Source organism: Bombyx mori, chromosome 22 (assembly GCF_030269925.1).
Source record: "Bombyx mori chromosome 22, ASM3026992v2".
NCBI lineage: Eukaryota > Metazoa > Arthropoda > Insecta > Lepidoptera > Bombycidae > Bombyx > Bombyx mori.
Genome location: NC_085128.1, coordinates 9,727,354 through 9,871,532, shown reverse-complemented (window position 1 = coordinate 9,871,532; position 144,179 = coordinate 9,727,354). Strand labels below are relative to the sequence as shown.

At 36.7% G+C, this 144,179-nt stretch overlaps 1 protein-coding gene and 4 long non-coding RNA genes across 6 annotated transcripts; all 5 read left to right on the top strand.

Moving 5' to 3' along the window:
- Positions 1 to 47,421: 47,421 nt before the first annotated feature.
- On the top strand, positions 47,422 to 126,520 carry LOC134200989 (uncharacterized). Its single transcript, XR_009976129.1, has 2 exons — positions 47,422 to 47,721; positions 126,267 to 126,520. It is a non-coding gene; the product is annotated as an uncharacterized LOC134200989 (long non-coding RNA).
- LOC119630273 (uncharacterized) lies at positions 54,233 to 72,792 on the top strand. 2 transcript variants are annotated; one of them, XR_005246065.2, is made up of 3 exons: positions 54,233 to 54,300; positions 54,940 to 54,985; positions 72,515 to 72,792. It is a non-coding gene; the product is annotated as an uncharacterized LOC119630273 (long non-coding RNA). The 2 variants fall into 2 exon arrangements; XR_009976127.1 differs by lacking the exon at positions 54,233 to 54,300 and adding an exon at positions 54,310 to 54,597.
- Positions 73,019 to 75,121, top strand: LOC119630272 (uncharacterized). The gene is made up of 3 exons (XR_005246064.2): positions 73,019 to 73,080; positions 73,670 to 73,834; positions 74,835 to 75,121. It is a non-coding gene; the product is annotated as an uncharacterized LOC119630272 (long non-coding RNA).
- LOC134200927 (uncharacterized) lies at positions 88,248 to 93,048 on the top strand. Its single transcript, XR_009976042.1, has 2 exons — positions 88,248 to 88,387; positions 92,880 to 93,048. It is a non-coding gene; the product is annotated as an uncharacterized LOC134200927 (long non-coding RNA).
- A 5,090-nt stretch (positions 126,521 to 131,610) lies between the features above and the next one.
- LOC101742122 (zinc finger matrin-type protein 2) lies at positions 131,611 to 132,999 on the top strand. The gene is made up of 3 exons (XM_004931813.4): positions 131,611 to 131,928; positions 132,016 to 132,257; positions 132,709 to 132,999. Exons 1-3 carry the CDS (start codon positions 131,814 to 131,816, stop codon positions 132,946 to 132,948), a joined length of 597 nt encoding a protein of 198 aa, XP_004931870.1. The 5' UTR covers positions 131,611 to 131,813; the 3' UTR covers positions 132,949 to 132,999.
- The last annotated feature ends 11,180 nt before the right edge of the window (positions 133,000 to 144,179 follow it).

Genomic DNA, 144,179 nt, shown 5'->3' with positions numbered 1-144,179 from the left:
GTCCCATGCGGGAGTCGTCGTTATTAGAATTTCTTCCTCGGTTGAACTTAGCACACCAATGCGCAACCGTAGAATATGAAGGAGCACGAGCCCCTAATGTTACTCTCAAATCTTGATTTACCAGGTCCGTAGTAAAAAAATTCAAGCAGAGGTATTTTATTACTACGCGAACTTCCATTTTATCGATTTTTAAGAACAGATTCCGGCACGAAGCAAACAGTTGACTTCCAATTTTAAAAAAACTAAAGAGAATAAAGGGGACGGCCCATTTCAGGCCCAAAGCGGACAATAGATTAGAGAAAAAATACTTAGTGCATTAATTTTGTCATAAATAAATATGCATTTACTTTCTTCCAAATAAGCGCCACTACAGTTTACAATAAGTAGTTTAAAAAAAGTAACTCTATTGAAAAAAACAAGAATTTTATTTTTGCGGGAAAAATATTGCCAACTTCAAAACCTTTTACGTATTAAGTAAACATTTTAAGTATATAAAAAAACATATAAATAAATCATTTTAAATATTATCATTAATCAATCGATTTTAATCGATTTTAAGGACATAAAATAACATCAAAGACATACCCATTGGACTTTAACTTGTTACTATACTTGAGACCTTAGAACTTATATCTCAAGGTGGGTGGCGCATTTACGTTGTGGATGTTTGTGGGCTCCAGTAACCACTTAACACCAGGGTGGCTGTGAGATCGTCCACCCATCTAAGCAATAAAAAAAAACTTAACTTGTATTGTTATTTAAATATGTACAACTAAAACAAAAACATAAAAAATAAAATATAATGTGTACTCGTAAAAAAAAGAGTAAGAAATAAATCCAATATCGGTTATTTAAAAAAATGATCGATATATGAATTTCATGTAATTATTTTTCTTTATACTGACAACACTGATTTTAATCTGACTGACTGACACTTCGCTTGCTGCTTGTGCTTGCGTTCAAAATGGATGTGTTTTGATTTTTCTTCGATTTATTTTGCTTTTATCAATAACGTTTCTTACTACGGCTGAAAACCATTGTGTGAATTGTGGTTTTAACCTGACCGAGATTTAAAACCGTGTATATGCTCTCCTGTGCTATTTTTAGATGATTTACTAATTGTGTATGAAGATGAAGAAAATATAGAATAATATAGATATTTAAAGAAGTATGTGTGTTTTTTATACCCTAATAACTACAATTGGATAAAAATACATTAGGAACATCTTAAACATTAAAAAAAGAAAAGTTCTTGAAGTATTTATATAGAAAATTAACCTCAAAACGAGTTTTTTATTTTTATTATTTTTTTTATAATAGTGGCGTCAATTTCAATATATTTTTTAGATATCTAATACATTTAAGAATTTGAATCAGTCCATTTTTATAGTAATATTTAATGTCCACCTTGGGCCTAGCACACTATGGAGAGTGGGCAATCCCCTTTATGGGTTTTCTATTATTTGTATATCTAATGTCTGAACTATGTCAGCCAGTGTTTTTGGAACGAAGTTCCTTTTGGGACGATGCGGAGGGGTACCCTAACCGGGAAAAAACGTCCGTAACGTAAGATTTTTATTACTAATGCACACAGTGTACGACTTAACTTTGTAATAACGAACAAAAAATAACATATTTTTTTATCATTCATTGACCACGATCTCAGAGCGCTCCTTTGCGCAATACTAGTTAATTCTTACGCAAACAACCGTGAATGAAGTGTACCAAAATAAGTTCGCACGTTACCAAATCACCGTGGGTTGTTGCGAAACCTCCAGTTTTTTTTTTTTTATACCTCGAATAGAACTTTAAATTAATATTTTTATAATAAGTAGCTTCGTTTCTATCCGGTGTCCCACGACACCTACACACATAATTTTTTTTAATTAGAATGTATCCCATTATCACTATTTATTGAACACCCCTTGTATGTCATTATCCACTGTGTGAGAGCAATAACGATTCCTATATTATATTCCTACAAGGGCAATAAAAAAAAAAAAATGTGAAACAAAAATTGATAATGATTTTTGTTAGCATTAGGAAATCGGAAAGTACATTACAACTATTTCGCGAATACACTGTAGACGTTTTGCTTATGATTCTTATTTATCAAGAAAAATACAGCAAAAAAACGGACCTCATTCTACAGACATAAACTAATATTTTCTCAGGTCTTATGGGTGCCAGAAAAAAAAACATACGTCAAAAAAACATTTACACCAAGACTCTTTATGTCCAGCATTATTGAGGTCGCTGACTCTATACCAATAAAGCGAGCAATTTAAGCCATATTTTTTGTATCACATTGTTGAGTAGAAGACATTATATTAAGTAATAAATTATATGATAAACAAGTTTACAATTATGTGTCTTATCAATGAAACATAACGTTCCGTTTTGAATCAAAATAAGCAGTTGTTTGCACCAATTGGCGCTGACTGAGACAGATTGGTAGTTTCCTGCCTGTGAGTGATACAAATGTAGCTTTAATGGCTCCTAGTGAGACAAGGGTTAATTTATTTGAAGACGACAATTCCACGAGATTGGCTTCCTCTTGGCAACATTGGTTCCGCATTTGCAATCTGGTTATTTCGGTCATCCTATCGATCTGAACGCCGTAATCCGAATCAGCTTTTTCTATCTACACGCAAATTAACATCTATGCTTTATAAGTAGAAAATCACAGATGTGTGTATTTTAAAAAGTAAAGTATGTATTTTAAGAAGCGGGAATTAAAATAAATCGATCCAATCGAATTGTGGATTACTTACTCATAATTAAAATATAGCTTAAAACGTGAATTTTATTTTTTATTTAGAGCCAGAGATTTTCCGACCACGTCATAGATTTTTTATTGTGATTCAAAGAGATCGATGATGACAAGATCAACACCACAAGTATTTGTTGCAGTAGTGTAGCTGCTAACGACGAATGACGTCACGAGTATTGAGACCCAGCAACCGAGAACCCAATATTGATCTCGATCCTGGGCTCATCACGAAAAACATAGAGACTGGTTAAAAAAATACGATCGTAGACTTGTGGGGCAGTACGCATTTGATTTTGGTTGGCTTGTGGTTACTAAAATCCACAAATTGTAGAACAGAAATATGTAGATAAGACAGCGAAATCCGTACCACTTTGTATCACGTACCATGCATTCGGTTTTGAATTAAACTCCAGCGTCTGGTGTTTCTCGAGCTGTATGACATGTCTTTCTTGAAACAGCGTTGAAAAAGAGTTTGAAACGCTTAAAAACCGAAGCGGTAGATAATAGCTACGCTGATACAACAACAGAATAAAACATGACAAGAAAGGGAAGATTGTACTTGGAGCTCCCTGCCAATAAAATCGGGGTACAAGTGCCTATAGGTTTCAAGGCTGATTAAGGCGTTCGACTTAGATTCAGATTTGCCTAATGTGATGAGATGAAAAGAAAAGTATTGAATACTAAGCATAAAGAGTCACGTCAATAATGTTATTATTACAGTAAATGTATCGAAATTCGTAGTTAGCATACTTATTTCAATATTTAAACAACTATTATATCTATCTAATGGTAAAGTTAGAGTTGTACCAACATTTTGCGTCTCCATAAAAGATAGCAATGGCGTATCTATATCCCTTTGTTAAAACATATTACTCTTGTTAGATTAGTAACTAGTCAGGTCATAAGAATTGTCACACAGTAAAAACTTTTCTTTTAGAATGCTGGCCACAAAAAAGTTTATTGAATTCGAATTTCGAATTGTTCATGAAAATAAAAATGTTTACTTTTAGAATTTTACCCATTTTTTAAATATGGAGTGGACGCTTAAAGAAGACCGTGTTGCAGTTATTGCGTTGCATCGTTGCGGTTACGCGCCAATTAAAATTTTTAACATACTGAAAAATTTGAATATAACCAAAAGATTCGTTTATCGTACCATCAAACGATACAATGAAGACTCTAGTGTAGATGACAGGTCAAGAAGTGGTCGCCCTCGGTCTGTTAGGACTCCAGCAGTGATAAAAGCTGTGAAGGCGCGAATTCAAAGAAATCCCAAACGTAAGCAGAAACTGTTGGCCCTTCAGATGGGGTTAAGCAGAACCACGGTGAAAAGGGTGTTAAATGAAGACTTAGGGCTTCGGGCATATCGAAGAAAAACAGGACATCGTTTGAATGCTCGTCTAATGGACCTGAGACCGAAGAGATGCTTTGTTGAAGCGGTACGCGGGAAAAAAATATCGGGAAATTCTATTTCGGATGAAAAAAAATTTACCGTAGAAGAGAGCTACAACAAACATAATGATAAGGTGTACGCACACAGTAGTGAAGAAGCGAGCAACCGTATTCCGCGTGTCCAACGAGGTCATTTTCCATCCTCGCTCATGGTATGGTTGGGAGTTTCTTATTGGGGCTTAACAGAGGTACATTTTTGTGAGAAAGGTGTAAAAACGAATGCAGTTGTGTATCAAAATACAGTCCTGACGAACCTTGTGGAACCTGTTTCTCATACCATGTTCAATAACAGACACTAGGTATTCTAACAAGATTCGGCGCCAGCTCATAGAGCGAAGAGCACACAAGACTGGCTGGCGGCGCGTGAAATCGACTTCATCCGGCACGAAGACTGGCCCTCCTCAAGTCCAGATTTGAATCCGTTAGATTACAAGATATGGCAACAATTGGAGGAAAAGGCGTGCTCAAAGCCTCATCCCAATTTGGAGTCACTCAAGACATCCTCGATTAAGGCAGCCGCCGATATTGACATGGACCTCGTTCGTGCTGCGATAGACGACTGGCCACGCAGATTGAAGGCCTGTATTCAAAATCACGGAGGTCATTTTGAATAAACTTTAGTGTCATAAGAATCTATGTTTTGTTAAGTTCATTTTGGTATATGAATGGTTACATAATGAATAAACTTGTTTCAATTATTTTACATTAAACATGTGACAGAATTTATGACCTGACTAGGTATATATAAGATGATCCGGACCTACGAATTTCCCAATCTAAATACTCGATAGTAAGTAAGGTCAAAACAAACACGATTGATAAATGAAGACCAATAACAATAGTGGAACTTTGAAATGGGAATATTTCGAATTATAATTAATGGTGTTGATATCACAACAATGGAACTAAAAATGAATTTACTAATTCTAAAACAAGTATTAAACAACCCGTAAATATTGTTTACATGAACGTTTCAAATAAACCAATATTCAACAAAAAAAATCCTTAACTATACTACTTGTAGTCATTCTTATAACTTTAGTTCACAAAACGTATAACTGATTTACAAAGGCCAAAAATTACCTTTTACTAAATTTAAATAGCTTCTAGTTTCGAAGACTAGTGTGAAGCCTCTTTGGTTTGAAGGTTAAAGTGCCCGGTATACTCCTATAAAGCGATGTGACGATGGTTCTAATCCTATAGGCTTTCACGATGAAGAAATAGAGTTATGTAATATGACAAAGAGCCATTGACACAGTTAGCCTCTACTTTCAGATACAAAGCAGTCATGCCTTCAGTTTTGGAGGGTGGGGCAGACTCATATCTCAAGGCGAGTAACAAAGTCGAATCATTTAACATCGGGTGGATCTTGAACTCGTCTATCCATATAGGGCAAAGAAAGCGTTCACTTACGAACCTTAGTAAAAAGCTGATACCGCGCTAATGGTTCTTATGAAGTATTAAAGATGTTTTAGCCTTTAGCTGTTTAGTACTAAATTTAAATAAAATATAATATGTACGTTACGCAGGATGTTACTAACTACAAGCCGTTCGTTTCTTGAATATATAATTAAAGCAATAAGTAGCATACAACAAAGTAGTCATTTATTATTCACCTAATAACACAGGATCGGGGAAACTTTAACGTTTCTGACTTAAGTCGAGATTATTGTATTACAATCTATTCGACTACACAAGGCTACCACTCGTTACAATGGTAAAGTAATTAGAAATTTCAAATAGCATAATATATTTCTTTAAATTCGTAAATGTATCAAAGTTAAGCTTCTTTTTTTTCTATCACGCAGAAATCGGCGGACACCCACGGTTTGAGGGGCGGTAGCCGGTGCGTGACGAAGCTAAGCCGACTAAAACTCAATGTCACACAAGGACCTACGACCGCTCTTCCCGGGGACAACTCACCGCCCAACCCCCCTGAACGGTCGAGGGATCAGTTGAACGGTCGAGGGATCAGTTGAACGGTCAATTCGTTCTTTTGTCGACTATTTTTATATGTTTAAGAGAACGGTCGGTTCGTTCCTTGTCGTCTTTTTGTGTGTCTTTTAAGAAGTCAAAAAATGTACTGCCTGTCGCTAGTCACGTACTCCTTCGTTCCATTTCTTTTCGAATTCTTGTCAAGTCTCTGTCTAAGTCTGTGTCTATGTCTAGTCGTTGTAGTTCTAATGTCCTGTCAAAGAGGTTGCACGCCACGACACCCCCGGAGGATTGAAGCGGCGGTTGTCGGCTTGGGCTTTTCAAGCACTATCCGAAAGCTTAATAGACGGTGCTGCCTTGGTATACTCCTCTAGGATAGAATTAGCGTCAGTTGGAGTAAATACACACAATCATCGAGCTTTTGTCTGCCGCTAACACTTAAGCACTCCGATTTAAAAGGATACTCAATGAATTGAGAAAAGACTTCAAACTTATGTTTTGTGATGGAAAACCGTGTACATGCTTAATATCTATGAGCTCAAATAACTTAGCGTGGTCGGTCGTGATCTGGTTTGCCTATCTTAAAAAAATCATAGAATATTCACAATCAAATTTTATTATTAATTCAACAATATTGAATAAGTAAATACACTTTAGTAATGCATAGCATGCATATTTTAATTTTAAATAAATGTATTCGTGATAAAAACAAGAAGTGAGTGAGTGCTCTTCGTGTTGGCGAATTCAATATCATTTTTAAAGGGAAGTGACGATTGGCACTCATTATAAGTGAAGATGAAAGGTTGCCTTTTCACGCAACGATATCAATTTCTTTTTCATCGTCAATGGTTTCCCTCCTCTCCAAATATAAATTTATATTTCTTCGGTCCTAAATTACCTCAACAGCGAAATTTGTAAAAAATAAATATCGAAGTTTATATTGTGTTTCTCAGATATTACGATAAAAAAAAAATTGTTGGGGCCTGCTCTTTTTATACAATTATGATGGATTTTGATGTTGTAATTCAAGCTAGAGCTACACGAAAAACTTCTTAATTCACAGTCCTTCTAGTGTTTAATTTGTTAAATTTCTTATATGGTTGGACGAACACACAGCCCACCTGATGTGAAGTGGTCACCGAAGTCCATCTCTCAAAGACCTAAATGCCACCACCGACTTTGAAACATGAGTTTAAAGTTTCAGCTTTCAAGTACAATGCCTGCCCCCACCCTTCAAACCGAAATGCATTATGAAAGGACTGTTCAACACCTCAAGCTGAAGTGCGTGATTGCTTTACGGCAGAAATAGGCGGAATGATGACACCCACCCATACGGGCTCACAGGACGCCCTATCACTAGTGACTAGACAGAGGTATACATTTTTTGTGGGATGAGAAGGATTTCTTTTTGATCATAAGCCTTGTCGGTTAAGCAGGACGGGTGGAGGTAATCTTTTGTTGCTCCTAGGTTTAGCACTGATAGCGTCCAGCTGTACTTAGGAGTAAATGGTTTTTGTTGGTGGTAAGATCTCTTGTGAGTCCGCACGCGTAGCTACCACCACCCTGCCTATTTCTGCCGTGAACGCGTTTCGGTTTGAAGAGTGGGGCAGCCGTTGTAAATATACTTGAGACCTTGGAACTTATATCTCAAGGTGGGTGGCGCATTTACGTTGTAGATGTCTATGTGCCACCACTTAACGCCAGGTGGGCTGTGAGCTCGTTCACCCATCTAAGCAATAAAAAAAAATCAGAAGGTTTCATGATATCTTCGGACGTCGATAGTAGGTCGGCTATGTTATCCGGGGCGAAGGTAAAGTTGGCCGCGGACAAGGAGTTTACTGTACGACCCCGCTAACTCGAGGTAGCGTTCCGACGCTATCTTCAGATACTTATTGCGGGCTTGATTTTTTTACACGATTTAATTAATAGTTCGTTCAGTATGTTTCTTTTTTTAAAATATCCTGCCTGCAGAATACCGACACAGTCGCATCGCTTGATACGAGTACACCAGGCACCTCTGCAAGCTACTTTAGTCCATGACTACTTAAAAAAATATCCTAATTAAACAATTCAACAAAAATAAGAAATGTTTGAATATCTATAACTAGTCAGGTCATAAGTATTGTCACACAGTAAAAACTTTTCTTTTAGAATGCCGGCCACAAAAAAGTTTATTGAATTCGAATTTCGAATTGTTCATGAAAATAAAAATGTATACTTTTAGAATTTTACTCATTTTTAAATATGGAGTGGACGCTTAAAGAAGACCGTGTTGCAGTTATTGCGTTGCATCGTTGCGGTTACGCGCCAATTCAAATTTTTAACATACTGAAAAATTTGAATATAACCAAAAGATTCGTTTATCGTACCATCAGACGATACAATGAAGACTCTAGTGTAGATGACAGGTCAAGAAGTGGTCGCCCTCGTTCTGTTAGGACTCCAGCAGTGATAAAAGCTGTGAAGGCGCGAATTCAAAGAAATCCCAAACGTAAGCAGAAACTGTTGGCCCTTCAGATGGGGTTAAGCAGAACCACGGTGAAAAGGCTGTTAAATGAAGACTTAGGGCTTCGGGCATATCGAAGAAAAACAGGACATCGTTTGAATGCTCGTCTAATGGACCGGAGACTGAAGAGATGCCGCGCTTTGTTGAAACGGTACGCGGCAAAAAAATATCGGGAAATTCTTTTTTCGGATGAAAAATTTTTTCATCATTCGCTCATGGTATGGTTGGGGGTTTCTTATTGGGGCTTAACAGAGGTACATTTTTGTGAGAAAGGTGTAAAAACGAATGCAGTTGTGTATCAAAATACAGTCCTGACGAACCTTGTGGTACCTGTTTCTCATACCATGTTCAATAACAGGCACTGGGTATTCCAACAAGATTCGGCGCCAGCTCATAGAGCGAAGAGCACACAAGACTGGCTGGCAGCGCGTGAAATCTACTTCATCCGGCACGAAGACTGGCCCTCCTCCAGTCCAAATTTGAATCCGTTAGATTACAAGATATGGCAACACTTGGGGGAAAAGGCGTGTTCAAAGCCTCATCCCAATTTGGAGTCACTCAAGACATCCTTGATTAAGGCAGCCGCCGATATTGACATGGACCTCGTTCGTGCTGCGATAGACGACTGGCCACGCAGATTGAAGGCCTGTATTCAAAATCACGGAGGTCATTTTGAATAAACTTTAGTGTCATAAGAATCTATGTTTTGTTAAGTTCATTTTGGTATATGAATGGTTACATAATGAATAAACTTGTTTCAATTATTTTACATTAAACATGTGACAGAATTTATGACCTGACTAGGTATATATAAGATGATCCGGACCTACGAATTTCCCAATCTAAATACTCGATAGTAAGTAAGGTCAAAACAAACACGATTGATAAATGAAGACCAATAACAATAGTGGAACTTTGAAATGGGAATATTTCGAATTATAATTAATGGTGTTGATATCACAACAATGGAACTAAAAATGAATTTACTAATTCTAAAACAAGTATTAAACAACCCGTAAATATTGTTTACATGAACGTTTCAAATAAACCAATATTCAACAAAAAAAATCCTTAACTATACTACTTGTAGTCATTCTTATAACTTTAGTTCACAAAACGTATAACTGATTTACAAAGGCCAAAAATTACCTTTTACTAAATTTAAATAGCTTCTAGTTTCGAAGACTAGTGTGAAGCCTCTTTGGTTTGAAGGTTAAAGTGCCCGGTATACTCCTATAAAGCGATGTGACGATGGTTCTAATCCTATAGGCTTTCACGATGAAGAAATAGAGTTATGTAATATGACAAAGAGCCATTGACACAGTTAGCCTCTACTTTCAGATACAAAGCAGTCATGCCTTCAGTTTTGGAGGGTGGGGCAGACTCATATCTCAAGGCGAGTAACAAAGTCGAATCATTTAACATCGGGTGGATCTTGAACTCGTCTATCCATATAGGGCAAAGAAAGCGTTCACTTACGAACCTTAGTAAAAAGCTGATACCGCGCTAATGGTTCTTATGAAGTATTAAAGATGTTTTAGCCTTTAGCTGTTTAGTACTAAATTTAAATAAAATATAATATGTACGTTACGCAGGATGTTACTAACTACAAGCCGTTCGTTTCTTGAATATATAATTAAAGCAATAAGTAGCATACAACAAAGTAGTCATTTATTATTCACCTAATAACACAGGATCGGGGAAACTTTAACATTTCTGACTTAAGTCGAGATTATTGTATTACAATCTATTCGACTACACAAGGCTACCACTCGTTACAATGGTAAAGTAATTAGAAATTTCAAATAGCATAATATATTTCTTTAAATTCGTAAATGTATCAAAGTTAAGCTTCTTTTTTTTCTATCACGCAGAAATCGGCGGACACCCACGGTTTGAGGGGCGGTAGCCGGTGCGTGACGAAGCTAAGCCGACTAAAACTCAATGTCACACAAGGACCTACGACCGCTCTTCCCGGGGACAACTCACCGCCCAACCCCCCTGAACGGTCGAGGGATCAGTTGAACGGTCGAGGGATCAGTTGAACGGTCAATTCGTTCTTTTGTCGACTATTTTTATATGTTTAAGAGAACGGTCGGTTCGTTCCTTGTCGTCTTTTTGTGTGTCTTTTAAGAAGTCAAAAAATGTACTGCCTGTCGCTAGTCACGTACTCCTTCGTTCCATTTCTTTTCGAATTCTTGTCAAGTCTCTGTCTAAGTCTGTGTCTATGTCTAGTCGTTGTAGTTCTAATGTCCTGTCAAAGAGGTTGCACGCCACGACACCCCCGGAGGATTGAAGCGGCGGTTGTCGGCTTGGGCTTTTCAAGCACTATCCGAAAGCTTAATAGACGGTGCTGCCTTGGTATACTCCTCTAGGATAGAATTAGCGTCAGTTGGAGTAAATACACACAATCATCGAGCTTTTGTCTGCCGCTAACACTTAAGCACTCCGATTTAAAAGGATACTCAATGAATTGAGAAAAGACTTCAAACTTATGTTTTGTGATGGAAAACCGTGTACATGCTTAATATCTATGAGCTCAAATAACTTAGCGTGGTCGGTCGTGATCTGGTTTGCCTATCTTAAAAAAATCATAGAATATTCACAATCAAATTTTATTATTAATTCAACAATATTGAATAAGTAAATACACTTTAGTAATGCATAGCATGCATATTTTAATTTTAAATAAATGTATTCGTGATAAAAACAAGAAGTGAGTGAGTGCTCTTCGTGTTGGCGAATTCAATATCATTTTTAAAGGGAAGTGACGATTGGCACTCATTATAAGTGAAGATGAAAGGTTGCCTTTTCACGCAACGATATCAATTTCTTTTTCATCGTCAATGGTTTCCCTCCTCTCCAAATATAAATTTATATTTCTTCGGTCCTAAATTACCTCAACAGCGAAATTTGTAAAAAATAAATATCGAAGTTTATATTGTGTTTCTCAGATATTACGATAAAAAAAAAATTGTTGGGGCCTGCTCTTTTTATACAATTATGATGGATTTTGATGTTGTAATTCAAGCTAGAGCTACACGAAAAACTTCTTAATTCACTAGTCCTTCTAGTGTTTAATTTGTTAAATTTCTTATATGGTTGGACGAACACACAGCCCACCTGATGTGAAGTGGTCACCGAAGTCCATCTCTCAAAGACCTAAATGCCACCACCGACTTTGAAACATGAGTTTAAAGTTTCAGCTTTCAAGTACAATGCCTGCCCCCACCCTTCAAACCGAAATGCATTATGAAAGGACTGTTCAACACCTCAAGCTGAAGTGCGTGATTGCTTTACGGCAGAAATAGGCGGAATGATGACACCCACCCATACGGGCTCACAGGACGCCCTATCACTAGTGACTAGACAGAGGTATACATTTTTTGTGGGATGAGAAGGATTTCTTTTTGATCATAAGCCTTGTCGGTTAAGCAGGACGGGTGGAGGTAATCTTTTGTTGCTCCTAGGTTTAGCACTGATAGCGTCCAGCTGTACTTAGGAGTAAATGGTTTTTGTTGGTGGTAAGATCTCTTGTGAGTCCGCACGCGTAGCTACCACCACCCTGCCTATTTCTGCCGTGAACGCGTTTCGGTTTGAAGAGTGGGGCAGCCGTTGTAAATATACTTGAGACCTTGGAACTTATATCTCAAGGTGGGTGGCGCATTTACGTTGTAGATGTCTATGTGCCACCACTTAACGCCAGGTGGGCTGTGAGCTCGTTCACCCATCTAAGCAATAAAAAAAAATCAGAAGGTTTCATGATATCTTCGGACGTCGATAGTAGGTCGGCTATGTTATCCGGGGCGGAGGTAAGGTTGGCCGCGGACAAGGAGTTTACTGTACGACCCCGCTAACTCGAGGTAGCGTTCCGACGCTATCTTCAGATACTTATTGCGGGCTTGATTTTTTTACACGATTTAATTAATAGTTCGTTCAGTACGTTTCTTTTTTTAAAATATCCGGCCTGCAGAATACCGACACAGTCGCATCGCTTAATACGAGTACACCAGGCACCTCTGCAAGCTACTTTAGTCCATGACTACTAAAAAAAATATCCTAATTAAACAATTCAACAAAAATAAGAAATGTTTGAATATCTATATATATAAAAGAAAGTCGTGTTAGTTACACTATTTATAACTCGAAAACGGCTGAATTGATTTGGCTGAAAATTGGTGAGGTGGTAGCTTAGAACCAGGAGAAGGACATAGGATACTTTTTATCACGTTCCCGTGGTATGACATAAAACGTGGTATAACAAAACGCAACTGATATGGAATAACAAAACGCAACTGACCGCTAAACGTAATGTAGTCTGTGGTTAACTGAAAAAAAAAATGACCTTGATAAAATCTAAAGTCTGCTCATTTACCTATTGCCTCTAAGGCGAAACAAAGTTCGCCGGGTCACCTAGTAGTTTATAAAACGCGTTTTCAATGGCCTGAAACATGTTGACATTCCTTAGAATATTGCCCGATACGCAAGCATTCCTTTTAGAGGGATATCAAGTTTCCGTTTACCTACAGTACGGTAATACGCATTGTTATTGAACATTTACATATTGGGCTGAACTCACCCATTCCCCAGAAGATGGTCGCAAAGAAGGCCACGAAGATGCGGCTTCTGCACGGTGGAATAACCTCCATGGCAACTGATATAATCCCACCGACTTTTATTTACACGTTTCTCACACTTTCGTTTTTCAGAAATCTCTCTTCACCGTTTCCACAATAATTTGGAAACATTCACTTTTAGTTCTAAAAAAAAAACGTCACTTTATTTTAGTTGAGTTATCTGAAACAATAAAAAACTTAATTAATATAGTATATTCACTTAGAAGACACTACACACACTATACATACACTCATAAGCTCTTATTTAGAATTTTCAATCTGTGTTTCGCGTCACCTTATTTATGGTAAAAAAAAAGTTACTTGAATCAAACTATTATATAAAATGAATTTAGTATCACTGAAAAAGAGTTTTTGATAAGTCGACTCCGGTGTAAGTATCTTCTTATTAACAAGTTCGCATCGAATATTTCCAATAAAATGAAGATACCATTCCGAGTTTGGCTCAGTATATTTACATACATAAAGGATCAAAGGATTTCGGTAATAACTTTGATGAAATATTTATTAAGATTTTCTTCGCGAAAATCGTTGCTTACTTCAAATATGTTTGTCGTAAAGCGAAGGTGATTATACGGTATTTAAACTTTAATATATGGAGCTTAACCGCTACCTTTATACAAAGATAGGAAAAAGAACTTAGATACACCCACGGAACAAGTTACGCGGCCGCAATTCAACTTTTTCTTATGGATTTTGTTGTTGCTTTCAAGTTACATTTTTGTATTTCACTGTGAATAAATATTTCACAAAGGATGCTGAATACTTTAGTTCTATTCTTTGCAGGTACAGTGCTTAAAAATTCTTGCAATGTTTAATAGAAATATTCTAACTATTTTAATGTTGAATAAAACAATCAGCGAAAAAACAAATATAAATTAATGTGCAAAGATCACTATTTACAAAGAAAATGTATTAAAAGTGTAAGATTGTCTGCTTATTTGACTGATCGTTACTCGCATATTTAATAGACATCACAAGGTGAATGAAACTTAGTGCGCACGGCGCGGCGGGAAGTCGTTGGATGCGGAAGGCGGAGGACCGCATTAAGTGGAAGGCATTGGGGAAGGCCTATGTCCAGCAGTGGGCAGATAAAGGCTGATGATGATGATGATGATGACAACGTGAATGAGGCTATGCACCTCGAGATATGAGGTATCAGTTTCAATAGCGTAGTACATATAACTGTCTGAAGCACTTCAAAATCGAACACGTAACTGTTTTGCGGTACATATAAGTATGCTACTAATATAACAACAATAAAATTAAGTTTAACAGCAACCCAAACTGCGATGTTGCATCATAACATACAACTTACAGACCCCCATTACACGCCATTAATGATTTCGGTTGTCGTTAATGTTAAATGTTATTATTAGTGCTTTCGAATTTTGAACCGTTCTTGCGCATGTTCAAAAGACTTTCGGGTCTTGCAACAGCTGGGAAACGTAAAGGATCGCCGAGACAAGAGCGAGATGAGTCGCAGCTGACATCTAACACAACTGGCCACAGAGCTAGACTACATTAGATTAGAAAGGCTAGCGGGATATATTTTTCGTCTACAGTTCAATGTAACTGTAACAATTGTTACTGAGTAAATAAGTCATAATGATATCTAAATGTAAAAGTATCTTAATAAAAAACGCAATTATATTTATACAATTTCATCTAGTTCGGCGTTACTTTTTTTTTAAATAGCGTTCGTTGGTCACACCATCTACCGCTTGATATTAAGTGGTTATCGAACGCCAATAGACGTGACAATGTTAATGTGAATGTCGAAGCGTTAGGTCAAATTAACATAACATCTTTGTGCCCGTGGGCTGGTCCCAACATCTGCAGACCGACAAGTTCCACATACCCCGCGCGCCCCCTAGGCGCGGACACCAAGTGTGAGACTCAGCCCCCTATCCAAAAATTAAGGTCAAATCAACGTATCAAAAGCACTGAAGAACAGTTCTCAATACCCCCCGCCAGTAATTAAATAACTATTTTGTGCGGGTCCCCATATTTATTATAACTTGATTGCTTCATCGCGAAAATCATTTACTAGCCAATCCCGCCGACGCTTTTTGGACAATATCCATTTTGCATTTATTCACAGAAGATCCTTTCACTGGTCTTATCATATTGACACAGTCGGTACGTTTAATCATTCAATTTCATTCGCCCTTTCCAATACCCGAAAATACTCGAACGAGGTTTCGAAATTAAATTATATTGTATAGAGTAGGCAAGTACTCATCAACTCTTGGGGTCACACGTCTCCGGCGCGGCAGCTCTGCATTACATGGACTGTACGACTGACATTACGGTACTGATGCAGCATACAACCTCTCGATTCACCGCAGACTTCCAGCAGCACTGGCACTTGCAAGCTAACCTCAGCACAGTCTCAACAAGATTAACATACTAGTTGTCTTAACTGCCTACTGATATCACGGTCAAACCTACTCCCCTGTAGTTCCCTGATTACTATCGCCAGTAGCTAAGGTCTCACTGGGGGAGTAGTTCATACCCGATCCTGTGAACCGAATGGTAAACAGTCGACGTCGCCCTAAACACGTCATTTCGGATCCTCCCGATCCACTAACGGAGATTTTAGGTAACTCAAGCATCGGTCACCGTTCTCGTCAAACCCGTCGTTAGCGATGAAGGGTTAAATTAACCCACAGTCACAGCCCACTGAGCTTCTCGCCGTATTTTCTCAGTGGGTCGCGTTTCCGATCCGGTAGTAGATTCTTCAAAACACTGCTCTTGCTAGGGCTAGTGTTAGCAACGTCCTCAGGTTAGAGTTCCGTGGCCCCTCAAAAGGCTACCAGCATAGGTAGGAAAAAAAGGGAGTAATATAGCGAGTAGGCAAATACTCGCACACGACTAAACACAGCTCCACATCGTATGACGCCTACGACATGTCACATGACGTTTATACAGGCCAGTATTATTGTCAATTATTTTTTGTATATAATATGTAAATGAGTGTTTTGATTATTTTCATTTAGTGTGTTTTGTAAAATTGATCTGACCAATGCAAGTAATAAAATATCGCCATTGTTTATCTTCTGTGAACTGTTTCACATCTGATCTGTTTTGAATATTAATCTAAACGAATATTAAACTGCCAGTGGCTAAAAGTCTAGTACAAATAGCGCTTCAATATTCCAAAACATGTTCAGGATTGTTCAATTAAAAAATATATGTGCAAGATCGGTTTGTTAATTTCGGTCTGTGTTTTCATGTATTGAAATTGCGTTTAATTACTATTGTAATCTCTGTTGAGTGATTATAGGAGCGCATAGACATCGCACGAAGTCAACTGTTTAGTATCCAGTTGTTGTTGTAACAGAAACTTTTTTGATTTGATCCCCGAAATCGATTGATATGAGTATCGGATCCCTATCTTTTAGGCCACGACGATACTAAGTATCAGTTATGCTACACATCAGGTAATTTTTGTGTTGAACTGCATGCCAAAAAAATATTAGAGATATTATTATCCTTCGATCACGATTTTAGTCTTTTTTTTATGATTGAGGGATTACTGGTGGCCCGGAGGCCTTTCCAGTTTCACCAGGATAGGTGGGCGAGCGAAGGCTCAGCCAGAAGGGGTGGTATTTGCTAACAGCTGCCCGAGCGCCTCCGAACGCCGAACAGCTTAAGAGCAGCTGCTTCGCGAATGAATCTACTTCCGGATCGGAATCGCGACCCACTGAGAAGATACGGCGAGAAACTCAGCGAGCTGATTCATGGGTTAGGTTGCACGTCAAACTCTTTGTCGAGTTCGACGAGTACGGTTACCGGGGTCCCTAAGCCTGTTCCTAGTATTAGAGCTGAAGGCGTCTAATGCAAAGGTTATTGAATCTGATGGATCTGTAAATACGACGATTTTAGTGTTATGTAAGCAGTATTATTGATTACCTGCCTTCGTTTATGTGTTTCGAATAGGCCCTATATAGTTGCAACACAGTGTTTACACATATCGAAAAATTGGCTGGTATTACGTGCAGGCCCCATCGTTAGATTTCAAATAGAGTCACGAACTGGATCTATTATGTGAAGTCATTCGGTCGAATAACTGCCGTGAGCCGTGTTTAAAATGTTCGGGGCGGAGGAAAATGGTTCGGTCACTGCAATGAGGGATTAATGGGCACAATATACCAAGATTTTTGATTTACGACCTTTGTTGGTAGTCCAACAATGTATTGGGAGTGTTATTATGGTAGAAATTGTATTGCTGTGATGTCGTGCATTCTCTAAAATTACTATACTAAAAATTATTATACTATTGAATTTTATTTGAAGAATTTTGTTGAATTCGAGTCATGTTTTTGGGTTTTTATACTGCACTTTTTTTTTGCTAATATATTTTTAATCTTTCGCTGTAACAAAAACTTATCAAATATATGATATTTATTATGAAAAACAATCATGATATCACTACACTAAGTATGCCTTGATAAAGCAAAGTAATAAAATGAATACCTAATAAGGCAATGAAAAAATGTACTTTTGAAAGATACAACATACAACCCAAATTCCAATTGTTTTTCAACTGAAACTAATTTAATATCACGGGTTTTGACTTTAAATTTTATTTAGTATTGAATACAAATAGTGGGTATTTATTAACACGCTCCAACAGTTTTGAATGACTTATTAATGTAATTGAAATTTTGTATTCAGAAAATTTATTGTTCACTTACTCGTACGTTTAATTATTTCACAGATAGTTAAAGTATTTTACACAATCACAATAAAAAGCCTCATATCGCGTTGTAGAAAATTGGAAGGTGTTTCGACGTTTAAAAAAACTGAATTCATTGTTGTTTTGCCTCTTGTTTCGTTCATTGACATTATATTAATTATGTTTCAACATAAAAGTCGTACGTATAATTTTGTAATTCTATTTTAACGTGTATTAATGACAAGCTAGAGGTTTCACAGCTTACTGAGCTCGTAACGTTTGTTACTATTTATAGTTCAAAAACACCAACGTTATCGATTTGATCCCACAAGCATTATCGTAGATAACTTAATAATACCCTTGACAAAATCTCACACAATAATTCCTCTTTCATTCAAGTAAAATGTATGAAGATTAAAAATAATAATCTAGAAATACATTTTCTTTACAGAAACTCTAAAAGGCACACATGTTGACGCATGAAACGAAATATACCGGTAATATCAACTCGAGTTTCGCACTAACCACATAGCTCTCAACGTCAAATAGTGGTGACCATTTAGCCATAAATCGTGTAGTGAGCTACGTGCATAGCACTATCGATCTTACTGTGATTGGTTACAAATGATAGTGAATTTAACCGCGACGATTCAGAACGAACGTGGATAACGTTGCCAAAGTATTCTAAGGCTTTGCTCGACAAAACGACTGAATTTCCGGCGTGTGCTTTATGTTCTATTCAAAAACACCTTGACATACATTTAGCTGTATTGGTGAAATTCCATAAAATATTGAAATTCTCGTTTAGTTTTGCGTGCAGCCAAAGAATTTTATACGGCAGACTTTTATTTGTCATTTGTATATTCACAATCGAATGAAACATCTAATAGTCGTCGTGGCCTAAAGGATAAGACGTCCGGTGCGTTCGTATCGAGCGATGCACCGGTGTTCGAATCCCACAGGCGGGTACCAATTTTTCTAATGAAATACGTACTTAACAAATGTTTACGATTGATTTCCACGGTGAAGGAATAACATCGTGTAATAAAAATCGAACCCGCAAAATTATAATTAGCGTAATTACTGGTGATAGGACCTCTTGTGAGTCCGCACGGGTAGGCACCACCGCCCCGCTTATTTCTGCCGTGAAGCAGTAATGCGTTTCGGTTTGAAGGGTGGGGCAGCCGTTGTGACTATACTGAGACCTTAGAACTTATATCTCATATAGGTGTGTGGCGCATTTACGTAGTAGATGTCTGTGGCTCCAGTAACCACTTAACACCAGGTGGGCTGTGAGCTCGTCCACACGCCTAAGAAATAAAATAAAAAACTAGTTACATTTTCAAACTTTCGCTTAGGATCATATTTCCAATACTATCAATGACCTTAATTTTTGTCATTGACAAGCCCATGGCATAGTTACTAAAATATCTTACATGTTCCTTGGGTAGTCAAGTAGCCCGTGGTATCAGCATCCTTTGGGAGTAAACGACAAAGGAAAGATCTTCCACCGAGCGGGTGATATTCCTCTGTAGACCGACGGTCCAAATATTGTTGTTCGGAACTTGTGTATATGGAAGCTTATGTTGAAAATGTCGTAAGCGAGATTCAGGTATCTGTCAAATATCTTATGTTGTATGATAATCACCCACTCATAATACTTTCAATATTTAACCTTCAATTTGGTCTAGAACATACAATATACTTTTCAGGAAAGTAAATTAAGTACATTTAAAAACCATACTTAATTTAGTCACGTAAAATACTTAACACGAAACAGAATGAACCCGTTATTTGGTTATGAGCAATTACATGAAATGGTTGACCACAAAAAGTCGTATGGGTTTCATGCAATTTTGTCATCGATTTAACACATATTCGAGTACGAATTTTATTTTAAATATGATACATTTGAGCGCCCTGTCTATAATAGTATGAAGTTTTTAATAATACTAGTGGTCCCCCAGTAGTCAAAATTCGACTATAATTAACTGAAATTATAAATTTGAACATTATTATGGTTCTATTTTTAAAGACTATTATACTTCTATAATCACAGATTTCGCCAAGACTACACTATATACAAATTATAATAGACAAACAATATTCACTAGTCTTGAGTTGACCACAGACTTTAAACAATAAAAAAAGTTTGACAATAAACGAAGGGTAGGTATTTATATATGTGTGCTATGTCAAATGCATGGTAGATGTATAATGTTTTTTTTATTGATTTAATGTGTCTTTTATGCAAAATTTACAAAAAATATTAGCATTCCGCACTCTTTTTCTATATTCTCAATAAGTGTGGAAAATTTCATGCTCCTCCGTCCGCGCAATTTTCGTAGAAAGGGGTACACAATTTTTGCTTCACGTATTAATATATAGATTCTATTTATTTTCAATTTACCGGAAAATTAAATTCACACAACATGGAATAGGCTTAAAAGTCGGAATTGGATATAAAAAAAATTAAACTATAAATTACTTTTCTATACATTAGAATTTATTTGACTTATATAGTTATAAAATTAATGACATCTTCCGTTATTTTTATATTAATTGCTATACTCAGTTAATAATTAAATTAATCGATAAATAGATTGTATACTATCTTTATAGTAATTAAATGTTCTTGTTTTCTTCTATATCGACAACTTTTGAAGTCGTTGTGGCCTAAATGATAAGACGTCCGGTGCATTCGTATGTAGCGATGCACCGGTGTTCGAATCCCGCAGGCGGGTACCTATTTTTATAATGAAATACGTACTTAACAAATGTTCACGATTGACTTCCACGGTGAAGGAATAACATCGTCTAATAAAAATCAAACCCGCAAAATTATAATTTGCGTAATCACTGGTGGTAGGACCTCTTGTGAGTCCGCACGGGTAGGTACCACCACCCCGCCTATTTCTGCCGTGAAGCAGTAATGCGTTTCGGTTTGAAGGGTGGGGTAGCCGTTGTAACTATACTGGGACCTTAGAACTTATATCTCAAGGTGGGTGGCGCATTTACATTGTAGATGTATATGGGCTCCAGTAACCACTTAACACCAGGTGGGCTGTGAGATTGTCCACCCACCTAAGCAATAAAAAAAAAAACTGACACAATTTACATCAAAAGCATTTATTTTTAAAATAGAAACGTTTTTATTATCTCTCTAAAAAACAGACAATCTCAGCATGCATTAAATAAAAGTGAACCAACAAAGTTAAGATTAAAATGAGCTAAAAATCTTCACTTCAATGTTAATCAACCACTATATCTTGCTTTACTTGACTTTTAAATCTCTCGTTTTATCATTTCAAGAGAAACTTGAAGCACTTTAATTAATTTATTTAAAACACATTTCGTGCGCATCCTTCAACACTAACTTAACGAAAACGAACCAAAAAGTAAAATGGACTCTATGATTACTTTAGCCCAGATATTCCCGTTGGGATGTTATGAAATGGCACTATGCCTTTCAACGAGTACCTTTTTTATTATACATGAAGACTGTATCAACGATTTTTTCCGGAGCATCATTTCCGAACGTTTAGGGACCCCTTAGAATTGTATTGTTTATTAGTTCGTTTATGTATCCATTTTTATAAAATATCTCGTATTTTGCTGAATAACGAAACAATTGCCCTAACACACTTGCATGCGACTTTAAGTCTGAGAACGGTATAAATTTTAGCAGTGTAGTACGGGAGTACGTTTTTCTATTTCCTCGTGGGTCCTAAGCTTCTGACCCCATGTACGCAATATATTTTTAAACCGTAAATTATTTTTCTGATCTAGTTTTCATGATCGAGGTATCAGCCATTAGCACAGAGTTTGGCCCCATAATTTGTAATTAGTACAACTTCTCTTCTTTGTCTCCTTATCCCAATAGGTTTTTTTTATTGCTTAGATGGGTGGACGAGCTCACAGCCCACCTGGTGTTAAGGGGTTACTGGAGCCCATAGACATCCACAACGCAAATGCGCCACCCACCCTGAGATATAAGTTCTAAGGTCTGAGTATAGTTACAACGGCCGGCTCAGTATAGTTACAAAGGGGTCGGCACAGCGAATTTTTCTATTCCATTCTCTTCTATCAGCTATCACCTCAACACTCACTCCTCTCTCTCTCTCTCATATCATATCATCATTCACACACTTAATCCATGTCTTTTGCGCTACAATTTCCATACATCTCCTAGTCATATGCCTCTCCTCTCTACGCATCACATGTCCATACCGTGCTAATTTGGAATTCAACAGCATTGTATTTCCAAGAAACATTTGTGCTACTGTCACTGTCAGTGGGGCGTGTTGTAAGACCGCGCGGATAGGTATCACGACTATGTCTATTTCAGTAGTAAATTAGTCATACATTTTGGTTTGAAGGTTTGAACATTCGTTAAATAATACAATTGAGGATTCAACTTCATGTCTGAAGTATTGTCATTGCTGGCAGCAGTCACGTGGTTATGTCTACTGTTTCCGCTAACCGCCCTATAACAGGTTGGCCATGAGTTCTCACACCCATCCACGCAAAGAAATATGTCGATTATTTGCAAAAAGGACAAGAGAAACTCAATTTAAGTCCTACACTCAATCGTCAATCGCATAAACTTTTACACGACAATTCGCGATCACATACAGCAAGGGTCTCTGTTTTATCAGCCTACTCGCCGGATCTTGCCCCAATAGAATACAAACTTTTCGATTCTTTATAAAACGGTTTGAATGGAAAAATCTTCAATTCTGAAGAGCAAGTTAGGCAGGCTGTAAAAAACTTCTTCCAGTCCAAACTAACCACATTTTACATGGAAGGAATTGGTAAACTGAAAGGAAGATGGGAGAAGATTACAGTTATTATAATAAATTAATTTAGTTTCATTATTTTATGAGAGTTATAAAAAAAACGGAAGTTACTTAAGACTCGACCTAAGTAGTTTATACATAATAGCAAACGGAATTCACAACTTATTTCATCTTTTTTTTTTTAATCCTATTGATACTAGTCAGAATTTTAGAGGGAGATTTTAAAATAATGTATTGTTATCGGTCCCTGATGCTTGTGCAAATTTTCTAGTTAATTGGTTTGTATTGAAGTCGATGACAATAACGTTCAAAGATTCCGTTGTCTACAAAACAAACACATCAAACTAATAAAGGGTGTTAAAAATTAACCAAAAACAAAATATGTAGTACTTACTATCCAGCTCTGGAATATCTGGAACTTTCCATTACGGCTGTTTGCAATTTTTGGCATATTTCTCAAGCCCTATGTTTTATTCTTTTTCATAGATGTATCCAGCAAATTGAGTATCATACAATTAGGTAAACTGTAGGCTCATCGGCTTACTTGAGTAAAATGTAGATAATAATAATATGACGTCACAATAAAAATATGATAGCCTTTCAAACTTAATATCAAAGTAAATTAATACCGTAGTAAAGTTATTTAATTTATAAACTAAAATAAAAACAATATATTTAGAATTTGTGATTAATGATCTTTCATATAAAATCATTTATCGTTTCATTCCTTATTATTAATTATTCTTGGACTTATTTACATACAATTAATTTCAATGATCTCTGAATTTCTAAGATTAAGATAACAAGAGTCGACCTTCGACTACAGAGTTGAGAGATTGAAACAAAAATTGTATCAATTATTGGAACGGGCACAGTTGTCAAAGATCGCGATATTCAATAAAGTATGTATATTATTGAGAATTTCATCGTAACAAATATACCAGTAGTATAATCTCTATATGAATTGTTAATAATGTAGTGTTAATAACAAAATCAAATCCGTCAGTGAGAAAAATTACTTCAGAATGTTAATAAATAAATACATTGATTAGGAATCGAATATTAAATATTTTACTAAAATACTAAATCCCTTGCTAAAAGTCTTTGTGGCCTAAAGGATAAGACGTCCGGTGCATTCGTATCTAGCGATGCACCGGTGTTCGAATCCCGCGGGCAGGTACCAGTTTTTCTAATGAAATACGTACTTAGCAAATGTTCACGATTGACTTCCACGATGAAGGAATAACACCGTATAATAAAAATGAAACCCGCAAAATTATAATTTGCGTAATTACTGGTGGTAGGACCTCTTATCAGTCCGCACGGGTAGGTACCAATATCCCGCCTATTTCTACCTTGAAGCAGCAATGCGTTTCGGCTTGAAGGGTGGGGTAGCCGTTGTAACTATACTGAGACCTTAGAACTATATCTCAAGGCGGGGGCGCATTTACGTTGTAGATGTCTAAGGGCTCCAGTGACCACTTAACACTAGGCGGAGCCCACCACCATCCATCTATCTAAGCAATAAAAAATATATAAAAAAAAAACATATTTTTTTTTGTTTTTTACTTTGATACGACAATACACAATAACAATAAAACGTGATATTTTTATATTTCTGTTATAAGAAAATCTAAATTTTAGTGTAAATGTTTATAATAATAAAATGAAAATCATAAAACTAAAACCATATGAAGTAAAAGAAATATAAAAAGAAGGAACAGAAAAATCCCTGTCTATGGCACGTTGCAATGGATTTATCTATTGAAGATATAACCCCAGGCAGGTTAAGGTCTGGTTGGCGTCTGTCTGGTCGTAAAACTCAGGCCAAATCCCTATGCAGCTTGACTAGAGGATATGCTGCGCCGACCCCACATGCTAATGGGATTAAGACTTGAAGAAATAGATTTTAGTGGGATAAAGACGTGAAGAAGCAGATTTTAAAATGAATAAAACAAGCACTTAAAAAACAACCCTGAATTAGCTTTTGTTTACCTTCGAGGAGTCTGGTGTCTGATATGAGATACATAATTTCATCTAGTAATGTAATTTTTATAGACTTGCGGAGTATTTGAGAAGTATTCAAGAAGACATGATTTCTCTGGAGTTATCATTAATTTTACGCTTCATTTATGATTTTGTTATTTTCAAAAATGTACTCAATTTTCACTACGAATACTTGAAAACTTACCAAAGTGAAATTTTCTTCAAAGAAAATGTATTTTCCTTTGTTCCAATAAGCAGTCAAATAATCTTTAAGATTTGTGTATAAATGTCACTGTTTTTTAATAAATATAGCAGCTCTATATTCACTTTAAAACACGAAATATAAAGAGGAAATTAACACTCGAAGAACCCGTACTAGTTTTCTAATAATTTATTCGAACATCCCGCCGAAAACGAATCCGGTCACACGAATTGACAGCGCGTTTGTTTGGCTGAGCTCTGACAGGCGAATGACGTAAATTTTAATAAGGGAGGGTTCTCGCGTTACGTGTGAGACGTTCCGTACAGGCGGCCGCCCCCATGGCACTGGCGGAGGATGGAGCGAAATCTCCGCTCTCCCGCTCTTCCCCAACGCGCAAACACCTCGAACGGCGAACATAGCCATGCTCGGCGTAACACGACTTCGTCGCTCTATATTCCGAGTATTGAAGTCAGAAATTTCAAACAAAATTTAACAAATAGTCTGTGAAATGTACAAAAAAAGATGTGTGGTGTCGTGGGACATCGGACAGGAACGAAGTACCTTATTATAAAAATATTAATTTTAATTTCTATTCGAGGTATAAAGAAAATAATTATTCGGGTACACGTTTTTTATTATGATTTTTTTATTGATAAAAAAAATTAAAAACTACTTTACAAAGTTATCAACTTTATTTTATTCACAATGATTTATAAAAATATATAATAATAATATACAAAGGAACAGATATTTATATGAATAATAATAATAACCGTCATCACTTAGACTATACATTAGACATTGTATAGCCATCATACTAATACTATACATAAATAATAAAAATCTTACGTTACGGACGTTTTTTCCCGGTTGGGGTACCGCTCCGCATCGTCCCATAATGAACTTCGTTCCAAAAAATAAATGATTGATCGATTGGTTTTCACCAATCAATAAGATAAGCTCTAATAAAATTTTGGACAATTTATTGTGTTTAATAATAAGATTTGAGTTTTAATATTTGAGTGCTGTAAATGTTATTTATTATTGGAGACGGGTGAACGAGCTTACGGTCTACCTAATGCTTAGTGGCTACAAGAGTTCGTAGACATCACAACATGACGCCTACGTAGTTATAGAATAACGCCTATTTGAAAGCCGAACGAACACATTACTGCTTCGAGGCAGATGGTGGTACCTACATGTAATTACTTTTATTTATTTATTGCTTTGAGACTTTAATTAAATTATGCCTTTTACTATATTAATATTTATTACACGCAGCTATCTCTTCAAGGTAAAAGTTGTATATAAAGGACGTATTACACTAGAAGGTGGTACTTACGAGATTCGAACATGATAGTATCGATATGAGTACAACGAACTTATCCTTTAGGCCGTCTTTCAAAAATTAAAAAAAATGTGTGGCGTCGTAGGATACCGCAGAGGAACGAAGTTCCTTATTATAAAAAGATTAATTTTAAGTTCTATTCGAGGTATAAAGAAAATAAAACTGGAGGTTTCGCAACAACCCACCGTCAGTCGGTAACGTAGGAACTTATTGTGGTACACTTCATTCACGGTTGTTTGCATAAGAGTTAGTGTATTGCGCAAACGAACGCTCTGAGATCGTGGTGGTGGAGACAATGGATGATAAAAAATATGTTATTTTTTGTACGTTATTACAAAGTTAAGTCGTACACTGTGTCCATTACTAATAAAAATCTTATGTTACGGACGTTTTTTTCTCGGTTAGGGTACCACTCCGCATCGTCCCATAAGGAACTTTGTTCAAAAAACGTGATATGTTATTGCTATAAGTATGATACACTTTATATAGTTTACGCATTCTATAGTAAATATATATCCTGCAACTCTATTGGCCGCTCGCAAGCGCCCCTGGCTCCGTTTTCCGAAATCGAAGCTCTCCTAGATTGCGCGGCCTTAGCGAACATTAATTACACCCAACTTAGTCTGATTAAAGCCTGAGGAATTATCCGAATTGATAAAATTAACTTTTAACTTAGATTAATGTCCGACGACAGTGGGTAATATAAAAATACGGCCAGGGTTATTTGATGAATACGAATTTACTAGTGTATCAACTTGCTGTTAAGCGATATTTTTGCAATTACTAGTTAAGAGATCCCAGCCTGATGTTAGGGCGTGTTTAAATCTATCATGGATTCTGAAAAATAATATTAATAAATAAAACCTATGTTCGTACTCATGACGTCATAAGTAAGTTGATAGTATAAGAATGCTAAAACAACAAGATGGCCGACTTTGTTTTTGTAATTAAAGTATCGTCTTCGATTTTCACATTCACAAATATCCACCCGAATAGACACTAGAAATCAAGTACATAAAAAGGTACTAAATGACTGTTACAAAAAGTAATATCGGAGATTTATTGGGCTGCTGTTCCAAGCAGTTTTGGGACTGAGGATCTTACATTATAATAATAGTCTGTCTGAAAGTTGTCTTGTGACTAAATCAGAAGAAGGATAGTGTTGAAAAGTGAGCATAAGCACCAGTCTAATATTTACGAGGTTTTAAAAAAACATTCGACTTACAAGGAAAAGAGTGACCACTAAGATAACTTTGTTGTCTTTCTGTCTATGCGACATTTGAAATTGTTTATTACTGAAGGAAGTGGAAGGGAATTCAGGACAGTGGAAGGGATTCATAAAAACTTCAGTTTTTCAGTCAAGGAAATCAAAATATTCCCATATATGATCACTCACAAATACTATCAACTTCCAGTTAATCTAGAATCATGAAATTTATCAAGACACAAGGCCTCGTACCAGAATTAAAGACAAGCATTTGAAAATAGTAACGACATTGTAGTTTTGTATTTTGGAAATACAAAAGAAGACATGTTACGTTTGTAGACATGAAAGGAAGCGTTACGTTGAAAATGTATCCAAGATAAATAAAGATCGTCTCCAAAGTTAAGTTTATCTTTCTGAAATGCGAAAAGAGAATGCCTAAATCGTTTATGATCGCAGTAATTTTTGCTTTTAATTAAAACTGATTATTACAAATAAAAATCGCAATTTCTCCGGCGTTAAATTGTAATCTTAATTATAAATACTTTTACGGTTTAATCTCACGTTTATTATTTTTATTTTAATACTTCAGAATTTTGGAATATGTTATATTGTTTCCGAGGTTGTGAACAGCTAAGGTTTTATTCGTCGAGATAAGTTTATACTAAATACAGCCAAACTTCAATCAAATCTAAAAAGTCTACGACTTGCGGAAACTTTTTTTTTTATTCCTACCTAAGCTGAGAGCCTTGAGAGGCGTCAGCGAAGCCTTAACTAGTAGGTGAGCTCACGGGGCTTAAACCTGACGACGTTGCTAACACGAACCCTAGGAAGAGCCGTGCTTCGCAGAATCTACCACCGGATCGGAAACGCGACCCACTGAGAAGATCCGGCGAGAAACTCAGTGGGCTGTGTCTGAGGGTTGTTGCGGAAACTGCAGAAAATACTGAATCTAAGTAATCTTATTTTGTATTTTTTTGTTTTTAGTTTCTTCGTCTATAAATTGTTTTAATTTCTGTTTGTCCAACGGGCAAAGGGAACACAGAATATACGTCTAGCTTATGCATTATTTAAAATACTTAAGTCTTATGTATTTTTGTGTGATGCATATATGTACATATGTTTATATTTGTGACATACGCAAAATACATGAATAGTATTAGTTCTGGAAGTCCGCGAGCCTTCAGTACGAAGAGCTTAAACTTGTACTCGGAAGTTGCATCCTCAGCGCGCTAGTTTTGCTCGCACTAGACCGGTTTTTGTATTCTCGTATCCCGTCATCATGGAAGTCATTTGTGAATCCTAATTAAGGTAAGTATTCTTTTTTTTTTTTTTTTTTTATGATTGAAAGTTTACTGGTGGCCCGAAGGCCTTTCCAGTTTCACCAGGACAGGTGGGCGAGCAAAGGCTCAGCCAAGAGGGGTGGGATTTGCTAACAACTGCCCGAGCGCCTCCGAAGGAGACCTAACAACTCAAGAGCAATTGTTTCGCGAATGAATCTACTACCGGATCGGAATCGCGACCCGCTGAGAAGATCCGGCGAGAAACTCAGCGGGCTGATGCATGGGTTAGGTTGCACGTCGACCTCTTTGTCGAGTTCGACGAGTACGGTTACCGGGGTCCCTAAGCCTGCCCCTAGTATTAGAGCTGAAGGCATCTAATGCAAAGGTTATTGGATCTGATGGATCCGTAAGGACGTGTCTAGGGCGTCGACGGTGACTGGCTCCTGCATGATCAGGATTCGGGGAGTAGTCAGCGGCGGCAACGATAAGGCGATTATCATGACGCATAGCCTTATCGAAGTATCGTTCCGACGCTGACTTCATGTATTTCCGAATTGATTCGAGGCCCAGGTCGTCGTGTAGGTCAACGTTCCTCACGAACCACGGAGCCCCGACAGCTAACCTGCAAAAGCGGGATTGTAGGGATTGGAGGGTGTCTATGTGTGTGCGGGCCGCGTGAGCGAACACCACACTCGCGTAAGTCATGACGGGCCTTATGCAAGTTTTGTAAAGTGTCACCTTGTTCCGAAGGGACATTTTACTCCGCTTACAGATCATGGGGTAGAGTCTACCGAGAATAAACGCGGCACGGTCACGGACTGATTTTATATGCGGGCGGAATGTCATCGATGCATCCAGGGTAACGCCCAGGTACTTGACCTTCCTGGCCCAGGGTATGGGTTGTCTAAAGAGAGTAATCGGGGGTGTGAGATTCCTCCTCCTAATCCGGGAGGAAATCCGTGTGGAGCTTCCCCTCTGAAATAGCACCGCAGTACTTTTCGCTGGGTTGATGTCTATGCGCCATTTTCGGAACCACTGTCCTAGGGCTAGGGCTGCGCTCTGAAGCTTCTTCGCGATTAGGGACTTATTTCTACTAGAATAGTAAACAGTCGTGTCATCGGCGAATAAAGCTAAATGGGTCGGCGGCGACCGGGGAACATCGTTGACGAATAAGCTAAATAGGAGGGGTGAGAGGACAGAGCCTTGCGGGACTCCAGCTGTGAGAGGTCGTGGGGAGGAGCGGGTTCCCTCGACTCGATATCGAAAAGAGCGGTTCGACAAGAAGTCCCGTATGATGAGCACGAGACTATCCGGCACGCCCATGTTGAATAGTTTGAAAATCAAACCATTGTGCCAGACTTTGTCGAACGCTTTTGCGACGTCGAAGAAGAGAGCTCCCGTGTATAACGGTTTTGGTCGATTAAGCCCCACAAGAATGTGTTCCGTGAGGCGGTGCACCTGTTGAACGCATGAGTGATTTGTACGGAATCCGAATTGTTCATCGATAAGAATGCCCTTGGATGAGACGAAGTCTCTGAGGCGTTTGTAGAGCAGACGCTCATACAGTTTGCCTAGAGACATGAGGAGGCTAATCGGGCGGTAGCTCGTCGGATGATTTTTTGGTTTACCGGGTTTATGTATGCCGATAACGTCCGCTTCTTTCCACACCGCGGGAAAGATACAGTTCGCCATAGCGGCATTGAAAATAGATGCCAACATCACGATGAGTTGGACGGGTAGAAGTTTAATAACGCGGTTGGATATACCGTCGGAACCGGGAGCCTTGCGAGGACGTAGGTCTTTGATCAAGTCTTTAACTTCCATCGGGGTGACGGGTGGTAACGCATCAGAGGGTGGCAAGGAGGCTCTGCGTTCTACCTCACTGTCTACTAATTCTACATGAACAGGGTCCACGGATTGAGTGCTGGGCGTGCACTGGGTTTGCAATGTATCGGCCAGCAGCTCTGCTTTTTCGTCATCATCGAACGCCGCGAGTCGGCCTGAGGGGCCTACGAGGGGGGGCATACTTACTACCGTATCCGATTTGAGAGTACGAGCTAAGCGGTAGTAAGACCTTTGGGAGGGCGCGAGTCCTTCTAAGAAATCAGACCATCTGGCATCTCGGACTTCGGCGATGCGAGACTTTACGTCGCGTTGTAGGGCACGCATTCGAATACGATTTTCCGCGGTAGGATACCTGTCATAGGCGCGTATCGAGGCGTTCTTAGCTCTAAGGAGTTCCCTAATATCGTCGGACAATTTGAAGCGGTGAAGGAAGTCCTCCGCTACAACTTGTTTCGATGACCTATCTAATGTCGAGGTGATGTGTGACGTTAAGATGTCTATGGCTTCAGCGGTATCCTGAGGAGACGGGATAGAGTCCGGGTTAAGCGGGAGCGATGGTGGATCAGATTCAGCCAGGCTGATGCCCAGCGTGTGCCAATCCACCACAGTCCTCGTGACGGGAACGGAATCGGGAGCGCGACCGAGCTTCATAACGACGGGACGGTGGTCTGAATCTAACTCTGAAACTACTTCGATCGAGTGTAAGCGCAGAGTTACGTTTTTTAATAACGCTATGTCGAGTATATCCGGGCGATGCGCGATATTTAGCGGGTAGTGAGTCGGAGTTAGCGGAGCGACGATATCGAAGGCGAGATCATCGACTAACGCGTCAAGCCGCCTGCCATTCGGGGTTGTGGTGTGTGAGTTCCACCTGATGTGTTTACAATTTAGGTCGCCCGTCAGAATGACAGAGCTCCCCATACCGAGCAGCGCCTCGATATCACTGCTTAGAACGATCTTATCCGGTGGAAGATAAACGGACGCGATAACGATCGGCGCGTGTCCCGTCAGTGAGATTCGGCACACTGATGCTTCGATATCAGCGAGCGCGGGAGGATCGAGCGGGACGCAATGCAGGGCTCTTCTATAGTAAATGACGGTACCACCACCACGGGCAGAGAGCCTGTCGTTCCTGACCATGTTATAGTTCGCGATTTTAGGGTCACGGCGCGCGGGCTTAAGTAGGGTCTCCTGCACTAAAAAGATATCAATTTGGTGGTCACGCAAAAAGTCAGAAACCTGATCACGTTGATTTGCGAGACCGTAAGCGTTAAAAAATCCTATCGTTACGGATAGGGGCTTTATTCTACTTATATACGCCATTGATTACCGGCGGACTGAGGGGAGGACGTACGTATTTAATGACGCGTATACGTCGGCGTATTCCTGCACAACGGCGATAAAGTGTTGTGCAGTGGAGGCAGCGCGAATGGCGTCGCCCAAAGCGTTAACGCGCTCAAAGTTGATCGACTGAAAGAAGTCGATCGCTAAAGCGAGATTGTCGGACGCGGTCGGAGGGCAGGTCGCGGGAGAGGGACGAGTCGCGGGGGCGGGACGAATCGCGGAGGAGGGAGTTGTAGCCGTGTTCGTGTACGGCAGCGGTTTTGCCCAGGCCGAGACACTGGGCACCGCCGCCGGAACGAACGCTGGCTTAGCCTGCGACGCAGAGGGTGCCGAGGCTTTGATGTCTGGGCCGGAAGCTCGGAGGCGGTTTTGGCGGGCGACGCGGCGATTTATTTTAGGGGCTCGGGGGCAACCACGGTAATTCGCGGGGTGACCCTGTGTTCGACACAGGACGCAGCTAGGCGGTTCCGTCGCGGTTTTTTGGTCGCGAGCGCAGAGGGCCGTGGCGTGATCGCCCAAACACTTAACACATCGGGGGCGCGCGTGACAGTTACGGGAAGAGTGCCCGTACAATTGACAGTTATGGCACTGGCTAGGAGTGCCTTTTTTATGGGGGGCTTCGACAGCGATACCAGAGAGCCTACAGACGGTCTGTGTGTTAAAGATTTTCTTACCCTCGAGGGTAGGCTGGAGAGCGACTAGAACCATATTATATGGCTCCCTACCGCGACCGGTGTGCATACGGTGCACAGAATTCACTGGTAGGCCTTGTTCTAACAGGTCGGCTTTTACGAGCTCTACATCTAACTCTTTAGGGATTCCGCGTATTACAACGCGGAGTTCGCGCTCCTCCTGGAGCGTATACGTATGGAAACTTATACGCTCCTTACGGAGGTAAGAAGAGAGGGCCCTATGGTCGTCGGGTGTTTGAACCTTAATTTGAATGCCGTTCGCGAGGTTACGGGCATTCGTGAAATTTATATTTTTGGCCTTAAGGGCCAGGCAAACTCGATCCCAAGCTGCTTTCTCCTGAAGGATAACCGGGGGAGGGGTCTGGGTTTTATTTTGTGCCACCGGACGCGGCGACGGAGTGGCACGGGCTGGGGGCGCAACGGGAGTCTGAGGGCGGGGGCGCGACGCGTTCACGGCTTTGCTAATTTTAGCGGCCGCGGGAGCTCGAGACTCCGCGGCACGCTTCTTACCCTTCTGTACCAGGGTGAATCCATCCGTCGATGAGGCGGGGGCGAGGTCGACCTCCATGTCCGAGTCAGAGTCGGAGCACGAGGAGGCGGGTGCAGGCGACCTACGAGCAAGTGTAGGTGTTTTAGAGGGCGCGACGGAGGCCGCGGATGATCGCTCAGCTGAAACGATGGTCACGGCGGACGACGCAGCAGCTTTTCTCGCCAGTATAGGCGACACGGGAGCGGCAGGCACGACAGAGGCTGCGGTGCTCAATGCAGAAGCTCTGCACGCAGGTACAGGCGACGCAGGAGCAGCGAGCGCGGCGGAGTCCTCGAGAGGGCTCGCAGTGTGATTGGCCTTGAAGGCCAAAAACTCCGAGGCGAGCTGTGGGTGGCGAAGTCGGAGGAATTCCGCGAATACAGCGTCCATGATCGCTGAGTACCCAGGTGGGGCGGCCCCGGGTCTTGAAAACACTCGCCTTGCGGCGAGGCCCCAACTACTCGGACCTGAGCGGTTCTATTGAACACAGGGGTAAGTATTCTCTTAGAAAAATGGATGTATTGTAAAATAATATGGTATCGTAATTAAAATTTTATTGTTGTCAATGTTGAGCTGTGTGAACATTGAACTAAACGAATATCTTTAAAATTACTATAAATAGTCGACCTTTGGTTTATTACCTACTTAAATGTATGTGAAAAAAAAAACTAATCTCATTTTATAATTTCATAATGTCACGATGAATTTCAACGTAGTCGAACGATAGAAAATTATATTAAAAAAATACTAAAAGCAAGATTAAACATACTTTAAATGTTTTTTTTTTAATTATATTTGTACATAAGCATACATACCATCGATAGCGGCGCGCTTAAAGGACAATGCCCATTTTCTATGGGCGTTTGGGCCCCTAAAAAAAGTTGTCGAGCAATGATGGTTTTAACTTAATTTGATAGACAAAGAAATATCGTTTCATATTCAGAAAACGATTTTTATATTCTCACCCAGGTTTAAGAGAAATCTATTTTTTTCTGCAGCTAAAATTAAGTTGTTAGTTGTTTTCTTCGAAATAAATAATCGCTCTCATCATTATTTGAGTCGTCTATTATCAAAGGTGGCAATCTGTGCATTGGGACAAAATATTTTTATTGATATATCAATACAGATTGATTTGAATATAATCGTCTCCTTCAAAGAATATGGTTCAAAACCTTCACTAAATAAAGGTTAATAGTTAACCTGTTATTTATCTAAGATTTCGTTCCGAAGAGTTTTGTGACTGCCAATGGAATACAAAGTCAATAATTCGTTTTTCTGATTTACCAATCATTGTCCAAAAGTCAGATTGCCGGCTTTGATAATAATCGACTCATTTACAGTATTAAATAAGTTAATTGTGGTTAATGTTGCTAGAAATAAGCCCTTACGTACATTTTATTATTATTATATCATCATAATAATAATAAAATGAAATGAAAATCCGGAAGCCAGCAACGATATTGTTGTTGTTGTTTTTAAATTCGCCAATAATTAGGCAAAGAGCGTAGCCTATACAGCCTAGTCTGTCGTAGTTATATTTTTTAATGTCAATAAAAAGCCGGTGTATCTCTTTTTATTGCTTTTTGGGAGTTTTGACGTCAACTCGATGAATAGCACATTGAGTGAGCGTGAATTTCCACAGATCTTTTATCTTGAAAAAAAAAAACAGTCACTGCTATGTTAGCCACAGTTTTAATCCAATGCCTCAATAATCGTGAACAACGATTATTGACGTTTAATACACAAAACAACACCCAATTTATATATTATACATCACAATAAACCATTAAAAAACATTAAAATAAAACTTCAAGTGACGCTTCACTCGGGTTGCTGCCAAAACTCTCTGATCATATATAATAAGAATAGAGTAATGGTAGGCCATTGAGATTTTTACTAATGGAATCATTAATATCTAAAAATAATCATATAAAGTAATAATTATTATTACAATGTATAAATATTGAATTGAACAAAAATAAACTAAAAAGTCTGTGAATTATAACCATTAGCTATTTTTTTTATTTGTTGTTCAAGTTACAGACAACTCTTTCGTTTGGCAGCATATAGGTTTACTATACGGCTGTATGGGCTAAGCCCTTTGCCTATTGGCGAATTTAAAAACTATGGCACTCAGTTTTGGGGTGTTATCAAATAAGTACCGGTAAAATGGGGCGATTAGGGATTGAGAGGCCAATCGGGAAAAAACTGGGAAAATCTTTCGACGCTCAATATAAGTTTTATATTCGTTGCAAAATCTTCCATTTTTTGTAGTTTAATAGTAGAATGTTGAAAGTTCACAAAACAACTCTGAAAATGCATGATAATAGCTGCTTACTTATAAAAAATCGCGTTTCAAATTAACTTCCTGTGGTGGTAATTATTTTAGTGCTAGAAACTTTGCTCTCTTTTATTTATTTGATAATAATAAAAGACGACTATGATTTATAAACGTTATTTAGTGTTTGAACCAGCATATATATTAAAGGTAAGTCTCAGTTGTTATTGGTTTTAATGTATTTGATTAAATAAAAATACATGTAAAAATCTGTTGTTTTTGGGGATATTAGGGATGTCTTAGGTACAAATAACAACGAAAAAGGGGTTAATTGGGATGAGAATACGTGAAATGGAAACGACCTAAGTATAAATAGGTACAGGTTTGTAGGGTTGTCTATGTAGTTATAACAATATTTTTTAAATTTGTTGGTAAAAATCTGGTTTATTCGAAGCGAAATTGGGAATAAGTCTTTAGTTGAAATAGATAAGCAATTTAATATAAGTAAGTCGATTTTGCAGAGACATGTAACAAGATCAATGAAATCTCAAGGTGGACAAAAATGTCTAAGTAATACATAATAAAATATTTAATATTTGTTCAGAGTGGGGGTATTTCATCTGATTAATCCATGGAATAACCGACACACCTAATCTCTTAACCCAGATAGAAATATCAGCCCCTAAGTACTTACCAAGAACGGGGAAATATAAACCGTTTCTAAGAAAGCCCACTATATATGTATAAATATATATATATATATATATATATATATATATATATATATATATATATATTTGTTGTTAATGCACTGTCGATTGCACCTATAATTGAGGTGTCTGCCATGTACTTTTGTCAGTTTTTAAATTTTTTTTATTGATGATCACTTTGTTGGTGCAACTAAATAAATAAATAAATTAAAACTATATATAAAAATAAAAGTAGTGCCAACCCTAGCAAATTTTTCATTACGTCCCAATTAACCGCAATTTTCGGGTAAATAGGGATTACACCTATTTTTGCATTTTTTGCTTAAACTGGAATGCTAGTTGCATAATTTTAAATTAGACAACAAAGATGCCCCCAAGACTCAATCATTTTGATCCTGATATAGCATTATATACATCAACAACTACCTTAAAATTGCTCATAAAGTTGGAACTTGTCCCTAATCGCCCCATTTTACGGTAATTAATTTTTTTGTAAAACAATGCCAGGGTGAAAGAAATGTTGATACTTAAACTAAACAACGTGAAAAATAAGGCATAGTTTTTCAAGTACAAAAAATTTAGACATAAAGTTGGCCCACTTTTGGGCATTGTCCAAAACTATAAAATTAGAGTTGACGAAGAAACAAGCACTTGCAATATAAACTAAAAACATTAATTTATGTTCATCATGATTTTTTTTAGATGTTTAACTTCGAGAAAAACATTTAATGCTTTTTAATGTTAGCTTAAGAACCTTTTAATAATTACTGCGTACTCGGAGCCAAATTACACATTAAGAATTTTTTACAGAAATAAAAAAATTAAGAGGTTCGAAGAGTCTCAAGGTGATTGCCAACTTAACGTACTGTGAAATACTTACCGACTACATATATTAATAATCCCTATAAGGTATTATTAGCACATCTATCTTCCTATCTCAAAAAAAAACGTATTTTATATTATATCACTTAAACACATAACGTGAATCTAAAGTCATACGCAAATAATACGACTTAGCTACAGTAACTTTACATATTTCTGTAATAATGCAATTTATATTAAGTTAAAGGAATTTCAGTTCTAAAAATAACATTATTAGATAACATATTACATTGACTAAACAAATCCACGTTAAGGCAACCGCAGTTGTACCTATTCCATAGTAATTATGATTTATCCTACATACCGCTACGTGACTGAGATTCCGACCAATTCCGAATTCGGGGCATTCGAACGCTCGATGACAGGAGTAATAATAATACGTTATATATCATCAACAGGATAAATATCTACGGAATTGGATACCGAGGAAGTTGAAGGCAATTATAACGATAGTTAGAAAGGTATAAATATCAAACGCAACCAGAAATTGTGAACGTCGGATATCTGATACATTAACGCGCGTACTATGAATTATGTAAGTCAAGCGGATCGTGAACAATGTATTCATACTATACGTTTCGATTTGATGGACGGGACAGTTGTTCTTTTGTATTGTTACGCCGGTAAAAGTAACGCCATCTATCGCCGAATAGCCGAACGAATATCGAAGGATCTAGTAGCATCTAGAACGCTCAATAAGTACAACGCCATCTATTGTCAGACAGCGGAAACACACAATACTCGACTTGTGGAATATTCTCGACGACTCTAGGGATTTCGTCTCGACTATAAAAGCGTTGCAGAGATGGCATGCAGTCAGTTAATAATCGGAACTACTCGAAGCGAAACAGCGAACGGATCACCTGAAGCGAAGCGGAAGAAGCGAACTGATAATTTTAAAGTGTTCGTGAACTTTTTTAAGTGCTCTAAGTGTTGAATACAGTTCTAAATTGTACTTTGATGGAACATTTATTTATCCCGAACCCCAGCACGTAACAGTATTATTGCAGTTTCAATTTTGGCTATGGGCGTGGTACATTATCGTCTTCTTCTTCTTTCTTACTATTACCTTCTGCTGGATTATAGGGCACGAATCAACTTCTGCCATTTGCATCGGTCTTGGGCACTCTGTTCTACCTCCTGCCACGTCATGGTGAAATTGCCCAATTCCTGCACTACTGAGCGACGCTAAGCTGTCAAGATATCATCATGAATAGTATAAAACACATCTAAGATGTTTAATTAATATATTAACGCACGCACGTTTTTTTAGTCCGGCCCTTAATCACGATTACGCTTAATTATTTAGGAGTTATTAAGGTGTAGTTTTGAGACAGACACGAGGATGAAGCCTTAATTATGTTGTATAAGAATTGTGACACACTTCAAACTAGAAGTATAACTGCTTAGCAGCATACACGAACGCTCGGACTACAAAACACCCACATTATAATTGCCAGCTATTGCGCAAATTAATAATTTATTCAGGTTCAATTTTTACTACACAATATTACTCTTTCACTGTCTAAAACCTTAGGGACATGTTTAATTAAAAAATATTGGTACTTGTCTATAGGATCTGGACGAAAGCATGATCACATCACTGTATACAAGACACCGGGTGGTAGGTGCCTTACCCTTTAGAACTACGACTACTTATAATTTTATATAAAATAATAATTGAATATTATGTCTGATGACAAAAGAATTATGACGACATAAAACAATAAAACGACAATTTCAAAATAAAATTGATTTTAAAAAAACATTACTGCTTCTCCTCGTTTCGTTTATCTCGGGATTACCGAGTAATCCCCGGTGGAATCATTTTCTGGCTGATGATGTACGCCATATTTGCGACTATGCTTAGTTAGAAAAAGGTTCTAAGCTAAATAAATTGCATTAAAACTCTTCAAACACTTTTTTTAATTATGCCACGGCAACGGACCGAGTAGAATTTATAAAATAACAAAAATTATTAAAAAAAAAGAGAAAATCAGGTAAAAACAACCGTGTAATTGAAGACCAAAAAAGCCCAGAGGTAACACGTCTAATCAAATAACTTTCGTCTAGGTTGAAGTAACGTGTAATTAAAGGAAAGGTCGAGAAGGTCCATTAAATATTATTAATTCATTTGTTTAGGAACAGCTCTGATGTTTATGGAAGCTATTATATTATTAATTCATTAATTAACTTCCTTACTTTTTCAAAATAACAAAATCAAGTTATATAATATATAACTACATACTTATATACTAGCAGACCCAGACGTTGCTGTGGCTAAGGTTTTTGTTTCTAAATAACACGTGGCCGGCTATGCTAATATAAAAAATTAACAAAGTAAGGACAATTGGATTTCACTGTATTGCGTTTACTACGAAATAAATTTCACGTATACTTTAGCCTCAGCAACACGTGTAGTTTATGCCATTAAATTGTAGCTTATGTGAAACGTTGGTATTTTTAACACAACGCCACCTATGAGATATTAATGTCAAACAGTATTAAAATTGTCTGTAAAAACTGATTTAAGGTGACATCTGTTTTCGACTTATGAAACTTACAAAATTAATAACAATAATCAACATAAGAAATCATTTTATTGTTAATATATAAATATTCCGACCATCGAAATAAAAACCATCCTATGGCCTAAGTTGGAACAAAACACATATTTAAAAAAAGAAAAGTTAAAATCGGTTCAGTAGTTTAGGTGTCCATCGCGGACAAACAACACGTAATTTATGTATATTAAGAGAATGTAACTGAGAGCAAATCACGCAGGGTGATTCGGCACCAAATTAGAATTCCTTGTGTTATGGGTCCACTAGGGACTGGTACTTATAAACGTTTGAATAATATACACGTATAGATTATAAACACGCAGATAAAGACATACACGCACACAAACCTGTTCATCACACGAATGTTTGGACAATTTGACAATCGAATCCACGATCCTCAGTGCAAAAGTAAGGGGCGCTGTCTACTGCACCACCGAATCAGTCTTAAGGTCAAGTAAGCTAATCTATCTAAGAAGTAGGACCTAAGATTTAAGATGAAGCTTCCCCTAAACTTTCATATGTCATTGACTCGTTGATTATACTGAATTGATTGAAACGTTCTGGCTGTCTGTCATAAAAGTCACGACACAAATTTGGCCTAAACACTTCGTGGATGTAATAATAGGTAACATGAGTTTTGCGACGTGGTCTTTTTACGGAGACCACAACGCCCTCTCAAATGTCTTTATGCTTTGTGAGTATTTTTGTCTATAAGCTTAGTTTAAATACAGAGATAGACTTGAATTTTTTCTTTAACTAAAGGTTATTCGGTGTCGTGTAAGGCCATGACATTTTTTTATTGAGCAAATTCTACACGAAAGATGTTTCACACCCAGAAATTACAGTTTTGTTGCTTACATAATAAACCTATTTACTCTTTTACATTTAAATATTTTTTTTATATTGATAACACAAAATGAGATCTTGTCACCAGACCAGGTAGTTTTGTGTCAGTTATTTGGTTGTCAGAAAACAAAAAAATATATCTAGAGCAATAACAAAAAATACATGACTTCAAACATTCTCGTTCCCTTTGCCACTCAAGACTTCCTTTGCCTTTTCCATTCAATTACGAGACTGGACACGTATTACATTTCTTTGTTTTCTTTGTTTTGTAGTTGTATGTGCTTGCGTATTTATTATGTTAATGATTATTGTGATCGGCAGACTGTTGGCAATACATATTAACATTGTAAATCGTTAATAAAATGACATCAATGTTTTTCTTTTCTTACATACACAGGTAAACGAGATCACTGTTCCAGTCCTTCAAAATCGAACGAATAGCAGTTTCGCGGCAAAAACAGTCAGGATGGTGGTGTACCTACTCGTGCGGGCTTACAATACGCTTTACCATCAGTAAAGTGACGCAAATTATATTTTTTGCGAGTTTTTATTACACGATATTAATATTTTATCGAAGTAGTGAACGTGAGTGAGTATGTATATTTTTATTGCCACCTCGGTAGTGATTTGAAAATCGGCATAGTGGCATTGCTGGACACAAGTATACGGGGCAGTTTTTTTTACTTTAGGCCATAACGACTTCAAACGTATTTATCATAAGCTACAGTTTGCCTTACCGCCAGTAAAATTATGAGCCACTTAGGTAGGGCCTGAGTTTGATCCTCTTGCGTAGATAATTAAAATTTTATTATAATGAAACGAATAAAGTCCAACTGGTGATAACATGTGCCATTGATAAATACAACGGAAGCCATAGGATCCGCAAACGCACTAGGCTATTTTTCTGTTATAACTGGAGTCGTCTCGGTTGATTTCAAATACTGTAACGTCATAGTGACGTTAGTATCGTTGTGGAAATGATAAAATGGAATAGGAACTCCAAAATAGTAAATTTTAATATTATTCCTTTGTGCACATTGTTCAAACTTGTAATGAAAATATATCGTGCATGGATGTACGAGATTTTCCATTTTGTCCAAATTCGATTTGATCTGGATTAAGATTTTGAGAGTATTTCGAAGAGATGTCTTAATTTTATTTTGGCCTTCAGTGTAAAGTCAACATATTGTTCATTTAAAACATTTTTTTGTCTCTCTGTTCGACTACAATCTACGACTTCTTGCATAGTTCTATTGCTACTAAATCTGGCCATGTTCAGCACTGTAGCCTAAAATCCTCACTTTGCTCCTCGAATAATTCTACTTCGCTCTTCGAATAAAGGAATAAAGGATTTGGTTCTTCGAATAAAGGAACATTTAGAGAATCGAATTTCATTCCAGTATCGGATAGGACTTTAAAAAACGATCTCTGTTGGTGGATTCAGTATCTCCAGGTGAAAAGAATGAGCCCTGATTTAGAAGACGGTGTGTGTTGTAGTTGATAATGTCACTTCGAAAAAATCTTCAGGAACGGGAATACCCGTGGCCTAAAGGATAAGACGTCCGGTACATTCGTGTTGAGCGATGCACCGGTGTTCGAATCCCAGGCGGGTACCAATTTTTCTAATGAAATGCGTACTCAACAAATGTTTTCGATTTACTTTCACGGTGAACGAATAACATCGTGTAATAAAAATCATACCTGCAAATTGTAATTTGCAGGTATGATTCGGTTTGAAGGGTATTTCGAAGGGAAGGATATTTCGGTTTGACGTTTCGGTTTGAAGGGTGGGGCAGTCGTTGTAACTATACTAAGACCTCACTTAACACCAGGTGGACTGTGAGCTCTTCCATCGATCTAAGCAATAAAAAAAAACGTGATACACACACTGAATAATACAATGAGAAACAAAATCCCTTCATCGACACAGATGTCGTAAGCTATACGTGATAAATACTCAATAATAAAAATTCAATCATGCTTCAAGCTACGACCTCTTGCATAACAAGTAGTTATAAAAGTAAAACAGAAATTAGTCACCGTAGTCGTAAATCAACATGTATACTTATTGTCATTATCGAAGACCCAGCAGACGACTTAAGCGATATTACGATTACAATCATAAATCTATTTTTATTTCGAGTTTAGAAAACAATAATGCAAATTAATTAGTGAATAAACAGTGCTACTGTAACTTTCACACGACCACATCAGTATGCTTAGTGCGAGCTGGTTAACGTTCTCGATAGCGTAAAAGTTAACTAGAATTTGTATGAAGTTGGAACGTTTTCCTACGTTTGCCGCTAGGCGCGCTGATTTCAAACGGCGCAAACTATTACACTATCGAGATCGTTAAAAAGCTCGCAGTAAGCACACAGCCCAATATTGCGAAATTATAAATTAAACCTAAAATCGAATAATGTTCTCTTGAATAGTAATGCTACTGAAAAGTTCGGCTAAAGCTGTCATGTAAAAAAAATATCCAAAACTGCAGTCAGTTACAATTTGTAGATTTATTACTAAAAAACATTTTTATTTTGGTATTGATTTAATTTGAAAACCAAACTGTGGCTCTTGCTAAAAAAAATTAATGAAGGACAATTTATACCTATAGTAAGTGCCGTCTGTAGTGGATATGCATTCAATCATTAAATCCGTTCGTGTGGGTAATAAAACAAGGATTAGTGCCATCAGGGGACCGCCTCAACTCTCGCCCATATCCGAGTTATACTTTTTATATTACGTACCAGCATAGATTTGCTCTTTTATTTTGAGTTCGACCGCACATGCTTCACACATTTTATTACTCCTTTTCCGATCTCGAGAGAGCACGTATAAAATTTGGACTAGACCCTCAAAATACATTATTCATATTGACATAATAAACAAACAAAAACATCGCGTAACAAAAAAAAAACCCACAACTACTATTACTGGCGTTTCAAAAGTTTTCCAAATAAATTATTATATAGCAGGTAAATCTACGAGCATTTCCATGAGCAATTTGACTAATGCACACTAGATAAATTGATCCCGCGTTCTTTGTTATTCCACCACGCAACCGTAAAGTTAGCGCAGTGATTATTGGAACTAAATATAGTATCAGCGAACCCCGATCCCTTTTATTTGACCCGCGCGAAACTTTCAGACCGGCTTAGTTTTATATCCCCGTAATAGAAATGGTTTCCTATAAATACAAGTTACCTACATGGATGAGAAAGTACGATGCGGTAACGAACTGATTTGATTTTTTTTTTAGAAAATAAAGCAAACTGTAACACCCATATCTTTAGACTTTACCTGAAATATTACTCCACTCTAACTCATCCGAGGACTTTGAGACTTATTTTTGCTTTTACAGCTTTAGAGAGATTAATTATACTTTACTGCACACTAAAATATAATTAACATTGAAAATAAGACAATAATATGTACAAGAAGCGATCTTAACGTTAAAAGCAGACTCTCTTAGACAATCACTGCTATCAAACAAAATTCTGAAAAAGATACGGCAGATATTGTGCTGTAGTATTAGTAACAACATTCAAAGACATTTATCATAATAGACCAAGGTCTTCTTCACTTACTTTTGAGACTTAGTAAAGCTCTGCGCAGCGATGTTTATTAAGCTTCCATCCGTGAAGCACGTCCTCATCGTCGGTATCTAAATGAATAGTATTATTATTAAATATTATATAATGAGTGTTTATAAAATTGTTTTATAGACAGTTCCAATCGTAGCTTTGTGGGGCGCTACGTTAGCATGCGTCTCTAAATACCTACCTCAAAACTTGTTAAGCCATCAGATTTCGATGAGCTTAATTCGAATAAATTTTATGAGAACAGTAAAAAGTATTCCATACACTGGAGTATTTTAAGACACCGCAGCGTTAATTACAAATTTATAATATACTAGCTGACCCGGCAGACTTCGTAGTGCCTCAACCGATAAATAAAATACCTAAATTTTTGTTTAAAATAAACTTAAAACAAACAAAAGGAATCCGTCCAACGGGGGACACATAAAAGGAAAAACAAAATTGTTATTTTTATTTAATTCCGAGCATTTTCATATTTATCTACCTTTTAAACCTTCTCTGGACTTCCACAAATAATTCAAGACCAAAATTAGCCAAATCGGTCCAGCCGTTCTCTAGTTTTAGCGAGACTAACGAACAGCAATTCATTTTTATTTATATAATATAGATATGCTTTTTTATTATTGCTATAATAAGCAGGCCAACGCTTCAATTGGGCACCGTCATTCAGAACAATGTCCCCAGCATAATATTCGAATTACAATTATTCACCCAAATATGTTGAACTCCATTGAATACCTGGACACGTAGAACAATAATGAGAGTTAAACTGTTGCACTATAACAAAGGATTTCACAAAGCTTTATGTCACGCACAAAGGGCTGAGTTTAATTTATTTGAAACAATGACTGGTTAGTAGGTACATTACAAACCCGAAGTTTCCACTGAACATGATATCCGTACCAACTATGAAAACATTTAGTTCCTCGGGCTAAAGGAGTTATAATATGTATACGCGTAACCATATGAATCATACATTCCCGAGAATGTTTCATGAGGATTACATGCCTTCGAGCTCTACCACGCAGATGGAATATTCTTTTTGATAAAATAACACTACTCACTTCAAAACCTTTCAGAATTATATGACCACGTTTTATGACTGCACGAAGAGAAAACGATGGGTACACAACTGCTTAGTGAATTCATAAAGTGTCCTACTGCAATCGTTCTATACACAATCTCTACGTACTCAAGTTAGTCAGTTATTTAGATAGCTACTGAGTTTATTTTATTTTATTTATTGGGTACCAACATGTTATACGGAACATTACGGAACGTTACAGGAACGTTACAGGTTACACGGAACATTACAGGTATCATATATGTACATTGATTTCACACTAAATGCTAACACAATTACAGGTACCGACTGCATGCATTGAAAAAAAAAATAGTGCTGTACTTATGTACGCGCGTAAGAAGTTATACTTTTTTTTTTATATTAAATAATTAATAATAAATATTTAACGTTAATAATTTAATAATATTTAGTATGAATTATATTAAATAATAATTTTGTCATTTATATTACTAAATAATACATACGGATAGTTAACCTCAATTGTATTGGAGCACTTACGAAGGTTGATGAGCACAGTTTTTTCACAAATATTTTCTAATATTAATTAGTATTGATTTAAATAACTTCTTATTATAATTCAGACGGACATATAAAATTCGCACTTGTATAATGAAAACAAACTGAAAACACGTGTTTTAAATGTAGAAACTCAAAGCATGTGGATAAATATTATAAATATAAATACACAATGAACAGAGGCGGCGTGCGTGCCAACATGCGCCACTAACAGAGGTTCCATTTCTGTTTTTTTGGTAGCATTTTTTACGAGTGTACATGCGCAAAAGTTCACCTGCGGCTATATTCAGATTCGCCAAGTTACGTCGGTCGTTTTGTAATGAGCGATTTAGTGGGCAACTTCATTTCTGTTAATTTTGTGTCACGGTGCGCGCGCGTCGTAAAATTCTACTCTCATCAATTTTTCATAGCGCGCCTAAAGAAGTATAACTTCAAAAAGCGGTTCATTACATATAAAAAACTTTATATAACATTACATGAAGACTTTACATTATTACACATTTATTACCAAATACGCTATTACTTAATTGAAAAAACTCATTGAGCAAGGTTGTATGTAGACTTCTCGTCTAAAAAAAGTAAGTTAATTCACTAAGGACATCTTAATTGAATAGACAAGTACACTTAAATTATTAGAACTGCAGTACATTTATGACTAATAAATTAAATTAAATTTTTAAATGCGTCCCGTTATTAAATGCATTATTTTTGGAACTACGGTAAACTCGTGTGTCGTTCACGCTCAACGCATCGAGCGATCTTTCACGCCTTAATTATATATGAAGTATGATGCATGCCCGAAGTGGCACCTGTGAGGAGCGGAACGAGCGAGGGCGGGGGCAGGAGTGGACGGTTTATTTCGAGAGCATCCGGAGTAACCAGCTGCCCGCTTTAATATGATGACAGCTCTCCCCGCTGTCACTTCTGTCCAATCTCGGTAAGAATAAATTAAAATGTCAACAACGCCATTCTTGGGAAACGGTTTACGATATTTTATTTGACGTTTCGAATATTTAATGTAATGATATTCTTGCTAGTTGGTAAGGAGGTGTATTTTTTATCACGAAAGCAAAAAAAAAATTTTTTTTTTTCAATCCAATATTCACAGTTCTGTTTACCCTATGCTGATATGACAGGGGAGGTGGAGGAATAATACTAGGGAAATACAATTTGTAAGGTTAAAGGAACATCGCGAAAAGGGGATTACTGAAAAAGGAAGAATTTTATAGCACGCTGAAACGAGGTAGCACTGCCTAAGCATGCTCACTACAAATTGATTTTTTAATGTTTTCCAGCGAGAAGATGCTTTCGACCAACCTGATATTGAATGATCATCGTAGCTCGCAAACAAGTGACAGTCACAATTAGAATTAAATGAAATGCCAGTTGCTTGTGGCCGAATGATTGTGGCGGGAAACAGATAGAAGGATGGTACAAGTTAGGATCAACAATACGCTCTGACACTAATCAGTTGATATGGAAATTTTCAAAAAAGATATGTAATATGTATTATTTAAGAAGATTGTTTAAGTAAGAAGATCATTTATGTAAGTAAGATTTTTTAAGAAGAACTAATAACTAAACAAACAACAACAACAAACATTTTGAAATTAAAAACCTCACAAATTGGTTGGTGGCATTGACTTTTCCGCAAACATAAACGAATGATCGTTAAATTTACATAAAACACTTAAGTTTACGCACGGAAACAAATTGTAAAACAACTCTTTTCACAAAACGAAACCGACGCGACGATACATATTTAACTAAAATTCATAAACAAACCGGGCCGACTGTGATTTTAATAAAACCCTTCGGCATTTCCTCGGCTCGTCGCCGTTCGCATGAGAAGTTTAACCGTAATAATTGTTTAAAATATGGCGCGCACATGAACGATGACACATCGAAAAAGAGAACGTGAACCAAATTGATATTCATTCCGTTTCTGTGAGCAACCGCCGGATGGTGTTCTAGATGTATGTATCTGTGTTTCTCTGTATGAAATATTCACGGCTTCCTGTCTGAGGTAATATTTTTATTCCTTTTACTAATATAAGAAAATTACAATATCTATAAATAGTTTAATATTGCTAATGGTTTTGTACGTAATTAAATTGAATTACTTAATATTTATTTATTACAGGTGGTAGGACCACTTGTGAGTCCGCGCAGGTAGGTACCACCAACCCGCCTATTTCTGCCGTGAAGCAGTAATGCGTTTCGGTTTGAAGAGTGGGGCAGCCGTTGTAACTATAGTTGAGACCTTAGAACTTATATCTCAAGAAATAAAAAAAAAGTTAAAAGAAATAGTTTTTAAATTTTCTTCTAAGCTGAATTTCACACAAACTGAATGGAACTCACTAACAAAATCAATGAATTTTGTCGAAAATCAAATAAAACACAATCTGTTTCGACGCATTGTCACCGTTAACAAATTAATTTCCGTTGTCTACGTACAGAGAATATTAATTGAGTTCGTAAACAGCAACCAAACATGTTGATTTGATTCCATTCAATAGAATTCTGAGACATCGAATCTACATATAGATAGAGATCGTGTTTGAAGTGTTCTGCTCGTACAGTTAATTGGAATAAATAAGATACCATCGTCGCAGCGATCTTAAATTATTATCCTCAAACAAATTTTGTTTAACAAAAAAAATATCCCTGAGGATATGTCAGTTAATTCTGGTCAGTTTACCTTATTAGTCATAAGTTGTTGTCAATATTTGGTCAATTTGGCGATCATGCAGTAGAAGTTGATCTTGTACTCGTTTATGGTTAAATATGGAACTACGAAATATGTGTAATTCGTGTGACTTCTTTCCTTGAAAACAATTTCAGGGTCTGGTTTGCCATATTGCCATTTATTGCGTGTATCGCTCGCTATTTAAGTCCCAAAGGAACCAATTTTTCTAATCAAGACGTACTTAGCTCATGTTCACGAATAACTCACGAAAGAAAATAAAACAATCATTTTTTCAATTTTATAATACATATATATTTATTGATTTTAAATAAATCTTTGTACTTTTTTCTGTAAAGCTTAAAGTAAGCGATGTTAGTACATAACCGGAATTAATGAAGCTGCCGTGGTCACGCGGTTTGATAAGCTTATTTAACAAAAATGTTTACCCTATGATCGAAATTCGATTATAATATTTAGATTCATTTTTACATTAATGTCCTAAAAATAAAAAAGGAACGCGTGCATCTTGGTGTACATGAATTTAATGAAACTTCTTTTGCGGTGTGTAAGTATTGTGGTTTTCTTTATTTGTCATACTTAAATCGAATTTCTCTTGTAAGAGTTTCTCTTATGCTGTGTATAAGAGAAATGACCTAACTCGCTTAGCCCTTTCCCTCTTTCCACGACCGAGTGGCTAGCGAGACAGACACGCTGTCTATGTTCTCACTCTCACTCTTCCTAAATTTTATTATATCTCTCTGGCCGTAACTAATCTGTAGTAGTTAAATTTTACTCTCAACGCGCCTAAAGGAGTTTCACTTAAAAAAAATAGACTCAAAAAAATTGCTACTTAAGAAAAAAATATAGAAAATGAAATGGATTTGCAAACAGACGAGAAAATGGCCATGAACTGTTTTGTTTTGTTGCCTATTTGTATACATAGAGATAACAATGGAAATTGGCATACAAGTACGTAGCTACATAACATTTAGAGGACAGTCCCAAACTCGAACCTCTCGTCTGACATGCTTGATATTTAAAAAACCCAACGATCGATATTAATAAAATATGTTTCAAGCATCGTTATATAGTATCATTTCTGTTATGACCTATTCAGAATCATAATGTGCCAGATTGAGGTTCGGTCTAATAACAAAGATCAAAATGCGAAACCTCACAAAAACTCATGTAACTTTATAACAAAGTTTTTTCTCCATCCAAATCCAATTTGAAAGAATTGTTATGACTGCGGCTATGAATGTCTATTGAAATAAGAATGTGAACCTCTTTTGTCGCCAAATTCAAGAATAGAGCAAGGAATGTAAAAAGCCAAGACTTAACGTAATATACACATTGGTCGGGAAAATTCTTATGAAACAGTAGGTAATTCGTAGGCAAAGCGATCGGAAATCCCTTGGCTGTCGTAAAACTGCTAAGCCTTTCACTAAATTGAGAAACTTGTTGAAAAAGTCTTACGTGTGGAACGAAATATATAGACTTGTATGGAATTCGTTCATTTTTATCGAAAAATATTATAATCATCATTCATTCTAATGTCAATTTCACCTGTTCTGTAAAGAAACCAAAAACGAGTTCTTGGCCTTTAAGTATTTTAATAAAAATAATAGCTTGTCTACTGGCTTTGACACTTTGATTTTAAACCACAAAGCTATTTTATCTTTAAATAAATTTCAAAATGATTTTTCGAGGAACATGCATAATAATTTAAAGGACCATTTTAAATTTCATTCAGATTTGTTTTTCCTTGATAGTAAGCTACAAAAATGGGGTCCCTATTGATATGAAAGCCTTGACCTTCTTGAGCCATAAAGAGCTAATCATTGTGCACTCTGACGCGGGCATGGAACGGGCTTCGAGGAAAACCCCTTTGTCCGGACAGAAACTGCCCACTTAATGGCGCAGGGGTGATCGATTGCTGGACGAGTTGTCTGTATAGAGTAGTGTAATAAATATGTCTATATGTACATAGACATAATATTAGTGTTGATGATGAACGATGAGATGAGATTTAAATGATCAAATTATTTAGATGATAAAAAGCATCAAAATGAAACGCATAATTGCTTCGCGGCACGGATCGGAATTGTCGTAGCAGCTGTATGGACTCACAACACTCTCTGATACCGTACATATATATATAATTGCCTTTGTAGGAGACAAGCATACAATCCACCTAGTAGTAAATGTTTACCGTCTCTCACGGACGTCAGCTATACTCTTCGAAAGCCTCATTTGAAGAAGGACATGATATAGCGCTCAGGAAACACCATGAAGGAGAGTTCCTTCCAGGGTCGGATAATACGTGGCAAAAATGATCGCTGGAAACGCACTGTTAATGAAAGCAGAGGTTGTAGTATAGCGACGATAGTTCATATAAACTGTGGAGGCGGGAAGTGCGAAGGTAAAAAGAAAATGGAGGGATTATCTCTAACAATTCCTCAAAGCACATTTATCAGATATAATACTTGCTAGCTAGAGAAATACTCACTGATAAATCTATTAATCGCCTTTTACGACACTCACGGGAAAAGATTAATCAAACACATCACACAACTAAAAAATACCACACATTAATGCTATTTGTTCGTGATTAAACAAATGGGCAATTCAAGAAGTACATCACAATAACGATAACAGTTAACATAATTAGAAAAAAAAACGTAATGTAAACAAAAAAAATCTGACAAAAAGGTTTTTCCCGAAAGTAGAAGTAAGCTCAATAAAAAATGAAGACAAAATTTCCATTGTGAAAAGCGCAATCTACTACGAAACAGACTTACTAAAGAATACAAAGATCGCGGTCTCGGTACGAGTGGGCGAGAAAGGAAACTATTGAGCGAGTTTTAATTTTTAAAAGGGAGAAACCTTCCCGACCTCTATTCATGGCACCTTAAAATAAATGAAACCCGTACTGAAACAAAACTTTACATAATTATTATAAAAATACTCACGGTTACGCAAATCGATTGTTTTATTTTCAACAACTTTTTATATCGCCTTTGAAACAGCTATTCGACATTGGTCATTGACCTTTTTATTTAATTAAAAAAACTCTTGATTACTGAAAAGCAAATTTAATCAAAAATAATAATCGTTATTTACTATTATTATAATACAAACAAAATAAGTTTGAACGTTATTAATCCTCAATTGACGTCACTACAGACTTTATCATGCTTATCAAACCGTTGAAAAGTATATCAAATAATAGAAATGAATTAATATTTTATGTTTAAATTGAACGCTCAGTGTGTTTTGTAACTAGCAATAAATTTCGTAGGCCGGTATTTCGGCTTTCGCCAAACTTATATAATTACAGATTGAACCAGAGATCCGACAGAATCTCACAGAAATCCTTTAAAGCTAAGGAAAGCACGTCCCGTCGATTCCGCCCTACTGTAATTCTGCTATAAGACGACCATAAATGCCCAAGTTAAATTGAAACGAAGAAGGGGTTAATGTTAAACGGAATTTCATTAAAGTATTAATAATACAAGATTTTAATAAAAAACAAAACCAGCTTCGATAAAACAAAATCGAATATCATCAACAAAGACGATTAAATATACATTATTATGGGTAACTCAAAAACGACTTGCCAAATCTTGATAATATTCAAATAGGATTAAGATTGGCTTAAAATTTTAAATGGCAATGAGAAATATCAGCTTTCAAATAAAATAAATCCTCAAAATCGGTTGGCTTACTTTGAAAATTTTCTGAGGTAACGACAAACATAAAAAAGTACAGTAAAATTGATAACCAAGTCCTTTGTTTTTGTTGAAGTCAATTAAAAATTCAGTAAATTATTCAAAGCCATATTTGAAAATAACTAACTGCATTTAATGCGAGTATCGAATCCTCGGGTTGAATTTAATCAACGATTCATCAGTTTTTTGTTCGTTGATAATTAAAAAAAAACAAATCCTTCCACAATACATTCCGATACGACAATCCGATCATTTAAACGACTACGAACTGCTGAATAATCTAATTTATCAAAGTGGCGACCTTTTAAAATTTTAGGCAGATAAATGAGCGACTAGTGGACTAGAAGACTATATTAGCGGAATTTTTTTTATTAATTTAATTAATTATTATTTTTAAATTAAAACCAATAAAAAGCTAATACAGTCATAAAATGACCAAATATGGAAACAGTTGTTTACATTAATTGCGTTACAGGCTATAAAAAAAGGGTTAAAATTAAACTACAATTTAAGAGGGAATTGTACCTTAGGCAATTATGCATAGAAGATCACATTATGTCATGTGTGCTGCCATTATAGCTAAACTTCAGTACATTTTAATGTATTTGTAGGCAGATGAGCATACCGCTTACTTAACGCTAAGCGTTAACCGTGGCCCATAGACATCAACGGGGCACAACCGAGGGCTTTAAAAATAGAACAGGTGTGATTTTGTAACACTACATAATATGAAGGTAAATAGAAATTGGGATTCAGCGTAATTATCTCAAGAGGTCTAGGCCATAGCATTTTACGTTAAGACCTTCATTTTTTTACTTCCTTGATAAATTTCAATGTAATTAATCTACCTTCACCTTTACGAGTACCATTTATCTGGTCACAGTTCACTAACGAAAAAAGATGTGTGCGTATTACATACACCTTAACAAAAATATTGCGGGATTTACGCTGCGCCACCCGCGTCGTGACAAAAATAGAAAATATCTGATACCCGGCGCACATAACATACATCATACGATGACACCGACATAGCTAACCACTAACAATCATTCTTGAAAATGTGGATTAAAAGAACGATAAGAAAATATGGACATTTAAATAACTATACTTATACTAGTATTTTACTACTTAATACTAGTATAGATATTATAGCTATATATCATTATAGTGACAATAACATGTTATTTAGATTTGAAATTTTTAGGGTTCTATGCGTGGAGCATAAAGCAATATGCATATTTTCAAATCATAAACTATTAAGAGTCACTTGCCTTTTTAGAAAATTGCCTAATAAAATAGAAAATAGTGAGTGATCTGTCAGTAGTCCCGGAATTGCCGTTATTTGACGAGGACTGTAGTAACAATTTAAAATCTATAACTTACTAGCTGACCCGGCAGACTTCGTAGTGCCTCAATCGATAAATAAAAGACCTAAACTTTTGTATAAAATAAACTTAAAAAAAACAAAAGGAACCTGTCCGACGGGCGACACGTCAAAGGGAAACAAAATTGTTATTTTTATTTAATTCCGAGTATTTTCATATTTATCTACTTTTTAAACCTTCTCTGGACTTCCAAAAACAATTCAAGACCAAAATTAGCCAAACTGGTTCAGCTGTTCTCGATTTTTAGCGAGACTAACGAACAGCAATTCATTTTTATATATATATAGATAGATGTAACAGTAATAACAACATCCAAATAAAAATTTCCTTTATTATATACTTTTACTTTCTTCTTTAATGAACTAGCATACCAATCAATCATCGTCAGAAGAGCTTATGAAAACGACATAAGCCACAGAAAAAGATCGTAAGGTTTATACAAATAGCCATTATTAAGCTGTATATAAATGATGGTTTGTTCCAGACACACTCGTATGTTAATAGTCTCTGACTTCGTCGGTGCTTCTGGCACTTGAGCCACGGCTCATTCATAAACAATTCTAATAGTCAATCTACAAGTATTAACTTCTAACATTTTGGGCTCCATAGCTTAGTCAAACCCTTTTTTTTGTTAATTAAATGACCATAAAAACTTTTGAATTATCAAAATTTCTTATACATGTCTAAAGAAAAACCTTTATTGCCTAAAACTCTTTAGTTTTCTAAAAAGGATTTTTCTTAAATGTCATTGAGTGAAGTCTGTCATGCAGTAAAAAAAAAGTTTAGTTTGTTAAAAATAGGTATTAATTTTATTAAATTAAGGGCTTTAAATGTTGTTTTATAATAATATTGGGTACTTCAGAATCAAATAACAGTAAAAAGCTTAATTGCGTTTTCTGTTAAATGTATAATTTTAGAAAACTAAGAGAAAAGAAAACTAATTTAGAAAACCAAGGAGTTTTTGACAATAAAGTTTTTTCTTTACACATGTATATCTGTGGCAGAACTATTGTAGATGTGCAGCAAAACTAAAGACTTCAAGTCAATTCAATGCAAGAATGCCACTAGATAGCCATTTTGAAATTCAAGTTGAACACGTAGGTTTTTTGGAAATCAATACTGTCGGTGACTGACATCGATGGCGGCTCTAACTGTTGCGCCGAGGGACGTGGGTTCGATTCTCACATCGGGCAAATATCCGTGTGATGAACTTTGCTTGCTCTTTGTCTGGGTGCTTATTATCTATATAGGCATATATTGAAACGTATATAAGTGTAACGTATATGTATGTCAGTCTCTAGTACCGATAGCACAGGGAGTCCTAATTTAAGGCCGGATGACCGTGCGTGATTTGTTTCCAGTTATTTATGATATCTGACATGAACATTGTTTGTCAGACTATAATTCAAAACATTTTAATAGGATGTTGACTTTTTCAGGAAAATGAACACCAAGTGAACCGACCAAATTAATAAATAAGCTTCAGTGAGTTTTGATGAAATAATATTTTGTATAATAACGTTATATTCAAGGTAACATGTATTTATTAGGTAACTTTGTAGACACACAAAGGAAATTTAATAAATAACTTAAAATGGGCACAGTGAAAAGTCATGTTACGTTCAAAAGGATAAAGGTGGGATCGACATACCTTTACGAAAGTTAATTAGCAAAACATTTACAATTACATTTTTACTGTCTTTCAGAAATAAATTTATAGAAATACACGACGAATAAACAAAAAAATCAGGATATAATAAAAATAACAATTATTGTCATTCGTGGATTATAAATGTAGCTTTGCAGCAATTAACAAATTCTATGCTCAACATTGTATTTTGAATACATTTTTGAAGTCGTCAAAATAATACGGCCTGCAATATAAGACGCCCTGTGCATTCGTATCGGGAAATGCGTCTGTGTCGGTGTTCAAATCCCCATTTTTCTTATGAAATTCGACGTTCACGATTGACTTTCACGGTGAAGGAATAGCATGGTACAGTAAAAATCAAACCTGCAAAATTATAAGTTGCCTAATTACTGGTGGTAGGTACGACCAGCAGTAATGCGCTTATTTCAGTTTGAAGGGAAGTACCGTTGTACCGTAAAAAATTGAGGCATAGAACTCATGTCTCAAGGCAGATGGTGGCATTTACGTTTTTGATATCCGATAGCCACTTAACACCAGGTGAATTCGTGAAAATGTATAAATGTACACTCATTCCTGTACGCATATTATTATAACGAGATCATTGACTACCAGATTTGAATTGTTGATTGAAAACCCATATGACAGCTTATTAACGGTAGGCAGCGGTTTGGCTCTGCCCCTGGCATTGCTGACGTCCATGAGCGACAGTAACCACTCACCATCAGGTGAAATAATAAAAATAATAAAAAACAAACGTGTGGCAATCGAGAACTGCCGCGGCATGTTTTATCAACTTATGCAATTATAATTAGACAATGATAATTTAATATTAAAACAATAATAAAACAAGACCACGCTATATTAAACATTAATAAAAGCAAAACATTAACTGTCCCCTTCACACTCATAAGCTAGACCGTGCGAGAGAGAGATGGGCAGACTTTTCATGATGCGCATGCAGTGTGACGTCACGCCAAGCGCTTATTCACAAACACTACACAAGCGCAACGTGTGAATGTGTTGAACGCGAGCTACATAGTAGGCGTAGTGGGGGTGTCAGGTTATTTTCGTTACGGAATTGGGCGGATTCAGTCGCCGCGCTCAAAGCTCGCGATAAAATCTATGAAATAGCTTAAAAATGAAAATTTTGGCACCCGCTTTAAGATATAAGGTGCAAGTAACAATTGTATCGATTTCTTAATTAATCAATAAAAGCGTCGGTCCTTCCATTATAATAATTTTCATCGAACACGTTCGAATTTTATTTGCCGAAGCGAGCTCGTGTAATGCGTTAAACTGTTACGGAATCGAGTAGAATCGTAATTAACACCTGCGCGTTCATCGGGTTAAACGGGAAGTAACAAATCAAAACCCTCCTTCTCCGACGAACGAAGGATTTAGCTGCCGCTAAATGCGTTCTATGTTATGTTAAATGATTTAAGACGAATTTGTTTGAAAACATTTAATTAAATTTTCATTGATTTATTTTGTTAATAAAATATATGGAAAGGCTGTCTCAGAGCTCACGCAGTCCATCTAGAGACGAGTTTGAAGTTTTAAGTTGAGTTAAATGAGCTAAGTCAACCTCACTGCCTTGCTAATATATTCTCCGTGGTATTCATACGTCTCAGATTAAGGGTTTAGGAAAAGCAACTGTTCCAATATAATTCCGTGGAGATTGGTGTTACAATGTGATGCCCATGGGCTTCAGTACTAACTACTTCATATTAGTTGAGCTTGCTCACTAATTAATTCAATTAAGAAAATATCACCAAAATTAACACAGAGAGACATAGAGATAGAGAGAGAGAATATGCTTTAATGCACACCAAAAAAAACAAATCTAATATTCAAAAATAATCCTCGTATTTCGAACCCTTTTTAATGATGAGATATAACTTAGACTACATTTGATTAGGTAAGTTCGCTAAAACGTAGCGCAAACTTATCTGAAAACAACAACCTAATCAGTACACGGTTCAAGCTCAAATGACTCACGCATGGCTGAATAAAAGGCGAACGATGCATTGCTAAGTTAAAAAAAAATTACTTTACCACATCAACCACAAAAGCGCGAACGTGTATTCTGAGATAACTCAGAAAATCAAGTGGAACACGCCGTGTTAAAACTTATTTGAAACCGTAACTACCCGAGGCTTTTACCTTCAGACGAAAAATATGAGATTGCACTTACGTTTGAAGTTCGTATCTATGTATGTATGTATGTATGAAAACTTTAGTGTATTTGCCGGTTACCCTTTGTTCACTTAGTGTGTTGTTATTGAATGAGGCTTTGAACTAGTTTAGAATGGCAAAAGATGTTGATTTAAGTGTGTGTTTGTAAAATAAACGATGGTAAATCAGTCTCGAGTTAACAGGCGGAATTCTTAGTGACGTTAATAGTTCATGCAAAACAAGGTTTCATTACAGTTTATTTGGTTAAGGGACTTTGAAAAAAAAAAACAATTTTGATAAATAAAAATTGTAATGTGTACGTAATAAATTAATTATAATTGATTCAGTTGTAAAATCGTTCAGATTATAACTTATTCAATGGATAGCTTGTGTGTTTAGAAAAGCAACAAGTACGAAAAGTACATTAAAAATAGACGTTGGATGATTATAAATAATAATTAAAATATATTTTCATTGGTTTTACTAAATTAGCGTTTCAATAAAATATATATCCATACTTAATATTATAAATACGACAGTGAATTTGTTTGTTTATTTCACGCCTTAAGCACTGAACTAATCCTGTTGAAAATATATGACCCTATAGAAAATTGAAAAAATAATTTCATAATTATATATTTATTTTATTATTATATATTAGAAAAACTATTGAAACACGCTCAAATAGCAAGTCGAACTAAAAATCTTTTTCATCATAATTCTCCTGGACTTAATGACTTCCTGGACTTACTTACTAAAACTGTTGTACTGACATCGTAAATTCGCAAATGTTTTAAATTGATCGGATTGCTCGGAGTCTATGTCAAACACTTCGGAAGATCCCATTACACAACACATGCAGGTCAAAGTAATAAAATGTTAAAAAACGTCGTGATACAGTAAAACTAAGTAGACATAGAACACAAAGACCTTTACAAAGGAAACTTTACACCGTGCGGTAGCTCTCCAACTGTAAGAATGTGTCATGGACTATTTAATTTCATGGATTGTTGACTTCCCTTCTTGTAAAATGATACGCTGTAGGGATACCTTCAACAGAACGGAACTAAGTCAGGTAACTGAACTTCTTAGCACTCTTTAATGTCTGAACTTCTTAGCACTCTTTAATGTGTTTACATATTATGTTATTGTTAATGACAACAAAACACTATTAAAAGTGACATCGATTTAAGTCTTACCTTCTCCATTATTTTAATTGTAGTATCCTACATAGAATTAGGCATGACTTAAATATCTATTTTGTAAAAGTAGAAATGTAAGCTAGCGCAGGTCCTTGTCTCATTTCTGACGGAAAGCATTTTTGTTTTTCGATCTGTGTGCTTAGTGCGAGTTTTTAACGTTCTCGTTAACTAACTAACGCTAACGTTACGCCTACGTTTGCCGCTAGGGGCGCTGTTCCAATTGCATACAAATTTGAGTTAACTTTTACGCTATCGAGAACGTTAAAACACTCGCACTAAGCACACTAAATGTCAAGGCGCATGGCAAGACTATTGAAACTGTCTCTTCGTATCTTAAGGTGAACGTCGGTGCTCGCTTTGGATTAATTCTTCGGTAAGCACTTAACACAATATTGACTTCGTGTATTCACATTAATTATATTTATTAAATAGATATATGTATATCTATTTTTAAATAAGTTATAGAGACAATGAAAATCATTGCGTTCCTTTTTCCCTCACTTGGTCAAGCGATTTACTTGTTTTTGTTTTCCGTTTTTTTTTTTGTTAGAAAATTTAATAAATAAAAATAAGTCACAGTGCGAAGTCGAACTTTGACCAATGGACACATATCGTATTGTTAAAGAAAGAAATGATTCAAAACAATCAGTGGGCATTAAAAACTCTAAATTTTCTGGATCGAATTAAAGTAATAGGTTCAGAAAGACGTTCAATCTCTTTTACCCACATAAAAAGTAATCTTTAATTACTTGCGAAGCATGATTTCGGCATTTCGACACAAACGTCAGACAATGGCCCGCAAATGTATTTAACTGTTTCAGCAAAAGGAGGTTAATGTTTTCAATAGAACTCTATGTAAATGCTGTCCATTGTTTCAGACCCCGTTCTAGCTGTTATCTGACCATCTATAGGACCATTAGGCCTTTATGTACCTGAGCCTTAACCGAGCTTTCATTAACTTACTCGGAGATTGTTGACCTGAGATTACATTTCTCTTTAAGTAGATAGATACAAATAATATTATGACGCGCTCCCTTCGACTTATCATATCTATTATAATATAATCATCTATATATGTATAAATCAGTTGCCAAATATATAATGGAGCATCAGTCGAGAAAGACTGGAGCGATTTTCCCAATTTCTTTTTCGTTGTGTTTTTTTGTCAAGATAAGCTTTGTGACACACATTATTTTTAGAAAATCCACCAAATTTTTTTCATACTATTAGTGAGAGTCACAACGGAGGTTAATCGCTTTCACTAATTATAAATGCAAATATTTTATTTCGGCAGGTTCTTAATCATTACGTATCTCTTAAAGTTTCTCTTGATAAGTAAACGATTTCTTCAATCACCTCTTTTGTGCAGTTACAGAAATCACGACGCATCGAAATCTGAATTGGCATTTATAGTTTGATTCGGTACTGATAATTTATAATGTAATAATAATAAAACTAATGTAACACTGATTTCTATATCAGGCCACAAAACCAACTGGATAACGAAACTTTCTTAAACTGTAGGTCGAATTTTTTCGCTAACAAATCGTGCACCAACACTACTATTGAAACCTTGATAGTTCAATAAACGCGCCACATAGCGGTAGTCTGGTGGATCAAGTCTAAATAATAGTAAAATAACACTAATGTGCTATAGATAATAATAATTTAAATATTAAAAATCCACGAAGTCTCGCTGTCACTATTTAATGATGAAAATTATAGTTTGCTTTCGGATAAGTTAAAACTCCGCGATTCAATCAGAGGCCGGCTATCCTGAACCTAATTAAACAAGCCGCGCCCATTCCCCGCTCCCGCTTCCACTCCCGCTACCGCTACCCCACCATCCGGCCTTCCTTCTGTTCCACTAGCCTAAATAAATTATCTCGGATTTAAATAAATCATACCCATTAAATATTACTCTCCTCGTTTTCGTATAACGAGTAAATAGATACTAGATTAATTGTTATAAGTTACAGCGAGCAATTAATTCTGCCTTATTCAAGATTTCATGTTGAAATACTCTTGTTCGGAATTGCTTTGATAGACAAAGCCCAATTAAAAATTGCACTGAGTTTTTTTTTTTTTATTGCTTAGATGGGTGGACGAGCTCACAGCCCACGCCCATAGACATCTACAACGTAAATGCGCCACCCACCTTGAGATATAAGTTCTAAGGGTCTCAGTATAGTTACAAGGGCTGCCCCACCCTTCAAACCGAAACGAATTACTGCTTCACGGCAGAAATAGGCAGGGTGGTGGTACCTATCCGCGCGGACTCACAAGAGGTCCTACCACCAGTAAGATAGTAGTAGAGATAAAAGTAATAGAGGTATAACTAATATAAATATGTTAATGGTTGTTGCACTATTTGCTAAATGGACAAGTCATAGGAATAATTAAAAGATAAACTTATTAGGTCGTGTTGTAAGGCGCCACCAAGAGCCGTGAAGCAGTCGTGACTTCTTACGACACTACAAAATAACATTCAACTCTTATTAACTTTATTTAGCATTTTTAAGGAACATAAAACGCGTTGCTTAAAATGAATTGCCGTAGGAAACGTCCGTCGCCGGAAGCTTATTTTTGCTTCATATTCTCAGTGACAGCTTCCGCAATGTGTCACTAATTTCGGAGTCCTCTTTGTTATGTCATAAAAACAATACCTTGTATTGTATTTGAACAAATACATTAAAATAACTGTTGATTATAAATATATCTGTGAATTATATAATTATACTGTGTAAAATACAATAATTGAGACTTCGAACTCATGTCACAATGTTGGTGGCTGCATTCGATTGTTCACCAAATTAAACAATAAATAATTACAAAGCTCGCTCGCTCGCTAAATCGCTTTTTTTATTTTCTTATAATAGCTTTGGATGCTTTTTTTTTATTGCTTAGATGGGTGGACGAGCTCACAGCCCACCTTGTGTTTTTTAATTTTTTTTTATTGCTTAAATGAGTGGACGAGCTCATATCCCACCTGATGTTAAGTGGTTACTGGAGCCCATAGACATCTACAACGTAAATGCGCCACCCACATTGAGATATAAGTTCCAAGGTTTCAGTACAGTTACAACGGCTGCCTCACCCTTCAATCCGAAACATTACTGCTTCACGGCAGAAATAGGCAGGGGGGTATTATCTACCTGCGCGAACTCACAAGAGGTCCTACCACCAGTAAATATGCTTTATGATTTTATATCGTTCGTCATCTGAAATCTGTTGTAATGCATAATTAATACATATTAGTTTTGTAAATTGATCACGTTTGGCAGAAAACAATTTATTTTAAATTAAATGGTCTCTGTCTAATTGTGTTAAAGACAAGTATGCGATTTGAGTAAACAATACTATTGAGTCGGTGTTCACAATAAGCCATCGACAATGTAAATACAACAAACATTTATGTACTTATGAACAATTTTATATAAGCGTTTTCGCACGCCAATCTCCATAATAGCGGAATCAATTTCGTGCGATTCGTAGTTTCTAATCTTGGTTAACATTTAGTATAAATCTATTAAATCGATTCGGCAAATAATAAATCATTTGCACATCAAAACGCATACGGTATCAAATGTAAATCATAGGTTCAGAGACTCGCCTCATTACGTAATTAGTATCACACAAACAGTAGTCTCTAACTTTTTAATAGAAGAATACAATCTTCATATTAATACGCGAAGAAAAAACTTTGTGTCCCTTTTTACGAAAATGACGTGGACGGAGGAGTATGAAACTTCCCACAATTATAGAGAATATAGAGGAGTGCAAAATGTTAATAATTTTTTTTAATTATGCCTAAAAAATACATTAAATCAATAAAAAAATATTACACACACTACCATGTATTTGACGCACACACGCGTGCATACTATTTATTTATTGTCAAACTTTTGTTGTTGACGTCTGTGGTCAAATTGAGAATAGATTAAATATTGTTTGTCTTTAATAATATTTTTCTATAGTCTTGGCGAAATTTGTGATTATAGAATTTTTTTTTTTTTTTTTTTATTGCTTATATGTGTGGACGAGCTCACAGCCCACCTGGTGTTAAGTGGTTACTGGAGCCCATGGACATCTACAACGTAAATGCGCCACCCACCTTGAGATATAAGTTCTAAGATCTCAGTATAGTTACAACGGCTGCCCCACCCTTCAAACCGAAACGCATTACTGCTTCACGGCTGAAATAGGCAGGGCGGTGGTACCCACCCGCGCGGACTCACAAGAGGTCCTACCACCAGTAATATAAATAGTCTTTGAAAATATAATCATGATAGTGTACAAACTTATAATTTCAATTAATTATAGTCGAATTTCGACTACCAGGCGACCACTAGTAATATAATAATAATAGACAAAAGATATTTTTTTTATATCATAATGGTTTTTAAATCAACTTTGTTTTGACAAACGAATGATGAACACGAATTCTATCCACATATGTACAGTAAGGGGTCGTTCATTACCGTATGCAGCCCATAATCGTATAAATCATAACTGTGGTTCGTGGCCGTAATTTATCCGAAATATGTCACAGGAATTAAATTTACGTTTTCTGTTATTGTGCTCACATTCTCAATAAAATTTTACCCTTTTTTTTTGTTATTAAAATTTGATGGATCACTTTATTTTCGTTGTAATTGAAACTCAGTATTACGATTTCATTTTTATTTTTATTTTTTTATTGCATATACGGGTGAACGAGCTTACAGCCCACCTGGTGTTAAGTGGTTACCGGAGCCCATAAACATATACAACGTAAATGCCGCTACACACCTTGAGATATGAGTTCTAAGGTCTCAGTATAGGTACAACGGCTGCCCCACCCCTCAAACCGAAACGCGTTACTACTGCATGGCAGCAATAGACAATTAGCAGCAATTTATACACAATTTCCTAGCTATAAATTTAGCTAAAAAAACACCTGCTTCTATTGAGCAGGAAAAAGATATGACATGTTATAAGACTTTGGAATCTGCTTCCAATTTAAATTAATTAGTAAGACAAAGGAGTCACACTCTTGCAATTACAAATCAATTAATACACCCACTAGATTATACCCATCAAAAGACGTTAACGTTTCAATTATTAACATATTCAATTTGGTGCATCAAAATTTACAAGGGATGATGGGTAAAGAGCTAGAAATTGAAATGTTTTTAAATATGCATAATATTAATGTATTCTGTGTCACTGAGCACTGGTTTAGAAACTATGAATTATTGTTTAATTTTAATGATCACCAGTTGTCAAGTTCCTTCTGCAGAGAGAACGCTATTCGCGGTGGCTCACTGATTCTCGTTAGTAAATGTTTGAAATGTAAGGAACGAAAGGATGTAGTGGCCCTCTCTGTTGAGAGAATTATTGAAATTTCCTGTGTTGAGCTTGAGCACCTCATCGTTGTCTGCGTCTACAGACCTCCTGATGCGTTATATGATTCTTTTGAAAATATTTTGGAAAATGTATTGCTAAAGCTTTCTGTCTCTAATAAACAAATTTTGGTATGTGGTGATTTTAATATTAATCTTTTAGAAAACACAAATACCACTATTAGATTCAGAACACTGTTAAAGTCATATAACCTCCCAAACTTATTTTTAGAGCCTACTAGGACAACGACCACATCGGCAACATGTTTAGATAACATATTTACAAATGTAACACCGACTAACAAAAAAATTATTAATCAGTTAACATCAGACCATAGTGGACAATTTCTGTCTTTTGAATCTAATATGAATCCTAAAGATAAAAATACTCTTGTGATTGTTCCTATTAATAAAAAACGAATTGAGAAGTTTAGAAATAATATTAAGCAAGAACATTCAGAAATTATTTATAACAAAAACCCAAATTTGTCATACCAGAATATGTTTCAGAGAATTAATTTGGTCTTTACTGATATATTTATTCCTAAAACTGTAACATTAAAAAACAAAACAGTGTTCAGCGAGTGGGCCACCACCGGAGTGTACAAGAGTAGAAAAAAGTTATATGATCTGTACTCTGAAAAAGCTTATAATAATGATGAAACATTTCATCAATATGTCAGGAACTATTCAAAACTATTTAGAAAAGTTTGTTTAGCGGCAAAATCTTTACATTTAAGTGATTTAATAAAAAATGCCCCTGACAAGATAAAGATGACTTGGAACATCATTGGTAGAGAAAGTGGAAAAGTCAGAAATAGCCACCAAGAATTCTCATTAAAAATAGATGATAAATTGGTAACTAGTCATGAAGATGTGGCTAATGCTTTTGAAAAGTTTTTCTCTGAGATTCCAGTTTCAACTACCACTTCTCTAAATTCATCCCCCACAGCAGCTGAAATATTATTGCATAAACATGCCAACAAATGTAATGAAATTTTTAAATTTAAGGAAATTAATTCAAGCAGTATAATAAAAAGTTTTAATAGCCTTAATGTAAAAAATACAGCTGACTTGTGGGGAATATCAGTAAAGATTTTGAAGTCTGTAATAGACATTATTGCTCCTCATCTTGTTAGTATTTTTAATGACTGTATTAGGTGTGGTGTATTTCCTGACTTAATGAAACATAGTAAAGTGATTCCTCTTTTTAAATCTGGTAGTACTGATGACCCCTCTAACTATAGACCTATTTCAGTACTCCCTACGTTGAGTAAAATTTTTGAAAAAATTATTTTGACCCAACTTTTAGAACATTTTAATTCAAATAACCTGCTTCATAATAAACAATTCGGGTTTACCAGGGGTCGCTCTACAACTGATGCAGGTGCTTATCTAGTCAAAAATATTTTTAAATCTTGGGAGGAATCGCATGATTGTCTTGGAATTTTCTGTGACTTATCCAAAGCATTTGACTGTGTTGAACATGAAACATTGGTGAGGAAACTACATCACTATGGTATTAGGGATGGTGCATTGGAACTTATTACTTCCTATTTATCAGGACGGATACAAACAGTAGATGTGAAAGGTAATAGATCTTCAGGCACCTTGTTGAAAATGGGTGTACCTCAGGGTTCCATTTTGGGTCCTTTTTTATTTCTAATATATATAAACGATTTACCTAGTTTTATTGAGTCCCGACACGAGGTCGTATTATTCGCAGATGATACATCTTTATTATTTAAAATTAAACGACAACTACAAGTCTATGACGAAGTGAATGATGCGATTTCGTGTGTGGTTCATTGGTTCCGTATCAATAACCTATTATTGAATAGTAAGAAAACTAAATGTATTAAATTTACTTTAAAATGTATTAAACCATCTTTAAATGTGAGACAAGTGGATAGTGATGTAATTGTTTCTGAGGAATCATTGGAGCTTGTTGAGTCAACCGTATTTCTTGGTATAACAGTGGACTCCAAACTGCAGTGGGGACCTCATATTCATAAATTGGCGAGTAAGCTCAGCTCTGCAGCATACGCAGTAAAAAAAATTAGAATGTTAACAAACGCGGACACGGCTCGTTTAGTTTACTTTAGTTACTTCCACAGTGTCATGTCCTATGGCATTTTGCTATGGGGCAATGCGGCCGATGTAGAAATGATATTTATTCTGCAGAAAAGAGCTATACGTGCTATTTATAACATGCACTCAAGGGAATCCCTGAGGGAGAAATTTAAAGAAATTAAAGTTCTCACTATGCCATCCCAGTACATTTTTGAAAATTTGATGTATGTTCGTAAACATATTGAGGAGTTTCCTAAACAGTCGGACATACATAATAGAAATACTAGGAACAAACACAAGCTTGTTGTGCCGATGAGTAGGTTACATAAGATACGAAATTCATTCGGGTGTTTGTCTGTGCGCCTGTACAACAAAATCCCACATGATGTTCAGAACCTACATATACATAGGTTTAAGAAAACTATTAAAGAACATCTGTGCAATAAAGCTTACTATAAAGTCAATGATTATCTAGAAGATTGCACAAAGTGGGAATGAGTTGCTCGCTCCAGGCATTTCAATATTGTAGTAATTGTTACGTTATAATACTCAGTGTAAAAAATTCATATTTAAAAAAATAATAATATTAAAAAATAAATAAATAATAATTTTATATGTAAAAAAAAAGACATGCCCGCTGAGTTTCTTGCCAATTCTTCTCAGGACGGAGGCTAGTTCTTGTGAATTGGCGGTAGTTCTTTTGACGTTCAACAAGTATGTACTTTCATTTATGTTGAATAAAAATTTTTTGATTTGATTTGATTTGATAGGCAGGGTGGTGATATAGGCTCACAAGAGGTCCTACCACCAATAATTACGCGTATTATAATTTTGCAGGTTTGATTTTTATTCCTTCACCGTGGAGGTCAATCGTGAACATTTATCAAGTACGTATTTCATTAGAAAAATTGGTACCCACCTGCGGGATTCGAACACCGGTACATCGCTCAACACGAATGCACCGGACGTCTTATCCTTTAGGCCACAAAGAGTTGAAAATTTGAAGATTTAATCATTACTGTGTAGGTACTAGACGTAAACAAAAATCTTGAACTGGAAATTTTTTGATAATAAATTTATTTACAGTATAGATTTATATTTACATTTATTTATCTGAACATCAAAAGTGGGATCCTTTTAAAAGATATCTTTGAATTATGAATATACTTACTTTACAAATAATTCTGAAAACATATAAATATTTATAAATACATATTTCTTTCTTTATAACGTTCTGTACTCTCGGAAAAAGATAGCTTAGATTTTTAGATTTACAGATTAAGCACAGACTTGGTTTATAGTTATCTTTTTATCGGAGTAAATAAATTATGAACCTAAATTTTATCTAGACAAAAAAAATTGAGCTCTATGCTACTCAGTGTTACGGTACATTATTTTAAAATGAGCTGAAATGAACTTTCAACGAAGCGGTGTCTCAGTGTGTTACATACGTAATTATTAGCTTTACCTATTCGAATTCGTGCAGTGAATAAATTCGCCGAATTGAACACGAGAAAGCATAAAGTCGGTTGCGATAAAAGCTTGACTGGAAGTTTAGAAAGGCAAACTTATGATCATCTATACATGTAAATAAAATTGGAGTGTCTGTTTGTAATATTGAAATAACCACTCTTTACTACATGCATATGAATATATATACGGTACATACACCAAAATAACATTTTTTAATATTTTTGTCTGTCTGTTTGTTCCGGCTAATCTCTGGAACGGCTGGACCGATTTTGACGGGACTTTCACTGATAGGTAGCTGATGATATAAGGAGTAACTAAGGCTACTTTTCCGAAGCGAAGCGAGGGCGGGTCGCTAGTCAACAATATATTTATTCACAAGCATGTCATAATGCTTTCAAATGCCCACGAATAAAATGTGCCCCCGTGAAACTTTCCTCCATCTCTGGCATTATCGATTTTTGTACAGAGACAGTCGCGGTTTCGTACTCAAAGATTCCTGAAGCCTCTCAAAATTCTCATTGTACCTTAAAATCTTTCAATAAAAAATAAATAGCGAACCTAATGGCAGTCTTTTTTTAAATAGTCTTTTTTTTTTTTATTTCATGTCATTTCATACAAAAACTTTGAGTTCGTTACTGAAGAATGATTTGAACATGACAAAAAGTCGATCAGCTAGATGAAAAAGAAAAGTCATTGTTCCATTCAACTTTTTCTATTATTCTTCAACAATCCTACTATGAAAACATAAAGTAGATGCAAATTGCTTTCCCATAAAGTCTTTTCAGTGGCTTATTACATTATGTTAATGCAAACTAAATTATAAAAGTTTCGACTGTTTTCTACGGTACGTTAAAGTATATATTTTTTAATTCAATAATAGTCAATAAAAAAAATCAGATCATTAGCAATTTAGATATAGGAATTGTAAATCCCAATGTTTCGAATAAAGGTATTATCTATACGGAAGTTACCAGAACAACAACAGTTAACGCTATAAAATAAATATGGGACACCTGTGTTCATCATAGAAGTGTTGCGGAGGTGAAACTTTACTGCATGGGCGATACGAGTGTATTTCGCAAACCAAGCGACGTTTGCTGCGGGTTGACACTAAACGCGCCGACACATATTGCTCTCCAACTATTAAAGGTTTTACAGCACAAGTTACGTATGGGTAGGAACGGGCCTTGCCCCTCGGTATGATCTAATTTTGTCTCAGTAGGAAGGCGGTAAAACGGCGTAATGGGCCTGAACAAAACGGCTCTGATTTATGGAGGGCACGCCACCCAGCTCGCACTAACATAAATAGCAAGTGGCAGACACCCTGAAAAGGGTTATACCAGTAATAGTACACGTTGGCAACATGCTTCGAAGAACAAAATGATGTTGAGTACTTATTTCTGCGTATCAGTCGAAGAGTTGTTTACTACAGCCGTTAAGGTACGCCCATAAATAAAGTTATACCGTACTTAGGGGGATCAGAACGGAAGAAATGTGATTTCGCGTGAATACAAAAGGTAATAAGTTTGGTTTCAGATTGCGACCAGGCTATACTTTGTGTCGTAACGGAATAGTGCAAAGTTACAATCCAATCGGTGCGGTAAAACAAAATCATTTCAACCTTGTTAAGGACAATAAGTGTATAACTATATAGGAAATATTATATTCGTGTGATAACAAAACGCCGTTGGTTGTTGTTCATGTGTAAGTTAAGTTATTCAAATGAGAACGCGTACCCTGAAAATTTCATTTTACTAGACAGAAACGAAATTAAAATGTTATTGTGCTTCTGAGGGATGCTCATGTGAAAATCAATTTGAAATCTTTTATGGGAAGTGTTAGGAGAGCTGAAAGCAATTTAATGGAGATGAAGACTTTTTTGATAAGAATATGACTTTTTTGTAATAAAATGTTTACTTTTTTATTATATAATAGAGTATTTAAGTCCATTCTCAGAATTTATTAAGCCGACTAAATACATCTGAAACAACACTCAAAAACTTCAACAAGAATTAAAACTACTATGATTTGTTTCTGATCAGAAATAGACTAAGATTTAATGTTACTGTATTGAATAATTATTTTTTCAATTTTGAGGATAGCTCCATTGTAATACGAGGGTAACAAATCGAAAGCAAAAAATAATAAAACAGTGAATGTGGTGTGGAAAAAAGGTGGCGAAGAGTTGGGCGAATTTCCACATATTTGAATTTAACACGTTTTCCTATATAGAAGGTTTTATGGCTCGTAAAGGCAATTGATCCCAAAATTGCCCTTGGTTCCCCTTAATCTAAAGGGTCATGTTTGTTACACATACCGATAAAGAAAGCTTTTCATACTTAAATGAAATAAAACAAAATGGCTACTACATCCTTGTAATTTCAAGTTTAGATTAAACCCAAAGTGTTTAAATGAATAATTATTTCGGGAGACTAACTAAGCCACTTGTTTACCTTTTAACTTTTGCTGTTTATATGAAGAAACCTCTTAGAGAGCCAGTCTGAGAGGTTGAAACCCTTAAAAAGCATTATGTAGTTTATATACGGTCTCTATCTAAATCTGGGGACTCAGGTGGACGCGCGGTACTCGACTGTAAATATTTAATGTCGTTCCTTAACAGCTACTCCCTCTAATAATGCACTGTATTATCAGTATGTGCTTCACGATATTTTATCATCAAGTCGTTGTATTTTATTATATTTACAACAGATCATGTATACACGAGATAAGCCTAGTTTTACGGCTGCTTTGCCAGTTTGTTATATGTAGGTGCAAAGTTATTAAAATACGATTTTTTTGCAATTACTCGCATGCTAGTGTGTCCTATAATTATCATACTGTGATAAAAACATTCTCTAATGCCAATAATGTGCAAACGCATTGATTTCTTACTGGTGGTAGGACCTCTTGTGAGTCCGCACGGGTAGGTACCATCACCCTGCCTATTTCTGCCGTGAAGCAGTAATGCGTTTCGGTTTAAAAGGTGGGACAGCCGTTGTAACTATACTGAGGTCTTAGAACTCATATCTCAAGGTGAATGGCGGCATTTACGTTGTAGATGTCTATAGGCTCCGGTAAACACTTAACACCAGATGAGCTGTGAGCTCATCCACCCAAATAAGCAATAAAAAAAAATGTTTCAGTGTACCCTTGGTCACAGACTGCGAATGCCTAAACAGCTTTAGTCCGAACCAACTGAGTAATAATATTCCAACATGATACGGGATTGTGTTGACACAACAAAAGAGCCGCCCTCGAAAGCATTTTTATGAAAATAAGTAAGAAAAACATTTTTTTTTTCCATTTCACATAACTTTGTTACAATACAAAAGTCAGACGGTCCTGTTGTGAATAAAAACCTATTTTTCTCGAACAATGCGTATAAATACTAACGGTACGTCCACACAAAAGGTAAACCTTGTCGATGGAGAACGCCAATTCAACAGCCCCAAGCTAGGATTTTCTCCTTTGCCATGGGTACTGGAGATACTCGTAATAACAATTATGCTTAGACCAAATCATCTCTAACAAAAATATTGCCTGCGACCGGAATTTGAGCCGTAACGCTATCATTCAGTAGCGTATATATGAGCACGATTCACACTTCTATCTTATCGTTGCCGCCGCTGACTACTCCCCGAATCCTGTTCACGCAGGAACCAGTCACCGTCGACACCCTAGACACTTCCTTACGGATCCCTCAGATCTAATAACCTTTACCTTAGACGCCTTCAGCTCTAACACTAGGAGCAGGCTTAGGGACCCCAGTAACCGTACTCGTCGAACTCGACAAAGAGTTCGACGTGCAACCTAACCCATGCATCAGCTCGCTGAGTTTCCCGCCGGATCTTCTCAGCGGGTCGCGATTCCGATCCGGTAGTAGATTCAATCGTGAAGCAGCTGCTCTTGACTTGTTAGGTCTCCTTCGGAGGCGCTCAGGCAGCTGTTAGCAAATCCCACCCCTCTTGGCTGAGCCTTTGCTCGCCCACCTGTCCTGGTGAAACTGGAAAGGCATCCGAGCCACCAGTAATTCTTCAATCTTAAAAAAAGGAAAAAAAACTTCTATCTTATATGTAAGACACAAATAACAAGCATTCAGTAGACACAGTACCTTTATCAAATTAAATATATATTCAATTGATTTGCGTTTCGGTGAACAGAAGCCGCTTCCGTGAATATTAGATTAACAAAACAGTTGACGTTCGGCTTATTTACTAAGAAGCTTTGATCATTATCTAAAATACTGTCTTGGCTGTATGGCATGTTCTGTTTGCGACATACACTGTGTAATTTTGAAATGTGTGGCATCGACAATTTGGAACAACGAATAAGAAAAAAATAATTTATAATTTAACTCGCGTGTTTTTAAGGTCGATTCTGAAGGAATCTATAACTGTTCTTTTTAGTGCCCAATCTGACTTAAAAATTTTGATATTCTTTTTGCCCTTAATCCACTATATGAGAAATGTTCAATACGAAATCGCGTTTATGTAGTTGTAGGGCACAGTTCCGTTGGCTTTACGACTTTTAGTTTTATAAACTTTCCAACCGTACTCGCCCTCTTCGCTGAGCATTTAAAATTAACATTATTATTTATTGTCATTATTATTGGGGAGTCCAACACTCGTATAAATATTATAATAAGTAAATGTATTTTCTACATGGATACCAAGTTTCAAGTCAATCGGATGCATGGTTCAGTAGTTATAACGGAACATCCCTAAAAACCACTGTAGATTTATATATTAGTATAGATAACGACAGATCAGTTTGAAACATTTAAACCTTCTTTAATTTCGATTACATCATTAAGAATCTCAACAATTGTATAATCAGAGGCACGCATCAAAAATGACATGCAATTTTCAACATTAAGTCTTGGCAGATAGGTACACGGGCAGAAAACTGATTTCAAATAATAGTAAATATCATTACCTCCTTACCATATCTAGAAAAGTATTTAGCTTAAAGCAAACAATTCGAAGTAACTCAGTAAGACTTTAAAAAAGACGATAACTTTTTGGTTATTTTCTTAGAAAATTTCGTGCACTTTCAGCTGGACACGGTAAACGCTTCGTGAACTATTTCTGTCGTCGATATGGGTGGCACGACTCTGTAAATCAACATAATTCGTTCCTGGAAATCTTGATTGGCTGGTTAAATAAATATGTAGTTATAATGAAGTTCAAACGAAGATATCTTCCTGTTGAATTCACAGCTAAAATAGCCTAGCTCATACCTATCATAGATAATGTAAACAAATTGTTAAATAAGTTTTTTAATCCAGCTGCGTTCATGTTGTATATTAAACGTATAATTTGTAGTGCATAATAATTGTGTTTTATTTTTAAATTTCATCAAATGTTCAACTGTTTGACTCATAATAGATTGGGGAACGAGTCTTTTTGCGTTATAGTATGTATGAACTTGTAATAAAATCTCTTTGGCTATACTATTTGTAGGTATCTGGCTGGTTTTGGTATCATTAAAAGTTTAAATTTGAAAGAAGATAATTCCAAATTCAAATCAGGAAAATGTGTGATTTTTGTTTATTTTTCGTACTGTCAAGATGAGTGAATCTAATGAAGAAATTCGATACATTTTAAATTTTACTACAAAAAGGTAAAAATGCAACGCAAGCCGCCAAAAATGTTTATGGACCTAGTGCCAGTGTCTGTGAGAGTAGTACCAATTTGGTTTAAGCGTTTTCAATCCGGAAATTTTGATGTCAAAGATGCACGTCGCTCTAGTGCGCCCTATTACGGATAAAATGGATGCCTTTTTTGAAAAAGTGGAGCATGATCGGCATAGCTGTAGTTACGACATAGCTGAAGAACTGGAAATTGACCACAAAACAGTTTTGGCGCATTTGAAAAAAACTGGGTACACAAAAAAGCTCGATATTTGGGTACCTCACGAGCTCACTGAAAGAAACCTAATGTCCCGTGTACTCATTTGTGATTATTTATTACGACGTAATGAAACCGAACCATTTTTATAAAAGCTGATGAAGCTGATAACTGGTGATGAAAAGTGGATCACGTACGATAAGAACGTGCGAAAAAGGTCGTGGTCAAAGGCCGGTCAGGCTTCATAGACTGTGGCGAAACCCGGGTTAACTGGCAACAAAGTGATGCTGTGTGTGTAGTGAGATTGGAAGGGCATTATTCATTATGAGCTGTTAAAAAAAAAAGGTTGATGATATTTTCAGATTCGACGGGTTAGACCATTGCCCTACCTTCAACTGCTGGGAAGCAATCACGCGTTTCGGTTTCAAGGTCGAATATATATTATTTTAATACATAAGAGACCTCAACGAATATTTTAAGCTACGTGGAGGCATTGACTTTGTGATAACTGTGGACCTAAGCATAAGGTATACCATCTCTTGAACAATTACTCAATTTTAAGCGTGAATATTATCAAACAATGAAACGTTGAATTTTTGTTTGAGATAGAGGAACTGCTAGCTTTACCAGCTTCAGCGGGACTGGGGATATAGTAACATTAACATCCAAGCCTTTTTTTGTTCTATAATACTAGCACTACTACAACTAAAATTTTCGGTTTTCTTTTTAGAACGAGTGCGTTCCATTCCAAAAGATCACAAATACCGAGATAGATTAACGGGCTTAGAGTTGAAATTAAACACGCATTATCTCTCATCCTTTGACGGGAGTTTAAACAAACATTACTAACCTTATCGGACACTCGCTTTTTCGTCGAATATTCTTAACTAATAATCACAAGTTCAAAAGAAAAATGTTTTAATAAAAATACAAGTAACGTCTGAGCTATTACATTGAAATGTTACAATGAACGAGTTCCTTTTAGGAGCGATCAGAATTCAGAGGCATTGGCGCTAAGACAGACTTCGAATAATAATATTTTTAGACTTTATTCAATCCTTTTTGATAGAGCACTTTCGAATCGTGAAAGCAAATAATTTTAAGGAATACAATTCCAATAACTTTTTGTTCTTTTTCATAGTTCAAATGAAAGTCGGCTCCTCCCAGTGCTCTCTTGTAACTTCTCATAAGCTATTTTGAAATTCAACTTACTGACTTCTCGGTGTTATCAATTGTTTCTGCTTTGAGTTCGATTTACGGAGTTAGTTTCCAATATACGATACAGCGTAGTTCTCACTGGAATGTTGATTTTATATGTTTATATATTCCTGCTTTTCTATCGTTTTCTTTTGATTAAAACTATCTATTTTATGTTTTTCATTTAGAAAAATCCTCAATTTGGTGCGTTATACAAAAAATATGTTCCATTTTTATATGTAGCTACCAAAATAAAACAAAAATATTAATAATGCAAAAAGCGCGCTAAGGTGTTCATTAATACCTCGGGCTACGTTTTATTCGTTCCAGAACTATTTGTGCGCTCGTTAACTTAATGGACCACACAGCTAGAGATAAATGGATCGTGGAGGACGAAATCAACGAGCCAACTTGTTGGGAAACAACAGACGTCACTGCCTTTCAGTAATGGCCACCCATGAATAACACTTTTTCCGATTACGATAATTAACTTTCGAAATATTTTATCGATGTTTATTTTTCTATTACTTTATAAAGTTACTATTATTATTAAAGATATAATAGTGTGTATATTTACAAAAAAAAAAACAAATAATACTACAAACACGTGCCCTTTAGATGTAATGTGTTTCTTTTGTTATGAGGAAATCGCCGGATTTCCGCCCTCCACTGGGGATGGTGGGCGGGGTATATCGGAGTCGAACCGACTAAAACCTCCTGTCGCTCAACAACCCATGTCCGAACCTCGCATGAGACAGAACTCATGAAAAGGAAAAGGGGGGAAGTGAAGCGTTTAGTGCGGTGCACATCTCTCCCATCACCCTCCCCCTCGAGACGCTGAACCGGCGGTCGTCGACGCCACGACCACCAGCCCTCTCGGTCGGCAGGCTAGATGTACTGTATACGTACTTGTTAATTATTTTCAGGCATGACGCAAATTGATTTTGATAAAACTCTTTTTAAACTTACGACTAAATATAAAATCGACGATGATGAGAAGTTGAGATATAACAATGCAATAAATATTTTGATAACCAATAAGATAAACGCGTTTTTTCAAGAGAAAACATTTATCTAACATTCGAATTCCTGAATCAAGGGATACAACTTAAAAGAAAATGAGAAACACACTTATCTGATGTTGTAAAAGTATAAAGCGCCAGTACCCAAAATGCCTTTTGTTGGCACCGATAAAAACGAAAGTAATCCGATGCAATGAAAAGCAAACCCGCTTAAGTTTTTGTTCAGTGAATATTGTAAGAAAATTCACGTGTTTAGTATATATACGTGGTCTCCCCCGGGCATCTGATATCGTCGGTCGGGTAATTGAATTAACCTGAACCGTGTAGTCATCGCTCAAACACATGTGAGAGGGGAATTTCAGCATACCAAAACATTGTAACGCAATGAATAATATAAAACACGTGCAAGCGATTGCTTGATAAATCCTTAAAAACGTGGAACGTGTTTGCTAATTTGTTGCTTGAATGAGCATGTTTCGGCTACATTCTTTTTACTGCCACTTGACACTTATTTTAAGATATTGTCATTTGGAGACAAATCTATAATCTATACTAATATATCTACAGTGGTTTTTACGGACGTTCCCTTATAACTACTGAACCGTGCATCTGATTGACTTGAAACTTGGTATCCATGTAGAAAATACATGTACTTAATGGATAGGCTAATATTTATATGAGTGTTGGACTCCCTACACCAGTTGCGGGGGCGTTAATGATGAGAATCTTTGTGGGGGTGAGAAAGAATAATGTTAATTTTAAATGCCCAGCGAAGCGGACGGGTACAGCTAGTAATTCATAAACATAGGAAATCGTCGTGGCTTAAAGAATAAGATGCCCGGTGCATTCGATTCGAGCCGATATTTGAACACCGCAAGCAGATACCAATTTTTCTAATGAAATAAATACTTAACGAATACTTTTTTCTAATGAAATACATGCCAACAAATTACTTCCACGATGAAGGAATAACATCGTGTAATAAAAATTAGTCCCGTCATACTCCTTTTTTCCCCAAACTTTTTGGGCTCGCTCGAAAAGCGACCACCATTTCTGCTGTGAAACATTAATGCATTTCGGTTTAAGCGGTAAGGCAGCAGATGTACTAAATAACTGAGACTTAGAACTCATATCGCAAGGTGGACGACGGTGGCATTTACCTTGTTGGTGTCTATGGTTTTTTTTTATTGCCCACTTAGGCAGACGAGCACACGGCCCATCTGATGGTGAGTAGTTACCGTCGCCCATGGACTTCAGCAATGCCAGGGACAGAGCCAAGCCGTTGCCTACCGCTAACGGGCTCCGATATCTACTTAAAAACAAGTAAGCTGTAAGCAAAAAAACAATAACTAACAGCTTGTAACATTTCAGGGGTTAAGAGTATATTTTGCCCGATTTAATCTGCTTAGAAACGCAGCCAGCAAGTGGTGCTTATCTAAACCCTAATCTATCGCGGTTTCGAACCGGAGCTGCCACTCTAAGTTATTAGATCGCTCAAGAGTTTTGCGAAGACTCTCTCAGCCGCATCAATTCCTGCCTCCTACATTTAATACGACCACAATTTCGACATTTAAATTAATGTTTCTTATAATCTTTTTTTTTTATTGCTTAGATGGTTGGACGAGCTCACAACCCACCTGGTTTTAAGTAGTTACCACAGCCCATAGACATCTATGACGTAAATGCACCACCTACCTTAAGATATAAGTTCTAAGATCTCAGAATAGTTACAACGGCTGCCCCACCCTTCAAAACGAAACGCATTACTGCTTCACGGCTAAAATAGGCAGGGTGGTGGTACCTACCCGTGCGGACTCACAAGAGGTCCTACCACCAGTACAAACTCAAACCCTATTTGATTTAAAACGCTTTCACAGGAACATAAATAGTATTTTTTAATCATTTTAGAGACAAACGCGACCGTTGTGATTTATTTTTCTTTTATTTATTGTTTAGGCACACAATACACATTACAAGCTAAAAAGATACACAAAAAATAATAAAAAGTAAAGAAAAAAAACTGGCTTGCAACATAAGTCATGTGCGCACGAGTAAGCAAGACAAATATGTGAATTTGTACACAATGGTCCTTACAACTATACATTAAAAAAACACGACAACGAAAACCAATCTAACTTATAATGTAAAGAAATAATTTTACTCACAATATACATTAAACAATTTTATTACACTGAAGATTTTTATAAACGTCACTAACCTACAAGTAAAAATATCCAACTAAGTTGACGACTTTGCCGGATCGTTATAGGTGCGAATTTATTAAAAAACGAATTCTTTACAATTACTCGCATGCTACCGTGTTCTATATTGATCATACTGTGACAAAAATATTCTTCGAAATGCCAATAATGTGCTAATGCATGGATTTGTAATCAACGAACATGCATGCATATTGAAATAACGACTAGTATACTGTCGTACAGTTAAATTGGTACACTTTAATGAGTACATTACATTACCTTACAGTACATTAATAGTCATAATTATGTGTTTAGGGGTGTTAAATTATTAATATAAAGTGATTTTTGACAAATAAACAGTTAAATGAGCCTATGATGAAAATAATAAATAACTTATAGGGCTTGTTGGAGGCCGTGTCCTCGTCGCAAAAGTAGGAAACGACTTGTCGTTGCCGAGTGTTGTGGCATCGATGCTCGGCGACGACGAGTCGTGGAAGGCGATGCTCGACTTCTGCGAGTGCACCATCTCGCAGAAGGAGGCGGCGGGGCGCGTGAGAGACGCACAATCCCGCCGCCGTCAAGCGGGGGCCAGGGAGGCGGATCTCACCCAAGCCCTGGCCCTCTAAGTGCTTCGGGTCCCCCCTCACATGTCGGTCTGGGGACCGGCGAGGGGGGCCTAAGAAGACGACGTGCAAGCTGCTCTGCACGCGTTTTACGCAAGAGCATCCGGGTGATAGAAGGCCGGCTATCCTCGACCCACGCTGGTTCTGGTCCAGCGGGGTATTCCGTAGGATAGCTCACTCTAACCGGCGCCATCTAGGCGGGCTTCGGATAGCCTGCCGACCGAGAGGGCTGGTGGTCGTGGCGCCGACGACCGCCGGTCCGGCATCCCGAGGGGGAGGGTGATGGGAGAGATGTGCTCCGCACTAAACGCTTCACTGTCCCCCCTTTGCCTCTTCATGAGTTCTGTCTCATGCGAGGTTTAGACGTTGGTTGTTGAGCGACAGGAGGTTTTAGTCAGTTCGACTCTGACATGCTCCGCCCTCTATCCCCAGTGGAGGGCGGAAGTCCGGCGATTTCCTCCTGACCAAAAAAAAAAAAAAAAGGGCTTGTTGGAACCATTCTCAGAAACTAATACAAAGAGTTGGAGATTCCTAAGTCGACCGAACTAAAAGGAAAAATCAATATTTCACTGATTGTTTGCACTGTAAATAAAACAGTTATAAAAAAAAATCACGAGAAATATATGATCATGAAAAAGCACATTGCAATGCTAGAAACTCCAACCTGTTGAGTTTCTCGCCAGATCTTCTCAGTGGGTTACGATTCCGATCTAGTGGAAGTTTTTTTTTATTGCTTAGTTGGGTGAACGAGCTCACAGCCTACCTAGGTGTTAAGTGGTTATTGGAGCCTATAGACATCTATAATGTAAATGCGCCACCCACCTCGAGATATAAGTTCTAAGGACTCAGTATAGTTCCACGCAGCTAATCACCGGTATTGCTAGAGCAGATGTTAGCAAGTTATTTCAGGCTAAGCCTTATGAGCACTAGAAGTGAGGCCAGAATAGCCCTTCGAGTCTACTTACAGACTAGTAGGCAAAAAAGCGGGGAATTGCTCTTACATTATAATGCTGTTGGTTCACGAACATTGAAATTACTAAAATTACATGGTTTATTATGGTTAACTTTGCTATTCACGATTATTGTCTTCCGTTTATTATTTGATGTTTCGGTTTCGAGAATGGTACATTTACCTCCTGTACACGATTATTTTTATAACGTCTCTTGAGTAGTTACTATTTATCTTCCAAAGCGGATGATCATGCAGCATGCTTAGTGATGAGTGCTTGCTGTCACTCATAGATGTGACAGCACTGCTAGCGGCATAGCCTATCGTTATATTATGAATTATTATTAGAATCGATTATCTCCTGAAATTGTCATTTAATATTAAGGTAACCACGCTTTTTCTCTTATCAAATTCAAGTCAAACCAGACCAGGGTATGATCATTGATCGTTTGATTGAATTTCTCATATAACTGGTGAATTTTTTTGTTTTTTTATTGCTTAGATGAGTAGACGAGCTCACAGCCCACCTGGTGTTATGTAGTTACCGAAGCCCATAGACATCTATGACGTAAATGCACCACCCACCTTAAGATATAAGTTCTAAGATCTCAGAATAGTTACAACGGCTGCCCCACCCTTCAAAGCGAAACGCATTACTGCTTCACGGCTAAAATAGGCAGGGTGGTGGTACCTACCTACCCGTGCGGACTCACAAGAGGTTCTACCACCAGTCAATAGTTATAATATTTGGGATGCAAGACGTTTCAACAAGTGAATAAATTACATATATAGCTTAGTGACAGCCAAATAATATCAAGGTGAGATTTACTAGTTTATAAAAAACTCTTTTTAGGATCGCTCACATCTTACATTTTAACCTGACCTTGTTACCACAATTGTTATTCACAAAGCGTTCTATATGTTTGAAATAACCCAAACTTACCAACATGAACATATTATTAAGGGACTAATAATGCTGTTTATTGTTTTCTTGATGCTCGTTATATTAAGGAAATTACGAAACGTATTTAGTATAATACAATTTACTGATTATTATTTCGTTGAGGTAATTGAAAATAGCAATCAAAGAAAACATTCGAATCTTGTTTGTTTGTCTGTGACAATCCCTCCTCCTCGCGTCGTTTTCCTCATTACTGAGGGTCGAGACTCCCCCGCTGCATGAGTTTCTCCCGTACGACTTCCCTCCATCTGCCGCGATCCTTTGCTTCATGAAGGGCATTGTGGAAATTGATGCTCAGAGAAGATCGTATTTGGTCCGACCATCTCGTGGGACTGCGTCCTCTGGGACGTTTGCCATCTACCTTTCCTGTCACAATAGAACTGTCTGTTGCAATAGAACTTCTTATTTCAGTTTTCAAGTACATATTTCTCCGATTTCCGTGGTCGGTGGCAGCTTTGGACCTATTGGGTCACCCGCTGTTCTGTTTTTATAAGCAATACAAAAAGGGTTCAGTGCAAATAAATACCAAAATAATTAAAGACATGGAGCCTCTGGGTCTGCGGAGGGACTTCGGTTCCCTCTGTATTTTGTACCGTATGTTCCATGGGGAGTGCTCTGAGGAATTGTTCGAGATGATACCAGCATCTCGTTTTTACCATCGCACCGCCCGCCACCGGAGTAGAGTTCATCCATACTACCTGGAGCCACTGCGGTCATCCACAGTGCGTTTCCAGAGATCTTTTTTGCCACGTACCATCCGGCTATGGAATGAGCTCCCCTCCACGGTGTTTCCCGAGCGCTATGACATGTCCTTCTTCAAACGAGGCTTATGGAGAGTATTAAGCGGTAGGCAGCGGCTTGGCTCTGCCCCTGGCATTGCTGAAGTCCATGGGCGACGGTAACCACTCACCATCAGGTGGGCCGTATGCCCGTCTGCCTACAAAGGCAATAAAAAAAAAAAAAAAAAAGACATAATAAATAAATAAACTCAATCATTTTTTGTACCAGTACGTTTACATGTGTGGAATTCTAGTTAGCAGATTATAAACAATATCATTTAACGTGCAACAAAAGCATCTAAACACTATTAAGTCATTAATTAAACAAATATCACATCCACTTGTAACAGTTAAAGACAGACAATAAAGAACCATAGCGTCATAATGTAAAGTCAAAAGTGCCGTAACTCACACACTGCATGGAGTTAATGGGTTAACATTAGACGGGGACAACCGGTGCCGTCGCAAACAAATAAAGCTTCTAGTTAAATAAATCACCACGCTCAAACATCGTGGAGACCTTTCCGCACCTCTCAACTCGAACATAAATAAGCAGTGTCACAACAACCAATATACATGGATCATTGAAGACAAAGCCTCGGTAATGAGATTTGTTTCAGAATACTTTTACGTTTTATTAATGAACTAACTTTCCGCACTCAGCTTCGTTTGCATACCTACACCGTTTAACATGCACGGCAGTGGGATGAAAGGTTGAAATAATTTTCGTAGCAAATTTCGTCAAAATTGATTCAGTAACGTTATTTTGCTATGTAACTTCTAACAACAGTGTAACTATAAAAAAAAAATACAACGATACTTTTTTTGTAACTTCCTATTTTCATGAGGTTTCCTCGTCTAAGGGTTGCACGGGGTATGTAGGTCTTGACAGTCCACAGATGTTGGAAACGGACCGCGAGCCCAAGGATGTTTTTGTGCCCTACCCACCAAACGACTCCCCTTGTAAAAACGACACCCGAATATTGTGTTAACTACCAACCCATAAAAGAAGAATTTTGTCTATGACTCCAGAAAGCCGTAGAAAACAGTGCATTGTAAAGACTTTAATAAAAAGAGCAGAAGACTACTACATTCCTTCGGAAAACAGTCACGGTGTAATTTAATTGAAATAATAATATTGATAATATATAATGTAAAAATATATAATACAGAAACGTATCTATAAAGATATATTCAAGTCGTTTAAGTTTAGTTCTGGACAGGAACGTAATAAACAGTACACCCTGGGCCAGGAAGGTCAAGTACCTGGGCGTTACCCTGGATGCATCGATGACATTCCGCCCGCATATAAAATCAGTCCGTGACCGTGCCGCGTTTATTCTCGGTAGACTCTACCCCATGATCTGTAAGCGGAGTAAAATGTCCCTTCGGAACAAGGTGACACTTTACAAAACTTGCATAAGGCCCGTCATGACTTACGCGAGTGTGGTGTTCGCTCACGCGGCCCGCACACACATAGACACCCTCCAATCCCTACAATCCCGCTTTTGCAGGTTAGCTGTCGGGGCTCCGTGGTTCGTGAGGAACGTTGACCTACACGACGACCTGGGCCTCGAATCAATTCGGAAATACATGAAGTCAGCGTCGGAACGATACTTCGATAAGGCTATGCGTCATGATAATCGCCTTATCGTTGCCGCCGCTGACTACTCCCCGAATCCTGATCATGCAGGAGCCAGTCACCGTCGACGCCCTAGACACGTCCTTACGGATCCATCAGATCCAATAACCTTTGCATTAGATGCCTTCAGCTCTAATACTAGGGGCAGGCTTAGGGACCCCGGTAACCGTACTCGTCGAACTCGACAAAGAGGTCGACGTGCAACCTAACCCATGCATCAGCCCGCTGAGTTTCTCGCCGGATCTTCTCAGCGGGTCGCGATTCCGATCCAGTAGTAGATTCATTCGCGAAACAATTGCTCTTGAGTTGTTAGGTCTCCTTCGGAGGCGCTCGGGCAGTTGTTAGCAAATCCCACCCCTCTTGGCTGAGCCTTTGCTCGCCCACCTGTCCTGGTGAAACTGGAAAGGCCTTCGGGCCACCAGTAAACTTTCAATCATAAAAAAAAAAAAAAAAAAAAAAAAAAACAGTACACGTTATATGTGTCAGATCGGTACTAGTCATCATATTATATCTGTAGGGTATTAAAACTTTACTGCCATTTATTTTACGAGCTCTGCCTTCTATATCATATGTGCAAACATGTTATATAATATTCATGCATCACTATTTACCAGCACTCAGAATTTCTCGCCGGATCTTCTCAGTGGGACGCGATTCCGATCCGGCGATAGATTCAGCGAAGCACTGCGCTTACTAGAGCCACCACCCACCTGAGCGTAGCTGGATTAGCCCCTTAGCCTAAAAAAAAAAAAATGTGTGCGTGTACTAGTGTACACACGTAAGAAGTGAAACATTAATGCTATCCCTACTCCGTTGGAGAAAGTGAAAGTACTCTTCGTCTGAACCAACCGTGGTAGGGGCAAGAAAAAGATGGCGCGTAACGGAAAAATGTGACGCGTAACCGAAAAATGTGACGGTAAATTTTTTTCCAACGCCGATAAAGAAGTTTCACTTCAATATTATTATTATTTTTACTATTTATGCATAACTAGTCAAACCCGGTTCAATTTATTGACCGATCTTTAATTTGACTATGATCCGATCTGTATTAAACTACGCAGATTAACCTAGGCTAGGCCAATCTGAAGGGATTTTCTCAAATTTCATTCATCAAAATCGAAATCGAAACTTCACTAATCGCAATCGGTTCAACCGTTTCGGAGTCTGTAGCGATCATACACATATACATCGACTTTATATTATATATTATGTACATAATCCTTTTTTTAATTGTGAACTGATTTGAAGGAAAAATATTATCCAAACTTAATATGCCACAGACAATCGTACTGGACTGAGAGAAAGCGGGCAAAATGATCTTTTTTTTTTATTGTTTAGATTGATTAGGTTTGATTTTTATTACACGAAGTTATTCCTTCACTGTGGAAGTCAATCTTAAGCACTTGCATTAGTTATTAAAAAATATACAATCGTATTGCCGCCTATGGGCATTGTGCGCATTAGGATCATGCATGTATGTCTCACGCAAGATGACCAGCGGAGTGCCTTCCAATTTGTTTTTTCTGAATGTCGTGTAACACGAAATATAAGTCCTTCTTCTGTCGCTAACCTTCTTGAAAGGACCATGTCAGCATGTCATATTATTATCAAAGTAACTGATTGAAATATCTCTAAACAATCGCAATAAGATGTTCATGAAATATATGTGGTTAACTAAAATAAATCTGTGAAATCATCACCCTCTGATCAGTTTTTCTATAACAGGCGCACACCAAACACAATTGGTTACGCATTAGATATTCATATGATTAAATATATTTAAACATAATTTATTGATTCCTAGTAAATACTCATTTTTTGAGTTGGACATAGCATTTGCGTTGTTGATGTCTATGGGGTTCGGTAACCGCTTAAAACCAAGTGAGCTATGAGCTCATCCATCTATCTAATCAATAAATAAATAAAAATATAAAGATATATCCTAATGTTGTAATCACCATAAATATTCCTATATATTACATGTATAAAAGTGTAATATGTCATTACGTCCCTAGCGTTTCAAATTTTCATTTCGTTCGGCCGAATGATTGAAACGCGAAAACAAATCCTATGGGAATCCTACGTTTGAATTAAAAGTGGCCTGCCGGTATTCGCTTCGATATTAAACGCCACAGTTCTACATTGTGGTCTGTGAATGTTTGCTTTCTTTCAATAGATATTTTAAAAAAGTATTTGAAATTCATACGAAGAACTGTTCAATTCATTTTCGGTACACTCATGACTAGCTTTTCGTGGACTAGTAGATAAAAGTCTGGGGTAACCAGTGATGCGAATATACAGATCTTCAAATCCCGCATGCAGGAGCAAATTTTTCTAAGGAAATACAAAACGAAACGTTCTTAACACGTATTGACGCACGAGTTGGATAACGAAGGAACGAGATCTGAGGAATGAGATGGATATTTTACTGGTGGTAGGACCTCTTGTGAGTCCGCGCGGGTAGGTACCACCGCCCTGCCTATTACTTCCGTGAAGCAGTAATGCGTTTCGGTTTGAAGGGTGGGGCAGCCGTTGTAACTATACTGAGATCTTAGAACTTATATCTCAAGGTGGGTGGCGCATTTACGTTGTAGATGTCTATGGGCTCCAGTAACCACTTAACACCACGTGGGCTGTGAGCCCGTCCACCCATCTAAGCAATAAAAAAAAAAATTGTAAAAAGAGAAATATATAAATTTTCATTACTGGTGTTAGGATGTATAGTTAAGATACAGTGCAATCCTATCAATACCTGTTGAGAAACATTCATGTGGTCCGCATTTGGTTGGATAGGAATCACTGCGGTTCAATTCAAGTACCTATCTCACTCACGTCTTAAGTTAAATTCGACATTCTCAATGAAATTGATGGCTGTCGACTTCGGTAACTCTAAGTCAGTCCCAAACTCCACCCATTTCCGGTAATCTTTCTTACTTAAGTCTGAAATAAATGTCACTATAGTGATTAACGTAATGTAGTGATTTAAATTCAAAATTAAACCAAACTTAACTATGTCCTTACACAGTTTCAGTTAATCTTATAAGCGATTTTTTTTCCTTCAGTACTTGTTCAAAAGAATCTATATGTTCAGCAGAAATCATAACACAATCATAATGGCATCACTTGAGCTTTCACAAGCAAATTTGCAAGCATTCATTGTATAAAACAAAAGACATTATCTCTTGCGACCGATTTCGTATCAGGACTTTCGTCATGAAACCATTCATAAGAATTTAAATTGAAAATTACTGTACACGGAGAGCGAAGAATTGGAGAATTCCTTTATAAAACACAATTTAAAAGCGACCTGCCGACGGTACACTGCTTTTAATGAGAGATCGTCTTGGTGTAATGTTGTACTCATAATAACCCTATATATCAACGAGGCGCAGGTGACTGTCACGCTACATAGCCCCTTTTATTTCATGGTTGACGTTTGCGATCTCATCGTAACCAAGGTTTTAGAATAGGCACCCTCAATTCAAAATTACGTAAATTGACAAAGAAATCCTGTGAATTAATCATAGCGTAAACTTGTTCATTGTCATTTTTTCTTGTTATTTCATCTTTAGTTGCTTCCGAATGCTTTTACTAAGTTAATTTGATTAAGCAAGCCTTTCGGTGTTTGTTTGATTATTTCGTCTAATATATGTCCACCACTGGTGGTAGGACCTCTTGTGAGTCCGCACGGGTAGGTACCACCCCGCCTATTTCTGCCGTGAAGCAGTAATGCGTTCCGGTTTTAAGGGTGAGGCAGCCGTTGTAAGTATACTGAGACCTTATAGCTCATATCTCAAGGTGGGTGGCGACATTTACGTTGTAGATGTCTCTATGGGCTCCCGTAACGACTGAACACCAGGTGAACTGTGAGTTCGTCCACCAATTTAAGCAATAAAAAATAAATAACAAAAAATATAATCCATAAAATGGTACAAAGATGAATATAAATTTCACACAGGCTTTTAATTAGAGACGTGGTTGCCGCGTTGATGCTGAAAACGCCTAAATAAGTTAACGATTACGTTGCCTAACAACATTGATCAAAAGTTTATAGTTTATTTGCGTAACGAGTTTCCCTAACAGGGCGGAGAGAATAAAGCCAATTTGTATAATAATTACGGACGCTGCTTCTCATTACTTGGCATGATTTTTTTTTTGTGTCTGGCTCTACCAATATCAATTTGGGGCCCTAACAAAACTAAATACGAAAATATCACACACGAACAAAACAGTTTTTTATCAATATTCATTCTATTACATAAATAGTGCACGTGCGCCTCGCAACTTTTAAGGTAAACTATCTTTTAACCACGTAAAATTATGTTAGATCTCGAGTTGAAACTAAAATGTCACATGGGTCGTTGCTGTTGTTGTGGCAAATCAAACATAATCGTAGTTTCTGTGGTCACAATTTCCACGTCGAATGCCAGATGTTTTCTAGAAGCAAACATCGTCTGTCGGCTTGGGAAAACAAAACTCATGCATATTTCGTTCGTTTGCATTTTAAATTGGGAGCAAAATCTTTGACAGAACCATTTTGGCCGAAAAAATCTAATACCGTTTTCTAATACCTACTTTCAAAATTTCTTTTTATGTTTTAAATTCGGTGTAAGATTATAAAGAAAGAACTATTAACGAATGAACATAAATTTATAAGATTGGGGTCGAAAATGATGTAATAAAAAAACTGTGAGGTGGTAATAAATAGATGATTAAGGTAATAAATAGATGATTAACGCTTGCACGTGCATTTATAACCACACGATTTTTACACGATCGCGTTCGCCTTCCGAGATAACAAGTATGTATATTCCATATTAAACTAGAATATTAGACATATTAAAAAAAAATTACACATTTTTGTCGACTTTACATTTATTTATGTATGTAATCTTATTATCTATTAAGTTCGTCCTTTTTATATATTTCAAACTTGGGTCCCCACATAAGAATTTGCCAAGTTAGTGATCGAGCCATCAGACTAATGCAAAGGTCTAATGAGAGGCTAGTGGGGTCGTTCGATCGACTGCCTGTAAAAGGTCTCATTTCTCAACTTCAATGCCATTAGGTACGACCAAGTTTGTGATGTTTGATACATAATACAACTATAGACTATAAAAATCGTATTATTTTCTGAACGCTAAATAAAACGCGCTCTATCAAAATACTTGCGGAGGAAGGTTGTGGATTAAAATCCCAAATTTCGCTTCCCGAAGCCTTTCGTCTTACATGGAATGATATTTGATAACACGGTAACGTGTTCTGTAAAGGAATATTTAACGAGCTCATATAAATGCAATATTGGACACGACGGACCCACGCCGGTTCGGCGGCCTCACCGTCTGACCTTCACCTCTTGATTTATTCAAATACTAACCTGGATAAACATACTAAACATACATCTAAACGTACTAGATTTGATTTACTTACTTTGTCCTTACATCCGCTATACACACAACGCACTTTCTGTAAAGTGAATATTCTCATTTTCATTCTTACGCTTAATGAAGTCTTCTCCCACTCAAAGCAAGAAAGACATTTCGCTTGTATTTGGTTTATTTTTTTATTGGAGTTTACTCCTTTAGAATCGATTTACATATATAGGCCCGGGGTATGAAAATTATGGGGACCAAAATCGTACTAGCATGTCACACGAAATGCGTTATGCGCCTGATTGCGCATGTCACACGAAATGCGTTATCGCAGGTGACGCCGGGCTGCTGCGCCGGCACACAGTGGGTCGATTCTATGATTTTAGTGACTTAGGGACCAACTTTGTTTTTTTATAAAAAAATTTATGTAGATAGATAGAGCTCGTTAATCTCAATAATAATTGTTTTGGGCAAAAATTACAAAAACTTTATAGTTTGGTCAGAAAAATATGTTTTGTGATTTTTTTGTATGGAGCGGGTCACATTAAATTAAATTCCTGCTAAGTACCGCGAGGTCCTGCTTTGAAACTATATTTTCCTTATACCTTGTCTAGTCTACTATCATTTGATGCTATGAACATGTGCATAAAGTTGCAACTCTGCCAAATAAATGGATCGAAAAAAATTAATAAATACATAGAATAAAAACCTTTATATATTTTTTCGTAAGTGCTTTTAAGTTAAATTTGATATGGATTAGTAAGTAAAAGCACGTAATGATACCCATAATTACATAATACCTAACAACAATACATTTAGTAGGTCTCTAATTATGCAATCTCTCTAAATATTATATATTTTGTTTCACCTTTCGATCTTTGGGTCAGAAGACGAAAGAAGATTGTGTAAAATATCCTCATTAGTCGACGTTCTATTTCTCATTCTTGAATAACATCTCTCTGTATATTTCCGAAAATCTTTATTGCGAGCTTCCGCTGCCTCTTCCGAGAGTTTACCTATATGAATGGCACCAAAGTTCTTCATTATTATATATCACTGCCATGTGCCAACAATTTATGGATACTGGAAGGCATATATAATACCAGGGATATACATTAACATACAATTCTGCAGTATATCTAAAAAATTCCGAAAAATTGGAAACGCGCTCTCCAGATGCAACAGAGTGAAGAATCACGTGAAGCCTCTCTATTAAATCTTTACGTATTCCTGTTATGCGGGCTGTTTCTTCTGCATCCCTGAAAAATCTTCTGGCAGTATTGCCATCATTGGTTGTTCCTACTCCTTGCTTGACAACATCTATAAGTAAACCGCATTCCTTTTTAAACGCTTGCTGTATAGCGCTCTTCCTGATTGATATTTTTTCTTTGACATCCCCCCTTGCAACCCCATTTCTTGAAGTCCAAACGATAAGACGCAAACAAAAAAGTGTCATATAAAAAATAATCTCACAGGAAACTACATACGATGAAAAAATTGTTAAGTAATAAAATTATATTTACCGATATGAAGTAAGCACTCCATGCATCTTATCCAGGCATGTAAAGATGGCATTCCATACTGGAATATTTCTTCATTATTTTCTCTTTGATAAGCAAGTCACTCCAAAAAACTCTGACGGTTTTGCTTTGCAAATATCACAGACAGCAGAAAATGTTTCTGAAAAATATGAGGTTATTTTGCCGTCTATCATCATCATGTGCAATTGATGCTTAACTTCAACTTGTTTGATTTTTGATGGCTGAAATCTTTCTATTTCTTCTGTTATACTAGCTTTTATAATTGTCACTGTTGACTGCGTTTCTTTTGTAAATTTAAACATTATTGGACGGCAATAAAAAGTTGATGAGGTCGTTTTCCCAAACAATTGTTCCATCAAATTTCTGAAGCCTTATAGGAACTAGACTGACCATGAAAATAGATGAATCATCAAACTCTGTTTCAGTTTTTTGTTTATAATTACTTTGACCTGGGGCTCTATCAAAGCCTATTTGCTTATAAGCAGTAGCTTTCTTGCAGAGTCCAAATCCGAAGTAATCACATCTAAAAGCCTATATAGCGCCAAGTTTAGTAATGCTTGCATTTTAATAGCAGCTCCTTCTTCAGTAATAATTACCTCGTCTTTCCCTGGATAACATTTGGTCTTTTCTTGCTTAATTTTATATTAAGAAGGGTATAAATCAGACCCATTTTCACTTGCTGCTTCTCTTAGGTTTATATACTGCCACTTAATTTAAGTGAAACTAATATTGCCTTATCGGGAGAATATGTACTACTTTTCACTTTACTTGTAATTAAATACTCATTAACTTTTTCTAGATCTTCGGGGTGATTTGACAAGTGGTTCATTATTTCTCCTACATCTTCATTTCTAGTGTTTCTCAAACTAGCAATTGTAGTAGCTTTCATTTCATCCGGGGATAACGAAAGCGATTGGTAAATTTGTTCAATGCGTCTTCGTTTTTGCCTGGATCCCAATTCGTCAAAAGGTTTTCGAGGTGCAAAAATAGATGTCGAGGCTTCTGTAGTACATTTGAGGGTGGTACATTTTCAACATCTTCAGTATTAGAAATCTCGAGCCTTTCATGTGCAGTGTTGATAGCTTCAGGTATCATTCCTTCGGGCCAGTTTATTGCACATTCTAACCAATCACATTTTTTTCTTATAAACTGTGCTAACATGCGACTACTTCGTTTCCATATTGCACTTATATTTGAACAAAATTGCGTACTGAATTTTTGGAGCTCAACATTTTTCTCTTCGGTCACGTTTATTTGATTTTGTAGGAATTGAAAGAGTTTTTTATTATCAGACAGCGACTGTAGTTGCTCTCTTAAAATCATAAATAATCCTAAATTGTTAACAAAATTATCAATTATAACGGAAACAGCAAGATCACAACGACAATCACGAGATGTTAGTAGTAGTACGAATAAACGAACACTAGTTAGTATATAATAAACATGGTCACTTTATACTTCCAGAGACAAACAAATGTTTACTATATTTTCTACTACCCAGTAATGGCTACTTAACTAATTATCCTCATTAAATAACGTTAACTATCTTAATAATTAGAGAGATTGCTTAATTAGAGACCTACTAAATGTATTGTTGTTAGGTATTATGTAATTATGGGTATCATTACGTGCTTTTACTTACTAATCCATATCAAATTTAACTTAAAAGCATTTACGAAAAAAAATATAAAGGTTTTTATTCTATGTATTTATTAATTTTTTTCGATCCATTTATTTGGCAGAGTTGCAACTTTATGCACATGTTTATAGCATCAAATGATAGTAGACTAGACAAGGTATAAGGAAAATATAGTTTCAAAGCGGGACCTCTCGGTACTTAGCAGGAATTTAATTTAATGTGACCCGCTCCATACAAAAAAATCACAAAACACATTTTTCTGACTAAACTATAAAGTTTTTGTAATTTTTGCCCAAAACAATTATTATTGAGATTAACGAGCTCTATCTATCTACATAAAAAAAAATATAAAAAAACAAAGTTGGTCCCTAAGTCACTAAAATCACAGTATCGACCCACTGTGCGGCAGTCCGCCACAAAGCCTCGTACTGATCGCGCGTTTCTCTCATTATTGTATTTTCATATATTTGTTAGTCGTTTGTTTTGTGTCTCGTTAATTTGTTAATAATCTGTAGTGTATCGTGTTGTCGTAATATAGAACTATTTCTCGTATTGTTTCGTTTAATTTTTTATTTATATCCAGTAAACTCCAGTCGTGCGTCGGAGCGGACACACACACTTTTTTTTGTACTTTTATTAACCATAATGTGCTTGCTATATGGCATACAAAAACATTCTTGCTCTCGGCTTCTATTCTTGTTATTAACTTGAAAATTACGCTATCTCTATTCTATTAATGTAATAAATAAATAAAGCGTCTGTTATAAATGATGAGAACTTAGTAAAAATAAGGCTCTCAATTTCTTTTAAATGAAGAGTCTCTTACTTCATTTTGATTTGAAACGGGTCCAACAGTCTCTCGGTACAGTGCCTATTATACAGCAGCAATGATAAAATAAGGCCACAAATGGCATATATACATTGGAAGGCCACACATAAAGCCACATATACATTGGGAAAAAAATTCAATGAAAACAATACACAAGCGTGTTTCGTGGATAGCAGTACGTACCAGTACATATTATGCTCATATTTTAATGAGCGCTTGTAGCAGTGCAGCCGTCGCGAGGCGCTTGTTTGTCCGCTTGGAGTTATCATGTTCTTTTGTCCGTAGAACAAAAAGCGCGTCCTGCCACTACATTACTCGTAATAACTTCCTGAGTCTGCGCGATGGGATAATGGAGCGTGACGTATCGCAACCGACGCGTCTTACTCGCTACGCTTCCGAGTTAAACAAAGATAACATAATAAAGAAATGGTGCTATCTACTTTCTCCTACTGCCGCGTACTTTTAGAGGCTTATAATGGCTATTTTTGTATATAATCTATATCTATACTAATATTATAAAGAGAAAAGATTTGTTTGTTTGTTTGTTTCGAATAGGCTCCGAAACTACCGGACCGATTTGAAAAATTCTTTTTCCATTAGAAGCCGACATTGTCCCTGATGAACATAGGCTACTTTTTTTTTTTTGAGTTTACTCCTTTAGAATCTATTTACATATATAGGCCCGGGGTATGAAAATTATGGGGACCAAAATCGTACTAGCATGTCACACGAAATGCGTTATGCGCCTGATTGGCTCCTGATTGCGTGATGCGTGCGCGCGCCAATCAGGAGCCAACGCGCGGCCGCGTTATCGCAGGTGACGCCGGGCTGCTGCGCCGGCAGTCCGCCACAAAGCCTCGTACTGATCGCGCGTTTCTCTCATTATTGTATTTTCATATATTTGTTAGTCGTTTGTTTTGTGTCTCGTTAATTTGTTAATAATCTGTAGTGTATCGTGTTGTCGTAATATAGAACTATTTCTCGTATTGTTTCGTTTAATTTTTTATATCCAGTAAACTCCAGTCGTGCGTCGGAGCGGACACACACACTTTTTTTTTTTTTGTTTCATGTGTGTTTTAATGTTTCCGAAGCGAAGCGAGGGCGGGTCGCTAGTCTATACATATAAAGAAAATTAGAGTGTCTGTTTGTAGTATCGAAATAACCGCTTTTTACTACCCTTAACATCAGGTGGGCTGTGAGCTCGTCCACACATCTAAGCAATAAAAAAAAAACATGAATATGAATATATATATATATATACTTACTTAATACGGTACATACACCAAAATAGCATTTTTTGTTTGTCTGTTTATTTATTCCGGCTAATCTCTGGAACGGCTGGACCGATTTTGATGATACTTTCACTAATAGGTAGCTGATGATATAAGGAGTAACTTAGGCTACCTTTTTAAGACTAGCTTCGCCCCGCGGCGTCACCCGGAGTTATTGTCGTACCGTGCGCAACATGGCGGGCTTCGCCTATCAGTAATAAAATTTAATGTTTCCGAAGCGAAGCGAGGGTGGGTCGCTAGTATCTGATAATTGCGGTCTAGTAGCTAATACCACAGACGCGTCAACTCATGTAGTTTAGTTGATGTCTGCAACAAGGTTAGGAACCTAAAGGTTTTACCTTAAGTGACAATTGTTCTTAATCCATAAAGTTGAATAGCACTATTCCAACTATTTTTAACGGGAAGCTGTCATGGGTTGCGGTTTGAAGAGGAAGATAATTCTTTTTCCAATAAATTTAAAGTCATCGTGACTTAAAGATAAAGGCGAAAAGGGCTCGGTATATTTGTAGCGAGCGATGCGATTATGCCTGTCTCCAAATCTCCCAGGATATACGTACTTAGCTTGATTTCGTGAACTACTATACGATGAAGGAGTAATAAAAAACCATAGTTCATAAATTACGTTATTACTGGTGGTAGTACGATTTTTAAGATCGCACAGATAAAAAACACCACCGTGTTTATTTCTATGAAGAAGCAATCATGCAGATCTTATATTAAGGGAGGACAGCAGCTGGATAATATAGTTGATACTTTTTTATTTATTGCTTAGATTTGGTGGACGAGCTCACAGCCCACCTGATGTTAAATGGTTACTAGGACCCATAGACGTCTACAACGTAAATGCGCCACCCACCTTGAGATATAAGTTCTAAGATATCAGTATAGTTCCAGCGGCTGCCCTACCCTTCGAACCGAAACGCATTACTGCTTCACCGCAGAAATAGGCAGGGCGGTGGTACCTACCCGCGCGGACTCACAACACGTCCTACCACCAGTAAGACTACTACTTCGACTTCTTGACTTGCTTGAGTAGCGGCGTGTGATGCTTATCGCCTCTGATAGCCTCCGAATACCAGATTGGTACAGCACACGCGTATGAAAATATACGGCAGCGTTCAAAATATGGTCTATGGTCTATCGTTAATCAATACACACCATGTCGTCTGTGAAACTACATCTATAAAGTCATGTTTCATTTCCAGCAGAAGTTCAGTAAGATCAACCTACGCCACCGTGAGCTACATACCTAAGTACTAACATAACTTTACATAACATTAGTTTTTTTTTTATTCTATATGAAATGTTATTGTTAATGAATGTAATGTCCGAAAAGATGTGTGTCCGAAAAGATCTTCCGAAAAGATGTGTAGTGTCGTGGGACACCGAATAGGAATGAAGTTCCTTATTATAAAAATATTAATTTTAAGTTCTATTTGAGGTATAAAGAAAATAATTATTCGTATATACATACATTTTTATTATGATTTTTTTATTGATAAAAATAAATAAAAAACTACTTTACAAAGTTATCAACTTTATTTTATTCACAATGATTTATAAAAAATATATAATAATAATATACAAAGAAACAGCTATTTATTTATATGAATAATAATAATAACCGTCATCACGTAGACTATATATTAGACACCGTATAGCCATAATACTAAGACTATACATAAATAATAAAAATCTTACGTTACGGACGTTTTTTCCCGGTAAGGGTACCCCTCCACAACGTTCCATAAGGAAGTTCGTTCCAAAAAAAAACCATTTTATGACTCTTATTATAATATAATCTACTTACCGTAGTTCGAGTATTACTATAATCTCTGTAAGAATTAAAAGCGCGCTAAAAATTAACACTACCGACTTAAACTGAACGTTTAGACGCGTCACGAATAATAATTTGTACTAATCAATTTACGTCCCGAATCGGCCTAACGAAAACACGTTAATGGCCCGCACAAAGACCTCATCGTTCAATTCATTGTTTTCTTGAGCAACAAGTGAATAGATTTAAATGCTCTTTGTTTACTAAGAAAAGCTGGTTGCCATTACGGAACCCTATTCTTATACGACCATTGTAGGATCGTCTAGTGTTCCTGGTTCAGTAGATGAAGTGAGACCCAAGGTAATTTTCTGTATTCATGCAATAGTTCTTCCTTAACTAAGTACGGACACTTGGAGGTGAAGTTCATAGCATCGATATGGAGCACAGTATCTTCTTTTATTGATTTGACGGTGTCAGAGTTACGATAAGAACGTTCTTCAGTGACCAACGCGCTAATATTGAAAAAATATCTTATGATAATTTTTCAATATACTATACCCATGTAATTACAATCATATAGAGTGTCCTTAAAGTATATATCGCATATGAGTATCGTGTAATTAATAATGTGTTTTGTTAATGTTGAAATTGAAACTCTTGCATCATATTTGACAACAATTACAAATCGTAAAACTTTCAGGACAATAAATAACATTAATTACAATCACGAAATTAAATTAATTCGAAAATAATTAATTAAACGAAAATAATTAAATACAATCAAAATATTATCTTATTATTACAAACAAACATCTTTGATAGCGCAGACAAAATTTTCAGTTTACGCGCGCTAAAACTCTACACTTCTCCAATTTTTTTTTTTTTTGTAAAACGAATTCCTCTACAGGGAAGGAAATAATACATCAAATGCGATTTTAATTTACTATTCACACAATAAAAATACCGGAGGGAATTTCGTCGTCCGTGAAACCTTAAAAGCCATTTAGCTTTTCCTGCGGAAGTACATAATGATGTTGTTATTAAAATGCACGAACAGCAATTTATGAACTTTCGGGAAGAACGTTTGTGAATCCATTTTAAGCGACAATTTCTATTAATTGAATATGCAATTTCGAAAAGGACACATCTCTGAAAATGTAAAATGTTCAGGAAATGAAAAAAACTGATTACTTTCTAAAGCAGTGTAAAATTTAAAATATTAACTTTTAAGTTATATTTTAGTGTTAATTAGCAATTGAAAATTACTAGAATTATTATAAAATGGGTGTAGGTAAGCCTCAAAACTACATGTATATGAAAAAACGTATTTGACAGAATATGCGACATGTGCCCTTTTCGAAATTTCATATTTAATTATTTTTTGAGGTTGTAATAAAGCTTCCTTTAATACAGTGCTCGATATCTGTCACTTGAACGCGAATGGTACTTAAGATACGACGCTCTAGAATACTTACGTTTCGCGATGATACCAATCAGATATAATATAAGTAATTACCTGTAAATCTAAGTTTGCATTACTATTTCGTGTTATACGATGTGATTGATTACAGAGTTTCAAGTGACGAGTAACAGACTAATGTTATACGATTATCATGCATCATGCACTTATTTCTGTTAGGGATCGTAAGCAAGAATAGTTGATCAAAATATTTTTGGAGTTTACTCCTTTAGAATCGATTTACATATATAGGCCCGGGGTATGAAAATTATGGGGACCAAAATCGTACTAGCATGTCACACGAAATGCGTTATGCGCCTGATTGGCTCCTGATTGCGTGATGCGTGCGCGCGCCAATCAGGAGCCAACGCGCGGCCGCGTTATCGCAGGTGACGCCGGGCTGCTGCGCCGGCAGTCCGCCACAAAGCCTCGTACTGATCGCGCGTTTCTCTCATTATTGTATTTTCATATATTTGTTAGTCGTTTGTTTTGTGTCTCGTTAATTTGTTAATAATCTGTAGTGTATCGTGTTGTCGTAATATAGAACTATTTCTCGTATTGTTTCGTTTAATTTTTTATATCCAGTAAACTCCAGTCGTGCGTCGGAGCGGACACACACACTTTTTTTATTCTGTTGACGGGTATACAACAAGCTCACGATACTCCAGTACCTACACACACTTGAGGTGGAAGTCTGAACTGTATTGTATAGCTGCTATCCTTGCATTCGGAAGGCAGGATTGTTTTACTGGAAAATAGAACGGAATACTTTTTTTTCGGGCCGGGACCCGAACCTCCTATGAAATTCCTGCTACTAGGGGGAGCGCTATATATGTAGGCACATATGTGTGACTCCGTGGCCACATTACGGATCCTCCCGATCCATTAACGGTGCATTTAGGTACCACAAGCACCCGTCCGTTCACCGTCCTGGTCGAACTCGTCGCTTGCGACGAAGGGCTCGACGAGTGAATGTACCCATAGACACAGCCCACTGAGTTTCTCGCCGAATCTTCTCAGTAAGTTGCGTTTTCGATCCGGTTGTAGATTCTGCGAAGCAATGCTCTTGCTAGGGCCAGTATTAGAAACACACCCGGTTTGAGCCCCATGAGCTCACCTACACGTCAAGGAGGAGCTGATATAGCCTCTTAAGGCTGTCAGCATAGGTAGAAAAAAAAAGTGGCCAAAGATAAAGCCCATCCACTAAGCAGTCGAAGCTTATTGGGTTAAATAAATAAAGCTTAGCGCAATAATGGTTTTATACTTTACTGGTGGTATGGCGTTTTGTGAGCCCGCACGGGTAGGTTCCACCATCCAATATCCAGCCTATTTCTACCGTGAAGCAATGCGTTTCGGTTTGAAGTCCCATTCCAACCGTTGTACTGTAAAAATAACTAAGACTTAAAACCCATGTCTCAAGTTGGTTGGCGGTATTAACGAGATAGATGTCTATGGACTCCGATGACTATTTAACATTAAGTGGGCCGTGAGCTCATTCATTCATCGTAGCAATAAAAAATACTGTGAGAACGCTGCTGCCCATTTTACGGTGAATCTCTTAATCAACTGTTACAACACCCACGGAAGTATACGCAGAGGCGGACATCATATAGTCAAATCTCACAAAAGATCTCTTGCTCCTAACACAATATAATTTAAGTCAATACTTATTAATTAGAATCGGTCACGTTGGAATTTAACTAGGTACTAATTAACCTAATAGTATATTGTTGTATTTGTTTATATTTATTGAGTAAAATGAAAAAAAAAATACTATTCTTATTATACTTTTTTTTTGTTACTATGTGGGTGGACGAGCTCACAGCCCACCTGGTGTTAAATGGTTACCTACTACCTCATTCAATCATTCATTGTGGACAGTGGAAAAAATCTGTAAGCTGATATATCTTAGTGTACAATGAAGCATAATTTCACTCTTTTTTTTAACCTACCATCAAAACTGAGCCACTGATTGTAGCTAAGTAAAATAGCTGACTATCTTGATACGAAATTGTACACTTCATCTCTTCACATTTCTCTTTCACTAATTGTTTCGTACTCGTAATGCTTGAGTAATACGTAACAAACAAAATATTTCTTCACACAATTTATTTTTCTTTTTTGTGTTCAACTAAGAGCGATCCTTCTAACGTTCATAGTGGCATTTCTACAGCCTATTTGAGCTAAAAACTATAGCGATTTGTCGTATTTCCCGAAAGTCACGTTCCATTGTGTTTTCCGGCGAGGAAAATTCCATCAGATAAACCCGCTTTTCCAATCTTACGAAACACGTACCAAAGTCTTCGGATAGTTGTGTTAAAACTAACAATATCTAACATAGAACATAATTGCATTATGTATCGAGTTAATCAACCCGAAGGAACCAACAGAATCACTTCCTTATTCAATTACAAAGCATCAACATCACGCTTACATAATTACCGTCTATGAGAAATTTAATGTGATAGTTTTACTACGTAATTTACTTAAAAAATCTGTCAGGACAAGAGTATAGGTCAAAAGGTTCAAATTAAATCATATTTCTCTGTTTTCGCCTACATTGTCATATGTAGTCTCAAGTATAAATACAAAGATTGATTTTGTCGTACAGCGACCGATCGTCTTCACTCATCAAATAATATTCCCGTTCTTAATACTTAGGAAATAAGAGTTATTCGAGAAACAGAACCAAAACAAGTAAGACCGCATTAAACAGTCCTAAGTACCTACCAGACTCTAGTGACTGTAGTGATATTTCTATGTCATAACCTATTGTTCTGTTCAAGAATAACTCGACTGAACAATTTACTTAGAAAATAATGTTAGATGATTTTTATACCTCCTGAGGCCGACAGACAGCTCGGGTACAAACACGATACATTCACTCATGTTTATATTTAGACATATATTGCGTTGAACATTTACTGTCACATTTCTTTGCAAAAAATATCTTCAAGAATTCGTTTGTTTCACTGAATTGTAGTCTAACAAACTTCGATCAATAGTAAAAGAGAGAACTATTATTGATCGAAGCTAACAAATCATCATCTTTGACTTAAGGATTTTTATAGGCAAATTGTATGTAGGTTGCATTAGCGGTAGGCAGCGGCTTGGCTCTGCCCCTGGAATTGCTGAAGTCCATGGGCGACGGTAACCACTCACCATCAGGTGGGCCGTATGCTCGTACAAGGGCAATAAAAAAAATGTAGTGTCTTCAGAATCAATGAAAATGCCATTGTTACTTACTACCTGATGTTTATTCAACTGTATGTTCAAATAAATATTTTTGTTCCTCATATACCTAATAAGCACGAATTTATTAAAGTTTATTAAAGTTAAATCTGCCAACCCAATCTTTGATTTGAAATTTGAGTCATAACTCAAATAGCACGTAAAAGTGATGTCGAAGTTACTGTCGGACCTTCGTTTGTTTGCTTTTAATTTAAGCGCAAAATTAATTGGAACAAAAATAACATAAAAAAGATTTGCAATTTAGATTATGAATACATTTCCTTTAGAGTTTTACTTAAATTTTAATTTTATGCAGTCCGTAAGTGCTTGTGAAAATTTAGTGTTTTTTATTACACAGACAACAGTCTATATGAGATTTATACGCTCTTGTAGTAATTTAAAGCCCAAAGGTAATCATCATAACTCAATTTGATATAAATACAGATTCATGGAAGACGACAATGCTGCCGTTTTAGTGCCATAAATTGAGTTATCTCGTTTATTACTAGCTCAGAGCAAGTGGTTGTAAATCCCACCGTCCCGCCGTAAACAAGCCGCCTCTCCGGACGACCGTCAATCGAAAACCAGCAAAATGTTCATCATAAATTATTGCAGGTATCTTCCACACGTATTTTGTAGCATAGAGCGACACTCGTCCATCATGTACCGTTCGCGTTTTGAACAAAACAAAAATCTGTCAGCGTTACCGATTCTCCGTAAACTGGCAACGTTAGTCCTCAATTCACGCTAAAATACGATTTCCGTGAAAATTGGTTACGATACGTTTGCATGAGATTTTAAATTACATACCATATAAAGCACTACGGGTTCTACCGTTATAAATAAATGTTCGGCATACAAATTATTTACTCGATACATTATGATATGATCGGTGTGAAGTGTTTAATCTGTCGGATCCCAAGGGTGGCGGCCACTGGGCGCTCTGACCGCTCATTAGTCACAGCCGATACCAACGGAAACATCTGATCGCATTCCAAGCCTGTCCAAAAGGGTTTCTAGAAAAATTAAGGGAAAATATGTTTTTGATACTTTGTGATTTTCTGTTTCTTTTTTTATTGGATAGATGTGTGGACGAACTCACAGCCCACCTGATGTTAAGTGCTTACCGTAGCCCATAGACATATATAACGTAAATGCTGCCCCCACCTTTAAATATGAGTTCTAAAGTCTCAGTATAGTTACACCGGCTACCCCACCCTTCAAACCGAAACACATTACTGTACCAACACCGTGGAGAGGTGTTTATTCCCCCGCTGAATGTATAATTTGGAAAAAATAACCTCTATAAACGTACGGTAGATGTGCACAGTGATTCGTCGTAGTAAGGGGAGCATGGTCTAGTGAAATGATGCGACAGTAAAAGAATAAGCCGGGATCATCTAAAAAATGCCACAAAGCACTCACCATATGACCTAAGGTATTATAGAACACTGAGAACTTAGTATCTCCAAGGTTTCAAACCATGTGATTCGTTCTGACCTAACACATAATAACAAAAAAATACAATAATTATTAAATTTCTAAACTTTTATAATAATATTTTTACTGAACATTGACCAACGAAAAATTAAATAAACTAATATCAAACACACAAAATTTAATACGACAGCATACAAAGCGATGCTGAAACTAACGTCTGATATGTGACACATACATAAATATGACCCGTCAGGGGTTGGCAAATTGTAGGAAGCCTGTAGAAGATTTTCTTTCATCATAAATAGTGATGGGACAGGTCGAAGAAGCCTTTGGACACTTTCTCAATTTCCGCAAAAAGATCCCGTCGGAAACATCCAGTGATTTGCCGCCTCCGACTCGATGCTATTTTCAACATCTCACAAATAATGCTAAACAGTGTATCTTTGTATATTGTTATTTGATTTCTTATTGTTAGAAATTCTTTAAGCTCTTACAAAGTAAACCAATGGAAAAATGAATCATTAATTTTTTAATGCGACCTCTAGCACTCTACACTAAGAAATCTAGCTAATAGAATTTGGGTATTATTACTATTCTACTCTGACGGCCACCTACACAATTTTTTCGTCATAGACGCATTTAATAAATTTATATATTATAAAAACAGGTAAGTGTGGCTTACAATGTAGGCAACCACGGTTTGCTTTATTTATCGAAAATTATTGCTTATAGACTGAGAAAAGTTTTATTTATTTTGCTTTGTACGAGAATGTATATTAATAATTGCATAATAAATATATTTCCTTGTGTCACAGGAATGCTATCTTGAGACGCGAAGTCTTAATTAGGTTATAATATCCATGGAATGTACGAATGCTTCATGTCAGAAACAAATCCGTCATATAATAAACACTTGTGCGACTTTAGAATAATTGAAATAATAAAATCAGAATAACTTGAAGGTAATAAAGACAGAAAGGACAGACAGTCTTGAAAGAAGAGGTGTTGAGAAGAGTATATATTGGTACGAATCTATTAAAGTATTGTACTGAACCCATGAAGATCAGTATAAAATTGCATTAAGGTAAATAGAAGATAGACAAAAACATTGTGTTTTGTGGGCAATAAGAAGTATTTATTATAGTTTCAAAATGCAAGCTCAGATTTTGGAAAAACAGTTTACTCTAAATTATTTCTCGACATCAGAAATAGCACTCGTAATAGTAGACCTGATGATCTGAAGCACGAACCTAAAGCTTAGCTTAGAATCTATCACGCAAAGCTAGTCGAACTCGAACCGCGATAATCTTAACGCAAAACAGCCAGATATGCAATAACAGACTTAGAGACGAATGTGAATATTCAAGATTAATAGTAGTGGAGTAATGATGTGTAATTAATTGTACTAAGATTTATAGACTACGGAAAAGTTTTCTTTAATATATTTTTAAAAATAATCGCATATATTCTATATCCACTAGAAGCAAATTGAAAAGCTCGTGGATACACGAGTCAATGCTTATACATGAATGCCTTTCAAAACAGATGTGTCTTGATCCACAATTGAATGGGATTTCAAACCAATGTTAAAAGCTAATTCAGTCAGCATGTGAGTGAACAGCTAAATTTCAGCAGGCCGACATTCGATGTCGGTGAATTTCTTTTGTGCTCTGACAGTTTATTACGAGAACAAAAGGATGACGTTGTTTGAACAGACCCGCTTCAGATTTTACTACGCTGATTACACATTACTCAAGATCTGTTCCATTGTGTCGAAGATCTGTATTTATTTCAGTTCAATTTCCGAACAAGATTACGTTCCACTGTAATTTTCCCTTGGGGCGTGTAATTTAAAACTAATTATTGTTGTATAATTAATTTCAGTTAAACTAACAGGAACAATTTCAATAGTTAGTGAGTGGGATTAGATTTTGGATATACAGCATAAATAGTTAACTCGTAAGTACATATTATAAAAATGGACGAGATTTTGTGAACGAATGAAATGTTGGCTGCATGCCATAGATTCAACGGCGTCGTGCGTACTCGCTTAATTGGTTATTTAATAATTAGATTATACCTAACTAATTCATTTAAACATTAACCACAACAGTGATCAATAATTAGTAAGCCTTTTTATTAATAGTCTAAGTCATAAGTATTTTTAATAATCTTTATATTCCAACATCTTTGATGATTTGTGAAATATACATCTTGGGATGTGTATTTCAATAAACAACTTCTCCGAGACCTAAGATTGAATTACCAGTCGTATTGTTATATCGGCTGTCACTTACCTTATCCTTCAAATCGGACTTCAGGACTGCTATACAATAATAATATGTAAGATGGTAGACCTACCCATGCATAATCACAATAGGATCTACTTTTACCGGAAAAAAAAATTGAAAATATTTTTTCAATATGGCTGATATTTTACATTCTTATTGAAAGTAAAAATAAGCATTAGATTACGCAAATTTATTAATGTTGGAGGTTTTATTCCGTTATGTTATTAGCCTTATCGTAAAAGCAAGGTCGAGGAAATGTGTTAGGAACGTATACTTTTAGAAAAATATATAGTCGTATAAATACGAGTACCCTGTGCGTTATATCCATTAGTTCAGCTATATAGCTAAGTAGGCTTCGGATGACGGACGTCGTTGTAGGTATTCGCATATACATATACGCATACAGCGTTGTCGCCCTAAGCACGTCATTACGAATCCGCCCGATCCATTAACGGTGCTTTTAGTACCACAAGCACCGGTCACCGTCATCGTTAACCCATATCCGGCAGCAGATTCTGCGAGGCACTGCTCTTGCTAGGGCCAGTGTTAGGAACGCCCCCGGTTTAAGCCTCATGAGCTCACCTACTAGCTCGGTGAATCTCAAATAACCCCTCAAGGTTACTAGAATAGGTAGGAAAAAAAATACAGCATTAATAAATCTGTAGACTCCTCCACCAATCATAATCGTTTTTCTTATTTAATAAATTTATTTGTTTCCGTAAATAACAAAGGTAAAATTTATCTAAGTTTCATCTAAATTTTATGAATAGAAATGAAACTCTGATTAAAGCCATTACTATTCCGTTTAATTGTTTGCAAGTGCCAAATACTCAGTGAAATACCGAGGAGGCATTCCCGGAGGGTTAACATTCCTAGAAGGTTCAAAGTGTCCTCAAGCCGGATCGCCAATTTCCTTTGTAAACGCTTCGAGGTTATTAGGGAAATTGCTCATAAAATAAAAATGCGTTAAAAATGTATACATGAGTCGACTATTATCAAAGCCGGCAATGTGACTTTTGGACAATTATTGGTAAATCAGAAAAACGAATTATTGACTTTGTATTCCATTGGCAGTCACAAAACTCTTCTGAACGACATCTTAGATAAATAACAGGTTAAGTATTAACCTTTATTTAATGCAGGTTTTGAACCGTATTCTTTGAAGGAGACAATTATATTCAAATCAATCTGTATTGACATATCAATAACATTTTTTTGTCCAAATGCACAGATTGCCACCTTTGATAATAGACGACTCACATTGTTTGTGACTAAAATGTAGACGCACATTATTTCCAATGTGAACAACCAATAAATATACAATTTTGAAACATTTTCATCGATCTTCACCATGCAGCTGTTACGCGAATTTCTTATTTCACACGTCCTTATATATTAACACGAAATTCAATAGGTATTGTTCTTGTAAACGTAAAATGAACATGGGTCTTTGGGAATAGACGTTGCGTGTTCTCATTCGAGTGGTGCTCCTTAATTATTTACTTAGATACATCCCGGGGCAGCCTACGAGCCCGGAATGGTGGGTAAAACCGTTGTAATTGCTTGTACACTTTGGAATCCCGAGCTCACTCCTCTCTACATTCATTATCTTTGTGTATACAGATGCGTTATACCTCGTATGATTATAGCAAATAATATTTACCGTTTACTACACATTCTTATTTGAATAGCGTGCAGAAATAAGCCTCGAAAATTCATTCGTTTACTTTTATTCATTCGGTTTTTATTGCTAAGTGAGCGACCCTTTGATTACTTTGTTGCGTTAAAAGCTGTACGTACTTATGCTAATTTGACCTGCAGCGTTTTAGGTCCCATATTAATATCGGATCCGAGACTTGAAGATAAGTATAAAACAAAGGTATCTGAAAGGGCTGAATTAATTTAATTACCCAGATACAACAAGTTTAAATAAATATGACATATCATAAAAAGGAATCATATAATTGTGTCTTTTGGTTATTATTGAAATACATATCATGACCTTCTTGAGCTGCTATGATGACTATCCCATTTCATGGCGGTATCGTTAGATAGTGCTAACATATAGGTATTTAACAGCTTACCCTGGTTCGCGATAGGCGCTGAATAGACACAATACAGTACTCTATTAGTCTTATTAGTCCTTCAGGGAACCAGGAGAGCGCTTGTCAAAATCGTGACTGGAGGCATCATCATCATCATCATCATCAGCCTTTATCTGCCCACTGCTGGGCATAGGCCTTCCCAAATGCCTTCCACATAATGCGGTTCTCCGCCTTCCGCATCCAACGACTTCTGGAGGCATCAGCATTGCTAAATTCAACTAAATTATTTTGGCCTCATTTTGGATAGTAGTTGGAGTTACCCCGCCATCTTCTTTGCTTGAAATGCCTTAAAATAAATCCTTTCTGGCGGAGTTGTCACACTGTATTCTAAAGGCGGTGGCGTTCACTACCTTCACTGCGTTTGGTGCTAAAATAACAATTGACGCAATTTCCTTGTAACCTAAAAAAATCTTGTGTTAAATTGTTACTGATTTCCTCATTTCCCCTATGAATCGAACAGACCTTTCGCAAGGGGGAACGTCACCGCTATATGAGTGAAAAGCACGTCATGATCTACACGGTATCCGCTTAGAGTCAAATAGATCAGATTCTCTTTTAGATATTTATTTATTTATTTATAACTTCATATACTAGAATTAGAAAGTATAAAGGCGAACTTAATGACATAGGCATTCTCTAACAGTCTACCTTTGGGGAATGCAGAGATGAACCTTTGTAGGTGTAGTGTGAAGGTGATATTACTTAAACATATGTGTATATGTAACATACATAATATTTATAGATACAAATACTCGTACTGAAATAAATACATATACATAAATATATAGATATACATATATATACATATAATAAATATATACATATAAAAACATAAACAAATATTATCAATTAGATGACTCTGCTAACTCTCTGAGAAACAGTTCTCGAACTTTCGACTTAAACGCTTCACGTGTAGTAGTGTAGATATCTAGTGCACTAAAAAAATACTTACGGTTGATTTCATTGTACTGCATTGTCACTAAGCAGTATATCAGGAAGCTCAAGTAACAGTTCCGACCGATAGCATCGTTAAGCTTCAATGTGTTCGTGAACACCCAGTTTGTACTTTGTTTATGTTTAGTTTTATTACACCTTGCAGCTTTTGTTACGACTAAACTGCTTCGGACGTGCTAACATTGTTATGACCCAAAGCGGTTATACAAGAACAGTGTTGAACGTAGTTCCATCAGATGCTATAGTGCCGACGGATCTCTTTAAGCTTACTCTCGTGCATTGAAATAATTAAATCTAGGAAAATATTTAATTTATAAGTTAATTGTAGTTTTAATTATCATATCGCGAAAGCAAAGAAACCGTGAGACCACTCCACAGAAAATGGATATATTGTCGTTTTTTTTTCTTTCTCTTAAATAAGTGTTTATTTAATTGCTTAGACGGGTGAACGAGCTCACGGCCCACCTGGTGTTAACTGTTTACCGGAGCCCCTAGACATATATAACGCCAATGCCGCCTACCTACCTACCTTAAGATACGCGTTCTAAAATCTCAGTTTTTTACAGTACAACAGCTGCCCTATCCTTCAAACCGAAACGCATTACTGCTTTACGACAGAAATAGGGCAGAAATAGTGGTGAAACCTACTTGTGCGAACTCACAAGACGTCCTACCACCAGTAAAACCAATAAAAATTATATGAAATTAAAATTTCAAATGAAGTAGGCTCATTATCTTATGGTTAATAAATAGCCAGACGGATTTATTATCAATCACCAATACATTCTGCCATGTACCAGAAATTTTGATTTATGCTAAGCTGATTACATGTTTTTTATATTATATCCCGCTTTAAAACGCTACAAAGTGCAAAAACTACTAAAGCTTATGTTATATAATGTCTTAAAAGGTCCTTCAGACGCAGACAACGTATTCCACGTTCATAAACAGTGACCGGCGGCGTCATAATATCAGCGCAACTGTATTTAGCTAACGATTGCTGTCACTCTCAGAATGTGCGGGCTGAATTGTGTCGGCTGGCTAGGAGGATTAATGAAGGCCGCCTCCACCAGCCCCGAGCGCCCCAACGCTGCGAATTGCAGCCTAATTCGATATCCACACGCTTGTTAATAAAATAATCACAATTCTGACAAAAGAAAGGTCTAAATAATCGCCTCGTTGACCTAGTAGTAAAATTTTCTAACTTTTTTTTTTAATTACCCTTGTAGGCAGAAAATGAAGTGAAAAAGAGGTTGAAATGAAAATGAGGTTATTAAGAAAATGTTAACTATGAATGTGGAAGGATATAGAGGAAGAGGTAGACCTAAGAAGAAATGTATGGATTGCGTGAAAGACGATATGGGTAAGTAGGGAGTGAGCGAAGAAATTGTATTTGATAGAAGAGTATGGAAGGAGAAAACATGTTGCGCCGACCCCAGGTAACTGGGAGAAGGGCAGGATAATGATGATGAATGATGATACCCTTGTAAGCAGTCGATCCCGCGGTTCACCATTATGGTGAGTGGTTACCGTCGCCCATGAACTTCAGCAATGCCAGGGGCAGAGCCAAGCCGCTGCCTACTGGAAATATTGCATATAATAAATATCATGAGATCTTAATTTGTTCCGCGGTCGGCGTTAGAACCTTTGATGGAGATGCGGTATAGTTTTAAAGGCAGTCTTGGCGTAATTTGTTCTGGTCTCCTTTGTGTTCCCGATACACATAAGACTACCTACCACCAAGAAGAACGTATGTTCATCTGTTGTCTATAATCAAAATAGGAAAACAAAAACAAAAAATGTCAAAACACTTATTTTTTTTTAAATAACTACTGTCATTGAATTACAAAGAGAGTAGATGTATGAATCAAATTTGTACGACACATATTTAGGAAACTACTTTCTACATTTCCCTGGCGATAAAATCAAATTAAAAGCTTTAAGCTGTTTGGCTAGATGTTACTTTATTAACTTATCCCTTATAATTACTGAATTACTAATGTATACTTCGAAATATCTTGGAGTTGAACCTTTCGAATTTTTCAAACAATTTAATTAAGCGACACCGAGGCTAACTTGATGAGTAATTATATTGAAATATATGTATAAGGTATCTTTATTAGCTTTTAAATTATCAAGTATTCCATGTTTCCGAAAAGTAACGACATGATCGTACTTTGAAAAAAACCAAGTACATAAAATAGAATTACTGCTAGCTACTAAATGAGAAAACAATTCTCTCAGCCTATGCTATTTCCAAGAAATAATAACAGTAACAACATTGAGTTATCGGAGGATAGATTTTTTAGTCTAATTAGTGAAAAAGCAATCAACATTTTGTCGAATAGGTAACTATCGAGTTCATTAGATGTGATGTGTGTGAGATGTGATTTTTTTTGATTTGATTTGATTTGATATAAGTTCTAAGATCTCAGTATAGTTACAACGGCTGTACTACCCTTCAAACCGAAACGCATTACTGCTTCACGGCAGAAATAGGCAGGGCGGTGGTACCTACCCGCGCGGACTCACAAGCGGTCCTACCACCAGTAAAACTTCAAAAAAATAACACAGACTTTTGAAGAAGTTCGATTTTAAGATTCCTAAGTTCCTATAGAATACCTATGCAGGCAGGTTTCTTTATTAACTGGACTGTTGGAATGACAACCTCACGAACGTGATAAACGCTTTGCGTCTGACCATCCCTATTACGACGCAGACGAAATGAGAAAAATAAACTCTCAATCGACAGAATAATTACTTTCGATTCATTGTTCATTCAATTTTCGATCTACGAACAGCAGAGACCAAAATATGCTTACGAACACAAAGTAAATATCCCGTTCGACAAACCTAGTACTGTTATGAAAGGATCATAAAATACCGAAATCTATTCGGCTTAAAAACTGATGATATCCCTCAGTTATCGACTAAAGTACAAAATACCAAAAGATAAACAACAGTGACGCTATATAATACGCTCACAAGGACTATATGTAATTATTTTTAGTAATTTGAATTTTTCATACCTGCTCCTAAATGTTCCCGTGATGGTAGATCGTTGTCTGAAACGAATTATCAAAAACTCAACTTAAATAACAAACGGAATTATCAATTAATTTCATCTTTTTTATCTAGTTTAATACCTGATATTAGAACGAAGTAATAAAATCATTGAATCATCATCGGTTCTTGATGCGTGTGCTAATTTACGAGGGCTGCACTAAAAGTATCGGGAATGGAATATTTCCACTGTTCCTGTCATATTAAAATCTTTTTAATTGAAAACTCCTTGGTTTTAAAAATCGAATACCATTTATTTATTTATAAAAAGATTCTCGGTCTTGTCACGAGGTTTTGTCAAACTTGTTTAGTCGTTGAGAAAATGGAATTGACTCGAGAAAATTGAAAAGCGATTATTTATTATGACTTTCGAAGTGGTTTAACACAAAAACAGTGTGTTAACCGGATGATTTCTGCATTTGGTGATGAAGCCCCATCCAAAACCACAATTTATCGCTGGTTTGCTGAGTTTCAACGTGGACGTGTCAAGCTCAGTGATGATCCCCGTCAAGGTCGTCCAAAAACTGCAGTCACCCAAGAAAACGTTGATGCTGTGCGTAAGCTGATTGAGGAAGATCGACATGTGACATACCGCGAAATTCAGGCAACTTTAGACATTGGCATGAGTCAAATACAAATAATCTTGCATGAACAATTAGGTGTAAAAAAGTTGTTTTCCCGATGGATACCGCATTCGCTCTGTGAAGAGCAAAAAACGGCTCGCGTTACTTGGTGCGTCAGAACTCTCGAAAGATTCCACGCAGGATCCTCAAATGCTGTATACAACATTGTATCAGGTGACGAATCCTGGATATACGCGTACGAACCCGAAACAAAAACCAGTCACGAGTTTGGGTGTTCGAAAATGAGTTAAAGCCAACAAAAATTGTTCGTTCACGGAGTGTTGCAAAAAAAATGGTGGCCACGTTTGTCTCCAAAACCGGCCATGTTACGACTATTCCTCTTGAGGGACAAAGAACGGTTAATGCAGAATGGTATGCTAGCATTTGTTTGCCACAGGTCGTTTCTGAACTCCGTAAAGAGAACTGCAACCGCCGCATCATCCTCCATCACGACAATGCGAGTTCTCACACCGCGCACAGAACAAAAGAGTTTTTAGAGCAAGAAAACATAGAATTATTAGACCATCCGCCGTACAGCCCCGACCTAAGCCCTAATGATTTCTATACTTTCCCTAAAATAAAGAATAAATTGCGTGGACAGAGATTTTCACCACCTGAAGAAGCTGTGGACGCCTACAAAACGGCCATTTTGGAGACCCCAACTTCCGAATGGAATGGTTGCTTCAATTATTGGTTCCATCGTATGGAAAAATGTGTCAAATTTCGCGGAGAATACTTCGAAAAGTAATAAATACATTTTTAAATAGTAATGTTGTGTCACTTCGTTAATTCCCGAAATTTTCAGTGCCGCTTAGGTACAAATCAATCTGTCATCTTGAAATCGGTGAAAATTACATTTAAAGATGCCGCTCCATACACATAAAATACTAATATACACACAAACATGTCATCCATATAAAATAAACACAAAGCCAAGCTAATAAAATTGTATCAAAATTATGTAACATTTATTTGATAATGTTGGTCATGTCCTTTGTTTCTATGCGAAATTCTTAATTCAAGCTGAAAATCCGAAGCACAGTTATGGGAGCCCGCAGTTGAAAATAAAATGAGGTTAATTAAAGCACTGGGAATTTTTGTAGAAAGTCTAAATAAGCCCCACAATCGCAAAGATAAATAACAAGCTTAACTCTCAGTTACAGTTGATAATTCAAGATAGTCTAACCAAAAATAAATGTAATCATTTCAATGAGGGACGGTTGAGTAAAAAGGAACGCTTAGCAAATGTAGTTAAATATTGAATTTAGAACACAATATATGAAGGCACAGAGGGCGCACATAAAAAGCCTTCAGGTAAATGAACAGGAAAATATGTGTCATATCAGAATGAACAAAAATTATTAGGTTGTTATCTAAAATGAGATCGTAGAAAGGTACGAAAATAAAATTAAAAGTTTCAGTAACAATGTCATTCGATCGAAACTAGTATGAGGCTCAAATAGATGATCCCTATTCAGTTTTTTTTTCCTTAGATCCGTTGTCTACGGAACACGTCCGCCGAGCAAGATATGGCTCAAATTGTTTCCAATATCTTTTACGAGCATTTGACAGTCGAGTGAAAAATTACCAGCGAGTTCCATTCGATACTGTATTTTCCAGCAGTATTATTTATATGACTTTAATCCATCAAAGCTTTCTACTACGACGGGGAGAATTTATTTTGCAGTTCGCTTTGCACACCGAGTCAGTGAACTGTAAAACATCGAATTTCATTGTTAAGCTAATTCACGTACTCGTGTGTATTATTATTATACTTTAATGTTAAATTGGGATGATTTTTTGATAAAGTTATACATTAAAATGGGAAATAGCTTGTTAATCTGTTTTGCATAATTATGTATTTGGACAAACTCACTAAACTTTATAATAAATAAACAAAACAAGTGTAAATACTTGTATTAAATAGGTAGTCAGACTATCGCTTAGTTCATGAAATGCAAACGTTTGTTGAAATAATATTGTAACACAATCCTATTCTGCAGTACAGCAAACTACAATAACTGTATCAAGGATAATGTACATATATTCAATAGAATAAACTACGTGCGAAGGCACGGATCACGTTCAAACCAATATTCATCATCATTCTACTGTCCTTCTCCCAGACACTATTGTCATCATTTGAAGTCATCGTGGCCTAAAGGATAAGACGTCCGGTGCATTCGTATGTAGCGATGCACCGGTGTTCGAATCCCGCAGGCGGGTACAAATTTTTCTAATGAAATACGTACTTAACAAACGTTTACGATTGACTTCCACGGTGAAGGAATAACATCGTGTAATAAAAACCAAACCCGCAAAATTATAATTTGCGTAATTACTGGTGGTAGGACCTGTTGTGAGTCCGCGCGGGTAGGTACCACCGCCCTGCCTATTTCTGCCGTGAAGCAGTAATGCGTTTCGGTTCGAAGGGTGGGGTAGCCGTTGTAACTATACTGAGACCTTACAACTTATATCTCAAGGTGGGTGGCGCATTTACGTTGTAGATGTCTATGGGCTCCAGTAACCACTTAACACCAGGTGGGCTGTGAGCTCGTCCATCCATCTAAGCAATAAAAAATAAATAAAAAAAAACCTGAGGTCGGCCCTACATGTTTTCTCTTTCCATACTCTTCTATCATATTATTATACCATTTCTTCACTCACCCCCTCTTACACATATCGTCTTTCATGCAATCCATCCATTTTTTCCATCCATCCATCATCCATCTTCGAAAGCCTTCATCGCGTTCAACCCAACAACAACAAAAAAATTGTCATTTTCAGTTTTCAGTTGTTCTTGTTCATTTTTAACTTTTGAAATTTTCAAATGTATATAACTATATATGACAGGTGCCTGAATCGCGCAAAATACATTTTCACGATAAACTTACATATATGTATATACAAGTTCCGAAAAATAATAGATGAAACGCCGGTCTAACGAGAAATTTTGATCGGCTCGGTAGAAAATCTTCAGTGTGTCCATTACCTCCAAACATCTATTCTTAAATCTCGATATTACGATTTATAACTCATTTTGATTTCATGTGATCGTTTCACGTCAACTTTATTTTCAGAGTCACTTATTATGTCATAATGACGTGAATTTCCCTTTAGAACAACGACTATAAGCTTACCGATATACTTGAGTGCTCCGCGGCGAAAATTAGTAAGGTTGTATGCAAATGCACCGGATTAGATCACCTGCCGATAACCATGACATCAACTTGAAATTACCATAATCCTTAAAATAAACGAAGAACTAACTGGTGGAATTTAATTACAAGACTAATAACATAAAAAATAAAAGATGTGTGGTGTCATGGGACACCGGACAGGAACGAATTTCCTTATTATAAAAATATTAATTTTAAGTTATATTCGAGGTATAAAGAAAATAATTATTCGGGTATACATTTTTTATTGATAACAATAAAAAAACTACAAACTTCATTTTATTCACAATGATTTATCAAAAATAAATATAAATAATATACAAAGAAACAGCTATTTATGTGAATAATAATAATGACCGTCAGCATGTAGACTATACATTAGACACTATAGCCATTAATTATACTAAGACTATACATCAATAATAAAAATCCTCTGCTGTTCGTTCCAACAAGGATTGCTGCCTGATTTTTTTAATTGCAAACAAAATCTTTGTACGCCGACCAAATGATTTCAATGCTGTTTTTTTGTGGCTCACCAAATTTTATAATTGCTAAACATTTCATTACTTCTCTATTATTATTGTGTGACATTCATATTATAATATAATACAGATGTTAGATGCGTTAGTAACTGTTGCACTCATTCCATATTTCAACAGTCTAAGTTGTTCCCATAAAAATTGATAAATGGCAGTAGTATCTCTAAAAATAAAAAAGTGTCGTGACAACTTTTCGTAAGAATTTTTTTCGTCTAGCCCCTTTCACAACGCGCGATAAGGAACTTCGTTCCAAAAATAAAATATATTTCGAAAAGTTATTTTTTATTTACCGGCTCTGGCACTAAATTTAATCGCGACATACGCCCATAATATTTAGCAGTGTAGTAAAACGAGCAATAGGAAATTATGAACAAGCTAAAAAACGTTGGAAATCGTGACTTCACTCGCGTTAAGTACATTTATGACTCTCGGTTTATTTTCCATAGAGCTATCGATCTCTCTCATGAGAGACACGCTTGATACTGCGAGGTCATACTTTTGTGATCTTTCAAAATCATATTTAAAACACAAAAAATCTTTCAAAAACGGCGTTCATATAGAGAGCAACAGTACGAAGTAACATGAGCTTTAAGTTAAAAGGATATAAAAATTTAAACAAATAAAAAAAAATATCTTTTTAGATATTATACAGTTTTAAATAAACTAAGAAGATAGATCTTCAATGGCTTCGACATAACCAAAAGGTTTTCATCCGGAGAGCTCGATAATCGGATTACATCACATCGGTAGAAAACATAATCTCGTCCAGCCAACTAAGTCTCGGTTATAAAAAAGAAAAAGGAAAAATATTTACGACACCAGTTTTATGAATCTACTTACAAGTTATTTTCGTGTTCACTAAGTTGATGAATGTTTGTCTGACCGAATATCGAGTCATAGGTTTGGAACCGATTTTTTTACCGCGATTTTTAGTGCCCAGTATTTGATATTTTTTCCGATTTAGATACGGTTTTCACTAGCATAAAGAGTGGTAAGCAAAGAAAGTGTGTATATTGTTGTTGCAAATATATATATTGAATAAAATGAACTATGACAGTGTTTTATGTCGAAAGAACCATTTTCGTATCGTTACATGTTTAAAACGTTAGAAAATTCGTCTAGTTTGCGCAGGCAAAGCTTCCAGCGGAACGGTAGTTTATGATCACAGAAGAAATATAATTTTACGACCAAGTTAACGAAGTCGTCTAGTTTAGTCGTGCATGACCACAAAAACTAAAGTATTCGACACGTCGGAATTAATATCATGACAATAAAAAAAAGGCAAGATTAAACCGTAAAAGTAGCTTGAATTATGTTTACGAGTCACTAAAACCAAAGAAAATACATTAAGGAAGTGTTAATATTTTAAGTTAATACAAGCTGACCCGATAGACTTCGTAGTGCCTCAATCGATAAAAAAAAGACCTAACTTTTATAAACTTAAAACAAACAAAAGGAATCCGTCCGACGCCGCGACGGGGGACACGTCAAAGGAAAAACAAAATTGTTATTTTTATTTAATTCCGAGCATTTTCATATTTATCTACCTTTTAAACCTTCTCTGAGTTTCTACAAATAATTCTGGATCAAAATTAGCCAAATCGGTCCAGCCGTTCTCGAGTTTTAGAGAGACTAACGAACATCAATTCATTTTTATATATATAGATTTTCCATATCTAGTACGGAAAGTCGATAAGAAACCTAGTACTGATAATAATATCCAAAAAAAGCCGTTCAGATTTCTCTGACTTGGAATTTTGATAAGGCATGAAACAATTCCAACATTTCAACATTCTTATATAACGACATAGTTGATTTCGAGTATCACAAAAGGAAACCACATTTACATGCTGAATAAGACTGTCTAAACTGAAAATTAATGTGCGGAACACACGTAACTAGCGCCTGATAAATTGATATTTTATACACGGAAGACAACACTTCATACGAGCAGTTATCCTCATCTTAGAGTCACATACACAAGAGCCTCTCATCAGGAACGGTAAGCCGGGATTTTCCGTAACGTTACAAGGCTTGAACAATATTCCGCTGATTGAACGTCAATCTGTGATCGTCATGTTTTCCTAGTTTTTTTACTTTACACTGGCTTACAAGCTGGAATTTCGGAATATTAAAAACGTGCTTAACCTCTTTAATATTGTACTAGATGATGACCGAGCTTTGCTCGGTTTTAACGCCATCTTGTTGCGTCTTTAAAGCGGTTAGTTGCCCTCAATTAAGAAAAATAGTATTATTATTCGCCAATAGATGTCGGGAAGAGTTGATTATTGAAAACACGAATAAAACAACATTTTGTGAAAATAAATCGTAGCAAGATCGATTTATCGCCCCCGAAATCCCCTGTATACAAAATTTTATGAAAATCTTATAATATATATTATATAATATTAATATACAAGAATTGCTCATTTAAAGGTATAAGATAAACTAACTGACAATAGACAGCACACGTACTCGATTTCAGTATCCGCAGCATCGAAAGCATGATTTTTTTTCGTTATATATTAGACGTGTGAACAAGCTCCCTTTCCATTAAGTATAAAATGGTAATCGGAACTCACAAAGATCACAAAGAGCTCGACGATTCACTTAAATTTATATAACGGCTATCGTACTTTAAAAATCGTAACGCGAGACTACTCATAGTCACAACCCACTGAGTTTCTCGCCGGATCTTCTCAGTGAGACGCGATTCCGGTACGGTGGTAGATCCAGCTAAGCACTGCTCTTACTAGGGCTTTTGTTAACAACTCTCTCAGGTTGAGCCCATGAGCTCGACTACTAATTCGAGCGTAGCTGGAATAGACCCTCAGGCTACCACCGATGAGGTAAGGAAAACAAGCAAGACTACTTCGCGGCAGAAATAGGAAGAACGGTGATACACACCCGTGCGGATTATTATTAATGCCAAACGGTTTAATATTTGTAGGTGATGTTTTCGTCAAGCCTTTAAGACCTAATCCAGTTATTGAATGCGAAATGAAAGCATAAGAAAGCAGAGTGAATTCTTTGCACTCGTACACAATGTAGTCAATTTGCTTCAAAAACGACAGAAACTTTTCTCAGTTCTGTCGCAAAGTTGTGATTGCCTTGTTTTCCAGCTCAGCCACAAAGAGAGGTGACGAATAAAACTTCACTGAAATCGCGAAAATAAAATGAATATGTACAGCTCGACTCTGGAATATTTGTTGAGTTTCTTGACCAGTATTTCGAAATGATGTTTCGAAATTTAAACAGAGGAATAACATAGCATTAGACTTAGTTAGCATTTACTGCTAATACAATATTTCCCTAAGCTACCTATTTAATATTAATGAAATGTTTTTTTTCCAAGGCCTACCTTATAAAGAATTATTTAAATGGAAATAGATCTAAAGATCTCAAAGAGAACTGATAATATAATGAAATAACATTTTTTAAATTTTATTTATAATTATAATTCATTTCATATTTTTTTTTTTATTTTTTTTTATTGCTTAGATGTGTGGACGAGCTCACAGCCCACCTGGTGTTAAGTGGTTACTGGAGCCCATAGACACCTACAACGTAAATGCGCCACACACCTTGAGATATAGTTCTAAGGTCTCAGTATAGTCACAACGGCTGCCCCACCCTTCAAACCGAAACGCATTACTGCTTCACGGCAGAAATAGGCGGGGCGGTGGTACCTACCCGTGCGGACTCACAAGAGGTCCTACCACCAATCACAAGAGGTCCTACCACCAATTCATTATTTTAAAGACGGTATATAACAATGTTACTAAAAAAAAACATATTTTTTTTCTAAATTAGAATGGTATAAAACCTTTTAAATAATAAAATTAGAAAGTTCAAAAATAATCTAATATTTTTTTCAGTAATTCCAATTACGTTATAATAATATATAATTACATAGAATAATGCATAATTTATACTACATATATACATATAATACATATATATGTATACATAATTTGTTTCGTAAATTTGTCTAACTATAATAAACCAAACGAGCAGAGGCAACGTGTAAAAGCCACTGTCACATTCGTTTCGTTGAAATGATTGTATCGCAGGTAATTTTCATAAAGACGCAGTAATGTGCCGGTAATGGTTCATAACAAAGTGCTCCGAGTATGCTTGTGCGTTAAGAAGCCGCCATTATAATATTATATTACTATCATCTTTTTAGAGTACGAACATTTATTTATAAGCTAAATACTTGAAGAGATTTTTGTCTTTTTTATCAAAATGACGCATCGTGATAAGAAACATTTTTTGTTTACTTTTCCTAGAATTTGCATAGATAAAGAGCCCTGTATTTTACAAGTTATCGATTTTGTCTTTCTTGTTACCGAGGAAAAACTTCTATGCTACGTAAGATTGCGGTAATATCTGGGATTTACTTCGGTTTTTAAGAATCGTGGGCAAGATTAAAACTACTTTTAATTTCCGTTTTCTTTTATCACGATGTTATTGCCTAGGTTCCGAATACTGACTATTTTTGCGACGAGGTCATGGCACCACCCCTCCCATGCGGGGCAGACGACGAGTGTGTGCTCCGCCGTGTCCAAGTCGCAAACACAATGGTTGCGACTTGGACACGGGGTGAAGCAGTAATGGGTTTCGGTTTGAAGGGTGGGGCAGCCGTTGTAACTATACTTGAGACCTTAGAGCTTATATCTCAAGGTGGGTGGTGCATTTACGTTGTAGATGTCTATAGGCTCCAGTAACCACTTAACACCAGGTGGGCTGTGAGCACGTCCACCCACCTAAGCAATAAAAAAAAGCAACCATGCCCCGCGTGAAGCTTACAATAATCGATACAAAAATCGATGAAGGCCAAAAATTTTTTTAAAAGGCACGTTTGTGGAATTGCGCCTCTACACCCACTATGTATTGATGACGTTTAAATATACACAATTGTTTGTGATTGGTAAACAATATAGGTATAGCGCTTATAGCTTCTGTATTTCGCTATAAGCCCTTCACGTTTTACTGGAACAATGAAAGCCAGGCGTGGACAAACCATAATCCTATTTGGTACGCCGCCTCGCTCTAAGGCTCCGTTTGCTCGAGGCATTCGGCAAACAATAACTCCAACTCACTCTTATCTCGCATATAAAACGTTACCAGAGAATTAAAGTACCATTGTCTTTTGACAGCCGGAATTAAGAAAAAATATGTTTTTTGTTAAACATTAAAAAATATTATGCATACACAATCATTTAGAAGTAAATTTACTTATCTCTTACTGGTGGTAGGTAGGTGATAGGTAAATTTACTTACTTTTCGGGTGGTAGGACCTGTTGTGAATCCGCGCGGGTAGGTGCCACCACCCCGCCTATTTACGTCGTAGATGTCTATAGGCTCCAGTAACCACTTAACACCAGGTAGGCTGTGAGCTTGTCCACCAATCAAAGCAATACAAAAAAAAAATATAGCAAAATCTAATTATAGAAGATAGGTGAACCAAGTTTGTCTGTACGGTGATATTTTTACTTTATTCTAATTGAAAAAAATGTATTATGTACATTAGTTTTCACAATAAAACAAATTACGACTGAACATTCGATGGAAATCAAACTACAAAATTGTTTATTCATGATGTTTACATAGTGGCAATAACCAAAGACGGACACACTCGTAGCTACTTCCAGCAGTTACGAACGTGGGGCGTGACGGTCCTAAGCTATTACGATAAAATATTCAGAAGGTATCCTCGTAGTGTACAAACTTGGATCGAATAAGTAAACTTACTGACCGCTCACATGTAAGTTACTAAGATATTCGTAAAATAAATTTAGGACCCTCTAATTATATGTGACACGACCTCTTAACCATTTATCTCAAACAAGAGGAATGATAAAGAACAGATTTTTGGAGAAATTTGATATTAAAATCACGAGCAAAGCCAGAATTAATATTTATGCACACAAAAAAAATATACACATTCAAATCGATATCAAAAGATATCGTAATGTTTACTTTGATTTTCGGGTGCTGTGAACATAATAATAATAATATGTACGCTGACTGCGTCGGGTTAAAATAACAATATTCCAGAGAAAAAAAAGAGAGCGGGCTGGGTATAGATATCAATTCATTATACGACTATAAATAAAATTAAAACTTGGTTTGTTAAAGGAATTTACGTAGATAGTTTTTCTTGTCCTTGAATGCAACAAATCTCAATAAATTATTGGTTTCAATTCACGAAGTCGTTGTGGCCTAAAGGATAAGACGTCCGGAGTATTCGTTGTTGCGATGCACCGGTGTTCGAATCCCGCAGGCGGGTACCAATTTTTCTAATGAAATACGTACTTAACAAATGTTCACGATTGACTTCCACGGTGAAGGAATAACATCGTGTAAAAAAAGTCAAACCCGCAAAATTCTAATTTGCGTAATCACTGGTGGTAGGACCTCTTGTGAGTCCGCACGGGTAGATACCACCACCACCCTGCCTATTTCTGCCATAAAGCAGTAATGCGTTTCGGTTTGAAGGGTGGGGGGTAGCCGTTGTAACTATACTGAGACCTTAGAACTTATATCTCAAGGTGGGTGGCGCATTTACGTTGTAGATGTCTATGGGCTCCAGTAACCACTTAACACCAGGTGGGCTGTGAGCTCGTCCACCCATCTAAGCAATAAAAAAAAAATAAAAAAAAATAAAAAAAAATTGTAACATTCTTTTATGATTATTTACATTACCCTACAGATCCTGCTATTAAAGTCTCTATGATCTTAAAGTGCTTATTAGTCTAGTCAACAAGCTCAAAGACGTGAAAAATAGAGATAAAGGTCCTAAAAATATGAGCGGTAGCTCATTGGATTCGGAATCACCCCTAGAAAAATGTTTTTGAAGGATTTTGGTGCAGGTAAAAAATTGCAATTGTTATTAACACAATAACATGAAAAAAAATGATATTTAGTTTTTCGTTAATAACTCGAAAAATATTAATATTTGAGGATTTTTTTTATAAAATTAGATTTTTGTCAATTCTGTCTACGAAAACTGAAAAGTATTTGAAACGTTATAAGTTGTAACGTGAAAACAATACGAGTGAATAAAACATAAAAGTAATTTAATCACGCATGCAATTCGTTTTAATATAATTTACCGAACCATGAAAATAACTGAAAGCGTTAACAATAATTACTGGCCAATAAGATATTCCATCACAGAGCATTTGCTTCCCACACATGTGACAAAAACCCAAAATGAACGATTACCCACCCAACTGACACCAATGCGACTCTCCCAACACAGTTTTTCTTTATAAAACTTTAAATTAAAGCAAAGACTAAACTCCAAGCAATTGATGTGTTTATGTTGTTATTAATTTCATTATCGAATACAAAAAATATCTAACACCCATCTTCAGGTTAAAGAGATTACTCATGGACGTCAGTAAAGCCAGAATCAGCTAAGCCACAGCCGAATTCTGATTAGTGTTCACATGTTGTACATTATAATGTATTTTGCATTACCTGAAAAATTTCCGTTGATGCCAGTCGGTAGTCCAACGATAATTTATGGAAATGTCTTATTGAATATACTGCGCACTTTGAGAAATGGATTTTCTTCATTTATCAATGTCATGATTTCTATTTTTCACGAATGAAATAAATTGTTCCCAGAAACAGATTAGGTACTTATTATTTGAAACTTGCGAACGTTCAATGACTGAATGTACAATAGCAAATAGGTATATACCGCAATTTGAATGTTGCCCACTTCAGTTCGAATAATTCTACCTTTCAAGCTTGAACGCATGAATGCTTCGCGAAGCAGGACAATGGGTTTGAGAAAAAAGTTTCCAGGAATGAGAAATTGGCCAGTTACTCGCTCATTGCATGTATGTTATATTATTTAGGTGGAAAATAAGGATCGAGGTTCGAGGAAACGAGGTTTTGCATTAGCGTAATGACTTTATATGATTTCAAATCTTGACTTCTGGAATTTTCGTTTTGTTTTGGTACATGGGTTTCAAACACAAAAGGCCTTTCTAGAGAAATTGTTTACAGTTGGTTTAGAAAATTTAATGACTATTGTTTTTTTTTTTATGATTGAGAGATTACTGGTGGCCCGAAGGCCTTTCCAGTTTCACAGGACAGGTGGGCGAGCAAAGGCTCAGCCAGGAGGGGTGGGATTTGCTAACAGCTGCCCGAGCGCCTCCGAAGGAGACCTAACAACTCAAGAGCAATTGCTTCGCGAATAAATCTACTACCGGATCAGAATCGCGACCCGCTGAGAAGATCCGGCGAGAAACTCAGCGGGCTGATGCATGGGCTAGGTAAATAATGACTATTGTGTAATTTGATAGGCCTAAAGAGAAGTAGCCGCTCTATGCTGACTATTACAACAAACAAAATAGCAGGGAAAAGTTTTATTCAAAAAGAAAATGAGTTATTTTGAAAAAAATAGCGTATTTTTTTCCTTAGACAGCAACTTCCCGTCCCGTTAGCTTTTGCTTGAATGGAGCATAATGACGATATAATGTGTAATAGAAATATTTGAAGCAAGCTTGATGAATTTTTGTTTTTATTATTTTGATCCAGAAACAATCCGTCAGTCTACTGTTAAGGATATACCTTCGCCTACTATTTTAATATAACATTTAAAAGGAATATTGGAGAACATCAATACTGCAAAGACTGTAATCAATTTGCTGATTGTTGCTACATTTTACAGAAACGGTCTTACGTACTCCGCTAACAAAATAAACAATGTTCTGGGCATTATTAGCCATTTTATCTCGTTTTCGTTGCCCATAATTTCCAAAAAAATGTAACTAAAGGGAGACTTTTTTATCGCGTTAAGTGCAATTGTAGCACCTGAAATTGGTGTCACATTCAAAGAAGCGATACCCGAATATCCAAATTTACCATAGCAGTAATTAAGGATATTAGATTTGAAAAATTATTGAGCTATAACAAGCTGTATGACAAGGCAGGACTCATTACAGAATTTTAATGTGTCTTTGTCATGCGCAATCAAATTGTCTTCTTGTGCATTTCAAAACCTGAATTTCTTGGTCTCATTTTACACTCATACTTCATGCGTTGTAAAAACGTGCAAACTACATGCAGACTTTATTGAAGTAGATTACGAATACTTAATTTTTTTATTTATTGCTTAGATGGGTGGACGAGCTCACAGCCCACCTGATGTTAAGTGGTTACTGGAGCCCATAGACATCTACAACGTAAATGCGCCACCCAACGGCTACCCCACCCTTCGAACCGAAACGCATTACTGCTTCACGACAGAAATAGGCAGGGCGGTGGTACCTACCCGCGCGGACTCACAACAGGTCCTACCACCAGTAATTACGCAAATTATAATTTTGCGGGCTTCACTTTTATTACACGATGTTATTCCTTCACCGTGGAAGTCAATCGTGAACATTTGTTGAGTACGTATTTCATTAGAAAAATTGGTACCCGCCTGCGGGATTCGAACACCGGTGCATCGCTTCAACACGAATGCACCGAACGTCTTATCTTTTAGGCCACGACGACTTCATTTGTTATATGTAATACATAGCTAATCATGATGGATGCATTAATATGCATTTTCCTCTTGCCTGTTGTACCTACAAAGACAATTGCCGCGTCGTAACCTCGCGAAATAACATCACAGAACGTGTTTTCGTTTTGTTAAGTTTATAAAATAACATAATACGGAGTTCCCGCTCCGGGTTGTATAAAACATATACATTAATTTTTACAGTCCGTAAATACAAATTGGGCCATTTCGCAATTTAAAAAAAAACCCACCCTGCCTTCACCGGCGAAACGCACAAATTTGACGTTTTTGCGTACATTTTCATTTGTTTTTTTTATCGCTATTCCGTCTGTTTCATTTTATTCTTATTGGATTTTTCTTTTTATGAGCAATACATTCCCGGCAGAGGCTTTGAATGTTTTATGACTGACAATTGGTTATTAAAACCTATAGATTTCGTTTAATGTGTATTGAATTTTAAACAAAGCTTTCATTGATTTAATACTATTAGACATTGTTTTATTGTCACTAAAGTTTATAGAACCTTTCGGTGCTCTTCCGATTGAATATACCTCATCGCATCGAAGACTCGAAATCGCTCTGAATAAATAATGCTCTATGAGATTATTAATATTGTTAATCAAATGTATGTAAAATAAGGATCGAGGTTCGAGGAAACGAGGTTCTGTATTAGCGTAATGACTTTATATGATTTCAAATCTTGACTTCTGGAATTTTCGTTTTGTTTTGGTACATGACTTTCAAACATTTTGTGTTTGCTCTTTCTAGAGAAACTGTTTACAGTTGGTTTAGAAAATTTAATGATGTCGATATATCGTATCGGATACATAAACATTTCACGCTAACAAGCTATTTTAATCTAATGCACTTAGTCTCACAATGACTGGTAAGTTATACCCAATACGTTATAAGTAAATATCGGAACGCTTAACAAGTTAATAGTGTAAAGGGAATTGTTTCAACAGCTCACTATCCGTTTCAATACTCAAGGGATATTTACTTCTCCAACTGTTTTCGACGTGTTTTGTATGCATTCAATAAAAACTGTTGACGAAAATATTTATTTCATTCAATTCACGTATTACGATTTTTATTTTGTACTAGCTGACCCGGCAGACCTCGTAGTGCCTCAATCGATAAATAAAAGACCTAAACTTTTGTGTAAAATAATCTTAAAACAAACAAAAGGAATCCGTCCAACGGGGAACACATCAAAGGAAAAACAAAATTGTTATTTTTATTTAAATCCGAGTATTTTCATATTTATCTACCTGTTAAACCTTCTCTGGACTTCGACAAATAATTCAAGACCAAAATTAGACAAATTGGTCCAGCCGTTCTCGAGTTTTAGCGAGACTAACGAGCAGCAGTTCAGTTTTATATATATAGATATATTTATACTTACTTATTATAGATAAATATACTTAGATAGATTCTAAAATTGTATCGTTTTTGCAATAATAATTACACAACCTTTGCGATATAATTTTGAATAGAATTCTATGATTCAACCATTTCATCTCGTTTGGGTTTCTTCAAAAATAGAGCTAATAAACATTGTTTCTTCGCATATATCGATTACAAACGGTAGCCGATCGACACCGAAACATAACAATTCGAAAGCAACGGGCTTGAAGAAATACAATATCTACACTTACAACCCTAAATTATTGTCGAACGAGAACGGATTCACGGCATAAATAGGCAGGGTGGAGGTACCTACTCGTGCGGACTCGCAAGACGTCCTACCGCCAGTAAGGTATCTAATAGTGATTCAATTCTAGTACTTAGTTGACTACTAGTTAGTTCTAGTAACTTATATTGAGACCTCATGCCTAATACCGGTTATTTTCTGAAATCATTTGCAGCATCAACAGTTCATTTTTTCTTTCTTTCAATACTACCTTCGAGGATCTAAGCACAACACTTTATTCGCTTTACGTGGAACGGTCTTAGCAGAAGTCGGGAGTAACGGGACGCGAGGCTCGGTCCTTCTATCCCTGTCAGGCTTTGTTCGCCTCGCGAGACCGATGCAATTTACATTGAGAGCGGCTGAAAAAACACAGCTAACTAGACGTTACTTATTTGAAGAAAACCTCTACATTTAAGGATTTTAATTCAACAAGATTTAATTTTAACTTTCGAACATGTTAAGCCTTTTTTTCATTCACTTGTCTATTGTTTATTAAGAAATTGCAGGTTCGAAACAATATAGTGGCAATGAAGTTATTCATAACTAGTGAGATAGGGTCACGCTCCGCTGTCACTGTGACAAACTATTTGAAAATCATAATTTTATATTGATAATACTATAAAAGGGAGCTTTCTCAGCGTGGCAACTCTACTATGTTCATAACAATTAGATGAATGGCTTAGGAATCACAGAGGGCAAACTACAGTCATTTTTATATTTTGATTGATACAAGCATTTTACTGGTGGTAGAACCTCTTGTGAGTCCGCACGGGTAGGTACCACCACCCTGCCTATTTCTGCCGTGAAGCAGTAATGCGTTTCGGTTTGAAGGGTGGGGCAGCCGTTGTAACTATACTGAGATCTTAGAACTTATATCTCAAGGTGGGTGGCGCATTTACGTTGTAGATGTCCATGGGCTCCAGTAACCACTTTACACCAGGTGGGCTGTGAGCTCGTCCACGCATCTAAGCAAAAAAAAAAAAAAAAAAAGCATGGAAGTTCGTAATCCTTTTTGTTTGTTTACAGGCCTCCCATCTGGGTTTAAGAGGTCGACGAAACTTAAAAATATTACATCGTATAAGCCACCGTTCACTTTAAAATATGTGGTCGATATCTCAGTTGCATTGGAATAGCGGCTATCCCGTCCTTCAAAGCGCAAAACACAGTTGCTTCAGATTAACCCTATAACGAGTAAAACGTCAATTAAGAAATATTGTTGTAAATCGAATGCGTTCTTTTGGCCAAAATATAAATATAGATTATATATACTATGTACATCTTATCGTTTTTTTTCCCCTACCTATGCTGTTAGCCTTGAGAGGCTATATTTTCAGCTTATTATCGTTTAATGACTAATAATACATTGTTTTCAGTGGTTCTAATATCGTCAATATTACTCTGTATTGTATTTTGTCTGCCGGCTAAAAGTTATCATTTTTTAACATAATTTCCTAGTTTAAATCCGAAGTTAGATTAAGATAAAGAAAATTAATTTGAAATAACATAGCTGTTACAATCATAATACGATAGAGCGATTCGCGCTTACGTTCAAAAATCGAATAGGGAAGAATGATAGAACTTTCATCACGGTAATGTTATGGGTAATGGGCACGCCATATGTCCTGGCAGGAAGGTCGTGTCCTTCACTTACAATCACACTTGGTCGCTCTTCTATTCCAAATAGTGTCACTTTTACTCGACATTTGTTCTATATTATCCTAGCTAACATTAATTTATCGAATAGCACAGAAGCAATCGAAATTTATTACGTAAATTAGCCAGTTACTCGCCAGTTACAAATTACACAGTTAGAATATAGGTCGACACATTCATAAGAACGCATCAATCGAATCCAGAGCAATAATTGATTTGCAACTTCAACTTGGGCAGTGACAATCCCCGTAATCCTTTAACCGTGACTGTGTTGTGGACTGTGAACACATCGGTCCATTTCTTCTATACAAATAATAAGGTCGGCGGTTCAATACAGTACACGTGGGTAGAGTCCACTTCATTATACCGGAATAAGCTTACCCAAAAATATCAATATTTCTAGTTAGCCATTACGATTTTCAAAAGATTGGCAATATTGCGAAAAATCCGTTAAAATCCGTTCCGTATTAAAATTCCAGGTATTGTAAAGGTAGAAAATAGATATATTTAATACCAGCAAACAAAAATTAAAAGCTCTTTAAGTTTGATTACTATCAAATACAAAAAGATAATTCATTGTTGTTCTTTCATTTCTGATGGTCATGCCTTTGCTCGTAGAACATATTATTATAGTTACTACGGCTAAAAAGTGATCTAGTTTCGATCGTGGACCAGAAGTCGCAGCGTGGGTAAGTTTTCCTATGTCAGAAACAATGACTGTTTTTTGATAGTTAATCTTTGATAGTTAAAATTTGAAATTATCGAGCTAACTTTTAGAAAAATTAATTTCCATTTCAATATTTGCAAAAAGTATCGGTAATACCTATAACATATACTGAACCATTACTGTTATTCAAGTTACATAGCAAAATTCGGAGAAGTCAATATTCACATATTTTAAACTGGTAGTAGAGCGTGTTGTAAGCCCGGACATTACGACTATCCTGCCTATTTTTGTCGCGAAGCGGTCATTTGTTCCAATCATTCATACTCATTTGGTATGAAATGTGGGATAGACATTATACAATACAACTAGAACTTCATCCTCATGCCTCAAAATAGCTGGCAGCATTCACTTAGTATGCTCTATGGGTTCCCGTAACCATTTAACACATGGGCCATAAGCGCGATCAACCATCCAAGCAAAAAAAACACTTCCTTTTCTCTAAAATTTCACAAACAGAAAACTCAACGTAATGTTGATTAGATTATTAAGAATGAGATTTAAAATAATATGAATTTACAAGCAAACACAAAAATATTCACATTATACAATGGGTAAAAAAAAAACACAAAAGTCAATCAAAATACTGATATACTATCTATATAGTATATCTATATACTATCTATCTAGTTTAACTCCTTATAACGTAAAGCGTTCATGCTCGAAGAGCAGAGCAGCCATTTACGGATGCAATTATGATTTTAATTTTACTTAGGCTTGACAATGGTTTTACCTTTCCAGTTAGTCTGTGGATTCACCTTGTTATAGCTGTGGACTTTGCTAATCGTTGTTTAATACCAAAAGAGGTAATAAATAGTAATGATAGCATAAAAGCCAAGTAAAGTATTTCAAAGTGCATACATCGATTTTTAACCTGAACTTTCATACGACAAAATAAATAAGGCCATATATTGCCAGTTCCCGTCACATTGTCTTCTAATTTTTTTGGCCACCAAGCAGGTCAACTAGGAGAACGTAGCTATACCAACAAGTTTTAAAAAAATATGAATATAAGTCAAACCGCTTATTACTATTATTTATCTATATTTTTAATATACAATACATTTATACAATACTCTAATAAACAAAAAAAAAACAAAAAAAAACCTTCCCGATCCTGCGGACAGAATGGAAAACAGTCGACGTCGCCCAAAACACGTCTTACGGCCTGGCCACGGGGATCGGCGGTGCGAACAGCGAAGCGGTGGGCGAGGCGACCATTCGCGCAGCACCGTTTGCAGGCCACGGGTACTCACGTTCGCCGCCGCGACTAGTAAGGAAGTCCGACAGCGAAATGTCTATATCGAAATTATCTCGATATTGCTTACAAATTAATAGTTTTTTGGTTCAGGACCTATTATTTGGAAAAGATTGTGAAGTACATGATTTGAATAAGAATCGGAGTATACCTATAGATGGAGAATTCCACAAGAAGTACGAGAAATACTTTGGGTGGCTAGACTTCCAAATAGCTGGTCTAGCTAGTATTTCAGCTATTTTATTTTTTTATTGCTTAGATGGGTGGACGAGCTCACAGCCCACCTTGTGTTAAGTGGTTACTGGAGCCCATAGACATCCACAACGTAAATGCGCCACCCACCTTGAGATATAAGTTCTAAGGTCTCAAGTATAGTTATAATGGCTGCCTCACCCTTCAAACCGAAACGCATTACTACTTCACGGCAGAAATAGGCAGGGTGGTAGTACCCACCCGTGTAGACTCACAAGAGGTCCTACCACCAGTAATTACGCAAATTATTATTTTGAAGATTTCATTTTTATCACACGATGTTATTCCTTCACCGTGGAAATTAATCGTGAACGTTGAGTGTTGTTGAGTACGTATTTCATTACAAAAATTGGTACCCGCCTGATATTCGAACACCGGTGCATCGCTCAACACGATTGCACCGGACGTCCGTTAGGCCACGACGACTTTAAAATTATAAAATAAAAAATAAATAAAAAATATAAAAATTTCGGCGTTAATTTTTCGCGGCGAAAACAACTAAACTCATTTAATCACTGCACTATTCGCCGCGACTACCGCTCGACTCCGTGGCTCGCGCCGTCCGTATTCATGCATTTGTTTTGCTCGCCCGCCGCATCGCGCGATTCGCTCGGTACATTTCGCCGGTCGCTTCGCCGGTCGCCGGTGCGCGTGGCTTGTTAGGTACATTTCTATGCGCTTGTTTTAGTCGCTAGACGCTTCGCCGTTCGCACCGCGCGAATATTCGCATCGGCGAATGTCCCGTGGCCAGGCTGTTAGTCTACCCTACTTAGCGGTAGGCAGCGTCTTGACTCTGCCTCTGGCATAGCTGAAGTCCATAGGCGACGGTAACCACTCAGGTAGGCCATATGCTCGTCTGCCCACAAAGGCAATACAAAAGAAATAAATAAAAAAACAGTCACTGGAAGTGGCTTTTCGGGTTCTTCCAAAAAGTCCACTAAAGTTTCTGTAAATAACCACCATTTTACTAAAACGTTATATCATCCCATCTCATCTCATTTCACCCCAATCGATTACAGCCTCAAATAAATCATCTTCAACTCTTTTTATATCTATATCATTTTTATAATAGTATGGGGAAAAGTCTTTTCTCATTATAGTAGGTAGGTATGTATGAACTTGTAATAAAATCTCTTTGGTTATACTATTTGTATCTGGCTGGTTTTGGAATAATTAAAGGTTTAAAATTTTAAAAAAGACAATTCCAAATTCAAATTAAGAAAATGTGTGATTTTTATTTGTTTTTCGTACTGTCAAGATTAGGGAATCTAATGAAGAAAATCGATACATTTAAAAAGTTTACTACAAAAAAGGTAAAAATGCAACGTAGGCCGCGAAAAAAAATTGCGATGTTTATGGACCTAGTGCTGTGTCTGTGAAAGTAGCACAAAATTGGTTTAAGCGTTTTCAATACGAAATTTTTATTTTAAGAATTTGTACGTCGCTCTAATCGAATCTTTTTGAAAAAGTGAAAGTGACTGATCGCATCTTTTTGAAAAAGTAAAGCAAGATCGGCATATCAGTAGTTACGACGTAGCTGAAGAACTGGGAATTGACTACAAAACAGCTTTGGCTCATTTGAAAAAAAATAGATACACAAAAAAGTTCGATATTTGGGTACCTCACGAGCTCACTGAAAGAAACCTAATGAACCGTGTACTCATTTGTGATTCTTTATTACGACGTAATGAAACCGAACCATGTTTGAAGAAGCTGATAACTGGTGATGAAAAGTGGATCACGCACGACAAGAACGTACGAAAAAAGTCGTGGTCAAAGGTCCGTCAGGCTTCACAGACTGTGGCAAAACCTGGGTTAACTTGCAACAAGGTGATGCTGTTTGTGTAGTGGAATTGGAAGGACATTATTCATTATGAGCTGTTACCACCAGGCAAGACCATTGATTCTGAACTCTACTGCGAACAACTGATGAGATTAAAGGAAGAAGTTGAGAGAAAGTGGCCAGAATTAATCAACAGAAGGAGTGTGGCTTTTCATCATGATAACAATGTGACCTTACACATCTTTAGCCATTCAGCAAAAATTAAGAGAGCTTGACTGGAAGATGTTAATGCATCCGCTGTTTATCCGTATATCCGTCCTGACCTTGCACCTTCAGGTTTCCACCTGTTTCGGTTCTTCAGAATTCTTTAGGCAGTGTCAGATTAACATCACGAGAGGACTGCCAAAACCAATTGTCTCGGTATTTTGATCAGAAGCCCCAAATTTTTTATAGCAATGGGATCATGTCCCTATTTACAAAATGGCAAAAAGCTATCGAACAAAATGATACCTACATACTTAAGTTAAATGTAAATAAACTATTAAAAAAATTTGTTAATTTTCTTAAAAAATGCGAAGAAACTTTTTCCCCAACCTATTATATTAATTTTCATGTAACTGAATATATAAAAGATTAGGCTGTATAATATATATATGCTTTCGCCTTTCTTGTTAGAAAATGGAAATACTACAACTAATCATTTGTCAGTTTTGTCACTGCTAGTTGTCAATTAGAAACATTTCGTTTGTGTTGTTAAGGATGATTTTCTCGTGTTATTTTTTTAATAGATCTAATTGATTACTCTTCCCTCTGGGTACACGTTTAATATAAAACAAACAAGTGGAGTGTGTAAGAAAATCATAACTTGTAATTGTTGTGAAATAAATACTATAAAATTTAAACATGAGTATGCGCCCCGATGACCACCGAAGAAAATGGGACAAAGAGGAATTCGAGAAAATTGCAGCCGAGCGTTTGAAAGCAGAGCTAGAAGAAGAAGAAAAATCCAAGAAGAAAGGTAAAATATTTGTGTCAACACACTTTGTTACGTTAAAATACAAATTTGACACAATATATAAATGTTTGTTTAATTTTCATTTTCCAGCCACTCCAGTCAAACGTGAACTTCTCAAACAACGTGAATATAAAGTAGATTTGGACTCGAGACTCGGGAAGAGTGTAGTAATCAATAAGAATACGCCAACGTCCCAATCTGGAGGATATTATTGTAATGTTTGTGACTGTGTTGTTAAAGATTCAATAAATTTCCTTGATCACATCAATGGTAAAAAACATCAGAGGAATCTGGGAATGTCCATGAAAATAGAAAGGAGCAGCTTAGATCAGGTGAGCTTACTTTTTCACATGTATGTATATGCATAGTACCAAGCAGGTAAATAGGATTGTTGACTTGCTACTAGATTTATGGTCTGAGATCATCAATTGGCCACTGTTGCATCAAAATAATAACAAACATCATGAACCAACGCTATTATTTTTGTGATTGCCTGAGTTGAGCAAACCTACCATCCCACTCAACTAGAGCACTCAATATTAAAATAATTCTCAACAAATTCTTTCAATCTTAATTTTATCAAGTTCTAATGCTATTGTTAAGGAATAATAAATGTAAAATGTTCAACCAAATAGATGATTTAAATTTCTAGACCACTAATTTGAAATAATCTATCTAACTCATCTAGCTGTTCTCAATTTTATAAATACCATTCAGGTTTTAATAATATTTATTCTATTCTATCATAGCTACTACTACTACATTATATTTGTTTGGTTCCAGGTAAAAGCAAGATTTGCACTCAATAAACGAAAGTTGGAAGAGAAAAAGCGTGAATATGAATTAGACACAAGATTAAAGGAAGCCGCTGAAGAAGAAGCTCGTGTGAAAGAGCTACGTAGGGAGAGACGTCGGGACAAGAAACGGAAGTTAATGGAGAATGATGAAATAGATGATACACCAGCACCTTCTGAATTAGCACAAATTATGGGGTTTTCTGGCTTTGGAGGATCTAAAAAATGATATGTTTTAAAATGTAAAGCTTATATTAATAAATACTGTGTGGTACAATAATGTTTCATTGAATGTTTTAATTATTATTTGGCTAATAATTCTATTTGCCCTGACCTTGTTTTATCAAGGTATAATTATGAACTTTGATTTAGCAGACAGGATAATATTACCATATTTATTTGGAAAAGGCTAGAAAAAACGACACCATGTAAATGTAACATGTTCCAAATGCTTTTTCCAATTAAAAAATATAAATTATAAGGCTACAATGTCCACTACCGGACTTGGTATGAGGGCATGTTTTTCATGTGCTAGATGAAAGCTTTTCACTGACTCCAGTAGTCCTGTATATGTCAAAACTCACATCAACTTTAGTTTTTGGGATTTGGGATTTTGGGATATGTAAATCGCACGTGACTACTTTGACTGACTGACTTTTCGAGGACAATAAACAATTCAACAACAAAATCAGTTGGCTGGGCGTTAAAAGAGCGCTCATCTCTCTACTCTAAGTCGTTTCTGTTGAGTCTGGGCTAAGATAACGATCTCGCCCAAATCTATAAATTAAAATAAGACATGACTTAAAGGTCTTAGTCACCAGGTCATAAAATACCTTAAAAAAAGAATTTTATATAATACTTTTTGGCGGGAACGCGAGGCGTGAAGTTGTGTGATTTGTTTTATTTTGTGTTTCTTCGGGTTTAAATGTGTAATAATGGTGGTTTATTAACTGTTTAATATCTGTGAAAGTGCACAAATGTGGGAAAATGAAACAAAGCCGTTGGACGTAATTTCTCGGGATCCTCAAAAAAGTCCACTGAAAAAATCTTAGTAAGTGACCACCATTTTACTCAGATTATATTTCATCCCATATCATCTCATTTCATTTCATTTAATTTCATCCCAGTTGATTAATGTCTCAAATTAATCATCTTCATTTCATTTCACTCCATAATATAATTTTTCATAAAAATATGAATATAAATTAAAATAAGATATGACTTAAAAGTCTTAGTTAACAGGTTATAAAATCCCTGAAAAAAAAATTTCGATATATCGAAATTTTTATAAGGTGAATGAAGTTAGCCCCTCAAAAAAATTTTTTTTTCCTATTTTATACTTATTCTCTATTAATTCGTTTGTTCATCATTTGTTCATGATTGTTGACTGTTAATAATTGTTTGTTCTGCATTTATTTATTTAAAAAAAATATTTAAAAATATACCTACAAGTTAGCCCCTCTAATGCAATTTTTAATATTTTTTCATCGTTAATGACTCGTAAATATTCATTTTCGATTGTTCTTATATAAAACATGTTTGTTCTCTTTCGAAATTACTCGTTTTTTGTTTAATTTACTATTTTTATTAGTTGAATAAATGTATGCAAAATATGTGTACTGCGCATGCGTCAACTATAATGCCTAAACTTTCTACGCGGTTTTAATCGTGAAAAAAAAAACAAATATAAATCCTGAAGGAGCAATTAATTGGTATACAGTTTAATTAAAAAAATAAATAAATGAAGTAATGTGCATTGGCGTTAAGTTAGACCAAATACATTTTTTCCATCCTCTTACCTATCGTATTAAAATGTTATTTTACTAATGTTAGGAATATAATTTCGACTGTGTAAAAAAGTTATTAAAATGTAAACCTATATTTACTTACCTTCATAACGATAAGTAGGAGGATGGAAAAAATGTATTTGGTCTAACTTAACGCCAATGCACATTATTTCATTTATTTATTTTTAATTTTTTTTAATTAAACTGTATACCAATTAATTGCTCCTTCAGGATTTATATTTGTTTTTTTTTTCACGATTAAAACCGCGTAAGTTTAGGCATTATAGTTGACGCATGCGCAGTACACATATTTTGCATACATTTATTCAACTAATAAAAATAGTAAATTAAACAAAAAACGAGTAATTTCGAAAGAGAACAAACGTGTTTTATATAAGAACAATCGAAAATGAATATTTACGAGTCATTAAGGATGAAAAAATATTAGAAAATTGCATTAGAGGGGCTAACTTGTAGGTATATTTTTAAATATTTTTTTTAAATAAATAAATGCAGAACAAACAATTATTAACAGTCAACAATCATGAACAAATGATGAACAAACGAATTAATAGAGAATAAGTATAAAATAGGAAAAAAAAAATTTTTTGAGGGGCTAACTTCATTCACCTATTTTTATATATATCAATTTATATCGGAAAAAAATATCGATATTTTCATATATCGACTTTATTGTAAAAAAATCGTTTTATTATTCGTAGGTAAGTCAGCTCAAAAATGATTACACACTTTATAGTCCAGTACATTTATGAAACAAATTAAATTATAAATGTACTTAGTCTGGCCATAAATACTGTTACAAAAAAATCTATGGCAAATAACATTTATTACTTTTACAGTGTGTTAGTTTATTTCATAAATATAAAACAATTTAAAGTATAAAAAGCTTATTCGAAGTGGTCTCCATTGGCTGCAATACAGTCCTTTAAACGTTGAGGCCAGTTATCAATAGAAGCACGCACTCTTTCCATGGGAAAATTTTTCAGAGCCAATCGTACGGATTGTTTTAGGGACTCCAAATTATCATGGCGTTTAGAGCCAGCTGTACTCTCTAAAACTGACCATAAATCATAATCCAGCGGATTAAGATCGGGATTAGAGATCGGGCCAGTCTTCAGCTCTGATGAAGTCCGAAACGTTCGTTTCCAACCAAGACTGCATAGACCGAGCTTTATGAGCTGGTGCCGAGTCTTGTTGGAAAGACCATTCTTGATTATTGAACATGGGGTTGTTAAGAGGCTTCACTACTTTCTCAAGTATGGTATCTTGTTAAACTTGTGCCGATATTTGGATACCTTTTTCACAAAAGTATGGCCCAGTCACTCCTTCATAGCTAATACCCCACCAAATCATCACTGAAGTCGGGTAGAGCCCACGTTGCATTCTGTCGACTAATTTGGAAACTTCCTTAGAACTTTGAGCATAAATACGGTCATTTTGTTTGTTAAAATGTTGCTCAATTGTAAAAAAATTCTCATCCGTAAACAATTTTTTTCTATGACCTCCCTTTGCGTACCGCTTCAGTAGTTGTTTCAATTTTACCACCCTATTCTCTTTTAAATTATCAGTTAAGAAATGACCAGTACGTCGCTTATAGGCTGCAAGTCCTAAGTCATCTTTTAAAATACGCGACATGGTTCTAGGTGCTATCTTCATCTCCCGAGATAAAATATTTTGCTTTCGAACAGGATTTCTTCGAATTCATTCCGTTACTGCTTTGACCACCTTTTTCGTACGAACACTACGTGGACGGCCAGATCTTTTTCTGTCACAAGCAGAGGAGTTCTCATTGCACCTATTAATAACCCGGTACACAAACATTTTACTAATACCAAGCGTATGGAGAATTTTTAATATTGCATTTGGCTCCATACTTACTTTGTATAATGCAATCACAGCGATTCGGTTCTCTTTGTCACCCCACTCCATTTTAATATCGCATAATATTGTACAATGTATTGGCGCCAAAATGAGAAAACTCAGTGAGCAATCATTTAGAGAGGAAATGACAGATTTCAAATTCAAATGTAATATTTTGTTTATTTTTAATTGTAACAGTATTTATGGCCAGACTAAGTATATAAGTGTTACGTTATATTATTATTTTTTAAATTTAAATTAGACAATTAAATATTTTTCAGTAAGTTTTTAAAAATACTCTTTTTTTTATTTGTTCAGTTATTTGGCTGCTACGATTATTAGGCACTAAAATATTGATTGTAGAAGCAACTCGTTCAGGTGTTACTCAGTTTAAGATAATTTTGTAGATTAAATAAATTAAGAATTTTTTATTTTTTTTAATTAAAAAAATTATCAAAAAATATCTACATTTCAATATCGAACTACCGATATATCGTCCAAAAAATATTAGTAACAAATATCGATATTTCAAAATAATTATATCGATATTTTATCAACAGTCCTACTATGAATACAACTGCTTCTCGTCAAAGTGTATAATCTATGCTTCTCGTACATAAATGTCAATATTATCACCTTTTTTGTAAAGCTAATCGCTAAGATCATTAAGGACTAGAATATTAGCTGACCCAAACATTTAGTTCCTCGTAGATCTACACAAAAAATACAGATACTTGTGAATTCGATTTATAAATGTAAAACTGCTAAATAATGACAACTCCCGAATCTCCACCACCTGACGAAGTACAAAAACTTGAAGGATGGACCAAAGACGAAAAGCTGTCCCTTTTATATGCTTTAAAAACCTGTGGATCAAAAAATATAGACTGGATTCATCAAAACATATCTACGAAAACACCAGAAGAAATCATACATGCTATTGATTATTACAAAAATCTAGCCCTACTAGAAGTGAAACCTTTAGATAAGAAGATAAAAACTAATACGCGTCCCTGTAAGAATCCACGAATACCATTAGCGTGTTGGGCAAAACTATTAACAGATACACTACACTACAAGAGCTTACAAACGGAAACATCCACTGCTATTCGCATGATTGCTGATTTGGAGAACATACCACCTGCATTAAATACAGACAAGTTTGATTTTAGAAAGATTTACTTACAAATAGCAAATGCTATGGATGGGAAACCAATACCCGATGACAAATATTCAGGATTAATATTGAAAAAATGTATATTAGAAACTGCACTAATAAGTAAAGCATTCATTCGTACTAGCTCCCTAAAAAATCTTTGTAAAACTATTACAGTTACCCAGAAAGAAATGAATTACTATCCAATGTTTGTCCACAACAAGGAATTAGCTACAGTTCGGCATTTGGCTTCACAGAGATCATATAATCCACTAAATATTCCAGAAGAATTCTTGAAACCTTCACTGTGTATAAAGTCAAAAGAGGAAGAAAACCAATTATTGTAGATTTACAAGTCATGCAAAAAATTATGGTCCTCAATTTTGTTTATGAACAATAAGATCAGTATTAACATATTATACCGGAAAAATAAATGATGGTTAAATATACTCAATTACAATTTTAATCTTATTCAATTTATTTTTACTTTTATGCAATAATTGTCCTTGCTTATCAATAATAATTTCTAGATTTATGGATTAAATTTATGCAAGAGCCGACTTAACCTAATAGCTGTATGGCTCTAATAAAGATAAAAAAATAAATAAAAACAAAAATATGCAATATGAAATTGTTCCTGGTTAATAATTAAGTTGTTTAAGTAATAATGATCTCTATTACCATTCACTGTTCAAACTATGTAATTGTCCTGATTTCTACAATGTTTAATGACCATTACTGTACCATAAGCTGGACTTCTGATTCTCAATATCTTTAGTAGTGTAGTAAACAAAGACATCATAAACTGCTTTATGTAAATGGGTGGGAAACATGCTCCTAGATCTTAACATCCTAAAGCCTCCAATAAGCTCCTGGGTTGCTAAGTGCTTTGGGTCTTAGCCTTGGTTAATTTTTTTTATTTTTTATTGCTTAGATGGGTGGACGGACTCACAGCCCACCTGGTGTTAAGTGGTTACCGGAGCTCATAAACATCTACAACGTAAATGCCGCCACCCACCTTGAGATATGAGTTCTAAGGTCTCAGTATAGTTACAACGGCTGCCCCACCCCTCAAACCGAAACGCATTGTGACGTGATGGTATCTATTCGTGCGGACTCATAAGAGATCCTACCACCAGTAATTACGCAAATTATAATTTTGCGAGTTTGATTTTTATTACACGATGTTATTCCTTCACCGTGGAAGTCAATGGTGAACATTTGTTGAGTACGTATTTCATTACAGAAATTGGTACCCGCCTGGGATTCGAACACGGGTGCATCGCTCAACACGAACGCACTGGACGTCCTAACCTTTAGACCACGACGACTTCAAAAGTCGCAGTCGCAAAGGGCATGAAGTTCATTACTATACATTCAAAATAATTTGATTTTATTCCAAATCAATATTATATTAATCTACTTCATTTCATTTTTCACATGAGTTAGTTTATATTTTGTATTACAATAATAATTCATTAGATAATTATTGACACTGGCAGTAATGCAATCGTAAGAAGCCAGTTGCCTTGCTAAAAAAAGAATAAGAAAAAATCTATCAGTATATCTGGCAGCTTCCATGGCAGAGGTAGTCAACAGTGCCAAGCGTTAAGTACTATTTAATTATATACAAACTTTTATATTTTTTTTGTTTTTAATAAGACCTGACATATTTATTTGTGTAGATAATTTTAAATTTGTATAATTTTCTTTCTTATATGATTTTGTTGTGTTACATTTTAATTTAAGTTTTTTGTAATAATTACTACATACACTAGAATTTGTTCATGGTTCTGAAATGCATTTCTTTTGATACAACACCCATATCTCGTATCAATAAGCCAAGCTTTTACACTTATTAGACCACACCTGTTAAACCAATTTTGATCTCAAATATTAAGTATAATCTATGGTTGAAGTAAATGTAAATCACAATCCGATGAATAATTACGAGAAAACATGTCAATAAACATACTTATCTACAAATATATTATATTTATACATCTATAAAAAATTTATACATTTGTTCTAAAGTCCTAATAAATGATCGTAAGTGATTATCTTACAATTTCAATAGTATTAAATACATATGTGTCCAGTTAATAAACTTCCTTTTTTAAATAATGTAATAAAGCACAATAACCAGGAAGCCAAATAGAGTAGAACATTTTATTTATTTCATTACTACCAATTGTAATGAAAAACAGTTATAATACTAATCACCAACTTAAATTAATAAAACTTCCTTCCGACAATAACAGAAGTCAGACAGTTAATTATTCACCGTTGTAAAAAAAATATCGATTTTTATTAGGTTTTCGTTATTTGATAAATAATAAAAAAAAACACTGTCCACGATGCCTTGAGGAATGATAGCAGCTAATCGTGTCTTAACCTTCTGGAACATGACCTGGGAGACTAAATAGTTGTGATAGGTACGACAGTCTTATCCTTCAAATAGGGAACGCATGATTACTTCGCAGCGGAAATATATAGTTAACAACACACCCTACCACAAGTAAAATTAAGAACTGCTACTGTTATGAGGTATTAGCAGTAGCTTGGAATATCACTCTGCTAGCTGTTTCACCTAACAAATTATAATGAAACTATATTGGTTAGTTTTGCGTAACCGTATCCAGTGATGAATAAGTATCGGATCGGCTAATATTTTAATGTTATCGATAGCGTAAAAGTTAACCCAATTTTGCATGCAGTTTGAACAGCGCCCATAGCGGCAATTTTTTTTTTTTTTTTTTTTTTTTTTTTTTTTTTTTTTTTTTTTCCTACCTAAGCTGATAGCCCTAGCGGCTATTTCAGCGTAACCCTAACTTTAGTAGGTGAGCTCACGGGGCTCAAACCTGACGATGTTGCTAACACGAACCCTAGCAAGAGTCGTGCTTCGCAGAATCTACCACCGGATCGGAAACGCGACCCACTGAGAAGATCCGGCGAGAAACTCAGTGGGCTGTGTCTGAGAGTTAATTTACTCGTCGAGCCCTTCGTCGCAAGCGACGGGTTCGACGAGAACGGTGACCGGTGCTTGAAGTACCTAAAAGCACCGTTAGTGGATCAGGAGGATCCGAGATGACGTGTTTAGGGCGACGTCGACTGCTTTCCATTCTGTCCGCAGGATCGGGAATGTAGTTACCGGCGGCCACGATGAGAGGGTTCTCGTGTCGTGCCGCTTTATCGAAGTGGCGCATGGACGCCGACTGAAGATACTTACTGATGGACTCGTCGTCATGGAGGTCGACGTTCCTGACGAACCACGGGGCTCCGACGGCTATCCTGCAAAAACGGGATTGAATAATTTGAAAGGATTTTAAGTGTATGCGGGCCGCGTGAGCGAACACTACACTTGCATAGGTCATGACGGGGCGTATGCAAGTTTTGTAGAGTGTCACCTTATTTCTAAGGGACATTTTACTTCGCCTACATATCATCGGGTAGAGACGTCCTAGGATGAAGGCGGCACGATCGCGTACCGTCTTGATGTGGGGGCGGAATGTCATCCTACTGTCGAGGGTGACGCCTAAATATTTGACCTTCGGGGCCCACGGTATGGGCTGGTCGTACATCGTGATTGGGCGAACGGCGGGGGCGGGGGTGTTGACGCGCCTAGTCGGGAGAGGGATGCTCAGCGTGGTGTTCGGAGGGCGACCCCTTTTGAAGAGCACCGCTGTGCTTTTCGTGGGGTTAATGTCGATGCGCCACTTCCGGAACCACTGTCCCATGGTGGTAGCTGCGGTCTGAAGTCGTCGATGAAGCAACGCCTTCTTCCTACACGAGTAGTAGATGGCGGTGTCATCGGCGAAGAGCGCCAGATGGGTCTCCGGAGACCGGGGTATATCGTTGATATACAAACTGAATAGTAACGGGGAGAGGGCGGAGCCTTGCGGGACTCCGGCTGTGACGTGACGGGGCCGGGAACGCGTTCCCTCGACTCGATATCGGAACGAACGGTTCGACAAGTAGTCTCGTATGATGAGCACGAGTCTGTCTGGCACTCCCATGTTATACAGTTTGTATATCAAACCGTTGTGCCAGACTTTGTCGAACGCCTTCGCTATATCGAAGAAGAGGGCTCCTGTCGGAATGGGTTTCCGCCTGTTCAGCCCTAGTAAGATGTGCTCCGTGAGGCGGTGCACTTGATGGACGCACGAGTGTCTGGCGCGGAATCCAAACTGCTCGTCTATAAGAATTTTATTCGCGGATACGAAGTCCCAGAGGCGTTTACGAAGGAGCCGTTCGTATAGTTTGCCTATCGCCGGGAGGAGACTGATGGGGCGGTAACTCGCGGTTTCGTTCTTCGGTTTGCCCGGCTTGTGTATGCCGATAACGTCCGCTTCTTTCCACGCCGCGGGAAAGATGCAGTTCGTCATAGCAGCATTTAATATGGTGGCCAACATCGTTATCAGTTGGGCTGGTAACAATTTAAGCGCGCGGTTGCGGATGCCGTCGGAGCCGGGAGCTTTCCGTGGTTGTAGGCTATCGATCGCCTCCTTAACCTCGGAAGTGGTAATGGGGGGTAACGCGTCCGAGGGCGGCAGGGAAGCTCTGCGCTCGACCTCCCTGTCGACGAACTCGGTGTGTTCGGGGTCCGCGTGTTGAGTGCTGGTGGTGCACTGTTCTTGCAGTGCATCGGCCAGCAACTCTGCCTTGTCATCGTCATCGTAAGCCGGTGATTGGCCTGAGGGACGTACGAGAGGCGGCATAGTGGCTATAGTTTCGGACTTGAGGGTCCTAGCTAGTTGCCAGTATGCTTGGTGGGTGGGCGCGAGTTCTTCTAAATAACTATCCCAGTTTTCGTTTCGGGCGTCGCTTAAGCGGGATTTGACCTCCCGCTGTAAGCGACGCATCCGAGTCCGGTTTGAATCCGTGGGATATCGATCGTAGGCCCGGATTGCCGCGTTTCTAATTCTAACGAGGTCCCTAAGATCGGGGGAAAGTCTGATGCGGTGGAAGCAGTCCTCCACATCGACTTGTTTCGAAGATCTTATGATCGCCGTCGAGACGTGATCAGTGAAGATGTTTATGGATTCGACGGTATCCTCGGGGGATGGAGTTGAATCCGGGCCGCAAGGGAGGATTGGTGGAGCGGTGTCAGCTAAGCACGTGCCCAGCTTCTTCCAATCCACCATGGTCCTCGTATCTGGTTCGCGGTTGTGTGGGCGACCGAGCTGCATGACGACAGGTCGGTGGTCTGAGTCGAGTTCTGACATTGCCTCGATGGAGCGCAAGCGCAGAGTTACGTTCCTCAGCAGTGCCAGATCTATTGTGCTCGGACGACGCGCGGCGTTGTACGGATAGTACGTGGGAGTCGGGGGATTGAATATTTCGAATGTGAGGTCGTCTATGAACGCGTCGAGACGCCTACCGTTCACATTCGTGCGATGGCAGTTCCACCTAGTGTGGTGGCAATTTAAATCGCCTGCCAGGATGACCGCGTCCCCCATACCGAACAGTGTCTCGAGGTCACTGCTCAGGAGGGGTTTGTCAGGGGGGAGATAAACGGATGCGATGACGATCGGCTGGTGTCCCGTCAGCGCGATGCGGCACACTGACGCCTCGATATGTAAGAGCGAGGGAGTATCGAGAGGGACGCAGTGCAGGGCCCTCCTATAGTAAATGACAGTCCCGCCCTTGCGGGCGGAGAGTCTGTCATTCCTAACCATGACGTAATTCGCGACTTTGGGGTCGCGACGCGAGGGCTTTAGGAAGGTCTCCTGCACCAGAAGGATGTCGATGAGATTGTCACGGAGAAACTCATATACTTGATCGCGCTGACGCGCGAGTCCGTTAGCATTATAAAATGCTAACTTTAAGGAACGCGGTTTCTCCCTACCGTTGTTGGCCATTGATTACCGGTAATCAAGCCAGCGTACGCTGGACGGACTCGATGACGTCCATATGGTCGAACGTCGCGTATAGGCGGTCATCGGCCGTGACTGCCCTGCGCATGGCGTCGGCGAACGAGCGCATGCGGTCTATATTTATCGCGGCGATATAATCACGCACGATTGAAAAGTCGTTAACGGCTGGCCGGGCGGGGCCGGGGCGAGGCGCGGGACCGGGCGCGGGGGCGGGGCGCGGCGCGAGCAGGGGCTGGGGTGCCGGTGGTTTCCCTGCCAGCGTGAGCGGCAGCGGTTTTGCCCACGCGGAGACGGTGGGCACCGGTGCCGGCACGAAGGCAGGCTTCGGCGCACGGGGTGCCGAAGTCTTTGGGCCGACGGTTTTTGGAGGCGCGTTGGCCAGACGCTTCCGCGGGGCCTTGGGGCATCCGCGGTAGTTGGCTGTGTGGCCCTGCTTTTGGCAGAGCACACAGCTCGGAGGTTCGGTCGCGGTCTCTTTGACCCGCGAACAGTCGGCTGTCGCGTGGTCTCCGAGGCACTTTACGCACCGTGGACGCGCGTGGCAGTTGCGCGCGGAGTGGCCGTAAAGCTGGCAGCGGTGGCACTGCCCGGGAGTGCCTTTTCTATATGGGGCCTCGACGGTGACCCCGGATAAGCCGCAAACGGTGCGGAGGCTTGAGGCAATCCGTTTGCCTTCGGCGGTTGGTTCTAACGCGACGAGAACCATATTATATGCGAATTTATCGCGCCCGCTGTGCATTCGGTGCACGCTTACAATCGG

Bases quoted from the DNA above. Each gene is read 5' to 3' on its own strand.
- LOC101742122 (XM_004931813.4), top strand. From the start codon at position 131,814: ATGAGTATGCGCCCCGATGACCACCGAAGAAAATGGGACAAAGAGGAA. The intron at 131,929-132,015 runs GTAAAATATTTG...TTCATTTTCCAG, and splicing joins AGAAAAATCCAAGAAGAAAG to CCACTCCAGTCAAACGTGAA. The intron at 132,258-132,708 runs GTGAGCTTACTT...GTTTGGTTCCAG, and splicing joins AAAGGAGCAGCTTAGATCAG to GTAAAAGCAAGATTTGCACT.